This window comes from Xyrauchen texanus, chromosome 2, assembly GCF_025860055.1.
Source record: "Xyrauchen texanus isolate HMW12.3.18 chromosome 2, RBS_HiC_50CHRs, whole genome shotgun sequence".
Taxonomy (NCBI): Eukaryota; Metazoa; Chordata; class Actinopteri; order Cypriniformes; family Catostomidae; genus Xyrauchen; species Xyrauchen texanus.
Window position 1 is genome coordinate 38156146 of NC_068277.1, and position 124425 is coordinate 38280570.

At 38.3% G+C, this 124425-nt stretch overlaps 1 protein-coding gene across 3 annotated transcripts; it reads right to left on the reverse strand.

Annotated features, from left to right (window-relative positions):
* Nucleotides 1–24844: 24844 nt before the first annotated feature.
* On the reverse strand, nucleotides 24845–117662 carry ambra1a (autophagy/beclin-1 regulator 1a). 3 transcript variants are annotated; one of them, XM_052153790.1, is made up of 20 exons: nucleotides 117456–117662; nucleotides 116271–116505; nucleotides 115096–115154; nucleotides 114828–115011; nucleotides 114469–114641; nucleotides 114277–114343; nucleotides 112716–114175; nucleotides 106341–106427; nucleotides 103314–103496; nucleotides 100090–100164; nucleotides 99864–99964; nucleotides 79236–79346; nucleotides 64344–64532; nucleotides 59850–60004; nucleotides 52803–52942; nucleotides 45743–45853; nucleotides 42931–43127; nucleotides 29084–29200; nucleotides 28400–28467; nucleotides 27310–27403 (listed from the first exon to the last, which is right to left on the reverse strand). In XM_052153790.1, exons 2-19 carry the CDS (start codon nucleotides 116400–116402, stop codon nucleotides 28433–28435), a joined length of 3576 nt encoding a protein of 1191 aa, XP_052009750.1. In that variant the 5' UTR covers nucleotides 116403–116505; nucleotides 117456–117662; the 3' UTR covers nucleotides 27310–27403; nucleotides 28400–28432. The 3 variants fall into 3 exon arrangements, with proteins under 3 accessions (XP_052009742.1, XP_052009732.1, XP_052009750.1); XM_052153782.1 differs by lacking the exon at nucleotides 28400–28467 and having other exon boundaries at nucleotides 24845–27403; nucleotides 42931–43124; XM_052153772.1 differs by lacking the exon at nucleotides 28400–28467 and having other exon boundaries at nucleotides 24845–27403.
* Nucleotides 117663–124425: the final 6763 nt, after the last annotated feature.

Consider the following 124425-nt stretch of genomic DNA (forward strand, 5'->3'; position numbering starts at 1 on the left):
AATTAGCTGGTGCTCCCCATCCTGTATAGAGAATAGGGCAGAGATTTAACATCTCTGCTTCGGATAACTTCATCATAAGCAATATGACTGACAGACTTGATGAGCAAGTTTCTGAATGTGTTTTAGATACATTTATTTATTTTTTCAGCAGTTTTGCAACGATGGATGAGCAACACACACAAATACTGTTACAACGTTCGCTATGCGCTATAACGAAATATACCACAGTTAGTTCCAGTCCTCGAATCTGATTGGACGAGAGACGTTCCATGAGCACTGATGGTTTGACAGCATCAGCACTGATTCACTGTGAATCACACTTCACTGTGTATATTTCAGTCCGCGTTCATGCTGTTCTAAACTAAAGTGTATCTGTAAGGAGTTACTGGCTTTATTTTTGAAATTACATATGTTAGCCGGCAGGTGGTGGCAAAAGATAATTTTTGTGTGTTATATGAGCCAGTTGGTGACCTAAAGTGAATCCGTTAGTCATTGTTTACATAGAACAGCGCTCCAAGATCGCTCATAATACTAATACATTACCAAAGCTAGGAAATAGCTTTAAACGGTTTTAAATGGACAACTTCAGGAGTAAGGCTCATGCTGAGAGACACAACAGACTGATTTATTACAGAACTCAAGTGTTTACCTTTTATTGGAGTTTCCACATTGGATACATTCTATTTAAAATTGCAGAGGACATTGCGGTTTCTATAGTGAATGACTCTTGCGCACCGAGGAATACCCCCGCTTGGACGGACGGACTGACAGCATCTCTGATTGGGTGTGGCAACAGGTGATTGCACATGTGTTCTCTCTCTCTCTCTCTCTTTCTCACACACACACACACACACACACACACACACACACACACACACACATAGACACACACACACACACACACACACACACACACACACACACACAGACAGACAGACAGACACACCCATCCAGCCATCTATCCTTGTTTATCCAATAACTTGTTAGAAACAGCACAAGCCGTGATACTATTTCTGAAGTGAACTTTTTGAATTACTAATGGAGGTTTAGACGCATCATTTGTTTTGAACCAGCAACGGCAGATTCTGATTCGTCACATAAGAAAGTGGTTTCATGCACAAATGCGTTTTATGACAGTACTTGGTTTTTCCAAGTTTTTTTTATTTATTTAATTGTTCATTGAAGTGTTGTATATAAGCAATATCACACTCGCAATCGTGCTATATGGCCCTACATCAGCACTGCTGTAATCACCTATGGCACTCGGCCTGAGGCCGAATCACAGCAGTGCTGATGTAGGGCCATATCGCACTCTTGCTTGTGTGATATTGCTTAACCAACACACAAACAAACATGTTGAACATGTTGCGAATTGTTCACATATTAATGTGTGTACAGGTGCGGCAGTGTCCTTCAACAGTCATGGGCAGGGCATGTACAAAGTAACGTCACTTTGTACAGAATCTGCGAACGGCTTGTTCTGAGATGGTGCTTATGATTAATGGGTATTTTAAAGAAAAAGAACTGGGTTGATTTTTATCATTATAAGGTGGGTGTGTACACTCACTGCCAACACACATTTGTGTTCAAACACAATGTAAAAGTGAATTTTGCATGATAAGTCCCCTTTTAAGACTTCTGTAAAAACATTTTTGGCCTGATTAAGTCAATCCTTTTAAAATTCTGGACACACAAACACACATTCACTCACTCAGGTGCAAGAACAAAGAATCCATGCTCCAGTGGCTTTGAGATGGAGAGAGGGGAGGAGTGATGAGAGGAGAGAGAATGAGTGAAGGAGGGCATGGGAATATAGGGATGTTAGAGATTCAGCAATGATGGACAGAAATTGAGGAAAATGACTTTGACTTTCCTGTGCCATTTTGCATGCAACTAAACACATATATGCACAAGGATGCATGCATGAGCTCCCACACACATATAGACAAATGCATACTGGGGTTAAAATTAGGGATGCACCGAAATGAAAATTCTGGGCCGAAACCGAAACCAAAAATCCAGGATGCACTTGGCCGAAAACCGAAACCGAAATTTTTACCTATTTAAAAAAAAAAAAATGTTGTGTATAATTGTATTAATTTTATACTTTTTCATTAATTTCATGAATTTAATTAATCTGAATTGAAAAACTACAAACCAATAAAATAAATCACACTTTTATTGAAAGTAGCACACCAAAATTGGACAAAAAATATATTAAAACTATATTAAATATTATTATTCTTTCAGTTCTGTAAAAATCTAATTTTACAGATTTTATTAACAATTATCCAAATAATGTAAAGTTTTAGAAAACTATTATATGCACAACAACAGTCAAGTAATGAACTTAGCTAGCATCTTTCAAAAAGTTTAAATATGCAACAGTAATTTTAATTAAAACAACAGGCAGAACACAGAATGGCAGAGGGCCTCTATTCCACTGATCTATAACTATAATATATAATTATATATATATAGATCAGTGCTCTATTCTGTTTATGTAAACGTATGTACACTTTAAGTGAAAATGATTGTGCAAAACAGCAGTAATTGAACTAAATCCAACCTCATCTGTAAACGACAGATGTATCCTCAAGTGAAGAACAAGTGTAATGTAATTGCTATACACATCATATTGGACCGCTTTCTATTTAACTACAAGTGACAGGTTTCTCTTCAAGAACAAAAGTTGCTAAACTTTCTGACAGTCTCTCCTGTCAGAAAGCTCATCAAGAACATGAGATGCTGCACTGAACAGTCTCTCACTCTCTGTGCTTGGGCAGATAAATACCTGTGTGCGCAATCCGCGCAAGCAAAGGAAAGCGGTCTTTGTTTATGCGCCCGTAGTCAAGGGGATTGTCGCTTCTGGCGTAGTTCAGATAAATACGTCTCAAGTTGTGGTGTAGCCAGTGGCGGTTCTACATTGAATTGCACCCTGGGCGAGACCACCTTTGAGCGCCCCCCCCCCCCAAAAAAACACACACACACACACACACAAAATTATCCACAAACAATCCTGACCAGTGGCAGAGGATGCTCCAAAATATTTTAGAAGTGCCACTGAATTACAATTGAAATTGAAATTAAAAGACCATATGATGATGTTTTATAACAGCTAAAACAGCCAGTCAAATTGACCCCAAACATAATAAGAGAGACATAAACATGACAACTTCTTGACATTACCAAGACAACATAAATTGTCATAAATATGTCATAAACATGCAGATGAATTATCAAACTTAAGAAACCACTTAGCTTTATGGGTTAACTTTACATTAAACTGTCATGTGGTTGGTTTATATACCTATATATATATATATAGGTATATATTTTCGGCCTTTTTTCTCTTTCGGCCGAAAACCGAAAGTGCCGAAAGTGCCATTAGTTAAAATAGTTGAAAATATATAGTTTGTAAATTAAAATGTTGTTTTACGTAATTGTGCATGTTTTATTTGACAATTAATTATGTAATACATTAATTTACTTTTATGTAATTGTGCATATACAGTATAATTATAAATAAGTACATGATGACAGAATTTTAAGTTTTGTGTGAACTGTCCGTATAATAAATGACCTCAATGTCCAAAAGCACCAAATGTTGTCAATATTCCTTCTGATATTGTAAAGGCAAGAGATAAAAGATTAAAATGTTTCATATGTTCTGTTCTCTGTGAAGAAAATAAATAATACAACTGGAAAAACTCCTAAAATAACTTACATAGAATATTAAACAAATCAATTACAGGAGCAAACGATTTGTCTTAGGTTGTATTCAGTATTGTCAAACAGATTCAGTGTGTACAAAGAGCTCAAGCCATTATAATAGTGCTGGATAAATGCCTGAGATTTCTCTGTCTATACTTAATATCTTTGTTTGCTCTTATGTTTATTTAAAGAAAAAAATTATTTGACTTGAATTTAATTACTTTTAATTACTTAAGAGCCAAGGCCATAAAGGTGGTGTTGCAGCAGCTTACACTCCTGCTGTAAAAAGAAGTCTATGATATTAATAGGGAATGTTCTCACATACACACAGACCACAGGGAAGGAAATGTGATCTAAAGGAGTATTTAATGAGGTGAGACAGACAAGCACTCCTGTCTGGACACGAATGGATGTCTCAACTAAATCTCTGTCTGCTGTGTGTGTGTGCATTAACATTAATTTGAAATATGCTCTAGTCTTTCATTATCTAAGTATGTATATTGAGCTTCATGATATGAACAGAGCAGGATGGCTATAAGTGAGTGAGAGAGAAAGACAAACCAACATCAATGAAGTTAATAAGCAGAACTGTATATGGATGTAAAAATACAGAAAGTACTGTACAGAGGTACTGTGAATGAAGAAGATGAAACTTATTTAACAACTCTTTAATTTGAATCAAACTTTCTATAGGCTGTTTAGTAAATTTATCACTATAGTAGATGACAAACCCATCGAGGGGGAAAAAAAAGAGGGGAAGAATAAAGCGTCTAGTGGCTCGCTGTTGCTGTTTGCCAGGAAATAATTTACAGTCAGGAAGAGGCATCCATAAGGTCTCTAACAAAAGCTAATGCAAGGCTCATCAAACTCATACATCACTGGCAACACATAACAAATTCAGTTTCACTTCACTTGCTGACCCGTTGTATTCAAAAGATATACAGAATGTATTTACAGCACTGAGCAAAAGTCTTAGGCACATAAGATGTTTCACAAAAACATTTGCCTTAAGATGGTTATTTATATATTTAGCTTTAGTGTGTCAATAGGAAATATACATTTAAAACTCCCAAACTTTACTTTTGCAAAAAGAATAGAATAGAAGAACAGGGAGCCCTGCAACAGATGTCATGGCCTCCACAGACTGACTTTTTTATTGCGGGACTTTTAGACTTAAATAGTTTTAGCTCAGTGTAACTAATAAACTGGCAGCTGTATATGCTTATAGGGTTCATAGAAAACCCCAAATTGTATATTGTAAGAGTAGTGGAGTGCAAATAGAACATAGTCATACATACAATAACATTTATAAATACTCCCCTCCCACACCCCACCCTCAACATTGAACATTCAGGGGAATAAATAAATAAATAATAATATGTAATAGTAAGAGGTAAAGTATTTTTTATAGGGACTGTCATTTTATTTATCACTTTCACTTTCCAGGAATTGCATAAAAGTGTCCCATATTTGACTGAATTTATTTATTTTCTCTCTGACCACATAGGTTAATTTCTCTAAAGCAAGGCAGATCGATCTATAAAAGTTAGATGTTATGAATACTACATCAGTTTCCAGAGAAGGGTGCCAATTAACCCCTCCCTGCCTTAAATTAATTCTAGGGTGTGTTTTTCCCTATATCCTCATGCAATAATTGACTGTAAATCCACATATTTAAAAAACTTTTCTTCCCCTGGGACCATGCCCCCAGACCCCTGATGAGTTTGCACCCCTGATAATGAATTGTTTCTGTGTTGTTACTTTTGTTATTAGGGAGATTGCTTGTCACCAGGTACATCCACATGGTGTTGCTTTGCAGTGGTCACGAATAGAGGGAACTGCTGAAATGTTGCCAGGGATTAACCAATGATTCCTGATGGTGAGGAACACAACCCATGTCCACAATGTCTGAACCATTGTAATTGTAGGAAGGAAAAGTTTATGTGTTGGGCTAGTGTAATGGGAGCCAGCTAATAGATAGATGTGCAATGTGTATAAACCTCACTCTCTTGACCCCAAGAGGTGCCTCCTTGTTATCACACCTGCCTCCCATGCTAGAAATGCCGGTTCAGTCCCGTACAGAGCGGGTAGAACAGGAGCGTCACAATAGTGCACTGGCCGGGAAGGGAATGAGGTTTAGGGGGGTGAGTGTAATGTGAGCCAGCTGACAGATAGCTGTGCAATGTGTATAAACCTCACTCTCCTGACATCAAGAGGTGCACTAGCGACTGACACTAGAGGCTGTAGCCTTAGCCTCCTTGTTAGCGCACCCGCCTCCCATACCGGAGATGCCGGTTAGAGTCCCGGACGGAGCAGGTATAACAGGAGCGTCACACAAGCCTACAGATGTAAGGTTGACTTGGGATTTATACAGATTGGTCAATGTATTTGGAAAATGTTTGGTTATTTTGGCTCTGACCTTCAGCACATTGGATTTGAAATGAAACAATGATTAGGAGTTTAAGCAGACTTAGCTTTAGTATGAGGGTATTATTTGGTCATCAAATTCAAAGAATCTGCAACCAAGTACTAAACATGATAATTTTATTTAGGTTTATTGGAACTTGTGCAATAACTTTTGGTCCTCTGAAATTGGCTGTTTGTCTGGTTCACTTGATACATCTGAAAATACCCACAAATTTAAGGTGAGAGTTTGCACTTGAAGTCCATATTCATTATTTAATTTAAAATTCAATGTACTGGACAGAAATCATGCCAATGTCCAAATACGTATGGACTTAACTGAATTGCTCTAGATTAAACTACCCAACAGTATATTAAGTAGTTAAAATTAGCTCAACCTTAAACATCTACAGCAGTAAAATGCAACATTCACATTAATGCAGCAGTGATATTAATCCAAAAACATCAGCAATAATAGTAAAACACTGACAGGGAATATTTTTCTGCAGAGTAAGTGCTTTTACTTTTGGTACTGTAAGTACATTTTGCTGATAATTCTTACATACTTTTACTTAAAGCTACACTATGTAACTTTTGACCCTCTAGCAGTTAAAAAAGGAAACTGCATACATCTTACGGAAGAACATTATTTTGGTTGTGGTTCGGCTCTACTCCTCTCTGCGGATGAATGTGGTTTGAGGCATCGGTGTACACATGAATACAGGACACCTTATCACAGCAATTTGACAAATAAATATCGAAAGAAAGGAAATGACAGATATCCGAAAACAATCTGAGCAGATAAGTCCCATTTCATGCTGTTGTTTTGACCTATATGAAACATTAGTGTTTTGAAATAAATGACATTACAAATGTTAGGCAATGATCGTTAACATTAAACACAATGATTGCTAGTCTGATAAGGTCGAATGTTTTAAAGTTTTTATAACTGCAGGATATTGTGGCCAAATAGACCACGGTAGTAACTAATTTATAGATTGCCATTGATACCAACTAGTGGTCAACATCGTTTCAAGACTCGCATTTCATTGGCAAGCCTAGGACTAAAGGATTTATCTTTATAAATGATTGCTGATATAAAGAAAAATACACACATGTGCTAGCAAGTGAACATTTCTGCACCAATTACAGTATAATTACGGTAATTCCCTACACACAGTGTGTGTATTGAAATACATTAATTATACTGTAAACTTGTGGAATTGGAAGGGAATATTAAAAGTGCTGAGGCACAGAGAATGGCCTTAGAGAATTGACCTCATTAATTCTATTTTGTTGTGGAAGGTGGAGTTTTGGCTATTCTGGGCAAGACAGTCATACTTTGAGTTGGGGGACAAAACAGGGAAGCTTTGGCTCTTTTTCTACCATTCCCTCAGTGAAATCTGCTGGTGGTGAAATATTTACCTCGGCCATTGATATTAATAATGATTTTAAAGAATTCTGTCTTTATCTCTATAGTTACATGTAGAAACTTTGTAGAACTCCTTAAACTGATGACTGAGCAAAACAAGTCTTTTGATTCTGAGATAAACTTGAAGGAGCTTGGTGAGGTAATTAAGTCCTTGCCTAAGGCAAGCCTCCGGGGAGCCTTATATGGAATCTTTAAAGAATGGAAAGCTGGAGGCCTAAGTAGCTCAGCGATTAAAGACGGTGACTTCCACCCCTGGAGTTCAGGAGTTTGAATCCCAGTGCATGCTGAGTGACTCCAGCCAGGTCTCCTAAGCAACCAAATTGGCCTAGTTGCTAGGGAGGGTAGAGTCACATGGGGTAACCTCCTTGTGGTCGTGGTAAATGTGTGGTTCTCGGTGGGGCGCGTGGTGAGTTGTGCATGGATGGCATAAAGCCTCCTCACGCGCTATGTGTCTGCGGTAACATGCCCAACAATCCACCACCCGGATTGAGTCACTACGCCACCTCAAGGACCTAGAGCGCATTGGGAATTGGGCATTCCAAATTGGGGAGAAAAAGGGTAGAGAAAAAAAAAGAAAGAATGGAAAGCTTCTGCCAACCAAGATACAAGCCAGGATTAGTCTGATTCTTAAAAAGGATAAAGATCCAAGTGAGTGTAAGAGTTACAGTCCAATTTCCCTCTTCTGATGGTGTTTCAGCAATATCATGTGGTCAGTGGTGAATGATCAGACTCCGGTCGCTGCCATCTCACTTGACGCCGAAGAGGCTTTTGATATGGTAGAATGGGATTATCTTTTAAAGATTTTGGAAATATACGGGTTCGAGAATACTTTTATTGTATTGATTCATTTACTTTATAGACACTCGGTAGTGGTGGTTCAAACAATTATTACAAAAAAGAATTGGTACAAAAAAGATTAATTTCAGATTATTTTACTCTGGATAGGAGCACTCGGCAGGGTTGCCCTATTTCCCCATTATTGTTCTGTCTTGCCCTGGAACCATTAGCAGCCAAGATAAGAAGGGAAGATGATTTTTCAGGGGTTAGGGGGGAGGAGTTTAATTTATGTGACTGATTCCATTTTTTATGTTGTGTTTATTGGTATTTGTGAATGGAATCAATAAAACATTTTAATAAGAAAAATTATTTCTATTTTTGGGACAACTATTCCCTTAAGATTTAAAACTATTGAATTATTGGAGCTTTAGCCTTGAGTTAGATTGGCTTAATCAAACAATTTATAAAGTATACCAATAAAACTGAATTGCTGACCTAGCAAATGTCTTCTTAATTCTCTTGCTGGCTTGTTATGTTGATGTTTATCAAGGTTATAAAACCTCTGTAAAGTATCCATGTAAATCAACTTTATGTGGTTGATTTAAAAGCCAACCATTCAGTCTACAGCTCAGCCTCTCTTATATTGAAGTGAAAGAGTCACCACTGACTAAAACATTACATGAGTGGCTGATGGGCACTTTAGTGTTTGATTCAGAGGTGCATTAAGCCAAAGACTGAGGGTATATGGGTTTGGCGGAAATAGATTCCATTCAATATACACCTCTATTTTTCTTGCTGGCCTAAATTGGATTAAGAAGCTGCTTTGATGTAAAAGAATGACATGCTCCCTTACATCATACCTCTTTACATAGGAAAGAGAGAAAGAGAAAGAGAGAGAGAGAGAGAGAGAGAGAGAGAGAGAACAACACTACTTAGGAAGAATTTTTTAACACTTGTCCATATTTCACATTAAGTAGATTCATTAACTAAATCGAACCAGAGGATGACCAGATGGACCACTCGAAGAAAATGACTGGGAAATTGTACTATAGAGCTACAACTTTTTTTACTTTCACACAAATCATAGGTAAAATGAAAGATTATCAGTTAATAAACTCTTTTCCTCACACAATACTTATAACATCTAAACACTTTTCTTATTGCCCATGACTTTTAAGGCAATTTATTTGAATGTTTACACAAGCTTGTTCAGGTGTGATGTTATTGTGCAGTAGGTTAACTGATAAGAGCATTACACTTGCGATACAAAGGACCAGAGAACAAGTCCAGAATAGCATGTGAGTTGACACATGAGCCGAAAGTGTCATAGATGCACCACAAAATGACATAGTTGCTTCAGCAATGCATTTTTCAACTAACATTTTCTTTTATGACACTATCGGTTAGGTTTAGGTTTAATGTTTAGGGTAGGGAGGTAGGTTTTCTTGCTTTAAAACTCATTAGAGTAAACCTCATCTGCTTTGAAGAACATTTAACATGATTTTAGTGCCACAAAGTGGACATTTCACCTAAAAAATGGCTGTGACGTCATAAATGTAATTTTGCTAAAAATACGCCACAGTCACTTAGTTTTCATGCATCTTAAGGCGGAAACTTACTATATGCAAGTATATAAACGCAGATGCGAGTGCTCGGCCACCACATTGCCAACGCACGGTCCGGTTGAACATGCTTAACGTGAGTTCTTGCGTTACCGTGGTGGGAATAAATCTGAGTACTCCTGGGGGCAATAGAGTTCCCTTCATAAATCTGTGCAATTAAACTGGATGTGTTACTAGTTAGGTAAGTTGCTATAAATATATTGACTTCAACTTACTTTCTCAGCAATATTCTCTTCAAACTGTTGCTCTGCCATGATAGTAGTTGAGTTGAAAGAGACAATTTACGTAGTGCTTGGTAGTTCACACTAATCTCGCTATAGCGTCCCTTGCGGCAACATTGAGAATGCAACTAGTAGTTGCGTTAAGTTATGAATTACGCGGCCTGACACCTTTCAGAACACAACTACAAGTGAAATTGAGCTTGTGTTGCAAGATGCGTATTTGCAAAAGAAGTTCCATTTATGATTCCATCAGATTTTACTGTTGAATTGTATACATTAATTTAATGTAAGGTTAGCCAGCAGTTTGCATGTCCATAGCCTAAACAGAAAATAACTGCCCTAGGGGGTTGCCAAGCTGGCCGCAGAGTAAACTTGCCTCAATGGGACTTCAACACATATCACAATGCAGACTGCCATCTGGAGCACTTTCTCCTCCACCAAACCCTACTTGAAAAAAAAAAGCCTAAAATGAAAAAGTCTTAGCTAATCGGGTTACTTTAATTTGTGGAGATAATAACTTGGGGAATAGAAATGGCAGTAACTTTTATCCTTGACAGTGGCAATGTCAGCAAGACTTCTTTAAAATGTATCCTCCAATTAGTTCCGCCTTAGATCGACTGCAGCTCACTTACCATAAGTATGAGCTCTCCTGTCTGATTTTGGAATACAAACAAGTATGCATGCATGTTTTCTTATATGAATATTGAAGAAATCAGCAACACACAGAGGCACAAAATTCTAAATCTCAACACTCATCTCTCCATCAAACCTCTTTTGTTTCTCTTTATCTCTCTCTCTCTCCACTTTTTTATATTTCCACCCATTTAGGTTATTATGTAACGCTCTCAGTGGCGCTAAGTGTAGCGTGCTCTCTCTGATTTAAATGAGTGTTTGTATGAGGATCATTATTCACCTCTAAAAGACAGATAGGTACCCGAGCAGGTGGTCAGATGAGAGAGAGAAAGAGGACTGTGTAACAGACACAGAAAAAGAGCAAGATAAATAATTAAACTGATCAAAAACAAACTTGCTGCTCTAAATGTAAAGTTAACTTAATGTAATGATGAACATCCTTTTACCAACGGACATGAGCACACAGCTAAGTATCTAAGAGTAAACGACATTCAAAACATCTTTTCAGCTGAGCTTTTTATAGTGTTCACTTACTGGCAGCAAAACAACATACAGTCCATTTGTTTTCAAAGTTAGAAAGCTGAAAAAGCTTCCACTATCATCCTCTTCAGTTGTGCTTATAACATTCCAGGATACTCAGCAGCGGACAAGATAATTATGCAAATATGCACTCTTAAAAATGTACTTCAAGGGTCCTGTGAATGACCAGTGTTCCTGGGTAGAACCATGAGCACTCAGAGAACCCAATACAAACTAAAAGGGTTCTTCAAGTTCATCTTGGCTTCTCAAAAGGGTTCTTAGCAGCATTAAAGTGTTATTCGCTACAAAAAAAGGTTAAACTCAAATGTTTCTTTGATCAAGTAGAGCTGTTATATTTTTGAGCTTATCTATTTGACATTCCCCTTTGTCCTTGTTAAGTTCAATAAAGTGTTACATAAATAATAACTAAAACAATGAATATTCTACACTGCCAGATAATTTCTTTGATGAAGACTTGAGTCAGCTTATTAATGTTTTGAACAATTAAAAAATACATTTGCATGGAACTGAAACAGTTCAGTTCCACTGTTTTATTGACAGACAGACTTTGGTTCCTTGAAAGACACTTGAATGTTTATCTAAAAGATTGTACTTACTCCCTGTGTTTTGTATCTCTATCATAACTGCCTATATACAGTGTGTATACTTCAAAGTCTGTGGAACGAATTTAGTGAATGAGTACTTCTTCCTCAACTATTTGCTGACTGTACTCCTTTAAATGTCTACAAATTCAGTTATCCTATGTGGTAGGAATAGTTCACAGAAAAATAAAAATTCTCATCATTTACTCACCCACATGCCATCCCAGATGTGTATGACTTTCTTCAGCAGAACACAAACGAAGATTTTTAGAACCATGTTTCAGCTCTGTAGGTCCATACAATGCAAGTGAATGGGCACCAAAATTATGAAGCTCCAAAAAGCACATAAATGCAGCATAAATCAATATCTCTAGAAGCGATATGATAGGTGTGGGTGAGAAGCAAAAAAAATGTAAAGTTCTTTTTTTACTAAAAAGTCTCCTCTCTGCCCAATAGGTGACGATATGCACAAAGAATGCAAAAATTGGCAAAAACAAAAGAAGAACATTAAAGTGAAAGTTGAGATTTATAGTAAAAAAGGACTTTAATATGGATCTGTTTCTGACCCACACTTATCATATCGCTTTATAAAACATGGATTAAAACTCTGAAGTCTTATGGATTACTTTTATGCTGCCTTTATGTACTATTGGAGCTTAAAAACTTTGGTCACCATATACTTGCATTGTGAGGAACTACAGAGTTGAGATATTCTTCTAAAAATCTTTTTTTGTGTTCAGCAGAAGAAAGAATGTCATACACATCTGTGATGACATGAGGGGATTAAGTCAAGTCAAGTCAATTTTATTTGTATAGTGTCTTTCACAACACACATCGTTTCAAAGCAGCTTTACAGAAAATCAGGCATTAACAGATGATAAAACTGTAATGTATATAATGTCGATGAATCATCATTGTGTAATTAGATAAAATATGATTGTTTATCGTGTTTAAAAATAAGTAATTAAATAATAATTGTATTAATAACCCCAGTGAGCAAGCTGAAGGTGACTGTGGCAAGGAACACAAAACTCCATAAGATGTTGATTAATGGAGAAATATAACCTTGGGAGAAACCAGACTCACTGTGGGGGCCAGTTCTGGCTAACATCATGAACATAATGCCAATATTACTTATGTATAGTTCAGGTAATGGTTTAAAATTATTAAACTAAGTGTTAAGGGTCAGTGTTTAAACATCGATTTTGTATGAACTGTAAGATTGATGACCAATGACTTTGAAGTCCATCCTGGATTAACTGCAGAAGTTCACATAGATGCAATTGTCCTTGTTAATTGGCTGATGAATGCTTTTGTTGGCAATTGATAGTCTATGTATTCTATTATAAGAGTGTAGTCCATCAATAGACCAAGATGATGCAGGCAGAGATCAGGTATGTGAAATGCTGTTCAACCTGGCCGGTAATTTTGGTGAGGTTCGGTGTGGTCCATCCTAAATCCAAGGTTCAGACAATGGCATATGAAGTATCCCATGTCTTATGGTTGGAGTTGGCATCAGTTCATCCTCTGAAGTCCATCATAATAGACTGAAGTGATGTTTGGCTGGCACCGGCTGCATTTAGTCATCATCATGTAGCAGTAGAGTCCAACACGAAGCATGAATGGTGCTGGATCCAGCCGGTTCTGGTGATCTCAGGATAGGAGTCCCGAGGTTGAGACAGGGAAACAAATTAAATAATATAAGCATAGATGCCTTTCAATTTATTGCAGAGATATAAATCATGATCAATGTTTCTGGTTTTTGGTTCCGGCAGACTAAACTAAAACAGCCTAATTGTGGGTTGGAGGATAAATTAGGTGTATGCCTGGCTAAATAGATGAGTCTTTAGTCTAGACTTAAACTGAGGGAGTGTGTTTGCATCTGGAACAGTGTTAGGGAGACTATTCCATAGTTTAGGAGCCAAATATGAAAAGGATCTACCTCCTTTTGTGGATTTTGATATTCTAGGAACTATTAACAGGCCAGAATTTTGTGATCGTAATGAATGTGTTGGAATATAGCGTGGTAGAAGATCACTTAAGTACTGCAGAGCAAGACAATTCAAAGTTTTGTACAGTTAACAGAATTTACAAATTTATATGGAATTTAACAGGTAGACAATGTAACGATGATAAAATGGGGCTAATATGATCATATTTCTTGGTTCTCGTCAGCACTCTGGCTGCTGCATTTTGAACCTATTGAAGTTTATTTATTGATCTTGCTGGACATCCTCCCAGTAATGCATTACTATAATCTAGTCTTGAGGTCATGAACACATTAATTAGTTTTTGGCATCAGCAACAGAGAGCATATGCCTTAATTTAGCAATATTTCTTAGGTGGAGGAATGCTATTCTACAAACATTGATAATTTGATTTTCAAAGAACAGATTGGTATCAAATATAACACCTAAGTTCTTCGCTGTTGAAGATGATGTAACAGTACATCCATCGAGAGTCAAATTATATTGTAGTGGCTTATTTGAGTTTTTTGGTCCAAAAATTAGTACCTCTGTTTTGTCAGAATTGAGTAGAAGGAAATTTCTGGCCATCCAATCTTTTATTTCATTGATACACTCTGCTAATTTCGAGAATTGTGAAATCTCATCAGGTTTTGAAGAAATTCATGATTAATGAGAGAATTTTAAGTTTTGGTTGAACTATCCCTTTAGAGTCTATTATTTTGTCCAATTACATCATGAAGCAAATAATCAGTAGCATGCAGTCCTGCTAATGCTTGAATGTTGTTTTGTTGTAATTCAGTTATTTTAAGAAAGACATTGCAAATAAATAAATAAACTGTATCAGGATGCAAAAATCAGGGTTGGTTAATTTATTTTTCAAAATTGTACTGCAAATCTGTCATAGAAGTCCTTATGTGTGATCTAATTCTGCCAGAAAAAAAAAAAAAAAAAAAAAAGAACTAGCCTATTTGCTACAATATTTTGCAAATCCTTTACTTTGGAAATAATAAACCTTTTTATAAATGCAAAAACATTCCTCAGTTTTACTACTATGAGCAGGATACTGTAATCTACAGACCTCTGTAGCTAGCTTGAATAGGACCTTTACTTGGATGTTGTCTGGGATTTGAAAGCATATTTAACTGCAGTTTAGGCATAACCTAATCAGAATCAAGGGTTCCAGACAGACATGTAATAAGCATATAATACACATTAATCCATGAAAATTATTGAAAATGTTCCTCAACTTTTATTACTAACACTCAGGAGCAACATGTGCCCTAACATACTTTAGGGATGCAAGGATGCATTGAAGTCTGAATCACCATTCAGGGTTTACAGGAAGACTGCTACACAGACATTTATGCCGGACCACCACAGTAGGTCTTTTACTTTGTCTGGGGGTAAAACTGTGGTAGAGAAAATGTTGTTAATTCAATCTGCTTTGTGTGTGAGTGTGAGTGTGTGTGTGAATAATGAAATTATTAACATGAGAGTAGATATTTAAAAAAAAATTAATTAAAAAAACTAAATAGTATTTATGTACTAAATTAATTAATTAAATGTACAACTTATAATGAATCTGAACAAAATATTTAACCATCCACTGTGTTCGATAAAAGTACAGTACAAGGGCAGAAAGACAGAAAAGTCTATACTGAGCACACTCATGTGTGTCCCATTGGGGAAAGTAAAATGCATTACTTTAATAGCCGATGTCGATATTTAGGCAAGCTTTTATCAATAGACCATGATGTATGAGAGAATGATGTTTGGATATTTCATGTACAGTCTCAGTGGTTTTATTAGCTGAGGATGTAGAGTACATTATAACTGACAGCACTTCAGGTAATCCAGTGTGAGCAGACACAGTCTCTCACAAACACACAGCATAATTGAGAGAAACAAACAAATAGATGTACAGCATGCCATGCCTGTTACCAAAACATGTAATAGCTATGTAATTACATACATAATGAGTACATGCTGTGCTGAAAATTTTTAGCAGTAGTAAATGGGACGGATGATTAGCAACATTTTTTTGTTTTGCATTTTTTGCTGTAGTCATTCCCATTAACCTCAGCCCACTCTGTTTATCTGCCACATTATACAATTAGAGGTGGCTTTGCATAACAGCCTTTCTCTCTCAGAGAACACCCATCATTAAATCTACTCTCTCACTAAGCCTAACTGTCTGTGTGTGTGTGTGTGTGTGTGTGTGTGTGTGTGTGTGTGTGTGTGTGTGTGTGTGTGTGTGTGTGAGAGAGAGCCTTTAGAATAATGCCACCACACATACACAGTGCCCACTTACACTGAGATACAAGCTCTGTGTGGAGCACTTTATGCAACAGCAGGTTTCTGGCAAGTGAGAGTAGTGTTAGTGTAGGTGATAACGCTCAGCGGGGCCTATAATCACTTCAGTATGTGGATCAGTTACTTGTTTCAATACAAAATGACTGCGATTAGCTTTACAGGGAGAACACTGATCACTCCTTGACTGAAACGCTGTATATCCTCCAACATGATCACAGAGAAAATGGGCATGTTAGTTCCAAATATATTTCCACCTAAATTCGCAACCACTTCTCATCCCTGAAAATTGCCCAATCTCTGGTTACTGAGACACTACATTTGCATAGAAAGTGAAAAAAAAAATATATTTTTGGTCTTTGTACTGTTAAAGCCAAAGTATGTTGGCCAGTATATCGGGCAATGTTCAGTTGTTCGCATGCAGCAAAATTTTGTCATAGCTCAGTATTTTGACATATGGACAAGTCCACATTTGTGCACATCATTTGCCATGTGCCTACCGTTGACTGTCCTATAGAGTGTCACAAAGCAATCATAGTGCACATGCAACAAACACATCGGCATGGGGTCATGGTCAAAAGGGTATACTTTAAAAATCTGAGCACCCTACTGTGCACGAGATGGAACAACATGGCGAGAAACGTTTGGGTTAGGTTTAGGACTATATTAATGTAATCACCGCTCAGATGTTCCTAAAGAATCTGATCCGTGGTGCCTTTCCCATCACATCTTTTCAAAAGTTTCATTTGTATAAATTTAGCTCATGTCTTCTGCTTCCACAGTAAGTCGTGTGATTTAAGTTCCAGCTTCAGGCACTTCAGAATGAGCTTTATTGCCAAGTATGCTTACACATACAACAAATTTGTCTTGGTGACAGAAACCTCCAGTGCACAAACAATACAACAACAAGACAGAGATAAAAATTATAAAAAAAATAGAATAAAAATAAAAAGTGAATAGAAAATATAAGTATATACAGTATATATAGAAATACACAATCTACTTTTTAGTCAAAAAGAAGTGTAACACATTGCATTATAAATTCTTATAATCAGATAACTGACTTTCAGTTAAATTAATTACTTTTAAGAACATTACTTAAACATAATTATATTAAGTAGAAAACATTTTAAAAATGAATTATTTTCTTATGTACGTGTGTTTGCATTTCTGTTACAGAAAAGTCTCTAACTATTCATTTTAAGCGAGAAACACGTGCTGCGTGTTTAACTTCCATGCATCAATGAACGAGGACATTTTTAATTCGTTGAGCGAATTTGAAGTATAAAGTGTTTTAGAAAGAACCTTAAAAGTAATTAGTAATGTGATAATCTGATTACATTTAATACATTAGTAGTTTGTGGTGGATAACCTTTTTTTTATTTATTTTTTTTTACTTTCCCAAGACTGGATCAGTCTGCATCCTCACAGGTCGCAGGGCAAATTAATCTTGAGATCTTCTCACCGTAATCCCACTCCTTTTCACAGCATCAACACTGTAATATGAGACAGGCGACTCGCATGGAAAGCAGAGAGACAGCAATGTTGAAAATAAGACACATAAGGCTAATGGCTAGCAAATTCACAGCCAGACAGGAGGAATTACTCAAAGCCTTTAGGGAATAGCGTATAATTGCTTTCACAATATAAACAGTGAATGCTTCTGCACCCCCTCAGCCCTGGAGTTACATTTTCTGGGGAAGCAGGGACAGGCATTATTCCACATGGTAGGAATGGATTTCTCAGGTCCTGCATTAAAAAAAACTCTTGATATTTGTCAGAATGACATTGATTAGCCTGGCAATGTGTATGTATGTATGTGTGCTGCTTCAGAATGCTGTATGGCAGCAGGCCTCTCTCTCTCTCTCTCTCTCTCTCTCTCTCTCTCATCCCTGGAGTTTTTCTCTTATAATGAGCCCTCTGCAGTCTTGGATCCATAACAGCAATTAACCACTTCTCAGTTTTAGTTGAATAGACCCTACAGCATGGAAGCTCTTGCATTATAGCATTGTGCCTCTACAGCTCTATACTCACCAGTTTTGGCAGTTGTGTTTTTATACTTGCCTGGATGATGATGAAGTGAGAGTGTATGTGGGTGCATTAAAAGGTTACATGGGTGTGTGATTCATACCATGAAATTGATATTTGTTAAAGTTATGTCTACTGCCACCTCACCTGACACAAGTGTGTTTGTTATCGCGGAGTGCTGGAGAGGTCCTAATTACAGCGATACAAAGCCTGCTCGCAAGGGCTTCTTGTTTTAAAAAATAACAAATAGAACTATACACTACCGGTCAAAAGTTTTGAAACACTCATTCACTCATTCCAAAATCAATCAAAATCCAAAATAAATCAAAACTGTGTTATATTTTGGTACCTTCAGAGTAGTCGCCCTTTGCCTAGAAATAGCAGAAATGTACTCTTGACATTTTCTCAATCAACTTCTTGAGGTATCACCCTGGGATGCTTTTTAAACAGTATTGAAGGAGTTCCCATCTATGTTGGGCACTTATTAGCTGCTTTTCTTAATTATTTGGTCCAAAGTCATCAATTTCAAAAACTAGGGCTGGGCGATTTGGCCAAAATTGTTATCGCGATAATCCTTTTCATACTGATCAATATCGATATTTATCACGATATACATTTACACATTGTACTTTCTTTTTTTATTTCAAAGTTGATGGAAGAAAAAAATACATTCTAAACAGTCAAAATAGTCTCTACAAAACTGCACAGGGGGTCCAGAGACAGCCAAAGCAGTGGGGTCTGTGGGATCTTTTACCAATTTTACCGTCTTTTACCGTTTATCAATTGAAAATGAATGTTAAAGATCATCTGTTTTTTCTGAAGCACAGTTCAGTATTTGTTGGAATATTTTTACATTAAAATGAAATATTTTTTTTTATTTCTTTAGATTCAGATACCCAAGTATGGGGGCATAGAAGCCCTTGTGACAGTGGAATGATACTGAATGTGGGTTCAGGGGTGTCCTGAGAGAAAATATTTAAAAAATGTGTATATTTTCATTAAAGTGAGAGACTAGTCTACAACTAGTAATTTTAGTCTTTCCTTATCCATTCCAGACATCTAATTCATTTTCACAAAATTAGAACAGAAATCGATTTGTTTATTATTAAAGGCTCATAACATGCTGATTAATAAATATACATTTAGAAGGGAAAAACGTTATGGTCTAAAAGGTGCTTTGAAACCACATTAACTCATGCGGCGATTCATGTCTACACACATGCAGGGAAAAGAGGCAACACGTGCGGAGCGGGACAGGGCAGAAATTATGCTTGTGTGGTGCTAGAGAACAATATTCAAGATTACATCGCAGATAAATCAGAGCTGTTGTCCACATCACTGTTGTTCTGTCGTGCCCTTCACTAGAGCGCAACCATTGTCATGAAGTCTTGCGGTGCGGATGAAATCAATCCGGTGTCCGACGTAACCTAATTGTTAGCAAGGCAGCTAGCATTAGCAAGTTCATCCAGTCTGACCCTACGTTACCACTGGCATGTAGTGAGTGATGCTGAGAGCGTTTTCAATTAATTCCTATGAAAGCTGAGCATCATGCTCACAAGGTGGATTGTAGGATTGACAGCGGTGCGGAGCAAGCTCTCCTAGCGCTGTGAGCGACTTTGAGTGGATTTCTTCCGCCCCAGTGGAAACGCAGCCTGAGAAATCCAAACTGCTTGTGTTTTAGCGACACGCAGTAAATATCGAAAATTCCTCAAAAGCTTATCATGGATTTTTTTTATCGTGATATATCGATATCGTTTTATTGCCCAGACCTATCAAAAAAAAATTTTTTTATTACATTTTAGTTTTTTAATTAAATAAATTAATATGGTGGCACAATTATATTTTTGTCTACAAATATCATTTCAAACATTTAAGCATACACCTTCAGATCAAAAAATTTTTAAGATCATGAGAAACATGTAAGTCAAGTGTTTCAAAAGTTTTGACCGGTAGTGTATATCAAATATAATTTTATTCCCCGCATGAACTTCCGTTTCTGTTCTCCTGCACGTTTGAATGGAAGTGAATAGAGTGTGAAATGTACAGTAATGTGACCGCACCTTTGAATGAATATGCAGTTTACCCAAAAATAAACTAAATCTATCATACTTTACTTCCCCTTATGCTGTTCCAAACCTTTATGACTTTCTTTCTTATGCGGAACACAAGATGTTAAAATGAATATCACAGCCCCTCTTTTCAATACAATGGCAGTGGATAGATCCTCTCTTTAAAGCTTAAAAACGGAGTGTAAACTATCATAAACGTATTCCATGCAACTCACGCGTTATATTCCAAGTCTTCCGAAAGCATTTGAATGGTGAAAAACAACCCCGAAATTTAAGTCATCCTTTAGGAAAAATTTCAATGACCATATCCCGTTCTTGGGAAAAGGTCTTTCACATTGGCATTCGCGTTCAAGCAATAACTTTTTAATGTCAAAAAGCAAGCCACTGTGAACTAGCTACTCTCATATCGCTCATTTTCTTTTTTGGGTGACACATTTCTTTAAAAATCCTAAATAACTTAATGTAAGAGCTCAAAAACTGCAGAAGTCCAACACACCATTCCTGTTGCTGCTTCCCTGACATGTGTGGCTCTTGCCTCAGTTCACACAAATCTCATTCCGATTTACGTCTCTCCAAACCACTTCAATGGCAACAAACAATCTTGAATTACAGCATTGTGCCACATCCACAGAAGCTTCAAGCAAATGCCTAAGCATGCTCTCCCGGTTTGAAAATCTTAAAATATTGACTGACAGATCATTTTTACAGTCTTGTTTTCAAAGGTGTCTCAGGGCCTGAGTTAACCTACTCCAACAGAGCACAGTGAACACTATCTCTGCTTCTTCTGCTTATTCTAACACGAAGCAATCAGCCCAGTTCTGGAATCAGCTGAATATAATCTACTTATGCTAGAGGCATAATCCCCCAGCAGTCACCACTGATCTGAAATCAGCTCAGTGGGATCACAAGGCTAAAGAGGAAAAATATCCATGCTTAGAGACTGACAAGTTTTATATTCAATTTCTATTAATAGATTTAATAACATCTTGTAGGGAATCAGCGACTTTGTGACAGGGTATATTTGCAGCAGCCAGCATTCATCCCCAATTAAATGTAGGGAATTTGATTAATGATTATCTTTTGGCTTTAAGCTTTTGCCTCAGTGCCTGCCTCATTTTCCAACCACAAATGCAAGGAATTTAGCTCAAAGGGAATCTTGATTTGGGGTAATAATTAATCTTTATGTTAGATCAATGTCTTCAGCCAGCAATAAGTTGATCTGAAAGTAATGCTAATTCATACAGTAATACTATATGCAATGTGATTGTTTTCAATGTTTGTGAGCATGCATCTTTAGGATCAACACATTTTTAGGGACCAATATGACTTGATAAAATAGTAAAAAAAATGTTTATTGCAAACCAGACTTTATTGCTAATCTACAACATAAAACTAAACTAACACACATAGACAAACATAAAACAGGTTGGTGAATGAGCTGTAACAGAAGGTGAAAGGAAATTATCTGTAAAAATAAATGTTCACTTTATGCAATCTATAGACCATGCCCTGCGAACCATAGATACTTCATTTAGTATACCTTGATTTGCAATCGTGTTACCCAAAGTATTTAAATAAATGAAACACCAGCACTTTCCAGCAAAAGTCTAGAGGTATTCATGCATTTCGTTGCTTGCTTTGGTTCTTTGACAGGGTCCATAGAAAGTTATGGTTGTGCTCCATTGATGCTTTGGACCTCTGGTTATGATTGTGGATGCCAGATAATTTCGTGCTGCAATAATCAGCGACGACTTTGACATCTTTGGAGAAGTCGGACAGGATGGAGTTTGAAAACTCCCACGATGCTCTTAAAGAGAACTCCTTTAGTACCCCGTGATTTGAGATTATGTTACTCAAATTATATTAAAGAAAGAACCAAATTTCAATGAAGATATGGAGGTCTGTACTTGCATTGCATCCATTGTTGTATGGAGTTCTTTGAAGTCATTTGGCTTGGTTCAGTTCCAGGAGGCCTTTGTTTGGTTCAATGGATGAGTGATGGAATGACCAGGTAGAGCCCCGGAAGTGAGGCCTCCCACAAGGGAGACTCGGGACTTCCCAGGACAGAGGTCAAAGTGTGTGTAAGATGCAGAGCAGAGAAGAGGGTGAGGGGTTGTCCAGGCTGGTCTTTTAACCATTTCTGTTTGGTCACACCCCAAAGAGGGTCCAAGCCAATAAGAGGGCCTGTGGTCAAAGTGTCCTCCCCTCAAGATAAAACTTTAAAACTGTTCCAAGTTTCCGGAAAGTATTCACAGCGCTTCACTTTTTCCACATTTTGTTATGTTGCAGCCTTATTCCAAAATGGATTAAATTCATTATTTTCCTCAAAATTCTACAAACAATACCCCATAATGACAACGTGAAAGAAGTTTGTTTGAAATCTTTGCAAAAAAAAAAAGAAAAAAAAAAAGAAATCACATGTACATAAGTATTCACAGCCTTTGTCATGACACTCAAAAGTGAGCTCAGGTGCATCTTGTTTCCACTGATCATCCTTGAGATGTTTCTACAACTTGATTGGAGTCCACCTGTGTTAAATTCTGTTGATAGGACATGATTTGGAAAGACACACCTGTCTATATTAGGTCCCACAGTTAACAGTGCATGTCAGAGCACAAACCAAGCCATGAAGTCCAAGGAATTGTCTGTAGACCTCTGAGACAGGATTGTATCGAGGCACAGATCTGGGGAAGGGTACAGAAAAATGTCTGCAGCATTGAAGGTCCCAATGAGCACAGTGACCTCCATCGTCCGTAAATGGAAGAAGTTTGGAACCACCAGGACTCTTCCTAGAGCTGGCCGCCCGGCCAAACTGTGCGATCGGGGAGAAGGGTCTTAGCCAGCGAGGTGACCAAGAACCCGATAGTCACTCTGACAGAGCTCCAGCATTTCTCTGTGGAAAGAGAACCTTCCAGAAGAACAACCATTTCTGTAGCACTCCACCAATCAGGCCAGTATGGTAGAGTGGCCAGACAGAAGCCACTCCTCAGTAAAAGGCACATGACAGCCCACCTGAAGCACCTGAAGGACTCTCAGACCATGAGAAACAAAATTATCTGGTCTGATGAAACAAATTTTGAACTCTTTGGCCTGAATGGCAAGCGTCATGTCTGGAGGAAACCAGGCACCGCTCATCACCTGGGCAATATCATCCCTACAGTGAAGCATGGTGGTGGCAGCATCATGCTGTGGGGATGTTTTTCAGCAGCAGGAACTGGGAGACTAGTCAGGATCGAGGGAAAGATGAATGCAGCAATGTACAGAGACATCCTTGATGAAAACCTGCTCCAGAGCGCTCTGGACCTCAGACTGGGGCGAAGGTTCATCTTACAACAGGACAACTCTATGAATATCCTTGAGTAGCCCAGCCAGAGCCCACACTTGAACCCGATTGAACATCTCTAGAGAGATCTGAAAATGGCTGTGCACCGACGCTCCCCATCCAACCTGATGGAGCTTGAGAGGTCCTGCAAAGAAGAATGGGAGAAACTTCCCAAAAATTGGTGTGCAAAGCTTGTAGCATCATACACAAAAATACTTGAGGCTGTAATTGGTGCCAAAGATACTTCAACAAAGTATTGAGCAAAGGCTGTGAATACTTATGTACTTGTGATTTTTTTTTTGTTTGTTTTTTTAAATGTGCAAAGATTTCAAACAAACTTCTTTCACATTGTCATTATGGGTTATTGTTTGTAGAATAACCCATAATGGATTAAATAATGAATTTAATCCATTTTGGAATAAGGCTGTAACATAACAAAATGTGCAAAAAGTGAAGCGCTGAAAATACTTTCCGGATGCACTGTACATATGAAACATGACATACTTTCTATGCCATAAGGTCAGAATAATGCATTCTATGATTCGAACCACAGTTAGGCATCATATGATGCATGTCAGCATATAAAACTTGGTTATGTGCGTTGTGAAGTTTAAAGTCAGATCTGAGTGAGTCCAGCAATTGTGTCAAAGTTCATAGATCCTTTTAAGCGGCTGTTTGCAGAATAACGATCATCAGAGAGGATGTAACATGATATTTAGCTGATGATTATACTGACTATCACCTCTGCCCTTTAGGGTTGAGGATCTCCTTGCTGAGATGGTTGTATACGTCATCTGATGACCATTAACATTTAGGGTATTTCTGATTTAAAACATGGACGAGGAGGGATCTTGGTGCATCCACAGATCTACCTTTGTTCTAAATAAGTATAAGGTTAGGCAGATGTGCATTTAGTCTAATTTCCACAGGGTTGATTAAGACTTAATGACTGCATAGAAATTGTTCATTCTTCTGCCCATTAGCCCAACAATCTGAACATCACACAAGATTTGTATGAGAGTTTATAGCATCAATAGCCACAGCAGAAGACCAATCAAAAGTGTAGAAGCATGTGGGTGTCACCCAAGTCGTCTGCAAAAGAAAGGACCATAATACACATTTTTATAAATAAAATATAACCAGTTGCACATCACTTTAACATCTTAAAGATACTCATCCCGTTTTCTCTCTGGCACAGAAACAAATGTTAACACAGTATGTTTGTCATCATTTTATTCCTTTTAAATCACATACAGGATTGTGTTTTCCCAGTGTTCAGTTTCAGATACATTTTTGGCCTCCAATATCTCCATTAAAATAGAAATTATTTCTTAATAACATAGTTTTACTAAAACCAAAAGAAAAACCGGACAAAAAATAAAAAAAGTCCCTTTCAAATGTTCAGTACATAAACCGTCAGAGTGCACATGACAAAAACAGTTGCTGTAATTTTTTTTAATCAGTCCTCCACACACCAAATGCAGAAAGAGAACTAAAATGTAACTTGATGTAGGAGGGGCCAGTGAGCTGACATCTAAAGCAGAGGTTAAACTGTTTACCAATGAGGAGTGTCATGCTCCAATTCTTGATTCATTCTTGACTTGATTCAGGACACTGCCAGACATTAATTTACAGGATAAAGTGGTTTGCTAAAACAAAACAACAGAAAAGAGAGCCTCGCCAAGTAATCGAAGAAAATTATGCATGTTAAGCTGAAAATACAGAATAAAATCTCACAAACAAATTCACAGACGTCCATGAGATCACTTGCCAGCAGTTCTACACTGAAACATCCTATCATTTAGGCTCTCCCCAAGGTCACATATCCACAGAAAGTACCCTTAAACAGATCAGGGATTTTAATCTTATTTACTCTTTTAGTTTATCTAGTTAGAGTTTGGTTTGTGGACAACTCCTTCATCCTAAATGTGCCTTAATTTCTGAAATTCAAAAGGCTGACTGCTATGGACTCACTGAACACACAGCACCTCAGAACGGTTTTCTGAGAGAGCAGATAGGAACCGGAGCACTACATGAGAAATAAAAGGGAAGGATGCAGCACAAAAGTTGTCAGGAGTCTGCTTAACTTTCAATAGGCTTTTAAAAACTACCTAACAGAACTGGGTTAGTGTCTCTCTCATATCCACATGTACACATAGACACATCAGTCAGACTTTGTTGTTTTTCCCTGCTGAGCCCATGTCTCAAGCCCAAGGTTTCTCACATTGTGTGCTGGTACTTCTGAAGACCAATTACTGTAACAGTTTTTTATAAATTAGGAAACTGAAGGAACATTTGCCTGCTTCAAAGCCGTCTATCTTTTTTTTAGTCTGGGGCAAAGCAAGAAACTTGTGGAGTTTCTGTGGCAACAATGAGTGTAGAAGAGACTGACTTCAACATTAAAGGTAGTTGATGACTTTGTGAGGTTGCAGACCAGCACCACCCTTAATCTCACAGAATGAACTCTATATAAAACATAATAGAAATACACTCTTACTGTATATAACTCTCTGTATAATTTCTCTCTTATAAGTCTAAAAAATCCAACTCAGAGAAAAACAGGATATGGATTTTAAACTTTATCATACAAAACAAAACCAAAAAAACTTTTACCCATTGCCTTCAAAAAGTGGTCTTTCATCAACACCACTGATTTAAATAACCAAAGGTAATGTAACCAAATAGTTCTGAATGTAACCTTGATTTCTAGAGGACAGTCTGAGACAGGATTACTTGTCTGATAAGGGCAGCATATTCCAAAAGCATCTGGAATTTTGAGGAGCAAAACATCACCTTTACAAATAAGCATAAGACATGACTTCAGTTTAACGGAGGTTTCCTCTTTTTGCTGCAGACTTTTACCTGCTACATTACCCTGCTGACTTTCTGCCATCTACATAAAAATGCACCTTATTCTGAACACACTCTAGATGTGCACACTTTTACCATAAGGGTAAACAGGCAAATGTAGATCAGTGCAGACATCATAGAGCCCTTTAGCAAGGGTGATTCCAGTAGAACATTGAATGGCTGTTTTGAGCTACTGAGCAGGAAACATTAACACTTCATCCAATTTCTTTTTCATTATTCATCAAAGCAGATGCACTATATCAATTTTGATGGTGAGAAGAGAGGCGAACGCAAGGGTCAAGTGCAAATATTTTATGAAGTTTCTATTGTGTGAAAGTCTCTGTTCTAGATTGTAATGAGGTTTGGCCCTGTTACCGCCCATACTCATCTCCGTGGTAGTTACCATCTCTGCTGGTGTAGTTATTGTTATTCACTGAAGAAAGAGAGGGTGAGGAAGAGAGTAAAGATGGAGAGAGGGATGCAAGATCTTGGAGCCCCTCCCCCTCCAAGACACTGTCTGTTTCCATGGAAGTGGATGGTCCATTTGTGTCTACAGCAGATGAGAAAAGAGGGGAAAACTCCTGTGAAAGGAGGGAAGTGTGAAGTCTCTCCTCAATGTCTATGTCTGCAGAGGTGCCCTGAGCTGAGTTGGTATGAAGCCCCAGTGTGTTTTGAAGGGCATGGGAGCAAGAACCTGCAGCTTCAGCCAAAGTCACAGAGGCACCAGAGGAGGGTCCAGGGGCAGTGCACGAATGGGTACAGTTCTGTGCATCCACTCCTGTTTGGGAGCCACAGTGGAAATGGTGACTGACAATAATGTTGTTGCCAAAGCTGCCCATGGAAGCCATTGTAGTACTCTGCTCCCGCTGGACGACTGCAGTCATCCCTCCCTCAGCCATTAACCTTTGGATAGGAGAAACATACTCAGCCTGACCTGAGAGCGAGAGAGAGAGAGAGAGAGAGAGAGAGAGAGAGAGAGAGAGAGAGAGAGAGGGGAGATGTATTGAGCTCTTGTAGAAAGTCCAGGGTAAACACTACAACTCAGGGCATTCAGGGATCAATAAACTTTAGAAGGAAGGAACAAAGTAATAATGTTGGCTGGCCTTTGGGAGAAAAAAAGAAGGATGAAGGGTATGCTGACAGAAAACAAAAAGTGTAAGTGGGAAAATTATGTCTAAGCACTGCCACTAATATTTAACACGCATTAAATGTTTGCAAATCCGCTGTATCAGTGCAAACTTTAAGCTCTTCGGTGTGCTGTATGTACTTAATTTACCAGGAAGGTGGGGAATAAAGACACTGATACTACAATAACAGTCTCTTAATTATTAATCAACTGTTTCAATCTCCATTCTTTTGATCCTCATCTAGTGTTTAGGTACCAATCGCAGTTAGTGAGCGTGTGAGTGTTTCAGATGCTTGCATCAGTATCAACAACTCTTTTTATGCTTCAGTTTCTTTCTGCATGATTTTGTTTTGACAAACATCAGTGCCTTTTCTTGCATTAATTTTATGAATTCTGAATGAATGGTGTGCTTTACATCATTGTATGGATCTACAGAGTTGAGATGTTCTTCTAAAAATCTTTGTTTGTGTTCTGCAGAAGAAAGAGAGTCATACACATCTTAGATGCATGAGGGTGAGTAAATGTATTTTAGGGAAACTAACCCTTAAAGATGCATTTTGAGTGATCCAATCACATATGGACCAGCGAGACACATCACAGTTTACACCTGGTCGTAATACTTGACTGCTTGTGATGGGATTTCGAGGGGAAGGTCTCCGATTTCATGACCACATACATCAATCATCACGTCAGTGTATTACTGCATATTAATAACGCGAAAAAAAGAAAATAAAAAGTGCTAAAAATGTTGATGCACCATTTCTCTTAATTATACTTTCCTTTAATTTGTTATCAGTGGATTACCTGTATTAACTGTGCTGCCAATGTGTGTGCTTCTCATCGGAGTCTCTGCATGTTGTATATCAGGCACACTGAAGAAGTTCAGAGAAGTTATTGTTCATGTACTGTATATATATATGCGCTTATACGATTATTTCCTTTGAAAGCACGGAAATATCAAATAAACAGCAAGGTTTAAACTCTTGTTAAAGCACAGTGGCTGGTTAACAGTTCAGTACGCGTCACTTTGCTGCTGTTCGAATGCATTCGAATGGATTAACGTTTACACTACGAGCTCAATGTGGTCACACGCGTTTTCCACCAAATTTTACCACCTCAGTATGTGGTTTAAATAGACTGATCTCAAAATGCTTTAGACTCCAAATACACCTGTCTTTAGCATCGTCCCGATTCCAACATATCTTAATAAACACATCTTAATATCAGGTGTAAATGGGGCCCCTGACTTTGCAAAGTAGGAGCATTCCATCCAAACAAACAGTCCTAAACATATCTCTAACTCTAACCCCAACCCTAAACTACCTCTAAAATGAGAGGGAAATTATAGGTTAACAAAGTTGTTTAGAGCTAAGCCTAACCGCAATCCTATCACTAAATTTTTATTGGTTGATGGCCAATATCCTACTTGGTTACCAACTTACTGGTGTAGAACTTTCGGCTCATCTGTATGATGTATGTGTGGTTTACCTGTGCTGTTTTCAGTGGGATCTGACCCATCATCTTCCTGAGGTCGACTGTGGGGCGGCGTCTCTGGTACCACCTCAGACCCAGAATCCTCTGGCACAGTCTCTAAATTCAGGGAGTCTGTGGATGATTAGGAATGACAATGTCAGCAAATTATCAATTTATAGTTTGCTTTTTATTTTTTATTTACAACAGTTTAAAGCTACAACAAGGACCAAAAAACATTAAACCATACAGTAAGATGTAATAAAAACAAATGAAATGTGGATAAACACAATTAGAAAACATGGCAAAAGATGCACATTTCACAATGGCAAAACATCCAGTATAAAGCCTTTAAAAACTTTAAAGGCTACTCATAAAAAATATCTGAACAATTACAGAAGCTGAAATGTGTATCCAGTCTAGATGAAAATATGAAGAGACCCAGTTACTGTGCTTGTCTATCAAATTTGACATCTATAATGAGTGTTTGTGTGTTTTCCTTTGCAGCCCTAAACTTGATCATACATTTATTTTCAAAAAACTTGCTTCTGCCAAGAAAAATGTATTATAATATTTCAAAGTGAATCAGTTCACTTTCCATTTATTGTGCTTTGTGCAGGTCCACGTAACACAACTTAAATTTACTCAATTTACTTAGTTTCAGCATTAATAGTTTGTTATATGTTGATAGGAATAGGAAACAGAAATAAAATTTTCCTGATGAAATTGATTTATTCCTTTTATTTCCTGTTTGAGCAGGTTCTCTAAACACTGCAAATGGCAAACGCTTGAATGCTCTCTGGAGCTGCTTATAACTGCAGATATATATCCTTTGCCTATGTCTGAAAAGCAACCGCAATCTTGCGAGTCTCACCATTTTATTATATTAATACTGCTATCCCATTACAAATATTGGTAATAATTTAATGAATTTTGTTAATAAACCGGTAGACTTCCACTGCTTTGATTATTTCTGTTACACAGACAACACAAAAAAAAAAAGAATCAACAATTCGAATGTACTGATAAGATGAAGGAATGGAAGAATAGATGACTGATGATAAGAAACACATGACAAAACATCATCAGTCACGATTGATGGAGAGGACTTCTCCTGATTTCAATATGGGGCTATCTGAATATATTCCTATTCCTGAAGCAAAACGTCTTAGTATAACAAACAAGGTGAGTGAACATGATCAGCTTTGCCACTTGTGCTTATCCGTTTACTCAGTTTAAATAGGCTAATAGAAGTGACAAAATATGACCAAACACAACTTCATTTCATAATTGCTAATTTGATCCATCAAATCAGTTACACAACTGGACATGCAGTGGCAAATACCTTCTGCAGTTTGAGCTTATCTCGGCTGGCAGGCTGAGCTGCCTTTTTCACACTGTCTTTGATGTAACTGAATAGTCTCGCTAGTAAGGTACCAAACTGCATCCATGGTTCAGGGTCAATAATTGTGTGATTGCTCATTGTGCTGCCTGAAAAATGCTTCCAATTGTGCATGTGAGCCTTTTATTTCAATCAGTCACGCTTGCCTCAAGTGAGATCATCCCTTCCTGGAAAACAGCTCTATCAGATGACCAAAATACAGAATGCTGCACCTATCACCCTGGCCCTGACAATAAGGGTGTGTTCACACTTGTAGTTCGGTTCTCTTGGTCCGGACCAAAAAAAGAAAATTATACATTTAGTCCTGGTTTGTTTAGCGTTCACACTGGCATTTTTAACACCGAACCTAACGATACAATCAGGAAAAATTCACAACCTGATTGGACAGCTTTTATGACAGATATTTTTTGACATAACTTGCCGATCATTCAAAACAATGCTGGCTGCTGGGCGAAATGCGCTCGTTATATTTATACATGTATATATGGTGGTATTTTTAACAGCTGAGAACAAACGAAAAGATAATAAAATGTGTAAAGGAGTCAAGAGTGCCAGGAATTCCTCCGTTGCACATACAAATGAAGATGTGCTGCAAGGATGGCTGAAGGCGTTTCCAATGCCAGTACCGAACTATAATGGGCAACATAGCACCTATGATGAGAAGAACCAGGTGTGCTTGAGGTAAGTATTAGGTAAATTATTTCCTGTTTTTGGTCCGTTTAGACATCTTTGGTCCATGTTACGGTCATATACCAATCGAACCGCACAAGAGATTGTTTGGAAACAGATTGAGACCCACTATTCAGGCGGTCTCGGACCGCTTGTTTGGTACACACCAAGATTTATGTGACAGCATTCACACGTGTTCAAATGAACCGCACTAACAGAGCAATCGCACCAGAGTTCATTTTAATCGAACCAAACCTGCCAAGTGTGAACGCTCCCTAAGATGCAAAACAACCAAATTCCCTTGGAGAACTGTTGACTAAGGCAAGTGGAAGGCCACTAAAACCACATCTACACCAATACTGTAGAAAATGTACTGATTTTCCAACATTTATGCCTCTCATCCACACTGGAACAGGATTTTATTACCACCACCATCATCATCATCAAAAAAGAAAAAGGAAAAAAAAGACACTTCAGAAAACTCCTTCTAGTACCGCATACTTGGAAATGTTAGAAAATGGAGAATGGAGTTTTCAATCGAAAACATTCTTGTGCGGATGTGGCCTAAGGCCAGCTGGTCCTTTTTTATCATCATCATGAGGCTTTAACAACACATGCTGAGCACACTATTATAACGCTACTATTATAAATGTATTTAATGGAAATGCATTTCCTGTTTTGAATACATACAGAGGGATAAGTCAAAGTTATTGTTTGTGTTACTCAACAGTATGCCACACATGCAGTACATACTGTATTAGGTTGAATATAATCATAAATATTCATTAAAACACAGTCAGCTTTGCCCCAAGCATTCACAATGATATCTGTAAATGAGCTGATGGCACCTTGTGTAAAACACTATTATTACATCCCATTTTCATTCATACGCAGAGCTAAGGACCAAGCCAATGTCATTCTGCAAAGGACAATTAAGCGGTGCAGTGTGGAGCAGCTTTTTATGGGATTTGGACAATAAGAAGCAACTCCCTATATGCATTTACTATTCCCAGAGCCTTTTGTAAGTAATACAATCAATGATACATTTGCTGTGGCGAGGAAAGAGTCTCTAACATGATATTAGCCGATATTAATTATTTATCTAGTATATAGCAGAGGTTTTGCCTCCTAAATAGAGTATTTTTGCATGTGTTTGTGAGAGAAAACACCATATTTGTTATTTAAGAATAGGTAGGAACAAGCACACATACATACATATAGTGGTTCCAATTTATATTAGGGGTCTTTCTCGACTTAGTACTTAAGCATTTGATACAATGTACTTGTTATGTATATAAATGTTGTTGCACTGTACTTACATTTGAAGTACCTGCATTTAATTACATCTGTAGTTATACTGGTAACCTAACCCCTAAACTTAACCCAACCCTTACCCTAAACCATGACCCTAATCTAAACCCTAAACCTTCCCGTAAATCAACCTCAGTAGCAGCAAATATTTTGCAGAACAACATGTATTTACTCAATAATTACATTGTATTGTATGCATTTTATTGTTAGTACATAGTAGTTAAAGACACCTAATATAAAGTGGGACCCATTTAGCTTTCTTGCTGGCCAGTTTCATTGGAACACAAACTGCATTTACACTCACCTAAAGGATTATTAGGAACACCATACTAATACTGTGTTTGACCCCCTTTCGCCTTCAGAACTGCCTTAATTCTACGTGGCATTGATTCAACAAGGTGCTGAGAAATGTTTTCTTTAGAAATGTTGGCCCATATTGATAGGATAGCATCTTGCAGTTGATGGAGATTTGTGGGATGCACATCCAGGGCACAAAGTTCCCGTTCCACCACATCCCACTGCGGGGGCCATTTTAGTACAGTGAACTCATTGTCATGTTCAAGTCAAACCAATTTGAAATGATTCAAGCTTTGTGACATGGTGCATTATCCTGCTGGAAGTAGCCATCAGAGGATGGGTACATGGTGGCCATAAAGGGATGGACATGGTCAGAAACAATGCTCAGGTAGGCCGTGGCATTTAAACGATGCCCAATTGGCACTAAGGGGCCTAAATTGTGCCAAAAAAACATCCCCCACCCCATTACACCACCACCACCAGCCTGCACAGTGGTAACAAGGCATGATGGATCCATGTTCTCATTCTGTTTACGCCAAATTCTGACTCTACCATCTGAATGTCTCAACAGAAATCGAGACTCATCAGACCAGGCAACATTTTTCCAGTCTTCAACTGTCCAATTTTGGTGAGCTCTTGCAAATTGTAGCCTCTTTTTCCTATTCGGTAGTGGAGATGAGTGGTACCGGTGGGGTCTTCTGCTGTTGTAGCCCATCCGCCTCAAGGTTGTGCGTGTTGTGGCTTCACAAATGCTTTGCTGCATACCTCAGTTGTAATGAGTGGTTATTTCAGGCAAAGTTGCATTTCTATCAGCTTGAATCAGTCGGCCCATTCTCCTCTGACCTCTAGCATCAACAAGGCATTTTCGCCCACAGGACTGCCGCATAATGGATGTTTTTCCCTTTTCACACCATTCTTTGTAAACCCTAGAAATGGTTGTGCGTGAAAATCCCAGTAACTGAGCAGATTGTGAAATACTCAGACCGGCCCGTCTGGCACCAACAACCATGCCACGCTCAAAATTGCTTAAATCACCTTTCTTTCCCATTCTGACATTCAGTTTGGAGTTCAGGAGATTGTCTTGACCAGGACCACACCCCTAAATGCATTGAAGCAACTGCCATGTGATTGGTTGATTAGATAATTGCATTAATGAGAAATTGAACAGGTGTTCCTAATAATCCTTTAGGTGAGTGTATACTACTCCATTCTGGCCTCTACACAACATCGGTCACACAAACTTGCTTTCAGTTACAGGCAAAAAGCACATCACTGTCAGAATGAAAAAGTGTGGATTTACTCTTCAGAGCCTACAAATGCTTCATGTGAATGTTTTGAGAAACTACAGTAAATCCCTCTAAAGGCGCATGAGTCACTGGGTATTCCAACAAAAATAACAGCTCTTTAAAACACATGGAAACTCTTTGAAAGAACTGTTAATTACAGTAAACACATATTTTGGAGTATGCATATTATCTGTGAGGGGTAAAAGAATATGACAGTGCCAAAAGAAAGGAGGGTGAAGAGAGAGCGAGAGAGAGAGAGAGAGAGAGAGAGAGAGAGAGAGATGATGGTGAAACTCTTCTGACCTTTGACAGATTTTCTGCCTGTGACAGCTGAAACAGTCTTCTCTGTGAAAGGGAGTTAAGGTGTATAAGCATCACAAATTGAGATAATGAGGCATCTGTCTGTCTAATATCTGACCATTGAAGAATGACAAGGTATTTGGCTGTGGAAAAGTTTATATTGCTTTTCTAACCCTACCACTAGCAACTGTGGATAGATAGTCCAGTCAGCTTGAAATATTCAACTAGCTAAAACATTACTCGAATGCTACAATTTGATTTTCCTTTGTGCTTTTCCCTACAATGGGCAACAATGAAACTGTTTCTCTTACCTAAATCTTGCCTTTCCAATTTAATTCATTGGTTGACGCTATGGATGAATAACATTAAAGGAAAAGTTCACACAAAAAGAAAAATGTTTCATTATTTAAAGTGATTGTATCGCTTCAGAAATCTTGGAATGTATGTTTCTCTGTGTGACTGCAAATGTTGTTGTTTTTTTGCTGTCCTTTTTTAATCTAGATGTTGTTTATGCATAGTGAACATTTAATTAGAAAACAGGATCAAAGGTTGAAGGTTACATTTTAAGAAATCAATTAATAATTTGTTTGTTTTTTTATATTAGAGTATTCGACTACAAAATTACTCAAAATGCTCATCCCTAGTCTTTAGTATATATTGTGATTGCTGTTATTAGGGGCCAAGCACTGAAGGCACATACTGTATCTGTTAGTGTTCTATTCATTCTTTCATTTCCTCGCTTTTTCTGGCAGCCCCTAAAACAGTTTTTTATTTTTATTTTAAGTTGTGAAAACTGGCACACCCATCCATTTTTTTTTTTACTTGTCCTACAGCTTTCATCGGAATGTCCACACATTTGGCACCTAATCATAGCAGTCGAAAGTATTCCTTGACATACCAAATCATTTTACGAGTAAAGTATCAAAGAACTTCACAGTGACGATGCATTACCATTGTATCATCGTTATACTTTGATATATTGACACAAAACTTGTCATGTACCATTGCAGCAATACCCTGAGTGTACAGAATCACTTGAGTGACAAAACCACCTACTGGTAAAAACCTTATAGGGCTGCACTGTCTCAATGTAACATCTTGTTTAGGATGCACCGATACAACTTTTTCTCTCCCTGTCTGATTATGATACCAGTGTTGTTTTTCCTAATCAATTACCTATACCTATACCTCACCCTTGTGGAATTGATTGGGAGTACTTTTTATGTGTAATAAAACACAAATCTTTAACTGCACTTACTTACAAAATTGAGAAAATCATAAAATTTTACTCTGAATTTAACACTTTGCACATAGAGGAATCTTCACACATTGGGACGGCAGTGCTCAGTCATTCAGCAAGCTTCATATCGTATACATTTAAATTTAACGGAGCTCATTACAGAAGTCATTTTTATAAATGTACTACATAAATATCACGTTTGTTGTGATCATTCGTTTTGTTTAGAAAGAATAGTAGTTTTCTGCAACTCTCTTGACACTTTCACTTTGGCTGAATACGATACTGGAAGCTCATAATCGGCCTCTGGTCCTTTTTTACAGTCATCATGAGGCTTTAACAACACATGCTGAGCACACTATTATAACGCTACTATTATAAATGTATTTAATGGAAATGCATTTCCCATTTTTAATACATACAGAGGGTTGAGTCAAAGTTATTGTTTGTGTTACTCAACAGTATGCCACACATGCAGTACATACTGTATTAGGTTGAATATAATCATAAATATTCATTAAAACACAGTCAGATCTGCCCCAAGCATTCACAATGATATCTGTAAATGAGCTGATGGCACCTTGTGTAAAACACTATTATTACATCCCATTTTCATTCATACGCAGAGCTAAGGACCAAGCCAATGTCATTCTGCAGAGGACAATTTTTTTTTTGTTTTTACCAGAAATACGAAAGCTGTGTGTCATGCATAGAATCCATTTATTACCTTTAAAACGGTCTGGCCTTTATTTTGGTGAAACACTCCAGGAAGACATTAGAGTGTCTGTGTATAGGCTAGTTCACAGTAATTTAATTTGCTTCTCATTTCAAATCTAGTGAAATGCTCTCCTGATGCCATTCTCAATGCATATTACACAAAAAATAACATATTGCTCTTTAGCTGAACTTGATTCAATCATGGACAGTGGTTCCACTAACACTTTGTGTAGAAAGAACCAAGTTTAAACGTGTCAATGTAACTCATATAAATCTATTTTATTTCTTTATGTACTAACTAGTGAAACTGAATGTTAACATATGAAATACATCCTGGTTGGAAGCACTTCAGTTTAGTTTGTTATGGTTACCACTGCATTTGCTCAACAATGCGAACAATCAGTTTCATGTGTGACATCAACCTGTCCTCATCATTAGCTCAAGCTCCATTCTTCACCATAACCAAACGTAACAAATCATTAAACACTAACAACCTTTATGTTAATCTTGCAAAAAAACACATAAAATAACCCTTAATTTTAACATTTGCTCTTCCTATTGTGTCCCATGCTGGAAATTGAAAATCCCCTGCGAACTGAAATATCAAACATCAACATCTGAGATGAAGTCCGTGTGGAGCACTCACATATTGCGAGCGCCTGTGAAAGCTGAAACAGCTAAGAGTGTGACAACACAGCAGCACTTTTTCACTCTGAAGCAGAGCGCATAAAGACAGTATATTTATTTATTTATGAAATGCTGCCTTTTGTGATTGACAAAAGAAGACAAATCGTTTGTCTTCAAGAGACTTTGAATAAAATGCCTAGTAATATGGACTACTTTTATGGTGCTTTTTTCATTAGTTTATGTCATTTTTGGAGCTTGACATTAACAATCATCACTAACAAACAGTATCGGATTTGGATCGGATTCATCAGACCCACCGCCGATCCAGTTAGAAATGTCAGTATCAGATCCGATACCAATGCAAGCATCGGATCAGTGCCTCCGTAATCTTGTTGCAGCAAAGATTTGAACTCATTATGAATGGGACTAACCTTTAATGCTTTAAATTCAATACAGCACCCACAACAGAAAGAGAGAGAGAGAGAGAGAGAGAGAGAGAGAGAGAGAGAGAGAGAGAGAGAGAAGAGAGAATATCTGTTTATCTCTGTTGTGTCTCTTAGAATAGCATAAGTAAATATACCGTAACAGGGTTTGTCCTCATTCTCATTACATAAGATGCAGAGAGGGTGCCAATGCTAACCCTAAATCTCTTATTCACTGACTGCAGTTGAAAACGATTCCACACTTAACCCTCGCCCACAGATCTCACTGCCGTGAGTGTGTGCTGCTTGTGTGGGAAGATAGATTTCCTTAAGGTGTGGGACACAGATGTGAACTTCCCTACCCTACAACTTTGAGTCATCCAGTACCTGCAACCTATAAAACTTGAGAGACACAAACATACAGGTGCTGCAGGCAAAGATGCTGCCCATCTGACCTCAATCATAAACCAAAAACACTAATACTTACAGCTATGAAAACGGTGATGATAAAGAATGAGCAGGTTACATACAAACCAATATCAGTTAAAATAATTTTTTTGCAAAACCTAGATTCACAAAGGATAGACCACAGACAGCACGCCCACAGAGTGTGACCATTTGATGCAAATTGCACACAAAGCCAGAAAGCACTTTTTTTTTTATCTGGCAAGCTACAATCTGATTGGCTTGTTTTACACAATTTCAGGGAGTAAGAGTGCACAGCTTTGTTTTTTTTTCAAGCAACCAGGTTGATACAATAAGCCCTTTTGAGGCATTACGGACATCTAAATTGATCAATCAGTCGTTTTATTTTTTTTCATTACACGCTGGTTTATCAGAGATATAGCATACCAGAATAAAAGGAAATCATGGGGAAAGAAATACTTCCTATAATGGTGCAATTGCAAAAAGAACATACCAGGGAAAATAGCGTATGTGTAAATGTGTAGAAAGGCAGACTGATTAAAAGTTCTGTTTGCTTCTACTCGCAGAAGTTCCATCAAACCAACCAAAAAGATTTGCACGGCATGACTCAAGAAAGTGTTTTCAAATTTATGAGTGCTATGTGCATCAGATGGTTAGAGCAGTGGGTGTTTTACAAAATCATTGATTCAACTGCTTCGTTCAAAAACACCACTAATTGGAAACCAGAGTATGAGAGCAGTTTAGATATCGGAGTTCTGCTTGATACTTTGGCTTATTTTGGAACTATTTTTGATGCTGGTGAAGAAATGTACTATCTGTCCAATTTTGTCTGAAACATAAGTTATTCTAAGTAGTTTTTAATGAACTGTTGTATAAAAACAAAAACACACTAGCAACAGTTCTGTTGATCTTAAGATCAGCACTAATGTAGGGGGCCTGGGTAGCTGGCTACTACCCCTGGAGTTCGTTAGTTCGAATCCCAGGCCGTACTGAGTGACTCCAGCCAGGTCTCCTAAGCAACCAAATTGGCCCAGTTGCTAGGGAGGGTAGAGTCACATGGGGTAATCTCCTCGTCGTCCCTCTAATGTGGTTCGTTCTCGGTGGGGCAAGTGATGAGTTGAGCGTTGATGCCACAGTGAATGAGTGAAGCCTCCACATGTGCCATGTCTCCGTGGCAACGCGCTCAACAAGCCACGGGATAAGATGCACAGGTTGAAGGTCCCAGACACGGAGGGAACTGAGATTCGTCCTTCACCACCCAGATTCAGACGAAGCACTACGCAACCACGAGGACTTAAAAGCACATTGGTAATTGGGAGTGCCAAATTGGGAGAAAAAGGGGAACCCCCCCCCCCAAAAAAAAAGAAAAAGAAAATATCAGCACAGCTGTGATTTCCTGCTGCTATAGCACTCTTGCTCATGTGATATTACTTAATTGTTTTCTTAATTGATATTTGTCTGCGAAATAATCAGAAGTCCTTTTGGAAGGACAGACATTCTGATCACAATGCCTATACATATTTTCCAATATTGTTCAGTATTTTCTGTACAACCGTTCCTGGAGACTGCGACGTACTTATTTGGCAAACATATGACTATGCAGGACTACACAAAGGACATACATTGTTTTGATGTGAAAGTGGGACTTATAAAATAGCCCTTTCTCTTTGTTGCTTCAAACTTCAATGACAACTGAATCTAAAGCTTTTCATTTTGCTAGAACCACACTTCACACACAGCTTCAGGCTGTGCATGCAATCTGATTTATGGGATTTGTTCTGTTTCACCATTCTATTCATAAATTGTTTTAAAACTCTGGTGCCCACATTTTTAAAGCCAACATATCCACAATTAACAGGGTTCATCTTTAAAAACCAAAGAGGGATGTTTGTTTTTTCTTCTTTCTTCTTCTTAAAAATGTATCCATTCTTTTACCACGGTTTCTCACCTTCCTCTCTATTTGTGCATCTCTGAGCAACTTGCAACTTTGTATTACAGCACTTTTCATATTACTGCCTTATTAGGACAAATTGCTTCTGTTGTATTCCTCATTTGAAAGTCACTTTGAATAAAAGTGTCTGCTAAATGAGTAAATGGAAGCATAAATGTAAATGTGTACAGCTTTTATACATGCTCTATTTTCTGGAGAACTGCATTCATTTTATTCTTGCTACAACGCTAAAGCTAGAGCCAATCAATTTACAGGACCCTTCAGGCAGTGCCGAGTGGAGCCGCATGTGTTTATTGTACTGATAGCTCATCCCTATCCCACCTTTCCCCTCCCACTTTTAATCCCTTTATCCTTTTAAATTAAAATAGTCACTTCAAAACTCTTCCCACTACTACTTTCAAGCTTGAGCTAATAAACTTCAAAACTGCTAACCTGTAATTCTCTGTAGGTTAAAGCTAAATGTCAAAAGTCCAGGGATAAACTTTGTCAAACAAACATAAGCCTTGAACAATTCTCTCTGCATTTGTTATCGCCACTCTTACAATTTCCTTTTCTGCTATGATTAATGTGTTTTGATTAAACTTGAAAAATTCATTGTTTGTGCTTGTGCTTGCCAATCTGGATTTAACTCTCATGGAATTAAACGGAATAGACTTGGATTGACAAAGTGCGTGGGGAGAAAGAGAGAGCCCAGAAAGACAAGTCCAAAAGGACTGTGTAAAGCAGTCAATGGAAAGGAGGCGGCGAGAACCGGCTTGACAATATAAATTATATTTTAATAATAAACTGAAACAAACATGACGGACATGTCCGTAAATGATCTCTCTCTCCCGTACTATCCTCCGCAGTCGGCCTTTATCCCTCTCGGAGGCTTAATTAGCCTGATAAAGGACCGGGTGTGTAGAATCACGACCAGCCCTGCCCTCAGCTCTGCCACAGACTGAAACTGGCTAAATCCTAATGTACATTTTAAACTACACATAGATGGTCAGAATTGCATTTACAATCTATAGGCATGGCGATATGATATTAATTAATTATTAACTGCTAAATATTGCACACACTAGGCTCTGACTGTTCCTAAAGCAGAGCTCCCACCAAGCAGAATATCAGATACATCATTCTAGCAACTGTTTCGGGTGCTAACCATTTTTATAAATAAAACTGCTCATTTAAATAGACAGCAGGATACAGACCAACAGTCTAACAATATAAGTGTAAGCTCGGTTAAATCCTTCTGTCACTCAGCTACTTTCTGATTTATATCTTGTCCCTCAATATTTTTAAGCTTCATCGAGACTAAAAGCAACACATGATGAATAAGAGCAATAAAAGAAGAGAGAGGCAGCAGGGGGTGGGCTGATGGGTAATGGTGGAAAGAATTTGGCTGGTACCAGGAAAAAAGAGGTGCAATGCACAGTTTTCAGCGTTTGCTGGTAGCAGCGCTTTCTCTACAGCTAATTGCCATTAAAAATTAGAGTAGACACATTAACTTAAGAGATTTAGCTGTTGGGTGCCCAGTGAAGTGGCCTCTCCTGTACCCTGTAATTACAATTAGCATAAAAAGACAAGTTGCAGCACCCAATCTTCTCTCTTCACCTTTCTCCCTAGGAGCCAAAGAATGAAACTAGAGCTTCACTGTAATGCTGTTTTTGTAGCGAGAGACTGTCGACGGGATAAGGAGAATGTTTCATGGAGAGGATTAGCAAATTCTGCAAAGAGACTCAGAAAACTAACCAAGAATTTGATTTGTCATTTCATCTCAAGGTCAACCCCCATCTGAGCTGTTAAAGCAATGAGAAAGCATGAGCTCGGAATGATACTAAATAATAATATGATATAAATATGTTATTGAACTAGGGATGGGCATTCATCAGTAATTTGGTATTCAAATATTTAAGCTAATAAAAAACAAATATTCAAATATTCTATTATTTAAATGAAGGTAATTAACTCTTTCCCCGCCAAACACAGAATTTTCCGGGTTTTATGAAAAAACGCTTCCCCGCCAAACACGGAATTTCCGGGTATCCGTGTTTTAGGTGGTATACGGTAAGGAAGACCCGCACGCATGTTTTGAAAGAGTACGCAACTCTTTGATCAAAGAAACAGACTGCGATCGTCTCAAACGTGAAGTGGAACACCATACTAATACTAAAGCATTTGTTTGATAAAAATGCCTTTTTCTCAGCTTTTTGTCTGAAATGTTGTTTTTGACAAAACCTACCTCTGTTCAAGTGGCAATAAAAAAAGAACAAATGAAGATAAAATAAAATCGGTTTTTTTGCCTAAAAGCAGAGGCTCAGATCTTTATTTTGATATATAGCATCTTCATATATTCATGGAAGAAAATATTATGCGGGCCATTAAAATTTAGCGAAAATCGTCAAAAACCCTGGCGGTGGCTGGCAACTTTTTTTTAAAACGCTGGCGGGGAAAGAGTAAATGAGAAAGAGACGTACAATTATTTTCTTAGTCACAAAGGTTGCGTCACCATAAAAAAAAACAAGCTTCTAATTATATTCAAAACAAGCTTTTATCATGTCATTTGTTGTTTTTTTTTGTAATATTTAAACAAGCAATGCGTGAAAACAAAAAAAAAGAATAGAATTGAAGTATTTAAGCTCACGCAAAGCGAAGAAAAAGAAACCGCTAATGAAGTAGACTGATAAAATACTCTGAATATAATAGTTATCATGTTTATCTTGTATCTCATGTCATGTTTTTGTTGAGAAAAACAAGCATATCTACATGCTCAGTAAACTATACTCATTAATACACACCAGTTTAAATGATGGAATGTCCCTTACCTCAGCTAGCAAAGTCTTTCTCGGATGCCAAGTTTGTTGTTTACAGAAGCCTCACGGAGGATTATGTTGCTACGGGGATGCTGTTTTCTGAACAGCTGCATATATATGAGAGTAATGTGTACACCACCTATCCAGTACATTTAAACAGGAACCCAGCTTTCTCACAGTAAGCGACATTCTCACAATAACCCGCTTTTCTGGTGTCCATCTGAACATACTGACAGAACCGTTTGCTCAACAAATGTGATCAACTTGTGTCCCAACTCAACAGCGCCACCCAGTGCATTCCGTTATAGCTGCCAGTTTTAGTTTGTGTGTTCAGGACTTAACATGCATCTCACTGTATAAATGGCAAGAACATTCATGAGCTCAGGAGTACATGATGCACTAACTCACAAATAGTTTCTTACCATCATTGACCTGTGACTCCTGAGAAGTGCTGGGCTGCTGCGGTTCATCCTCTAGGTCATAGTCCGTTTGCGTCTCTGCATTCTGTTGCTGTAGAGTCTGCGTTCCCTGTGATGTAACAATGGGGGCCTGGTGTCGTGGCTGGAGACCAATCGCATTCATCAGGCCCAACTCTCTGTGAGACCGCCAATCAGTCCTACTGTTCCAACAAACAAGACACATCCAGTTGCAGAATGAGTGACAGCTACACAGAGTCTTGCAACAGCATCACTCAGTCTTCAGGCCATTCTGGTCTGATCTGATATGACAGAGAATATAACTCAACACAGTGCTAGAGGCGATTAAGATGGGAAAAAAAATTGTGGATGTGTGCGTGTATAACTGCTTGGTTGGTAAAGGAATAGTTCACCCAAAATGTACATTCAGTCATAATTTACCCCTCCAACAGAATGTCTTTTTAATTAAATTCCAGTAGCACTGTAAACAACACAAGTTCTTGCGTAAATGTGTGCAACTGTGAACGAGAGACAAAACCTATCACAGGGATCATGAGATGGGAAAATTTTGAGATTTGAGAAAATTTCTGTTTGCCGTGCGTATTTTTTTCCGTACCCATGTTAACATGTAAGAGCTTTTACACTGCACGCGGATGCAGTCCGTCGATCCGTTCCAGTTGCGGTGCGTATACAGCACTGCAGCAATGGTTTACGCACGGAGTCTATTTTTGCTGTGCTGCACCGCACTGAATTAAAGTGGCAGCGCATTGTTCACATTAAAATAGACATAGATTGACAAGAAACTGTAATAATTTAATCATATACGCATAATTACAGTTAATGTGTTCTACAGTTACTAAATTACAGGGTCAAGAAAAAAAAAAGTATGATTATAGACCCAAAAGTTATAAAATGCCATCATATATGATTTTTTTTACCCTAAAAAAAGACGGTGAACCCATTCTTCTCCTTCTTAGCAACAGATATCGCGCGATAGCTTTTCTTCTGTCAACAACTCAAACTACATGTAAAACAAAGAATCACAATGATTAAAATTAATTTTCATACTGTTTCAATGCCTTAAACAATCTCAAAGTTAAGGTTTGGATTTAAAATAAAAATTCCTTACACATTTTTGATTTTGTGGCATACAGAAACTACGGATCAGTAGCGCACTGCAAACGCAGCATATGTGAAAGCACTATAGCGCGTGCTGCTCCTGTATCGCATACGCACTCCACACGGAGTATGTGTGAAACGGGCGTGAAACGGGCCGTCTCCGGTAAACCTTGTGAAGAGACTTCGTTAGTTGAACCTTGCGAATCCCCCTTCTCCTCATCTCTTTTTCGCTTAAAATAAAATGCGATGTCGCCAATACCACTACTTTTTCCATTGTTCACCTTTCTCTCTCTGACTGGACCGCGTCATCACAGCAAACTCCGCTTCGGTAATGTGGGTTTTGTAATTTTGAAACAAATATCTTAAAAGGGGGTTACGTTTGTAATCGTTAATCGCACACTATGCTCGTAAATAATTTTTCCAGTTCGCACATATCTATTTTTAGGGGCAAATGCGAGTGAAATACTCGCACTGTACAGCCCTGTATCAGAAGACATAATATGACTTGATGAGTTGCATGGACTGCTTTTATGATACTTTTGGGTCATTTTGTAAGATTGTGTACCTATTTAAAAATGTAAACACTGGGTATTTTCTTTGTGGCAGGGATTGTAAAGTTCAGGAAGTGCAGGGGCTGATAGGTCTAAACAGGGGGTGAGTCTGTTTTGCTTTTAGTGGTGGCCTGGCAATGTTCTGTCAGACCTAGACCTTAACAAAAAAAAGGTGCATAAAATGGAAGACCAGTTTAGATCAAATAGAAACATTAGCACAATTAGCATCAAATATGCCACATCACATACAGCCAGCTGTGTTCTACTTTAATGACATGCTCCTCTTGTCAGCATGGACAGCGATAGGAGGGCTGGTCGACGATAATTTGAAGGGAGGCGAATCCTCAGTCATGCATGAAATATAGTGCACAATAAACAGCCCAAGTCAGCGATAAAATAGGTTCTTAAAGGGAAAGTTGTATATCTACTCAAAACACGTGTAAAAGCAATAAATAAAAAATATAAATATTTATAGGTTGTAACAAAAATTAACTATATTCCCTCACTCCCCCAATGTAGCCTATGACAAATTAAATAGAGCTGAAGTAGTGATATGATAATATTCATTATCAATCTATTTCTGCCTAAAGTACAGTTGGTGTTACTATAGCAAATTCAAGGGTGGTCATGTAGAATTCTGTGACGAATTAAAATGGTTTCCGCTTCTCGCACCTTGCTTCTCACTGATTCTCATGCTCACGCTGCTCAGTCCATTGAGCCATATCCATCTACAGAGCCATACAGGTGAATTAGCCGAGGTTGTGCCTCTGCCTGTATATTTGATGCTGCTAAACCAGATAATTCAGATGCGTTGCTAGACTTCAAAATGAGATAAACCACAGTACAAATGCAAATTGAGGACCAACTGATATACTCTAAGTCTAGATAAACATTTTAATGCAAAGAGTGACGATAGATTTGATTAATATGAGTGATTTTTGGGTGAACGAAACCTTTAAAATAGTGCCAAGAAATTGACATACTCAGAGGTGAAGCAATGAAAAAAAGAATATATACAATATAAAAGAACCCTCTTTTAAGGTTGAAGCCAAAACGTTGGTTTAAACAAGGTTGCTGGTTTCCAGATAGTAAAAACAAACAATGCACAACTTATTGGTACTCTCAATGAAAAGTATGTCCATACTCACCGTGCCCTTTCTCCACCCCTGCTGCTATTGGTGCCTACTCTTCCACCATTATTGATGGTGAACATTGTCTCAGAGTGTTCAGAAGTACTGCTGCCATCTGAATCCACATCACTGCACTCATATTTTTTGACAGACAGACACACACACACACACACACACACACACACACACACACACACAAAGGGAAACAAAGAAAAAGCAAGTGAGAAGTGCCTGAAATACAGGTAATGCTCATGGGCAATGGCAATGGCATACCTAGAATCGGAAAAAAATATATTTTTAAATCTGCAGACAAAGAATTAAACAAGTTTATATTGAGGTGGTATCCTCCAGTATTACTTAATCACAAATAGATTAAATTAAGACCTCACTGAAGAGGAAGAAAAAGAGGCATGTAATCTGCTCTCACCTTTGTTTTCTTGATAAAACTAAATGCACAAGAACATCTCATGAACGATAGTACAAGGTACATCTTTGTTATGTACATGTTTTAGAAATGAATCTGGCAACCAAAAAAGCTTCTCACACTGCTCAGATTTGGAAACCCTTGATTCTTTATAGGGGTTAATTATGTGCTATGTGCTATGTTTTTAAATATGGAGCTCTTTAACTTCAGAAAATACAGTATGAGAACAATGTATTGAGCTTAAGCAACTGCAAATAGAAAGACACACCTCTCTCTTTCTCAGCAGTGTGAGAGATGTAGTCCATTGGCTGTTCATTTGCCTAGCTTAAAGAAACTCACTTTGCTCCCAAAAGGACTCCTCCAATGCATATATGCAACTCATTAGCATAGCTCTGACAGCCCCATGGTTGCTGAAGCTGACATCCATTTCATCCAACCATCCAGCACACCTGTCTCAACCCCAAAGCTACCAGAGATCTGATACCTCCCAATGGGCCTGTCCAGTTCTACTTCTTACCCCATTTTTCCTTTTCCTTTTCTACTCTTTTTTTTCTATGGCATCTTAACGATTCCTGTTTAAAGAGTGGATCAGGTCAAAGGGATGGGGAAAGTTCTAAAAAGTGAGGAATAATTTCAAATTTGATATATAATGTAATTTCACTTCATTTCTGAAAAAATGCTGGGGACCATGCTTTGAACAGGCATTATGCTTTGATGTCCATTGCATGCACAGTTTTGAAAACCCCTCTGCTCATGGTATTCTTTAACATAATCAATATTTGTGCACTTTAAAATGTATCTCTTCTCAACACATCATAATAAGCGGGTGTTCCCAGAATAAGAGCAGGTTGATTTCAGGATCCACTGGAGGATAATTACTAGTTTTAGTGGGATTGATCCCTCTCGCTCAGAAGATCATCAACAGCTGTAGAGTAACAGCCCTATGTATACTGACAGAACGAAGCCTGTGTGTTGTCCTGGCTACTTTCAGACCCAGAGTGAGGTGAAGCAGATATTCCAAACTTTTGCATGAGAAAAAAAAAAAGAAAAATCCACATTCCAGAGGTGGTCAAAATAATAGTATTGACATGAAGGACCCAGTAAGGCCCTAATAGAGTAGGGCCACAGCTTCACAGCGCTGCAAACCTTTGTGGAATGCATCCTGTCTTGAACTATATATAGGGGAATGTTACAAATATCAAAAAGAACACGCTCCAATTATTTTGAGGGATTGAGCTGGACAAATAATTTGCACTCTTGGTTCCAAAACCTCATATAACATGTAAAGAATGTTTATATTGTGGAAGCAATGGCAGGTGTTATCCTTCATCCTGGTGTTCATAAAAATAACTCCTGAATTTGTTTAATAGGGTGCATAAGGTATTATCATCCTGAAATATGGGAACATTATAAGTTTGTCCAATATAATGGTGTTGTTAAACAGGCTCATATTTCTTATAACTTGTACATCAATAAAGATACATTGTTTGCTGTTGGATGAAAGGGTTAGCATCCAGCTAAATTCATTTTTATCTCTGCACTTTCACAAACTCTGATTTTAGCTGAAAAAGCAAGAATTGATGCACCTTCGAAAATTCACTGGGAAATTATCCAGGCACCCTTGACATACTGTTTTTAACATGCAGTTGCCCCAAAAAGTATTTGGACACTTAAGCCACTATTAAAAATTGAATGTATGAATGCCATTGCATTACATAAAACATTCAAACCAAGAAGCATTTGCAAACAAATAATGCTACAACTTTTATCAGAGCTAACCTGACAAGGTCAGATTTAATGGATGCATGAAGTCAATTACATTTAAGTTCACACAGTTGTCCTAACAGAGAAACAAGTGTAGTTTGTCACACTGACAATGCATACACAATGCGCAATGTTTGGCAACCTGTCCAAACAGTCTTTATTTTGAACAACATTACTATTGTTTTTATAATTTGCTACCTAACAAAATTATTTTCTTTTTATGTTTTGCTTGGAAATACTTTTTGAAGCAACTGTACAATGACTTGGGACACACTATTCTTATCTTGCATACTATTTAGGAAGAAAAGAATACAAATTACGATGCAGACCTTTTCTTCAAGTTTTCTGTAAAGTGTTTGTCGATTCTTGCAGGTAACATCTAACCATAGATCCTCTTCTCAAAAGCTATTTGAAATGATTCTTCAACACATTAAATCATTTTTCTGCTTTTGTGATAACCAGAGGGTTACAGGAGAAAATGGCAAAGAGAGGACAATTATTCTCATCCGGAGTCCCCTTGTCAATTTCTCCTCAGGGATCAATAAAGCATGCCTGTCTGTAAGCTTAACTTCACATGATTTCAGAATGAATAGATCTGGGTCTGGGACAGGGCTCTACAGTGCGAGTATTTCACTCGCATTTGCCCCTAAAAATAGACATGTGCGAACTGGAAAAATTATTTACGAGCACAGTGTGCGAATAAAGATTACAAACGTAACCCCTCCCCCCTTTTTAAGATAATTTTTTAAAAATGACAAGACCCACATTCCACAAGCGGCTTGTGCCAACCACAGTAGAGTTTTCTGGGATGACGCGGTCCAGTCAGAGAGAAAGGTGAACGATGGAAAAAAAGTAGCGGTATAGGTGACATCGCATTTTATTTTAAGCGAAAAAGAGATGAGGAGAAAGAGGGATTTGGCGAGGGGGATTCGCAAGGTTCAACTAATGAATTCTCTTCACAAGGTTTACCTGAGACGGCTAACGTTAGGGATGCTGAAAACAATGTTAGCGAAGATACCGTGACCACAGCTGTCACTTCAACGTCCACTGTAGCCGGTGGAGGGAGAACATATAGATTCAGTGCAAATTGTCTCAAAATGTTCCCATGGATAGAGTTCGAAAACAACATCATGTTCTGCAAATATTGTAGAGGGCAGAAACAGGAGGGCAACTCGTCCTTCGTGTCAGTTAACACGCATCTGAAATAGTGATGGTCGTTTGCGATCGATTCGGCTCTTGTAGGTGAACGTTGGGAGCCGGCTCGCATATCAGAATCTATTTATACAAATATATCAAACAAATTAAGATACGAATAATCAAAAGATTTAAAAATAACGATGCTCAAGCGCACACATTAGTTCTGACTGTCCGCTCAGACTAAAAGCCTCACCTGTTGTTCCTGTCAATCAGACACGCAGTGCCAACCAATGAACCAAAGATGTGTGAGAGAGGGCGGAGCCAACTTATGTTGTTCAGATTGTATTTGAATTGTTACATTTATATGCATTTTGTTTATATACACTGAAAAGTTATACTTTAAAAGCACACGTGAAATAACATCCTTCTTTTATACCGGTACATTTATTTCGATTTGTGGGATGCTGCAGTTTTGTAAATTATTTATTTTTCTTTGACATGGTGCATTATTCTATTATCAGTACTGCCGCTACCTACATGCATACTACACAGTTTGCGTAGGACATCAACTCCCTAGGGGGGCACCATCTTACCCTAGGATGGCACCAGAAAGTCCACCGGCTGCCCTTACTCGCTCGCTATACGTTATTCAAGGACCCGAAAGCAGTTACGGAACACAGACGATTGCTTCACGCTCATATCATGCGTAGGGCATCAATTTGGCCAGCGGTGGCCCTGTCTATTATGCTGTTAAGACTGTATTCGTTTTGAATGGTTAGATTTATATGCACTTTGTTTATATACAATAAGTTATACTTTAAATGCAAATGTTTAATAGTATTATTTTTCTTAACAAATCAATGCATTTTTAAATACATTGTGGTTAAGGTAGAGTATAATTTCATTTAATAATTTTATTAGAATTGTTTTAACACCAATTATGAAAACAGCCGGAATGCCCATTGCTAATCTGAAAAGAGATAGTATAGCGAATCATAACATCTCATGGCGGCATATCCAGTGCTCTGGATGAGACAGGAGAAACCATCAAGCTCGGTGTCAGCAGCCTTGAGGAGGCAAGTGCTGCAGTCTGAGGAGGAGAAGTGGAAGCAGCTGAAAATAAAGATAAACAGCACATACTTTATTGTGAAAGAAGAACCTTCCGTCAAATTTGGGCCGCTTATCAGACTCCACAACAAAAACTGAGTTTACATTAATCCCACATACGACAATGTGTGGAGATGATCGGTCAAATTGCTGACATAATGAGAGATCGCTGGCTGACCTCTAAGTATGCCAGACGGTCAACATACAAAAGCAGCTGGACAACTGATATCCTTTGATTCTAGTAGGCATGGGTTCAATGTTTGGTTTGGGAGGTATGTGCTGTTCCACAGATGTGTGTGTCCCTTAGTACATGCGCACACACTCATACACGCAGTATAAATATGTATGTAATAAATGGTTTGTTAATAAACTCTGTATTACATTTTCACTGTGCTCCTAAATGTTTTTGTGTACTCCTACATTTTTTCATTTAGGAGCACATGTACTCCTTGAGAAAAAAAAGTTAGCGTAGAGCCCTGGTCTGGGAGCATATTCACATCTGCATTTCCAAGGAAACACCACAAAGAACAAGGGACATTCCAAGGAGATCAAGAGGTGAGGTTCTTGAAAAATACCAAGGAGATGAAAAAATTTGACTATGAGAGCAGTCCTTTATGAATGAAGTGAGAAAATTTGGAGAAGGCTAAAAAGCTAAACTAAAAGTCTAAGCAAAGAGACTTCTAAAAAGGTGTGCCACCAAGGGGCCTATTACAATTCTAAATGAGTTCCAGTCCTCCAGGGCAGAGATGGGAAAACCTGGGCATAAAAGCATACCTATTACATTAATCTGAAGGTAGACATGAGGAAAGACTTTGTTGGGAGAGAAAAATTCCAAAACAAGATAATAGTCAGATGGTCCATAATTAGCTTTTGGGCCTCAATGGAAGGAATGCTTTGTGTGTGGCACAAGGCTAACTCAAAGGTGCCAAAGGAGGGTTAACAGATTACATTTGGGAGTTGAATACATTTGCATTCAGTTACTTTTTTATTTTCAGTAATATTTGTAATGATTAGTGGAAAAAGCATTTCATAGTTTCAATCTGTCATAATGCAATGTATAAAGGCCCTGGCAAAATGCAGTAAATCAAAAAGTTGCACAACTCCAAAATGTAATAAGAACATGTTTTCATTGGTGGATTTGAAATTGAAAATAATTCTAAAAAAAATTTGAAATCATAATAGGAAAACTAGGAGAAGGAACAAAAAATATGAATGTTCCTTCCATGCAAATGATCACCTCATTTTCTGACCGGAATATATATATTTGTGCAATATTGTTTACATTAGACTGAGACAATTTGCGGTCACCTCTGAAGCCATTGGCCAATTTGGATCTCTCCAAACCACACCACCTTATCTTTCTCTGGGGAGTGGACACCACGAGGTAAATAAAATACAAATAAGGGTGTTTGTTTGTGTCTGTGGGTTTGTGTTTTTGGTGCATTTTTCTGCTTTCTCTAATTAGCAAACTGTTTGGTTTAATGAAGTGAGAGCATGTTGTTTACATTGGAGAGACAGTGTTTGTGCTGCAACATAGGCTTTTTGTATCCACGGTAACCTTGATGATAATTATGACAAACCCGCAGAATAGAACTTCCACCAACCAAGCTGCAAATTATAAAACCAAATACAGTGGAGGGAGACGAGCCTTGAAATGAATGAATTAGTGTCTCTCATACTTTAACTAACATCCAACACTTGTAGAAAAACGTATTTTTTGCTTAAGAACTGACAAAACCCAAGAATGTATTTGGGATGAAGAAAATGACATTAATTTACATAAGCACAAAAAAGTTCCATCTTAACCAGAAAACAAAAGCAGATGGGCATAGCAGCAGGAAAAAAGGAAATCTGACTGGGTTCAAAAGAAGACAATTTTAGAACATCACAATTTATGGCTCACACACCATACTTGCAACTTATTTTATCATAGTTAACATTCTTCTAATTTCTTTTGTTGATCCATATATAGATTTTTAAGTGCCCATTATTTTCCAATCCAGCTAGGTTTCTTAAACAATCTTTCTAAAAGCACTTTATTTTTTTAATATACAACAGATAGTTCCAGTCCTCGAATCTGATTGGACAAGAGACATTCCATAAGCACTGATGGACTCACACCATCAGCACTCAGACGCTTCAATGTGTGTGTGTGTGTACCGTTCGTGCAATACTAAAGTGTAAGAGCAGTGCAGATCTGTTAAGAGCTATGGTTTGTCTTTTTTTTTTTTACATTACATATGTTAGCCAGTAGGTGGTGGCAAAATATAATTTTTGTGTGTAATATGAGCCAGTTAGGTGGCGTAAAGTGAATCCGCGTCAGCCGTTTACATACAACCGCTCTTTGTGATCGCTTACTACAATTATTACACTACACTTCTAAAATGATCAAAAATGTACTTGTTCATTGAACTGTTGTATATAAGCAATATCACACTCGCAATCGTGCTATATGGCCGTAGATCAGCACTGTTGTAATTACCTACGGCACTCAGCAGTGCTGATGTAGGGCCATATCGCACTCTTGCTCTTGTGATATTGCTTAAATATAAACAATATGTGTGCACAAATATTAAAGAAAGTGATTTCTGCAGCCTGTGAAAAACAGATAGAGGGATGAGAGAGTAATGATTTTAGGTGACTCACACAGGTCTGCAGATAACCAAATCTCCTTTGTTGGTTCCATAAGCAAGTCCAAGCCCTGGTTCTGGCAGCCAACGAGCAGAATTGATACTGACGTGCCTCCGCTGGTCGGGGGCTATTGGATACACCACATCAAACACCCTCTGAAAAAAATACAATAATACACCAAAACCATGTTTACACTGTCCAACATCCCACTCTGTGGTTTCATTCATTGTGTCAGTCACCAGCAGCTCCCATCATCCTCTCATGTAGAAAGCAGTCTGGGTCACATGACAGTACTGCTAGCATGACAGAGATGCGACTAAACTGTAAAGTCAAATGCCTTATTCCAAAGTACTCTTTTTCTTTCTTTTCAATCCATTTCCCCCATCCCTGTCTGTCAGCCCTGGCATACTACTTACACTCCACTAGCTCTAGAAAAAAAAAAAAAATAGAAGAAAATAGGACAAGCTCATATCTGCCAGGGAGAGAGAGAAAGCAGTCTCATTCATCTGCAGATGAGTGAACAACAGACAAACTCTTTTCCTCTCTTTATGCTAGTCAGTGGAATTTCAGGACTAGGATAAAAGTGGTGTTTAAATGTTGCATGTGTGTGTGTGTGTGTGTATCTCTGTGCACCACTACCTGAATGCTTATGAGCTCTCTGTGAGTGCATCTGGAACTAACAGATTGTAGGGATGTTTAGGGCTCAGCAAAGAGGATGTTGTAAATGTCTCATGCTCTTCTTAAAGTGTGTATTGTGCTCTAAAGAAAGCTGCATAGACTGCGTAAAAAGAAACACTTAAACTATCATATACTATTCACAATATGAGTTATTTTCCATTTAGCTACTGTACAATTGTATTCATTTTCAACAACAGACAGTTTTTCAAATCTTATTTTTAGGCAACTCATTCATCTACATCCTTTCAGTTCCATAATATTCCACAGCTCATAAAACAGACATTAACTACAAATTGACCAAAAAACAAAGACAACTTGGACAATTAGAGAACATTGGCTGAAAAGTAGCATGGAAAGAGCACTATGAAACAGCTTGAGCATTAAAATTTGTCTTACATTAAAAACTTTATATGAAATGGTTGTTTACAGCTAAGCTAGAGACAGTGCCTTGGGCTAGCCTTTGTTCATTTTCTTTCTCGCTTACTCTCCGGTGTATAATTTATCCTGGTAATAAGAAGACACATTAACGATGCTGATGTATTAAACTCATTCATTATCAACCATATGAGAAAATATCATTTTAAATAAACAAAAAGATCACTTCTAATAAAGAAAGGCATGAGGGAAAAACAGAACAAATTAAAATGATAGAATATAAAATGATATAAACTAATAAATAAAAATAATGTGAGAAGAAATGTCTCTAAAAACAAACAGAAAAGCACAGAAAAGCAGAAAAAACACATAACGAAAACTCTAACCACAGTGCCAAAAGTGTCGTTGCTATGGTTAAAACTCAAATCAGGCATACTGTGGGGGCAATGCTATGGCAAATGTATGTGGTGGTAATATGCATTTTGAATCCACCTATCTACCTTTGTCCTGGATTTTGAATTGTCCCATGATTCCCCATGAAGACTGCCCGAGTGTATAACATTCACATTGTTTTACATTCCATTAGCAGATAGTAGCCTAGTAGAAGTGAAAGTGTTTGTAGAAATTTGCTTAATTTACAAGTGCTTAATCAAACACTACTAGAAATTTTTTTTGTTCAATTTGTCCAGTGTTGCAAAAACATTATGACCACTCACAGGTGAAGTGAATAACGTAGATCATCTCCTGACAAGGCCACATGTCAAGCTCTGGGTTGATTGACAGAGCAGTGTAAGGGCTTCGAGTCTTCTCTCAGCACCCTAACCTTGGGACATCCTCCTGCTCCCGACATGCTACCTCCTGCTCACCCCGGGGAAAGACCGCCTTCCCCGACTTAAGATAGGCCCCAGCCGCTTTACGTCCTATGTGAGAGACAAAGTGAGAGAGAAGGCCTCGGCTGCTGGGCTTCCTCGGCTCCCATACTAGGCATGTAGCACCTTTTTCCCCCTCTGGGGTGCGGGAAACCTAAGGTTTGTATGCAATAAAAATAAAAAAGTTGGGGGCGTTGGGGAGGGCTACGTGCAGCCGGCACAGGCACCTCTAGCAAGCAATAGCCTGCTGTGCACCTGTTTCGACAGTCACGTAACACGGTCAGTGCGTGGTGCTTTTTTATGGACCCCTTGTGTCACTTCATTCGACACAACATCGAGTGAGTGACAGAAGGGGAACGTTATGGTTACTGTCGTAAACTCTGTTCCCCGAGGTAGGGAACGAGACGTTGTGTCCCTCCTGCCATAGCACTAGACCTAGCACTGTAAATGGCTTCCACTAATGCTTCATTTTCGACTCCTCAGTGCAATATCCTAACTGGCATTCGCTGCCCCGCTTCCCTTTATACCCGTATGTCCGGGGCGGGGCATGCAAATTCTGTAATAAAAGATTTTGCTTCAAAACTGTACCTAAATACGTGTGATATTATTTTCAATAAGCCATGAGAATAATATCACTCCAATAAGTAAATTAATCATAACTCCCTTATTAAAGCTTATACCTTACAGTAGAAATTGTGAGCGGATACGTTGTATTACGTTATTATTATTATTCAGACAAATAATCTAGTTATTTGTCATTTATCTAATTTATAATGGTTGTCGAACGAGACTAATTCCATTATACATTTCATTACCTAATAATGTATAATAAGGACAGTTTAATTTAGTTCATAGCTCACATATTTCGAGACCCTAAATTCCCTTCTAAATGTTGCATACCAAATATCCTACATAGGCAAAATATTAGCCTCAGTCATCATGAGTGAAAGGTGAAAGTGAATGGTGACTGAGGGTAACATTCAGCTAAACATTCCAAGGAAGAAAGAAAGTTAAATGGGTTTGTAACAACATAAAGGTGAGCAAATTGTCATTATTGGGTGAACTATCCCTTTAAATGTAAGTCATAGCAAGTGATGCAGACATTTTTTTCTATTCATTTCTACATAAATGTGTTCTACATAAATATTTATTAGATCATCTTTATTTTTCTAGCACATGTCAAACCTGAGATCATATTTAAGGTTATCTTAATTCAAATGGTTCTAGTAAGTAGTGTGTGTGTACCTTCTACAATGGTTTTTAATGAGACGAGAAGAGGAAAATATGCAACACATCCACACTAATACGTTTTCAATTTGCTTTTGCGTTTACGCCACTAATACACACTGGAACCGTTTCATCGAAAATGAAGATTTTCGAAAACACTCTATAGTTCCAAACACTAACAATTGTTCTAACTCCCTTCAAGACCATCACGGCTTCTGATTAACACAAATACATTATAAGAACCCACCGAGGTGAGCGGCCTAATTAAGAGGAAACAGTATATTTACATCATTTACTAGGCTCAGCATGAAACACAGAGATTTTAGGGGAAAGCATTGATGAATTCACAGCAAAAGCCCATGAAAATGGACTCTGGCTCACTGCACGGCCTTTCAGCATCCTCGGAGAGAGATTTGGTGTTGTGGTATGTTGAGAGACAAGGACAAAAACGAAGCTCTTCTGCTCCACTGCTCTCAAATTAATCCATGTTCAGATCCCTACCATGAACACACAGCTTACGAAAACAAATATTTCCATTTATGCCCTTCGCTCCACACAAATACAATGTTTTTCCCACTTCTCTCTCTCTCTCTCTCTCTCTCTCTCAATCTATTTCTAAGAGAGAGTATCTAGGTCAGGCTCCTACTCAAAGGCTTTTCTAAACTCCAGGCTCCCCCCTCTGCTGTAGAGAGCACAGCGAGCTGATCTACATAGGACAGACCACCAGTAATAACCAAATTTCAAAATAATCAAACTTTATGAAAGCAATTGCTAAAGTGAAATAAACTGTTTGTGTGGCCTGTCTGGAGTTTTAAGTTTGAAAGTGCTTCTGAAAGTATATTTTAAATTAAAAAAGAAAATGTATATTTCTATGATGCAATTATGTTTATTTAGAAAATTAGTTTTTTGTTGTTGTTAAGTTTCAATATTTTTTTTTCTCAAAAGGTAAATGCTTTTGCCTTTTTAAATGTATTATAAGGTATGTTTTATTACAGTGAATAACTGACAGGAAAGTAGAAAGAAAGAGAGGCGGAATGGGCATAATGTAGGCCAGATTCAAACCTGGATTTATGTGAGCACAATGGTTCTCTGTTACGAGGCAATACCTACTAAGCCACAGTTCTGACCAATGATTAATTAGATGTATGATAATTATTGGTTTTCAGTGGCATAGTGTGTTTCATTTTAAGGAGGTGTTTCTTTTCTCATAAGGCAAAGTAATGCATTTCAACCCTCTTCAGACACGTTGGAAAAAATAATCACTAATGTCTAGTAAATCTCAATTTATATGATGTCACGAAAGTGCATTTTTAAAACTATACAAGATTTTGCGACTTATAATAAAGATAGAATTGCACAAATAACATTTAAGTGCTACTATATCAGTAAAAGTACTATGTTAAAACAAAACATTAGGTTTATGGGGCAGGGCTTTGCACAGGTTTTCACCAAACCCCTGAATAGATGCTGCAAGAGCCTATTTGTTAAAGTCTTCAATATTTACAGTGTTTGTTGAGGTTAAAATATTTTATTGCCCTTTTAATATTTAGGTTAGGTTCAACTTTATTGTCCCTTTATGGGAAATACAGCTGTGGCCAAAAATATTGTCACCTTTGGCATATATGAGAAAAGAAGTCTGTGAAAATATATATCCTTATTGTTTAACCTTTTGGTCTTTCATTCAAATTATATATTAAAAAAAAAAAAATCGATCCTCAAATAGATAAACAATTGTTTTATCAAAAAACTAATAATTTTTCTCAAATATATGTGTGTCACAATTATTGGTACCATTGTATTCAATACATTGCACAACCTCCCTTTGCTAAGATAACAGATCTGAGTCTTCTCCTATAATGCCCAATGAGTTTGGAGGAACACATGGCAATCTGATCTGATCTGATGATCCGAGACCATTCCTCCATACAGAATCTCTACAGATCCTTCAAATTCAGAGGTCAATGCTGGTGGACTCTCCTATTAAGTTCACCCTACAGGTTTTCTATGGAGTTCAGGTCAGGGAACTGGGATGTCCATGGCAGAACCTTGATTTTGATGTCAGTGAACTATTTTTGTGTTGATTTTGATGTGTTTTGGATCACTGTCCCGCTGGAATATCCAACCACAGCCCATTTTAAGCTTTCTGGCAGAGGCAGCCAGGTTTAGATTTTTTATTTCTTGGTATTTGATAGAGTCCGTGATGCCATGTATCCAAACAAGATGTCCAGGACCTCTGGCATAAAAACAGCCTCACGATATTAAAGATCCACCACCAGATTTAACCGTGGGCACGAGGTACTTTCCATATGGCTACCTCTCTGTGTGTGACGCTTGAGTTTGTTGTTGGATGAGAGCAGAGGCTTTTTTCTTGAAACCCTCCCAAACAACTTGTTGTGAAGTATGTGATGTTTGATTGTCGTTTTGGAAACTTTCTGACCCCAAGACCCAACTAATTCCTGCAATTCTCCAATTCTCCTCCTTGAAGAATTTTTGAACCATCTTACTCACTGTGCATGGAGACAATATATACACTCACCCTCTTCCAGGCTGATTCTTAAGATCTCCAGTTGATTGGAACTTGATAATTATTGCCCTGATGGTGGAAATGGGCATTTTCAATGCTTTAGCTATTTTCTTATAGCCACTTCCCATTTTGTGAAGCTCAACAACCTTTTGCTGCACATCATAACTTTATTCTTTGGTCTTACCCATTGTGATGGATGACTCAATCAAATAGAATTTGGCTACATCTTATTTATATCCCTGTGAAACAGGAAGTCATGGCTGAACAATTTCATGTTCCTAGTCCCCCAGGTGCACAAAAACATTTAAAATATGAATGGGAATATACTTCAGAAATATTTTACTCATAATAATTTCTAGGGGTGCCAATAATTGTGGCCAACATGTTTTGGAGAAAAATATTTATTTATTTATGAGATTTAAATAAATAAATCTCATCTGTATAATTCTTAAAACTATATGGTATAGCGTTTAAGATATTAACTGATACACACACAAATACTTTTTTATAGCAATTACCCTTACATAGAGGGACACTTTAACGTCTCCCTGATAATTTTTATTTATATATTTACATATTTATTACACTTACTAGATTTTATTATATGTTTATATGCATAATTGGTACGATTTCCAATTATTTGCACTGCGTTTACATTGATATGAATAACAAGCACTAAAATTGTACTGTCTCTTTAAGAGTAGCGGTCTGGCAGCTGCGTGGACAAGTGTTTACGGTTGGGTGCACATTATTGAGAGAGAAGATGCACGGTTGTTTTTACCTCATCCGTGCAATGTGTGATTAGAATTTAAGTTTCTTTTAACATTTTGACCAACAACTAACTGATAAATAACAAAAAGGATATTAAAAGAGACATTATGAAATGAAAATGGAGTGGGTGGATCTCATCTAAACAGAATTAATCAAAGCAAACTTTACTCGCTTAATGTGTATTGACAAAATGTGCACAAATAATTATTGTACAAGTTCTCAAATTCAAATCTAAAAGCTCTCAAGATTTGCAACACTTTTTTTTACCTTCCAACAGATGTCAAACCAGCGTGTTACACTGGTCTGTAGTCATACTGTAAAACGGAGAATGTTGTTAAAGAGTCAACGTCGTTAAATGCAATGTAACTATGGCATATCATGTTTCAGCTAAAGCGATGGTGGCACCGTGATCCACGACATTTCAGCGATCCACTGCAGCTCACCCATGTCACGCTCAAGGGACACCATGCAGTTAAGGATTTCTGTGCTTGACTACATCTTCACTATTACACAACTCAATCATTGGTTAGTGAAATCTGAATATTTACTAGCCAATGGCTAATAACTGATATATTTTAGTCACAGAGTGGAATTTGATTGCATATGCAAGTGACTCACCCTCATGGACGTCTCTCCACCGTGGGGCTGCTGCAGTCTGAAGACCTGTGCCACCATGTGATCACTGATCTGGTGCAGCAGGATACGGCGAGACGCCAGACCTACCATGACATAACGACCCATCGGAGAGAAGCTGACAGAGATGGCATTTGGACCTGTGACAAACACACAATTACCACACACAGGAGTTAGTTCCAGCTGCAACATGGCAAACAGAGACAGGCATGAGGCATGGCTATCTAATACTTTCAGACAAGAGCTAAACTGAAACATTGCTCTCAAAGCTACTGCCTAAGCCAATCTATAAATTTACAATCTACAAAAAATACCACAATTATGTTAAATGATAACTTGATAAGGCTGGGGTATAATATTGCATTTATATTACTCAGAATGGTGCCACAACCAAAAAACATCTAGTGAGCAACAGTTCTGTGGATGGAAACACCTTGTTGATGAGCGGTCATAAAGGCTACGGTAACTCAGATAACTATTCTGTAGTGAGCAGAATAGCATCCAAGAATACACAACACGTCGAACCTTGAGGCGGAACAGCAGACCACATCAGGCACTTTATTAGGACCATAAAATGTTACTAATAGCATTCTCAGTGAGTTTACATATAAAAAACGACTAAACGGGAAACACTTACATTTAAATAAAGTTATAAAAATCCAGATAATATGTTTTGTATCCTCTTTAATCTAATGTTCATTTTGTCAGTTTTTAATTGCTACAAATGTTACAACTGAAGCTTTCAGACCAACCAATCTGTTAAGGCACGAAATTAGCTAAATTCAAGTCAAGTCAAGTGGTTTTTATTGTCGTTTCAACCATATACAGTTAGTACAGTACACAGCAAAACGAGACAACGTTCCTCCAGGACCATGGTGCTACATAAAAACAACAAAAGGACCAACACAGGACCACATGAGACAACACAACGAAATAAAATACCTATATAAACTACCTATATATACCTATATAAAGTGCACATGCAAACATGTGCAAAGTACGGGACAGTACAACAAATTACTGACAATGAACAGGACAATAGACACAGTGCAGCGCCGACCAGTACTCAGTAGTGCAAAAAGATGACAGTTTCTAAAAACGTAAACATAACATACTATGAGACAGTGTTCTATGCACATAGCAGTTATTGAGGTAGCAGACAGTTATAAAGTGACAGTTATTAAAGTGCAACTCAGGACACGTGTTTGTGTGTGTCAAACCAGTCTCTGAGTATTGAGGAGTCTGATGGCTTGGGGGAAGAAGCTGTTACACAGTCTGGCCGTGAGGGCCCGAATGCTTCGGTACCTCTTGCCAGGAGGGTAAAGATTTTGTGTGAGGGGTGTGTGGGGTCATCCACAATGCTGGTTGCTTTGCGGATACAGTGTTTTTTGTAAATGTCTTTGATGGAGGGAACAGAGACCCCAATGATCTTCTCAGCTGTTCACACCTAAACTTGCATAAGCTATAATTACAGCTAATATTGTTCGGTTTCAATCCTACTGACCGCCAGAGGCAGTATAAACACTACTGGATTATCGCAGCGCCAGCCAGATAGGTCGAGAGAATATACCAACAAAGTCACATAGTGACGTATGCTGAGCCCTGGGGGTTATAAACCACAGCCGCTCAGCACTCTGCCTCTTTCGCTTCAGATAGGTTGTTTACCTAAGTGATATATTGCGCTGTCAAGTGCAGCTTACAAGAGCAGCGAGATATCATCCTCACAAGCTGTGTCAGTGTGCATCTAAGCCACTTCAACCGATTTGAAGTGTTTTTAGCCGCATTTTGGTGAGTATTCATTCCTTTTTGTCGGTAAAACTCTGTGCCTCTCGGTGCTATCCAGTGGCAGGTGTTTTCCGCGCTAAATGTTAACGGTCTGCCGCTGACATTTTCATCATTCATTCAGTTGTTCTGAACTTTTTTCCTCGTACTTATGTGATACTCTGCGCCCCTTGGTTCAATCCATCGGCCATTTTAGATATTTATTTATCTTTTTCGTGAGATATTTCTTGACATTACCTGTCTGTTCACCCGCAGGAATTATATAATTATTATTTTCCTGTATTCTGCTTCGTTATGATCATTCTGCTTGAATTAAACCTTACAGTTCAATCCGAAGGTGTTATTAGCGAGTATCTATGGCTCACAGCTCGATTTCCACTGGTTTCCCACTGACTTGTAAGCTGTGCCCTAATAATCTCCTCCAGGACGACGGTCATAACATCTGCCCGTCGTGTTTGGGTGTTTAACATCTGAGAGAGGCTCTCACGGACCCGTGACTGCACTGCAGTCTTTTACCTATGTTGGAACGGCAGCTCCGTCTTGCTGAGTTAGACCCCAATTTGACGGTGAAACTCGGGCAGTTGGATGTAGCCCCTTCTCGCACTCAGAAGCGCAGGGCGTCTGCGGCAGCCGGCGCTCCCCTCTCATCTAAGAGAAGGGCCACATCGCGAAGTGATGAACATCCGTGTGTGGAGGAAAATTCACTCTCTAAGACTGTTTCTGTACTTTCTTCAGAGATGGAGGAGCTGAAACGCCTGTCACATCTGCTACACCTGTGAAGATGACACAGGAGAATGAGAATGTTCTGAATCGTGGAACTGGGGAAGAGTCGCTTGATTCCCCTCGTTTTTCACATCATTCTGACTTGGATGTGCTTTCTACGATTGCTTCTGATTCTTTTTTTCATGATCATGAGAATGCTGTGGATGTTGCGGCGCAACCATCACCTCAGGATGTTTTCGCTGGTTTTCCAGCAATGGAGGGGTCGAGTGGGGGGACAGTTCAGTCATCTGGACAGGCCCAGCCCTCTTCTGATGATACTTTGGCTGTGTTTCGAATGGCTCTTGCTCGTCTAGGACTTGATGAGTCACCTGTCCAATCTGCCCAAACCAATGTCTTTTTCAGGCAGGCCACAGCTGCGACTTCTTTTGCCATGCCACCATGTAAAGATTTTGTGGCAGAGTTTTGAAATGCCCTCACAGGTTCTGGTCTGCCTAAACGGCACTCAAAGATTGCTCGGACGTTAGCATGTATGGCTGAAGCAGATTCCATCGGGGTGAGTCGTGCTCCAGAAACAGAGCAGCCTGTTGCAGCTTTGGTGGTGTATCCTGACAAGGCTCTACGAGGGAATGTGCGATGTCCCAGTGCGCAATGTGGTCGCACAGATTCATTACTAAAAAAGGCATACGAGTCTGTTGCTTACATAACTCGTGCAGAAAACACAATCTGTTAGTTACTACTTACACTAGAACCAGCAAATGTTGATCCCTCAATTTCACGGTTTCTGCAAACAGCTCTTTTGGCAATGGGCCATGTAACCCGCAAGCTGGGTAGTCTTGCAGCCACGCTTCTGGCAGCCCGCTGCCAACTGTGGCTTGCCCAAGCACTGCTACCTGAGGACTGCAAGAAAACCTTGAGAGTTCTTCCATTCGTTCCCAGGCATCTTTTTGGTCCTAATGTTCCAGAACTGTTGGAAAAGAGGGTAAAGCTGTCTGAGGCCACTCGTCAACTGACGCAGGTACAGTGCAACAATACCTTTACGATGCCAGCAGTTCAGACCCGACATCGCTATGCCACACCGGAGAAATATTTCCGCAAGCACGCTACACCTCAGTCACAGCCCCCTCAAAGTCCTCAGGCTACTGAGAATGCTAAAGTTTTTTGGCCACCTCATCGACATTTGCCAGGAGGACCCCGTCAGCGCCCCCCCGCGACCACTAAAAGTCACACACATAAAGCCTGAGACACTCAGGCCGGCGGTCGATCATTTTTCAATAGAACAGATAGAGTACTGGAGGAACAACAGTTTGCAACTAGATCCCACCAGACATCGACTGATTGTAATTTCTCACTGTTGCTTACGGGCGTTGAGGTGGTGGAGGCAGGTGGAGATGTTGAAGACAGCAGTGCCCCTGGGTGTTGTTCCCTCTCGACGGGAGTTGGTCAGGACCAATGCTCCCCTCACACATCATAAAACCAAATTTAATTTCGTAGCCATTTAACTTTAAAAATCAGCCTTGCTTGACCTGTATAGGAGTGAGGGAGCGAGAAACTGCTGGTGATGTCAGCAGCAAATAAAAATGTTTAGAATTGAAGATCTTGGTTGATTGCTCTCAATAATCTCTGGTTAGTGGATGGCAAGAATAATAGTTCCATGAGACCTACACAGACCAGCCCAGAGAGTGAGAACAGCATTTCAAATCACTTTAATATGGGTTTTAAATGGGCACTACCTAATTAAAGCCGCCTTTAAAAGAGTTCCATCACTGCTGTCTGTTCAGCCAATTAGAGGACAGTGAGAGAGCACAATGCGAACAGCCATGTTCCCTTGGTTTCTATTTAATTAAGTTCAAGCTAAAAATTATTTTAGCTCTAATGGTTCAGTCAATTTTTGAAACCCAAGCTGAAATGGGGAGGCAAGTAATGATTGCAAAGCAACATTTACACACATGTAGTTCCTGCCTTAGGGTCACTCACCAAATCTCGTGGTGTAGAGCATCTCTCCCAGGTTGTGTGGAGCAAGAGAGTACACAGCCAACATCCCCTCATCAGGGAAACCCCTTTGACTGCTTGGAATGAACACAGCCAGCAGTTGTCCGTCTGCTGAGATGTCACAGCTCGCGTCATTGTAGATCTTACAGTTGGGCACCAACACGTTTACAGACGCTGAAACAGAAATAAGACACAAGAGTCAAAATTATCAAACGCGTCACATCTTTTAGATTGGAGTGATAAATAACTAATAGTTAAACTTTATAATAAGCTAACACAATAGTTAACATTAGATAGCAATGAACAATAATCAAGGATGCTATAAAAAGGACTAAGACTAAATAAAAAAACAGATGACAAAATTAACACTATTATTTAGTTGCCAGGTCATTAGGAGTGTATTAATGCAAAGCCAACGTTTACGTGTATTTAACATCACTTCTTTGATCAGTATGGTACCACCTCCGCCTCATTTTGAGCTTGTTCACTTCTAAACGTTGACCAACATTGTTTTTCAGAAGATATAAGCCTTTAAAATCTGCAGTCTCTCTCTAGACCCAGGCAAAATCCTGATATCACATAGAGGTTAAGCAACTTTGTCCAGTCTGGGGTTGCACAGTATACCGGTCCTAACAAAATAACGCAATACCAAAAATTTTAAATGGTACGATATCATCTTGTTGCAAATTCCGGTACCATATTACAGTAAGTTTCTATAGTTAATAAGAATTATAATGCAAACAGTATCACAAAAACAAATTAACAGAATATCAGCAGGCTATGAAGTGTAAATACTGGGAAAGCTCTGTTGTGCAGCATTTTCTTTGAACAAAAATAAAACAAAATAAAATAAATTTTTGTTGACAATTAATTATATTTTTATTTGATATAAAACTTTATATATTCATTTGATTAAATACTGTTTAGATGATAACATAACTAAAACATAGAATCCAGAAAAATAAAACAGAAAATGCAGAATTTGTAATTTTCTGTGTGATTTGCATAAGTATCGATACCAAGGTACCAGGGCTGGTATTGTATTGTGCTATCAGAGCAACCCTAGTTCAATCAAATGCTTTTTAGAGCAAGAACGCACCCTGCCCCTAAATCTGATGAGCGTATATGGCAGTGTTCTCACCTGCACTGACGATACCTTTGCAGGGCACTTCGAAGAAAGCACAATCAGAGTTGTTGCAAACAGAATTGGCAATAAAAATTACTTTAAAAGTGAGTTGTGAACGATCGTTTACAGCCCTCTGAAGCTCTCGCCATGGAGTGTAATGTCTTTAAAGTGTATATGGCATAGCGATGACGCCACTGCGGGAGATGAATGCAAAGAGAGGTTTTTTGGAAGCATGAGTAAGTGTTCTTAATTCTTTATGCAAATGTATTTTTATTTAAAACATTGATATATTGTGATCTTTCCTCGATTGTTTCTCATTTATCTCCATTGACTTGCATAACGGCTTCAGCCTCGTACTAAGCAATGGGGACTTTAATGTAAAAATATACTAATAATAACAATATATAATTAACATTCAAAGTTGTATAATGTATTATTAGTAGAGCTGGGTATCGCAAACCACCTCATGATACATATTTTAAGAATCAATATATTGCTGTACATCACAATATCATAATTGCAGTGAAGGAGACTCAGCATGTCTGTGAGAGAAATAATTAATCATACAGGTTCAGTTTCAATCTCTCTTGTGCCTCACAGAAGCTGCTCTGACTGCACTAAGAAATGGCGTCCCAGAGTTTGCGCTTATTTAGACAACCTGCTTATTCATTATGGAACTACAGGACATGATGTGAATACAGAAAAAAGTGAATAACAATATCAATAAAGTGATGTAAATTATTGTTACAAAAATGTTGTGCACCATTCAGAATTGAATGAAGAATGCCAGTTCAACTCCTGAATTTGGACTGAATTTGAATTGAGGTAGCAAAAAGGATGTAGAATTGCAATTCGAATTTGAATCAAGGAAGTAGAAATAAAATATAATGAAATTCAAAAAATTCATATTGCTTTATAGTTTGCTTCAAGACACCATTAAGGTCCTGCATTAATTTCCATTAAATATATGTTTGTGTGTATATATATATATATATATATATATATATATATATATATATATATATATATATATATATATATATATATATAGATGCTCAGAATATTGAACAGTTTAGAACCATGTAAATAAAGGAAGCAATTTTCATCAGACTACTGTAAGTTGACAGAGTTTAAGAAATCTTCTGAAAGTTGCTTAATTTAAATCTGTATTTATTAAACATGTAAAATCAAATTGTAATATGTACAGCTAATATGTAAAATCATGGCATGTTGTCATTTCAAGTTCAGTTAATTTACTTGAAAAGAAGTAGATGCATTCAACTTATATTAATTTTGCATTGCTTTTTAAGTTCAACAAACATGACTTGTTACAGTATTAATAAGGATAAATATAATTCAATTTAGTAATGTTTAAAATGCCACCTATAGAAATTTGTATTTAATTTATTTCTCTATTTTTATGAATTTGGTGGAAGAATTTTGATGGCCATGTTAATTTTATTTATTTAATTATTTTTAAAGAGAAATGTTAGGTCTATAAGCTAAAAAATCTTCCTTTTAGGGAATAAATAGGCATACTCGGTTCAAATTAATTGCATAATTATGTCACAAAATGTGTCTTGGACTAATGAAATTGTGTAGTGTGTCTGTGCTGAATATTTTTTTTAATTGCAGTTCAGTAAATCCATCTTCCTTAGGGGCGTGGCCAATTCAATTAAAATTCCAACTCATGCTTTGAAAGAGTTCATTCTGAAATTCTGAAACCACCCGGAGTCATAACATTGACACAAACTTTGCACTTTATAGCCCCTGTTATGTGCAATTGAAATACCTCTGAAGCACAGCAATTAACTGTCACAAAAACGTTGTCTTCAGTGCTTTTCTTGTGGAGTTAAAAGCGGCACTTGACGCTGACACTGACAAAAAAAACATTTTAATCGACTAAAAGCACTAACTTAAATATATATTTATGTAAATATAAAACAGAAGGTGGAATGCCATATGTATCACAAAGTGTTATGAGATCATCATCAACAAAGTCAGATAGAAGACAGAGATGCAGGAGAGGGGGGATGTCTGTTTTTTCCCTTCCCATTTCAGCAGGCCACATAAACCACTCACATATAATAAACACATATAGCACTACCAGTCTGCTCAGCAGGAGACAGAGAGAGAACCATGATGTTTCAGCTCTGGAAACAACGTCAACTGCTAAATTAATTTAGATTTTCTGTTATGCACATAGCATAATCCTTTACTGTTTCCATGGCAATTTGCATCCCAATGAAGCCATTTCTCAACAAACAGAATGGTAGTAACATTCAGAACATAGACACAATAATGTTCACCCAGCCCTATTACAACACCAGTGTGTGTGAGCTGAGGCAGTTAAGTCAAAACAATGGTTTAGTTAAAAGTAACTTAATAAAATCGTTAGAAAAAAAAATAACAGAACCATAATGTGCTGCTCTGGTATTATGGATCAACGTCTGTCAAAGTGCAGAGGTCTCTGAATAAAGCGCCAGTGCGTGTGTGCGTGGGAGGTGTAATAAGCCCTTTTGTGATTTAAAAATCAGCGTGTGATTAAAGTGTTCATCATTTCGCTGGAGAGAGTGTGTGTGTGTGTGTGTGTGTGTGTGTGTGTGTGTGTGTGTGTGTGTGTGTGTGTGTGTGCATGTGACTCTGGGATAAATTGTAAGGGCAGAAGCTAAACAAGAGCAGGTGAGTTTTGGCAGGTGATTGCAAGTTATTATGCACATTTACAAAGATGGATTTGTTTTACTCATCCAGTGTGTTTGCATGTCTGTGTGCATGTGTTCACAGAGGAAGGTCAAGAGTGTTTGTGAGGAGAGAAGAGAAGAGAATAGAAGAGGAGAGGAGATTTAAGCAGGAGTGTGTTAATTAAACAGGACAGTAATGTAGTGCTGTGATTTGGCTGCTGCCCTGCAGGACCTGTATTTCACAATTCTATTAAACACATCCATCCATCACCACTCACACACTTGCTGTATTCATCGCAGGCCAACAGCAGCAGGGAGGGAGTAAGAGGCAAATTGGTTCTTGATACAGAAACAATACATTTGTCAACGGAGTCATTTGTTGTTCTGAATGTGTTTGTACCTGTATGCCAGTCTATGAGTGTGTACGGGTGTACCTTCAATAGGGATCCCACAAGTTTTGACCAATGAATTTACATGATGTTTTCCTTTGTTCACCCAAAATAATTTCATTAGAGATTGCACTCATTAAGAGCAATTTCTGGCTCATCAAATAAGAAGTTCTTCCATCACTGTCCAGAAATAAATGGTTAAACATGTTTATTTACATTCAAGATTAATACCCAAATATAATCTAACCTGTAGCCCACTGTAATGAAGACTAACTGAAATTAATGCTCCTCCCTTATGACATAAACAGCAATTAAAGCTAAGGGTCAGAGGGGCAGGTTGTGTAACGTGAAGAGTCTGCCCACATTGCTGAAGATGGATAAGTGGCTCATGGCTTTAGCAGACAGAACTCCCAATTGGACATGAGTAATGAATTTGCCGGGGTAAAGTGATGGCTATTCCGGTTACGCTCCGAGGGAAGTCTTGACCATCAGCGTGTAAGCCAAAAGTGCATTTTAATCATCTATTTCTAGAGACACATGGGTGTAGGAGTGGTCCTTTAGAAGACATCAGGCTTGTTGCTAATGCTGAGTAATAAACGGAGCACTAAGGACTCCAGTTGCTGTGGACCGAGAGCATTCTGTACAGCTGAAAATAAATCAGCCCTTTAAAGACATATTTACACTGGATCTGTTCCACTGGCCCAGCCAATGAGCCAGGACCAGTTTGGTCCTAAATTGCTCACTTTGATTACACTCTTAGCAAAGCCACTATCTCTGTATAAAACTACAGCACAAAGTAGAAATTAGTGACCGGGATTTCCTGGGCATGACCTTTGCAGAACAGCTTTGGAAACATGTCTGAGGCAGTAGAGGGGTGAGCTACATCCGCCTCTCATGAGAGACAAGATGAGCAGGAATGGGAAAGAGGGATGAGAAAAAGCTGAGTGGATTAACATGTCTCTGGAAAACAACTATCCAGAATAACCCAGTTTCAAGGACAAATACAGAATCCAAAACATTCATGAAGGCACAAACACATTTCTCTCATACTCACACAAGAGCCATTCAAAGGAGAATTACAGACGAAAAACTTAACTTTAGAAAAAATGCTTTTGGACAACCAAAAGACACTTGATGTCAGTTGAAGTGGCTATAATATCACAGCACACAAACAATAGAGAAAGAAACACAGGTAAATACAAGTTAATGGCAGAGAAATGTAAAATTAGTTGTTAGGCATCGGCCACCAATATGGTAAGACAACAAACTTGATTCAACACTAAAGAATGATGCAGTGGGAGAGGTATGGCGAATATGAAATTAATATGGATTTGTGTACTGTACTGTTAATGTGGCGTTTCACACACGACAAGCAAAGGGAAAACATTGTGAGCTGTGAAACAGTCCTTATTATCGTTCATGGCTGCAACTTCAAGTCGCCACCTGACCTAGGCATCTCAGTAATTACACAAGTTAAAAGATATGGTGTTTTCCAATATCTCCCGATTAAACAACATTAACAGTAGTAGCACACAAAGAGTCCATAAGCATGTGCTCATTATCTACTTTCCTTTCATCTCTTACCATCATGAGAGAACGTGTATTCTTCTCATCAAAGTTCAAGCAGCAACAAGTGAAAAATTAACTATTAATACAATCACCAAATAAATGAAAAGGCAGGGAAGGAATTCATAAATTTTATAATTCTTTATACAATATTAAGATACCATAATATAATGTATTAATTATAATGCAAATATTAAAAAAAAGAAATACAATATGGAAGGAATAATAATAATTATATAAAATCATGACAATGAATCAATAACCAAAATGTCACATTAAGTTTAATTGCACCTACGGGTTATCAGTTTGTCTTCAGTTTGACACTAAGCTTAATTTTTTAATAGGGCAATCTATATTAATATTGAGAATATTTTGATTGTATATAATTGTTTTAAAGGCTTATTAAAAAAGCTTTTTTAATAAGCCTTTTAAACTTTTTTTGTCAGCAAAAACTGGGCAAAGTTATATAACTGGGAGAGAAAAATTTAATTAATAGTGACCGGGTGCAGAAATCTTACATGTAGCCAGAAACGACAGAGATCCTGATAAAAGGTGAAATGATCGGTATCGGACTGGTATCAGCCAATCAATTGACAAGAAGATCGGTGATCAGTATTGGGTGTAAAAATCCTGATCAGAGCATCCCTATTATTAATCCAACTTATCCCAAGAGTGCAGTTCAATGATTTATCATACATTCATCACCCTACATTACCCTCAGTGACCACACAAAGAACAACTGCACTTCCCCACAATGTCACAACTTCAGTCCCATATCATACCAAACCTGCAACGCACTAGTCAGCCAGAGTGGAATGAGACTTAAATGTGAGTCTGAAAGTGGCTGAAAGTTTACGAAGGTTGGTATGGAGTAAAGAAAATGCACTGCTGCCGAGCTATTTGTTCTGAAAGAATTTTTAGCATTTAGCATTTTTAGCATTTCAGTATTGTCTTAATGCTAATTTAGGAGTATTATTGCATGTGGTACTTCTGACAACACATACACACGTACTCTGGCAGCCAAAAATGTTGAATAATGTACAGATTTTGCTCTTATGGAAAGAACTTGGTACTTTTATTCACTACAGTGGCATTCAACTGATCACAATGTATAGTCAGGACATTAATCACATGAAAAATTACTATTACAATTTGAAAACTTAAACTATTTCAAAGAGTTCTCATCAAAAAATCCTACACATTAAGTAATGACAGCTTTGCAGATCCTTGCCATTCTAGATGTCAGTTTGTCCAGATACTCAGGTGGCTTTTCACCCCACAATTCCTGTAGCACTTGCCATAGATGCGGCTGTCTTGTTGGGCACTTCTCATGCACCTTACTGTCTAGCTGATCCCACAAAAGCTCAATGGGGTTAAGATCCATAACACTCGTTTACAATTATCTGTTGTCCAATGTCTGTGTTTCTTTGCCCACTCCAACCTTTTCTTTTTGTTTTTCTGTTTCAAAAGTGACTTTTCTTCACAATTCTTCCCATAAGACCTTCACCCCTGAGTCTTCTCTTTACTGTTGTACATGAAACTGGTGTTGAGCGGGTAGAATTTAATGAAGTTGTCAGCTGAGGACATGTGAGGCGTCTATTTCTCAAACTAGAGACTCTGATGTACTTATCCTCTTGTTTAGTTGTACATCTGGGCCTTTAACATCTCTTTCTCTGTCCTTGTTAGTGCCAGTTGTCCTTGAAGACTGTAGTGTACACTTTTGTATGAAATCAATTTCAATTATTGTATAAACTTCAGTCTTCACTAGAATGATTGAGTGACGAGTTTCTAGAGCAATCAGTTTCTTTTTTTGCCATTTTTTTACCTAATATTGACCTTAAGACATGCCAGTCTATTTTTTGTTATTTTTTTCAAAATAGTGACTGTGCTGTTTATTACATCAGTAATGTCCTGAATATACTTTGTGATCAGCTGAATACCACGTTGTTGAATTAAAGTACCAATTTCCTTCCAAAATAGCAGAGAGGCCCTGAGGAAGAGTCCTGGTGGTTCCAAACTTCTTCCATTTATGGATGATGGAGGCCACTGTGCTCATTGGGACCTTCAATGCTGCAGACATTTTTCTGTACCCTTCCCCAGATCTGTGCCTCGATACAATCCTGTCTCGGAGGTCTACAGACAATTCCTTGGACTTCATGGCTTGGTTTGTGCTCTTACATGCACTGTTAACTGTGGGACCTAATATAGACAGGTGTGTGCCTTTCCAAATCATGTCCAATCAACTGAATTTACCACAGATGGACTCCAATCAAGTTGTAGAAACATCTCAAGGATGATCAGTGGAAACAGGATGCACCTGAACTCAATTTTGAGTGTCATAGTAAAGGCTATGAATACTTATGTTTATTTTTTATTTTTAATAAATTTGCAAAGATTTCAAACAAACTTCTTTCACATTGTCATTATGGGGAATTATTTGTAGAAAATAATGAGTGTTAATGTAGTGGCTAAAGTGCTGAGCTGGAAATCAGAAGGTCACTGGTTCGATGCCCACAGCCACCACCATTGTGTCCTTGAGCAAGGCACTATCTCCATGTTGCTCTGGGGGATTGTCCCTGTAATAAGTGCACTGTAAGTCACTTTGGATAAAAGCGTCTGCTAAATGCATACATGTTAATGTAAATGTCAAAAAGGTTTCTGACCCCTGTTCTAAAAACAACAACTCATCACCATTTGAGCAGAACTGCAAACCCAAAGTCTAATATGATTGTGACGAGGAGGAGGGCGGGGCCGTGAGGACACGACCAGCCCTGGATCGGACTAATCGGCCGGTAGGGGGATAAAGACGAGCCGGATGAGCCAGTTAGAATTTGAGAGAGACTGACATGCTTGTCCTTTGTGCGTGTGTATGTTGGAGTGCCAAAAAGACACATAAGTGTGTGTGTCGAAAAGCCTGATTTACGTTGCCACTGGAAGGCTGTTCTTTTATTTGAGTGTAAAATAAAAGATACGTTGACTGTACACCAGGTTCCTGCTTTCTCCTTATTATGAACTGTTGTACACTGGTGCCGAAACCCATAAAATTGGAGAAAGTGCTATTATGGAAGCCTCACCACTGGGCGAAGTCATCCGTGCCCTCGCCGGCATTCAAGAGCAACACCATCAGGCTCTCTTTGCCCAGGAGCAGCGTTTCCAATAGCCCCTGCAGGCCCATGCCCAGGCCGAGGATCGACAGGCACTGTGGAGCCTGATAGCCCCAAGCAGGTCCTCAGCCGAATTCCCAGGGGCAGCAGCCCTACCCCTCTCCTGTTGACCAAGACGGGGCCCCAGGATGAGCTGGAGGCCTTCATAGGGCTTTTTGAGCAGGCTGCTACTGCCTCAGGCTGGCTAGAAGCCCAATGAGCGCTACATCTTTTACCGCTGCTCTCCGTGGAAGCCCAGCTCACGGCTCAGCAGCTGATGGCCGAACACTGCCTGATCTTTGGAAACCTGAGGAAGGCTATCCTCTAACGGGTCGGCTGACCACCTGAACAGCACTGCCAGCGGTTCCGTTCCCTCATGCTTGGCATGTTTGTGTATGCCCAGTTGCTCAGTGATGCCTGTCAGAGGTGGGTGCTTGCCGACGGGAAGCCTGACACAGAGACGGTGGTTAATCTGATGGTGCCATCCCATACCCCGTTAAAATGATCTACAATGTAAAACAACACGCCAAGAGCAGATGCAGACAAGCAATCTTTATAAGGGTCCCAATGTGCAAAACACTAAGAAACATTTATTCAATACTGCCATTTCAATTCTGATTTCCAAACTACAAAATCAAAGTACTGAAATAAAATAAATGGACAGAATTAAGGATAAAGGCTAACATGATTATATATAATGCATGAAAATCATGCATTATGCATGCTTTCACTATACAGCAATAATTATAGTGGTTCATCTCAATCGACTAGCCTGCAGTTCCTCTTCTGTATCGAGGAGAGCAAAGCTGCTTTCCCTGGGCACCACTAGATTCCTGATATTGGCTACTGATATTGGCTACCACAGATGAGACAGTAAATGGCTGTGCTCTTCTTTTTATTAAATGCAGACATGCTATTGCAGCAATGATTTAATAAAGCAGCTGCTGCTAGGATTTTGCACTACAGGCCCCTTATAATACAGATACGGTCTACATCATTTCCTTTACAGTCGTCAATATATTTAATGTGTTTTTAAGAGTCTTTTAACAAAAAACTCTCCTCGATTATCAGAAAAAATAATATTCATAGACTTGTTGCATTTTTGCATCAATGGCCTGGTGTTTGCGAGTAAGTATGAATGTATTGTTATATCAAAGCTGGAGTTTAGATCCTCACAACTGCCTTTCAGCTGCTGAGAATTTACAGCGACATAAAACACACCTTAGAGCAACAATTAGCCCTGCAATGACAGTCTGAATTTCATTAAGGTTTTCCAAGTCACAATAATCCTCTCAATGCACTGGAACCCAATGAGTTTGCACATACAAAACCGCATACTGTATCGGCGAACCTGGATGCACATAAAAACAAATGTAAAAAAGGAGGGGGAGGGAAGGACGACATAATCATACATATCTTGATCACAGACTCCTACACCTCCCTTTCTCTATCAAGAATGGACTTTTGATTGCAAAAAAGATAGATGGAGAATTTAACTTGAATTGACACAAAATTATTAATTTGACCTCATTAATGACTCAAAGTTCTCCAGATTAAAAGTAAAGCCAGTGAGTGCTGCCTTCTCAGCAAAAGTCCAAATAGCCCTTGGCAATCAAGCGATTTCACATTTGATTTCAGGAGCTAAAACATCTACGATCAGAACATCTACGAACGGCTTGGAAATGTCTCGTCTACGATCTTCTGTTTTGGTCTTTATATAGAACAAAAGACAGTACACAGGGCTGAAGCTTTAACAAGCTGAAGGACAAGTGAAGAACTACTGGAGAGAAAGAGACGTCAATGTTTTCTTTCTGCCAAGACCACACTCCTGCATGCAAGCACACCAACAAACGCCAACAACTGGCCAATTCCTAATTACGCATTAAAAAGATGGATGGTGTTAATTTGATAAATCAGTCGTGATGGTTTATGTTTAGTGCAAGAACAATTACACTGATTTATGATTCCCAGCAGATTCCTGACATTAATTGGCTGTGCAAGGATGATGTAAAAGGTTTCTCATTAGGAGCTTCCAACATCCAATGTAGGTTTATGAGGATTTGTCCACTGTCTCTGCTGGTTACTCAAAATCATCCTCTGCTCTAACATTTCTGAAAAGTCTTGAACTTTTTAATTGGTTCTGAAACTTAGTCTTTGCATAAGTTCTGTGAAACATTGGTGGGTAAAAATGATGTACAAGATAAAAAGTAAAAAGCAATATTAAAAAAATGCTACTTGTGGGACCTCTGAGAAAATGTGGCAAATTAAGATTTAAAAGATTACAGATACTGAGAACAGATCAGAAGCTAGGTCAAAATTTTTGTTCTCTAAAAATGAGAGGGGGATAGTGAGAAAGCTGGAGCACAGAGGTTTAATGAAGGATGAGAATGTACACTCTGAACTGATCTGATGTCTTTACAGGTTTCAGGTCAAAGATCTGGAATTAAATTACAGTCATCAAAAGGACACAAGAGAAAAGGGCTCTCACATTCAACTTAACTTCCATTATCAAGCACATCTTGACAGAGCTAAAGGGCTTCAATAATCTGCAGTGAAAATAATTACATTTCTCATATTCTAATCAAAAAGAGACTAAAAATTCATAACATGTCCCATCTACACAAATCATTATCTTCAAGACTGAAGTCTGACAAGCTATTTGTAACAAGTAAATTGGATTCCTAACAGATGAGTCCTTTTACCTAATTTCTTTAAATGGAAAACATTTTCTTAATATGTCAGAATGTTAATAAGAGATTCTGCGATATTTAAGCTACAGCATAATCTTAGTACAAGTATTTCTAGAATGATTAGGTGCTTTTTCTAACAATTAAACAAGACAGCTTTAAAATAATTATGGAGAAAGAAAGGATCATAAAGGCCACCAAAAAAAAGGTTCACAATAGTACTTGAACTGAATTAACAGCTACAGAGAGCACATGCAGTCACACATTATTCCAATGCAAATGTTTTGATCTTAGGTGTTTTTAAAGCAATACGGTCCACAAATTAAACATGAACTGTTTAGGTTTTACTCACTGCTGTGACTGCTGCACAAATGGGACTCAAAATCAGTAACTCAGCTTATCTAATCCATAATGCATATAATGACTGATCTTGTATTTGGGATTGGAGTGTATTGATGTAGCAGAGAAAATGTGTACGATATGGGAGGACAGAAGAATGCACTCAGGTCACTGTAGAGTGATGGCAGCTTGCTGGCCAGTGAAGATGGCTTCTTACCAGGAGGTCAGTGTTCTGCAAAGCTGACGCTATCCTACTCTACTTCCCCTAGAGTTGTCCCATTTACTCCAGTGATGCTGTAGCATATCTGACCCTATGTGCACCCTCAACTCTGATTACAAATGAAGAATTTCATGGTGAGAGCTGTGTATATCCAATAACTGTTGGCTTTGATGTCCCTTAAGGCATTAAATAACAAAATACTGTATGTGATCGATGTTGGCTAAAATTCAGAATCAAAAGTCAGTGTGCAAGTTATGTGCAAATGATGGGCTTTCTTCTTCTTACTGTCTGTTAAAATTCCTGTATAAAATGTAACTAGACTTTTTCCGTGTGTTTGATTTTTAGTTACAGAGTTTCTGTATATCTGTTCACACATTTAAAATGCAATCATGGTTCAAATCTGACTGTTAAGACTTCCTTTGATCACTACTTGGAATGCCTATGACTAGCCCTGTGCACTCTCTCTCTCCTTGTACAAATAGGGATATAATAACAAATTAGAATAAATTGCTTGTGCAAATCAAATTCATACAATGAAGTTGGATGGAAAATCTGTTTTAAGGATGTCAAACAACTATCTTATTTGAATTTTTTTTTTAAAGCTAAAAGACAATAAGCCACAACAAACCATGGGCCCTATTTTAAGAGCATTATTGCTAAGTGCAGCACTATGCCATAAGTCATACACACAAATTCAATGGGCATGGCCTAGAAGTTTTTGTATTTTTGCACAAGCATGTACTATGTTTAGGCGCAAGTCGGTTTGGGGAAATTGCATGCGCAAAGTGCTAATGGGCTCGAACAATTGCAATTTAATTCTGAGGTTCTTCTCTGGCACTGCCTGCATCCTATTATATAGTCCATTCCCTGTCAAGCACCAGCAATATAAACAAAGACAGAACATTCGTAAGAAGTTGGGAGTGTAAATGGACTGTATGCAATGAATTAGAAGAACAGAAATACGGCATATTTCTGTGACAGTGACGCACTCCTTTTATATGTATGGAAAATGTGTTTCTCTTCAGGATTTGGATTTACTTTTCAGGATTATAAAATTATAGAGAATTTAAGTAATATTAATAATTTAATCTACTGACACAAAAATCATGGCTAGTATTTACAGTAATTGTATCAGCAAGCACTTCACTTCTACCGGTCATTAAAACATGAAAGATTAAACCAAGAATGTTTCCAAATTCAAGAAAACGAAAATATAATTAAAATAACGAAGTGTTAAAAAAATACCAAACCCAAACATTTTATTCTCTCCAACTTCTATCACCAGCCCCTTTTGCAGTGACTTAAAAATCACTCTGCAACAATAGGTGGAAATACCTAAATAAATAAGATCATAAATACAATTATAAATATAAACATAATAATAATAATAATAATTGAAAAACAAACCATGACCTAAAAATTGTTTAACGAATCTCATACATTTTTGTTTCATAAAACGATGACAACATTGACAGTCATGGACATAATTTGATGTTCCACTCTATTTTCACACTATTTTCAGACCCACACTTATTGCAAACACTCCCACCCCCGCTTTGCGCTGGCACGAAAATTGCACTTAGAATTAGCGCTCTCACAAAAATTGGATAAGATGTTGCACAGTCATAGTGTCCAATATTTTGTAGGATGTTGCAAACCTGGAGACTTTTTTTTAGGATGGTAGGAGCAAAGCCAGGGATTCTGCAAGCCATCAATAAGAATAATGAGATTTTCCAAAACAATCTTACACATTTGAATAGCTCAACAAAAATTCCAACAAAATCTTTATTGTCCTCTCAAGAAGCTATCTGATAAAACCAGACCTGAAATGACAATGGGTTACACTTTTGCATGTATGATAAGAAGTGTGCTATTCAGCTTTATTTTTGTGTTGCATTTTAGACTATAGGCCCAGTGGTGTTTGAACTGTATCAGATTTATTGTGCTGTCTGTGGGAGATCGGTGTATATAAGAATTATTAGGTCTCTGACAGAACTGACAAATAAAACTCTTCATCCATCAACAGATTCTCAGGAAGAGAAGGTACATCTGGGTTTACAGATAAGCGAAGGTCAAACTGAATATTATATGGATTAACTTTGATTTTGTTTTACGCTACCTTTCTTCATACCACTACACAAACAAGGTATTCACAACACACATTTTTCGACAGTATATCTGGTAGTATACACATGCCCTAAGGGCACCCACCTTTTTTTCTGAGATATTAAAGATTCTCACATGCTGAACAAATGCTAGTGCCTAAGTCCCGCCAGTTGTGAGATCAAACCCAGATAACAAGAATCAGTCAGTAATCTAGTAATCAGCCCTGTGTAATCGCCAAGAGCTTCCAGTAACGCATGATGATAGAGGGAAAGAAAGAGAGAAGAGGGAAGAAAATGGCTCTAATATGTGACCAATTTCCTCTTCTGTCCATTGCATCTGCCCTCCATCAGCTTTAGTCTTGCGCTATGTGCAGTGCTTATTCTTACCTTTCTCTCCAGCTACTCTTTCATAGAGCTGCTTTTTCCCTTGCTCCAATGCCCTCAACACTGTGGGGTATTGAAGCATTTTGTGTTTCTGAACAGGTGGATGGGCGCATGGCAAATATTAAACCTCAGAAGAACATTCATGTGCCTTTCTGGAAAATGCCACACATGACATCATCCTTAATATAACAGCCTATTTGTCATTATTGGTTTTGACACTCCCCTTCAACCACTCACCATTACTGATTTCGGGCAAGTCGAAATGGGTGAAGTCCCACCACTGCAGACGATAGGTGGTGTTAGCGATGTTGCTAGCCACTGCCGATTGACCGTCCCCAATTACAGCACCTTAAAGGATAAGAGGAGAAAATCAGACACATATTAGTGGTCTCAGGGCTGCAGTTAGGAATTCTTGGTCCCAGAACAAAATGTGTACAGAGGGCTACCCTCCAGTCCACTGTCTGACAGCGGGGGCGTGTCACAGTGTCTAAAAATGTGCTGGTCATGAGTGACACACTGAAGAAACAGCGAGACTCAGTGCAGCTGTAAAAGATGTTTATCCAGTGTGTTTACATAGGAAAACAATCAAAAAACTAAGCGGACACATGCAAAAACATATTCAGTGTGAACGGCACCTAACTAATACATTTGCGCGGATCTGTGAGTGCGAGCGTGTGGGCAAAACAAGTATGGAAGGCCTGTTTTTTATTTCTGAAATTACAAATCCAAACCCAAAGTCCTACTTGATAAACTAACCCCAACCCGGTGATTTATAACATGAACAGCTCTGAGAGCGCGGACAACAGCGTATTCGAGTGTGTACCCAGAACAGCACGTCACTCAAGCGGTTTTTGCCCATATAATGCCGATACATACAGTATATCACATCCCACAACTTAATATGACAGTAAATTATATTACCCTGATGTGTATGACTCTCTTTCTTAAGCAGAACACAAATTAAGATGTTTAGAAGAAGATAAGAGCTCTGTCACGTCCTTATAATGGAAGTACACAGGTACCAAAACTTTGACGGTCTGAAAGTCATTTTTAAGCAGCATAAAAGTAATCCACATTACTTCAGTCAATCAATGAATGTCTTGATACGTTTGTGTAAAAAAATTATATTAATATTATATTAATTGATAATTAAAACTTTATTAACTTTTAAAAAGTGATACGTGAGAGTTCGGCCATTTGAAACAGCATCAGAGCCCTGGATGGAAGCGCTGATTTAAAGTTAAAAACACTTTAATTATCGACTTGTTTCTTACATAAACTTATCGATTTGCTTCAGAAGACATTCATTGATCGATTGGATTACTTTTATGCTGCCAAAATTCTCTCAAAATTTGACTTTTGGACCATCAAAGAGCTGGCACCTTTGAAGAGTTCTAAAAATTTCTAAAAAATCTTCATTTGTATTCTGCTGAAGAAAGTCATACACATCTGGGATGGCATCAGGGTAAGTGAAGTTTTTGAAGTACTAAGTACACGTCTGCCAGCAATATGTTCCACAGGTAAAAACATTGCTGAGGCTGGTTATGCTGTGGACCAGCATAGACGTGATTTTTAAGATTAAAACTAGCTGGTAAAGCTGCCTGACCTGATCATTCTGATGCAGCTGGTTAAGCTAGTTTAAAAGCCAGGTGCAGCCAGCCACTAGCACACTTACATCCCATGCTGGCTGACTAGTAGCCAAAATACAACAATAGCTGGTGACCAGCAACTCACCAGCTATTGTGAGTTGCTCACTCAACTCAATAAACATTTTTAAAAATAAATGTAACTTATTCTGAAAGATATTTTCTGGAGCAACAAGTTTAACAACTAGCCCCAGTCTCCACAATTGTCGACTATTCATGACTGACCACCCCCCCAATATCCACATACACACCTCCATCACCTGATCTCTGGTCAGATTTGAGTTATTTCAAACACACCTAGAGATGCTACAGACAGACTGTCAGACTGCAACATTCTAATAAAAATGTCTTAAAATAATCCACTAACCAGGTAAAATAGATTATTTATACTGTATTAAATACCAATACTGTATTTAAATTCATCTGATTTTAACTGATTATTATCTCTCACATAATGGTTCCTCTTTTCCACAAAATCTTTTTTTCCCACATGATCAGACTCAACTCATCTTCAGAGATAATATAAGGTAACATTCAAACTGTTGTTGCAATCTTTTAATATCCATTGTATGTTGGTTTAACTGTCTTCTACTGTATTACTAACAATATTTTAAGCATCCTGCAAGACTTATAATTAAACTACGAGGAAGACGTTTTCCTAATTTAATCCAGAAAAAGGCAGAGCTGAGGCACTCAATCAAGATTGTGGCAAAGAAGGGGCCTGGGTACCACCCCTGGAGTTCGCTAGTTTGAATCCCAGAGTGTGCTGTGTGACTCCAGCCAGGTCTCCTAAGCAACCAAATTGGCCCGGTTGCTAGGGAGGGTAGAGTCACATGGGGTAACCTTCTCGTGGTCACTATAATGTGGTTTGCTCTCGGTGGGGCGGGAGGAAAGTTGTGCTTTGATGCCTCAGAGAATAGCGTGAAGCCTCCACATGCGCTAGTTCTCCGTGGTAATGCACTCAACAAGCCACGTGATAAGATGCGTGGGTTGATGGTCTCAGACGCGGAGGCAAATTAAAATCTATTATTTGGTTAATATATATTTTTTAATGCATATGTTGTTAGGAGTTCTTTAATTGTGCATTTTTCAGTTGTTAAATTACTGTTGTGTTTTGCAGTTGCTGGAGACCAGGTCAACAGAGACAGACACAGGATTTTGTATTCCGTTGACATGATGTCTGATGAAGAAGATGGTGTTGTATTGGCCAGTGTCAGTTGTAAAACCAGCAGCTTTGAGAAGCTCTGTTCCAGGAGCTATAAAAGACACCTGATGCAGTCCTGATCATGTGATGACAAGGACAGAGTCAGATGCCAGTTAATTTACTGAACACTAATTGAAGCTTAACAACGTGTTTCTGATGTTTGCATATTTTATTATTGTTATATTTTGTGTATTTCCTTTTAAATAAAGATATTTTAACCCAATTATTGTTTCAACATTTATGTTGTCAACATTGATTAAAGTCCTGTAATAAAAAGCATAAGCTTAAATGTTGTTTGTGATTGGGTGGGCTAAATTTTAAGTTTAACCAATAAAATTAAAGCCAATGCATGCTGTGGGCCAATAGCTGTCAAGATTTAAGGATGTGCTAAATAAATAGTAACCATTAAAATGAAAGCCAGTGTATGCAGTGACCTAATGGTTGTCAAGATTTAATAGTAGGTTAAATTTAAGGGCAGCCAATCCAGTTTGAGATAAATGGCCAATAGGGGTGACCATTTTATCTAAAAGATGAGAAATGCAGATGTGACTCTGGTGTGAAAAAGTCTCCTAACAGAAAATGTATGGGGATTACTTACAATGGCAACAAATGGCCATTTCACTGAAGGAATCATCAGTTACTATGGTATAACATCAGATACGGGCCTGTGGAATTTGAGACTCCGGGCCAATAGATTTCGGAATATTTCTGAAATTCAGCTGTTTATACCAGAATCTATTGGTCTGGATATAGCTCTTTTCATGCAGTATAGAGTAAAAGATAGATCTTGGGATTTAAGAATCGAGATCGACTCATGGGAAAATCAATATTTTTACCCACCGCTAGTTTAAATGAGACTTTGTTGAACACCAGTAGATTATGCTGTAACACAATGGCACATAACAACAAAATTAACTTTGATTGGTCATTTACACGTCTCAGACGGCTCCTTCACATGCACACAGATGTTTATTGGACTAAACAGGAAAATCTGCCAAAAATGTGCCGATATATCCGTCAACCACTATTACATATTACAGATACAGCAATTTATTTCATGTGAAAATAAGGCATGGTCCTTATATCTAACCCAGAGCCATATAGAGAGAGAGTTGCGACAACGGAAGTTCTAAATGCTTGATCGTCACGTGATTCACGTGGACTTCAGATAGTTCCAGGAAGTGCTTTGGCAGCATTTCAAACTGTTAGAGTAGAGTGACAGAACTGCGATTTCTGGTAATTAGTAGTCAATAAATGCATTTATTTTATATATTTATGTAACACACCGACATATGTATGTAGCATGAGTATGTTGTTACAGCGATGTTGTTTTTTAAAGATCAAATCAGCTAATATTTGAGGATTAGTGTTCAGCTACTGTTATTTGCCTCAACTTATTTCAGGCTAGGGTTTCTGTTGCCTTTTATGTTACCTCATGTTCATTGTTTTCACTAATCTCAAGGTAACTAATGTCATATTTATGACTTTTCAGATAGTACAGAGACAGGCTGGTGACAGGTGATTTCCAGCTCGCACCGCACAATGGGTCAATGAACTATTAACTATTAGCAGCAGTTACGTAAATGTAAAATTTAGTGAAATGAAGCTTATTGTTTACAATTTACAATTCTATATATAGTAATATAATTATTTATGTATTATAAATATTATATATCTAATGTATAATTCTTACAATACTTATTCATATACACAATATATTCAGCTTTAAAACAACTTAAGCATACTCGTATATAAACTGCCGTTCAAAAGTAATGAGGCTGAAAATTCAGCTTGGCATCACAGGAGTAAATTACATTTTAAAATACATTAAAATAGAAAACAGTTATTTTAAATTGTAATAATATATTACTGATATTACTTTTTTTTTAAAAACGATGGATGAAACTGAATCAAGAGAACAGATTTTACAATTAATAGGGTGTTCAGTTACTAACTTTATCCAGCTCCAATCCTTGCCTAATCTGTTAGTTATCCGATAACATCCCTTATCTCCTAATTTAATGAGTAATACTCAACTATAAGGTTTTAATTTACAAGTTATTTTTATTTAGATGTACTGATAATATACAGAATAAGATAATATTATTCTTTAAACGTCTCACCTTTTAAAAGTGCGTCGCAAACGGTTTGTCTCTGCGGCGCGGCATGTGTTTGCTGCTACTTCCGGGAACTATTGAGAGGCTCCACGAGCCGCCATTGCTGTAAAAAAACGTTCCATTGGAGTCAATGGAGTTGTCGCAACTCTCTCTCTATATGGCTCTGATCTAACCAAATATAACAGCAGCAGATTACAAGAACAATGCATTTCTTGTTATATTTAACTAAAGAGATGCATTCTGCATTATGTTGCATTTTAAATGGGTCTCTCAGTGCAACCCAAGACCAGTACACACAAGCAGAACACAGGCTAATTAATAATATGGGCCCTACTAATAAAATTCAAACAATCCACTCTCTACACTATACTTGTAATTGCATTTAACTTAAGGATAAAAATCTGCCAAAAAATAACAAAACTCAATGTAATAAATCTACAAATCTTCTTGTGCATCTGATCTAGACAATAACAGGTAAGTCTAGTTTTGCCTCAGGAATCTTGTCTATTCTGAACCAGCTGACTGCTTCTTCCGTGAAGAGTGCACTAATGGTTATATAAACTATTTTACTCTGTGGGCACTTAGCAAATCAGACAACAAACACAGCACTGAATTTAATACAGGTCCCTGCTGGCGACATAACTCTTCTTTGAGGTAAACAAGGAAATGTCGGGCTGTCCTCTTAATGTTCAGCCCTGTCACCATGATTGCAGAAGGGTGTAGGGAAGGCTGTGGCCAAACAGTACACTAAGAGGTCCATTTGCCAGTAGAGGGTCGATCCTGGGCCCAGCTAACAGATTAGATTTGCCTGTTATGACCTAGACTCAAGAAGACGTAATGCAGACATAAATGTCCATACACAGCTTCTCCCTGCTCTCTGCCTATTACAGCCCACAGACACCCAGGTGCAGCGAGCTGGCATTCAGACGGAGCTTTCAGGTGCTGCTCTAACAGCCATGGTCTAATGAGCTGGAAAGCTTCTCTCACTATAAAAAAAAAAACCCTTTGGGAACCACAATGCTATGGACTCATCAGAAAGTGCTGTGTCTGTAAACTGAGACCAGTATGGCTAAAAGCTCCCGACAAGTTATTATAAATAACTTTGAGGGACCATATGAAGAATCAAACTTACTCCCAAGTCCAACAAGACTGTGTATTGAAAATACTGCAAAAATGTATTATGCCGCGAAATTTCTGACATCAGAAAGATGAATACATTAGAAAACTTAAGATATATCTATATCTTATATATCAACAACGGCTATTCAGTATTAATAAACTTTGATCACCCAGTCCCGGTGATGTAATACAAAAGAAATAGTGCAGATAATATGATTTTAGATAACATTACACCAGACAAATGAATAAGACTAAAATGTGGGGAAGTCTGTCAACCCTTGTGCTGTTCCTGCCTGTCTTTAGAACTTGCCGCTCAGCATATCCTACCGAAAAATCCCGACATCAGGAAAGGTCCCTTCAAGAGGCTGTTATGGAAGGATGGGGCAGTTAATGTCGGCATGAAACGGAAATTGCAATGACTTTACTTCCATATTGTAATTTGTAGAACTTATAGTGGCTTATAGAACAAAAAAAGGCGAGGTCTTGATTTTATCCACCGGTTGTTGATTGGATTGTGAATAGTGGGCTTTGCATGAAGCAGATCTGAATGCAAGTTTGCATACGACAAACCTTTCCACCATGCTGCTCATGTCAGAGCCAGTGAAACTGAAAAGCAACTTTAATACTGGCCTGCTTTTCCACAGACTTGAGATCCAAACAATGATCTAGTTGACAACATTAATACATATCCAGCCCAAACACACACACAGCACAGCGATGCCTTTGATTACTACAAGACTGGAGCTGTTGTGCAACTCCAATGCAGATGAATGAGAAACAAGAGTAAAAGATCACAATACTGCATTTTAACGACACACTAAATAAAAAGAATAAAGAACACCCAATCTTACTGAACGTCCCAAAGACATCTCCAAAAGATGCTTGCATTAAAAAATATGAATAACTCCAGCAACTTTTTCAGCATTTGACTGACTCTGAAGTCATCACCTTTGGAAGCATTCAGGTGAGAAATGTCTTGAACCCAACTGTGAAATTCGCAATGTAAATTCAAGCCAGTGGGCCAGTAATTAAGGTAGGTTGGGGTAGAGAACAGGGTTGTGGGAGGTAAAGAACTGAAAATGTACCTCTTCATCTCTGCATTAGCTGCTTTGGAGCAGGTTCTTTTTTTTATTATTACATGAAAGGCTCTTGAAGAGACAGGGGTAAAAACTGACTAAAACGTGGCTTAACTGCAGCTCGGCCATGCGTCAGCAGAGAATAGTCATTCATACAGTATCACCGGAACAGCAAGTTATGACATTTTGATTAAATTATACAATGTCAAAACAAAATGATAAAATAGCAAATATGCATGGCTGAATCATTCACAATAAGACCAGTAGCATGCATTAATAAAGAAATACATTTTGGGTCAATTTTGATTTCATGACGACTTTAAAAATTATATTGGACTGAACAGCAAACCCACAGCTCACCAGTAAAAGTGCAGCACAGTGCTGTATGTCATTTTACATGCAAGAGGAAGTGTAAAAAAAATCATACTGGCACAGCAGCATAAAAGAGACCGTTTAAGTCTAAGAGTCTGACAGAGGGTGGAAAATAATCATTAAAAAGTATGTGTGGGGAGGGGCGATGTACAGATGAAGTCAGAAGTTTACATACAACTAAGGTTGAAGTCATTAAACCTATTTTTTAACCACTCCGCAGATTTAGCAAACTATAGTTTTGGCAAGTCGTTTAATATATCAATTTGTGCATGACACGATTATTTTTTCCAACACTTGTTTAAAAACAGATTTTTTCACTTTTAATTGATTATATCACAATTACAGTAGGTCCACATTCTGTCTCCTAGAGATGAATGCAGTTTGTGCAAAAACTGCAAATCAAACCCAGAACAACAGCAAAGAACCTTGTGAAGATGCTGGAGAAAACAGGTAGATAAGTATCTATATCCACAGTAAAACGAGTCCCATATTGACATAACCTTGAAAGGCTGCTCCAAAACTACCATAAAAAAGCCAGACTACAGTTTGCAAGTGTGCATGGGGACAAAGTTCTTACTTTTTGGAGAAATGTCCTCTGGTCTAATGAAACAAAAATTGAACTCTTTGGCCATAATGACCATCGTTATGTTTGGAGGAAAGCCTGGGTAGCTTAGCGAGTAAAGACTGCCACCCCTGGAGTCGGGAGTTTGAATCAAAGGCATGCTGAGTGACTCCAGTCAGGTCTCCTAACCAACTGAATTGGCCCGGTTGCTAGGGAGGGTACAGTCAAATGGTGTAACCTCCTTGTGGTCACAATAATGTGATTCTTGCTCTCAGCGGGGTGCATGGTGAGTTGTGCGTGGAAGCCTCCACGCGCGCCATTTCTCCGTGGTAACGCACTCAACAAGCCACGTGATAAGATGCACGGATTGACTGTCTCAGATGCAACTGAGATTCGTACTCTGCCACCCAGACTGAGACGGAGTCACTACGCCACCACGAGGACGTAGAGCGCATTGGGAATTGGGCATTCCAAATTTGAAAAAAAAAAAAAAAAAAAAAGGCAATTCTACCAAATAGTATGTACGTAGACTTACGACCCACTAGGAATGTGATGAAAGAAACAAAAGCTGAAATAAATCATTCTCTCTACTATTATTCTGACATTTCACAATCTTAAAATAAAGCAGTGATCCTAACAGACCTAAGACAGGGAATGTTTTCTATGATTAAATGTCAGGAATTATGAAAAACTGAGTTTAAATGTATTTGGCTAAGTTGTATGTAAACTTCTGACTTCAACTGTATATGACATGACTCCATTAGGGAAAAGCATACATTCTTAGCAGGGCACTTCAGGGAGCACATATCCATAACAAAATCTTGCACAGTTCACAACCTTTGAAGTGCAAGACCTGTTATAAAGTTTCAGCAATACTGACAGGGACATAATGCATGACAAATTATATAGGAAACAAGCTTTTAAAATGGAGGTGGGTGATTGACAGAATGGAGATGAGTATGTCTACCGAAACTGAAACCTCTTTAAATTTCATAGCACTGGTCAAAAACAGGCAAATCAAAGAGAAACAGCACTATAAAAGTAATTAAGATAAATGACACATGAAACCCTGTGTGACACCAATTCATCTTCAGACAAATTAGATGATTTCTAATTTTACTGCAGCTTGGTTTTTATTTTAGAGATGGTTTGGAGGAGTGGGGAAGAACAGATGAAGAACAGACTGAGTTTACAAGAATTAGCTACACTTAAGTGACAATTTTATAGAAAATATGCACTGAGGCAAGAGTGAAGGATTAAGTATTTATCATCTGTCACAGCACAGTTACAAGCTAAACCTTTTTCACGGCCGCTTTTTTCCACACAGACGCACAACAAATTGCCCAGAAAAATTTAACTTGTGCCAGGTGCCTGAGGTAATTTATTAAGGTGGACAGAGACTGCAGAGCCACAGGGGGATACATTCTTTCACAGTTATTTACATATTCACAGATTATAAAATAATAAAATAATCAAGCGTGAATAAGTACTTCAAAACACTTCCAGTGAACAGCTTGTTTGTTAATACTATACTTATAACAATTTGTATGGTAACATCATTTTGAATTACTTTGACCTAGAAACACATTGAGTATTATGCACCAAAATAAGAGTATTTTGTTTCTGCTCCAAACTTGTTAAGATAATAATTTAATGATGGCTGGTGTAATCACACTCAAAAAACAAATTCATTACATTTCATTTCATTAATTCAAGCAATTGAATTAAGTTACTTCTAATGAATTCAGTTTCATTAAACCAACATCATTTAGTTGGATTAGGTTAAATAATTTTACTATAGTTGGTTTAAATCAACTTTATTAGGTGAATCAAACATATTTTCTATGTCGGTATAATGTTCTTCATTTACTAATGTTTATTTAATGAATTGTCTTACTGGTTCAAATTATTTTGTATATGCCAGGTGAACAAGGGTAAGGACAGTGAAACAGTTTGATAGCAACTGCTTATAAAGCAAAGCTGCATTCAAATCAAACATCACTTAAAAGTCCAAGTCCATCCTCAAGCAAAGCACAAGTCTTCACCACAATGGTGACCCCTCAAACTCCAGCCAAACAAACACTAATTAAAAAGAAATTTATAAAACAGAACAATAAACATGAATAAAACTCATCCTTATCTTGCTCAATAATGCATAAAATAACACTTAGTTTCAACATTTGTTCACACCATCCAGTCCCCTGCAAAGAATGCTGGGAAATTGAAATCCCCTAGCCAGTTTCATCATGCTACAATAAGTATTGATGTAGACCTTACTCAAATGGATTAAATAAACTTACATTTTACTAATTTAATTTAATGCAATTAATTTAAGTTAAGACAAAATGTTCAATAATTGTGCTGCTTTAGTTAATTTTAATTATCTGCAAAAATTGCTTTTTTTGAGTGTGTAATGATTTCCTTCATTTTGCTCAAAATGTGTTTTTCGGACAAAGTGACTCAAAAATATAGAGCATGCCACTTAAATCCAAAGATAATCAAAACTGATTTTTACCTGTCTGTCCACAAGTCAAAAATATAACATTATGATCCATCAGTCATGAAGCAAGAACACTTTTTTTCTTGTTAAAACATTTTAACATCCTTATATTTAACATCCAGCCATATTTTGATTTGTCAATTAAGCTATTTTTCAAAAATACTGCTTGTATAGATAAAATGAAACTGAGCCAGAAAAAAATTAATCAATAAAATCACCAGAGGGCAGCAGATTTTGTCTGGCAGGACCATGGCATCATCGTCCCATGTCTGTCTTGTGTTTTGTTGTCTGTCTTTGTGTGAGCGCACAGTTTGGGTTGTATTCCCTGCCACGCAATCTTCGATCTGTCTTGTTTCATGTCTGGAGTATGGTGTCTGGGTCCTAACTGGTTCGGTTTCAGTCTGTGTCTGGATCTGGACACTCATGCTCCATGTCTGTCTGTTACTGACATGGGTGCATCGTGTTTATGTCATCTTGGCAGCAAGCACTTGCATCAGTAGTTGTCTGTCTCTCGCAAACAGGAAACTTGCATTGCGCTCGCGCTGCGTCAGGTCGCAAGCGGTCTTCACGTTGTGCTGCGGTTTGGCCACTTCGGTCTAAGGTTTTGGGTTTATGTGAGGCCGAACTCTCGCACAGATGTCCTGTCTTGTTTTTGTCACTCATGGCATTTGCCTCACAATGTATGCTCAGGTTTCGTTTAGTGTGAAATGTGTGGCATTGCTTTGTTTGCCATTGCTATGCATTCTCTCGTCTTGTTTGTTGGTTGGCATGGGCATATATTGCTTTATAGACTTAGCGATGTGCACTCATGCCATTCGGGTGTTTTGTTGTCTTGTGAGAGCACGTGGCTTGTTTTGTTTCTGTATCGCCGCATGTCTTACGTCATACCCTGCCTTCTTGTTTGCCCATTATAAGTCACAACTGCCCTGTCTTGTTACCTGTTGATTTCTCTCCCTATTTTAGTCTTCTTGTGTTTGCTGTACAGTTTGTAATTGTTTGTCTTGTTTTCTGTCTTGTTGCTTCTCTCATGTCAGTCCTGCCAGTCAGTCTGTTTCCCCCTTCCATGGCTTCCGTAGCCCAGTACAGTCGGTATTGTTTCCTTCCTGGATTATTTTAATAAAAGTTACTGTATTATCAAAAAAATTTAAGTTACATTTATTCAGTCACTTTAGTCAAATTATGTCATTAAATTAAGTAGATTTTACTGACTTTATACCATTAAGATTTACTTAGAAAAACTGTGTCCAAAAAAACTTGAAAAATGAAGTAAATCTTCCTAGTCATTTTTCTCAGTGAGCGAAAGTGTGTATATTCTAGGTGGTTGATTTGTCAGTTGTAGTTCAGAGGAAAAAGTCCTACACAGGTGGCTGAACAGTCATGGACATATACATACGCACAGACCATCTGAACTTGTTATTAAAATCTGATGTCTCAGCCAAAACACTCATTCATTCATCTCACATTCTCTGAATACCAGGATTTACTTATTATTGTGTGAACCTCATAAGCAGTGTCAGACAATAAAATGGTTCAATGTTCCACAACGCAATTGCACTAGTAGATAATTTAAAAGTCTGTATGATTCATTTAACAGGTCTCAGAGTCTTGGCAGGATCAGCACTTCCCGCCCTACAAGCTGATTAAACTTCTGCTCAACACCAATTACAGTCTCAACACTCAAGCAGTTAGCACAGAAGAGGTCAGGTCTGCACCTTTTCACACAGAGAAGGAAAGCTATTAGAGCTGTTAACTAGTCTCCATTCCAGCTGGCATAGGCACCACAATGTTGTCTGGATATGGTTCATGAACCCAGCATGTCATAATGATCTGTCATCTGGATATGTTTTGATTGCATGAACAACAGATCTGACAGCCTGCATCCTTGTTTGCTTTATTCAAAAGGCACTTGCAATGAGTATCAAATGGATGAAATGCTAATATCTTCAGAAATGGAGAACCATAATTTATAGATCAGCTCATCAAATATGTTATCAATTTAAATCTCAATATGGAAACCCCTTGGATATGCCAGTCAACAAAGCTTTTAGAACAAATCTTAGTTCACACTGGTAGTTTAGTTCAAAACAGAGCACAGTTCGCATGAAAAATTTGTAATGTAAACGCTGTCATGTGAACCGGGGTGCGTACCGCATTACCGAACCCGAGACTACCTGTAGGAGGTGGTCTGAGTTCGGTTGCAATGGAACTGTTGCATCAATGTGAAAGGAACTCGGGAGCCCATTCGTTCAGGAAGTAAAGTAACCTACAATTGCGTTTTAGCCGATGATGACATCATTAGTTTCGAAAACACACAAGGATCCACACGTTCCTGAAATTTCAAAAAAATGTATGACACCACAATGACATACAAGTACAATCAACAATATCTATCTATCTATACACCTTATAAATACAATATATAAATACTATTATAGGGTATAATAGGAGATGGCAGTGCGATAACTTCAATTTGGACACGAGCGTGAGTAAGCGTGCAGTGTAAACGAAGATGCAAATGAATTCCTTGCAAGTCTCCTCAAAAAACGCAGTTTGCAAGCAGCAGCAAGCTGCCTTCCGCTGGACATCTATACAAGAGTTACGCCATGAAGCGCACATATACGCAGTTGTCGTTCATTCTGCTGTGCATAATGGCACCAAAAAAAACTAAGTATGACAAATCACATTGTGAATTGACCAGGGCTTGAACAGAATAAAGTGAGTGTAAACCCAGACCAACACCGCGGGGGGCATCGGGAACAATCGCACTCAGAATTGGGCTGCAGCAAACGTGCCAAATGTGAAAGCCCTATTAGTATCTTTGAGGCTAAATGGATCCATCAAATGTGTTTAAGGGAGTGTTCACACTTGGCAGGTTTGATTCAATTAAAACGAAATCTGGTGCGATTACTTTGTTAGTGCGGTTCATTTGAACAAGTGTGAACGCTGCCACCCAAACCTTGATGCACACCAAGCGGACCAAAACTGCCTGAATAGTGGGTCTCGGTCCGCTTCCAATGAACTCTGGTGCGGTTCAATTGATATATGAACGCAGCATGGACCAAAGACATCTAAACGGACCAAAAACAGGAAGTCATTTGCCTAATACTGACCTCAAGCATACCTGGTTCTTCTCATCATAGAAGCTATGTTGCCCATTATAGTTCGGTCCAGGCGTCGGAATTTGTACAACGGAGGAATTCCTGGCGCTGTTGTGACTCCTTTCCACATTTTATTAGCTCTTAATTTGTTCTCAGCTGGTAAAAATACCACCATATATATATATATATATATATATATATATATATATATATATATATATATATATATATATATATATATATATATATATATATTTTTTTTTTTTTTTTTTTTTGGCAAGATCGAATATTTGACAAGTTCTGTCACAAAATAAACATCAGCTGTCCAATCAGGTTGTGACTTTTTCCTGTTGCCTTTGGTTTTGTATCGTTAGGTTCGAACCAGGACTAAAAGTATCTTTTTCTTTATTGGTCCAGACCAAGAGGACCAAGAGAACCGAACTACAAGAAATCTCTGTGTTATTATAAGATTAGCTAGAGAACAAAATAAAACATGTAGGTTATGTTCGGAATAGCATACTTTCATACAACTGTATTTTGAAATATACAGTGAATAATGTAAGAACATTTTCTGAAGTCAAGTGGTTTTTATTGTCGTTCAACAATATACAGTTAGTACAGTACACAGTGAAACGAGACAACGTTCCTCCAGGACCATGTTGCTACATAAAACAACACAGGAACACAGAACCACATGAGACTACACAGACTAAATAACATACCTATATAAAGCGCACATGCAAACGTGTGCAAAAAGTACGGGACAGTACAATAACAAAAAATTAACAGGACAATAGACACAGTGAGAGACAGTGTAGCGCCGACCAGTACACAGTAGTTTTTTAAATTGCCAAATATAAACATAACATACTATGAGATGGTGTTCTATGGACATAGCGGTTACTGAGGTAGCAGCCAGGTATAAAGTGACAATAATTAAAGTGCAACTCAGGACACGCTGTGTGTGTGTGTGTGTGTGTGTGTGTGTGTGTGTGTGTGTGTCAGTCCAGTCTCTGAGTATTGAGGAGTCTGATGGCTTGGGGGAAGAAGCTGTTACACAGTCTGGCCGTGAGGGCCCGAATGCTTCGGTACCTCTTGCCAGATGGCAGGAAGGTGAAGAGTTTGTGTGAGGTGTGTGGGGTCATCCACAATGCTGGTTGCTTTGCGGATGCAGTGTTTTTTGCAAATGTCTTTGATGGAGGGAAAAGAGACCTCCGAAGTTCTTCTCAGCTGTCCTCACTATCCTCTGCAGGGCTTTGCAGTCCGAAACGGTGCAAGTCCCAAACCAGGCAGTGATGCAGCTGCTAAGGATGCTCTCAATAGTTCCTCTATAGAATGTAGTGAGGATAGGTGGTGGGAGATGTGCTTTCCTCAGCCTTCGAAGAAAGTAGAGATGATGCTGGGCTTTCTTGGTAATAGAGCTGGTGTTGAGGGACCAGGTGAGGTTCTCCGGCAGGTGAACACCACGTCATTCTGTGCTTCATACCTAGCATAGAAGTCGTTCAGTGCATCTGGAAGGGAGGTATCTTTGTCACAGGCAACTGATGTAGTCCTGTAGTTGGTGATGGCCTGGATGCCCTGCCACATGCGCTGTGTGTCGCCGCTGTCCTGCAAGTAACTGTGGATTCTCTAGGCGTGTGCGCCCTTTGCCTCTCTGATGGCCCGGGACAGTTTGGCCCTTGCTGTTCTGAGGGCAACTTTGTCGCCTGCTCTGAAGGCGGAGTCTCGGGTCCTCAGCAGCGCGTGCACCTCCGCAGTCATCCACGGCTTCTGGTTGGAGCGTGTGGTGATGGTCTTGGAGAAGGTGACATCATCAATGCACTTGCTGATGTAGCTGGTCACTGATGCTGTGTATTCCTCCAAGTTGGTAGAGTCGCCATATGTTGCAGCCTCCCTGAACATGTGCCAGTCAATACACTCAAAACAGTCCTGAAGAGTAGAGATGGCTCCTGCTGGCCAGGATTTCACCTGCTTCTGAAGCGGTTTTGTGCGTCTGACGAGCGGGGGCGGGGCTCCGCCCGGTACGCGTCTGGGATGTTTGTGTAAACAAGATCAAGCATGTTCACCCCTCTCGTTGCAAAGTCCAAATACTGATGGAATTTAGGGAGCACTGTCTTGAGATTCGCATGGTTGAAATCTCTTGCGACAATAACCAGTCCGTCAGGGTGAGCGTTCTGCAGTTCGCTCATAGCCCTATACATTTCAGAGCGCTTCCTTAGCGTTAGCGCTGGGGGGAATGTAAACTCCAGTTTTAATGACAGTGGTGAATTCCTATCGTAAATAAAAAGGTCTTCATCTAACAGTCACAAGTTCCACCAGCAATGAGCAGTAACTAGAGACTAGCATAGAGTTATTTCACCATTCCGTGTTGATGTAAACACACAAGCCACCACCGCGAGTCTTACCGCACAGAGCTGCATTTCTGTCGGCACAAAACGAGGCGAGCCCGTCTAGCTGAATGGCGGTGTCCGGAACTCTGTCGCTGAGCCACGTCTCCGTGAAAACAAAGACGCAGCAGTCTCTAAGCTCACGCTGCGTAGCCTGCTGGAGTCGGATGTAGTCCAGTTTATTGTCCAGTGAGCAAACATTTGAGAGCAGTATAGACGGGAGAGCCAGCCAGCTAGGGTTTGTTTTTAGCCTAGCATGCACCCCGCCTTCTTGCCACACTTTCGCTTCCCCGCACACCGCTTACGACGTCCCCTACCCCGGGCACAGGCGACGCCGAGGACTGGAGGCCTGGTCTCCGCAGCAAGCAGAGTTTGCGTAGCAACTCCTGCAGATCATCATGCAGCTTGGTTGTTGCATGAATCTTATATTTTAACAGTGTCTGGCGATGGAAGACACGAATACTGGTTGCTCCGATGTCCATGTGCCGTAAAAGTCCGGCTAAGTGGCAAAAATAGCACCATTTTGGATCCGGAGTGGCCACTACGTGCTACGTGGTGGTACCATCTTGGACCAAAAAGCATTAGAATACCCAAATAACCTACAATATTTGACCTCTCGTCTTGACCTTGCATTTCCATGTTATTAATGAACCAGAATTGATAACCACAATTTTTATCATCTTCTTGACTCATTATTTGATCAGACTACAAAGACCAGTTTCACCTCTTTTTTATCAGAGTACGCATGGACAAAAATGCAAAATAACCACATTTATGTCCAAGATAACTGGACACCACTTCCTGAATACAATATACAGTGCATTCAGAAAGTATTCAGTCACCTTCATTTTTTTCACATTTTGTTATGTTGCAGCCGTATGCTAAATGCTTTATATAAAATTATTTTACATATCAATCTACACTCCATACCCCACAATGAAAAAGCAAAAAACAGATTTTAAAATAACTGCTGACTCACTCAACAGCACTCACTATCAGAATACTCTCACACATATAACGGGAAATCCATCGGATTTGTGACCCTGACCCCTAAGTTAGATGTTTTGTCAATGAAAGAATAAAGAGCAGCTGAGGGCCATAACTGATTCTGCACCTCTCAAAAATGGGTCACTACCTGGAGCTACCCAGAAAGACAGAGACATGAAACAAGAGAAAAAGGGAGAGGGAGAGAGAGACCTCACCTGAACTCCCCATAGCCTCAGCTGCGTTTTAAGGGCAGCACTGCTGGGTCTATTAAGGAAAGCTTACACGAGGGAATCTTTGTATGGTATGTGGTGTGTGCGCTAAACAAGCTCATTATAAGTGTCCCAGACAACTAAGGGCGATTACCAAGAAAAACATTTTTCTTCTTAAGAAAACCTCACTGTTCATAACAGTGCTTTCTAATACGGTCAAACTTTACTTCACACACCAAATCATAATCTACCAATTTGTCCAAGCAGCAGAATTGTGTCATATGCCTCATATATACAGCCTCTTCAGCATTGACCCAACAGAGCAGAAAAGAAAGAGAGAACGTCTGGTGAAAGGACCATTCCATTAAAAATAATCGGGTCTGTGCTACAGATTTTCATGCTCTGAAAAGTCCATATAAACTGGGTTTCACTCTGACATTGACAGCCTGAGGAATCCGATAGGCCTGCAGTGCTGGGTGGAGCACGACTGAATGGATCAGAGTTGGGCTGCATTAGAGAGGGTCACTGTTCTTCATCACTGCCCCTTCATTTATTAGTCACTCCATCCTAACGCCCTCTGGCTCTGACATTACCACAGTTCCGATCTGTAGATAAACAATACTAAATAAACACGCGCACACACACACACAGACATATATTTATGCACCCTTTCTAAGGAACAGCCCAGGCACCAGACATTAATTTTTGGTATCTAAAATAATTAAATCTCAGTTTGACTCTAAATGAAAAAGAGCTCTGAGCGAGAGAACAGACTATGTTCTCTGAACATATTTTAATCATGTGATGCTGTTGTAACATAGCCAATAGATGCACACATGACCATGCATCAATTGAATTTCATAATGTGCCATGTTGCTACAAACCTGCTAAAATGGGCTTGTGCCATAAAATTGTTAACTCCGGATCTTATTTTAACCTTAAGTAAAGGTAATCCTCTTGTTCAAATTTTCACACTGTTCAAACTTTCACTGATTTAGTAATTAAAGTTACACCCAGTTACTTTCGTCTTCATGTCACCTTGGACTCAAGGGGCGGTCACACTACACTTCGCACTCTAATCTCTCCCATTCAAACATGGCTGGTCATGTGATTCTAACATGGTAGCCCCCATGTGTGGACCCATGTAGAATAAAACAGCTTTTATAAGGTTACTGATATGAGTCTCTATTTGATCGTGATTTGATCGTGAGTGTTCGTGATTTCCTACACATATTGCAAAATTACAATACATGTCTTTAAATGTTTTTATGAAGAAAACATTTTGTGAACCTTTAGTCCTGGGTAGTCAGGTTTCAAGATTTCACAAGGAATTTTTGCTACATATTATTTACCCTCTCATGGCTTAGTGCTTTATTTGCATCTGGATGTTACTGTAGGCAGGCTTTTCAATTGTAACCCTGATGTTAGAGTCTGAACTTTTATAATACTTCAATGGAATAACATCCATTATACTGGGGAGAGAGAGAGAGGGTGAGAGAGAGTGATATGGATGTAAAAAGTTCTATCCTAGTAAGTGAGTGTATGTGTGTGCATACTGGCTGCTGTGGGGCTTATATAAGGTTGTCTGAGAGCAGTTAGTGAAAGAGAATGTCTGGGGGGGAGGGGGGGTTTGGTGGTAATTGCAGTCAGTTAGGATATTTGCCCTGAAGTTCACAATACCGGACTCCTCTCCCCTCTCATCTCAGAACAAGTGCCAATATTGTTTCTAGGCAACAATGCACTCCTACGCTGCATTCTTACAGCACTAAATGAGTGAACTTATCTTAAATTTGATTATTGGGTATTGTAATTCTCAATTCATAAACTAAAAATTCAATATGATTAGTTTCCCCTCAGTGCACTTGGCAATTACTCAAATCTAAAAGTTGTAATTAAACTTTAAATTGCTTTAATTCAACTTACCACAGAAAAATCTACCAGAAACCTGTAATAACTATTCCAGCATTGGAATGTGCATGTATTACACATCAGCTGCACTTTACACTACAGAAGAACAGAGAGGGGAGAGAGTGAGAGAGAGAGAGACTGAAAGAATGATGCTCCGTAAAGTGAAGCTGTGATGCTGTTTTCTGTGAGGTGGAGAGGGTTTGAAGAGGGGCATTTCTGAACCTCACCTCACACATTGCAATTAGTGTGGGCTGAAGATACCTCTCTGTGTGTGGGAGAGAGAGAGAGAGAGAGAGAGAGAGAGAGAGAGAGAGAGAGAGAGAGAGAGAGAGAGAGAGAGAGAGAGAGAGAGAGAGAGAGAGAGAGAGAGTGCTTGTGTGCAAAAGCTAGAAATTTGAATTGTGTTGAATTTGAGCAGAATATGTGGGGAGTGGGATCTGTATAACGATTGTACTGCCATAAACAAACCAGGTCTGGATATTTACATTCATTCAACCTCTGTTGATGACTGTTGGTGGAAAATATGTTTAGTGGCATATCAGATGCAGCTGGCAACTGGTTGAAATTATTATTTTTTTATTTTAAATAAACCTGTGTTTGGGGTAAGCATGTGATGGTATTCGGTAATACATGCAATATTGTTATCATAGACACTTTAACACTTAAAAACAAAACTGTAAATAATTATAGATAATCTTTAGTCAAATTGTTTAGATTTTAGACGTTTTTTTCATCAGTGAATCAGGATTCACAACACTCCATGTATATTTATAAATTACACAAAACCAATGTGGACAAGAATCAGTACAAGTCAGAAGTGTGGAAGTATATTGTGTCCCATAAAAATGCAGCGGGATTGTTAGTCGAAGATGGTTTCCCTTTGTGTAAAACATGTATAAACATTTTACAATATATTTTATTGTATATTATTATTTGTTGTGTTATTTAACGTTCAATTCGGGGTTTTTTTAAATGTTGAGGGTTCTTTTCAAAGTTCTTTGTTTTCTGTTACTGTAAAAGGTCAGTTTGGTATTGAAAATTAATTAAACTTGTTATTTAGAGAATAGTTAAAAATAAAAAAATCTTTCAACCCGTTTTTTTTTCTCAATGTAATTCAATATTGCAATAAAATCTTAGCGATTATCTTGATGTGAAAATTTTATAGCGTCATATGCCTAGTTAAAGGCATACAGGACCAGGAGCATTTTTTATTTTTGTAATATTTTCCTATATTTTGCTATACTTTTGGGCTCTCTGGAGTCCATCTGATTTGCAAGCTGCATCTCATATTACGTCCTATTCGACGAATATTCATCACCAGAAATGTGTCGACCTTGTTGATAACGTCAATTACTCGTTTCAGCCCTAATGCTAAATAACTTCTCTTGTGTTAGGCAGAGAAAAGAATCAGAAGTGATTAAAGCAACATGAGTATGAATAGATAATAACAGACTTTTTTGTTGAACTATCAAAGCTAATACGTCTGTAGCTAAACAGCTCTGCTGAGAGCCCTCCTAGCCAAAATAGCACAGCGAGTGGGCGAATTAGTGCTCGTCATCGACCTGACACAGGACATTACACAAACATTTTTGGGAAGTTTTATACCTAACAAAACCTTCAGAAAATGTATGACCCAACTTATATTAGATAACTTCGGAAAGCATTAGAGAGCAAATGTACCTGCAAGGACTCTATTGACGGATGAGTGTGTTGCCAGGCCTGGTTGCCCTCTCTCATGGAAGATTCCAGCATATGGCAAAAACTCAGGCAAGAGGAACCGCCTAAGAGAGAAAAAGTGAAACACTATGAGTGTAAAAGAGACCAGAGAATTCAAGGTTTGAGGTTGTATAACACATTAGAATGCATTTCTGTGATATAAAAAGACTTAAAAATGTAATCTTCTAACCTGGGGACAAAGCGACCGAGGGAGGGGGCAGACATACGTGCATTACGGGGAGCCCTGTGTCTGCTTCCATTGTCCCTATACACAAACACACACATTTGCAGCAGAAAAATCAGCAATAATAATCAATAGGTCAATGCTTAAATCTGCCACTTTACAAGTGCAAATGTCTCTCAAATCACTTCTCATATGAATTAGAACTTCAGAATGCTTGGAAGGTAAGAGTGGGAATGATTGATAAAGAACTAAAAGAAAAGAAGGGGAAATTTATGGTTGATATAAATATTAATATGAAGGCTAACTGAAAGACTGATGGGTTTCATAAGTGTGCTGATGAATATGGATCTGTGGTCCCAAGTTGCAGTGAATGCTGAACTCTTCAGCCAGCAGGTGGAATTATTCATCAGCTCAGAGGATGTAATCTAATCCGTGCCAAAACAAAGAAAGAGAAAGAGCAGGGCAAAGGGGATGCATGGTTTGGATTGGAGAAAAAAAACCTGATATTGAACCAGTGGAGGAGAGAATAATTTTTTGGTGCGTTAAGGGTCCCGTCAATGGAAGCTCTAAAACAGGAGTGTCCAAACTACGGCCCAAGGGCCATCTGCTGCTGCTGACTGCTCTGATGAGGCCCACATGAGATTTTTGAAATCGAAAAAAATTTGGCCCACTATGGGGAAAATTATGAAATTCATATCACATACAGCCACATACGGTTTCAAAACTCTGGAATTCCATGGATGAAGCATCACGCAAATAAAATTATGAGTTTGTTATAGGACTGGCATCAGGTTAGATCCTTTGCCCAAGTATTCGTTCTCGTTAAAATGTCCCCATACCACACATTGTACAACTGAGCAGAGCTATCGTTGTGCATCACGAGTTTATTGAGCATGCACAGAGATGTACGAGCCAACCACACTCTCCCAGAACGTCCTCTGTTGCGCTGGGAAGTTCATTTAATTGTTGTGAATAGGTTCGTTTTGATGTTCCAATTGAAACAAGAAAAATTATTCACTGGCTTCCCATTGCCACTCGAAAGTGAGGACGTAAGAGGCTAAAGCGCTCAATAAACTTGCATATCTGTGCCTGTGTCGCATATGCGTTTTAACCAAATAATAGGGAGCACAATCATTATGATCAAATTAAAACTTTATTTGTAACACATTACAACACATCAGAAATTATATTTGGTTTACTAATAAATAAGGAATGTCTCACTCAGAATTGCTCAGTGGCAGTCCTATATGTGCTGTGCAGTGACAATAAATGGACATAAAATTAAAAAAACAAAATCCAAGGGTAGTGAATGTAACAGAAGCTCTTACCCAGTATAGTTTTTTGTATAAAAATATTATAGGCCTAAGACAAAATAAATAAATGTGTAAAAACTAGGGCTGTCGATTTAACGCGTTAATTCAGTGCGATTCATTTTACAAAAAATAACACGTTAAAAAAATTAACACAATTAATCACAATGCCTCCGGACCGTAATAAGGAAGATTCCTGAGAAATGCAAGCTTGTAGTACCACCTGTTTACTCCAGAGAGCAGTAAGTGAAATTTCAGCTGTATGGGCAATGTGCAGTTTATACAGTGAAGAAAACACTTCAGTAGGCAGACCAACACAAACATGCGTTACGTTTTTGCGTTCAAAACACCTGAAGGAGCGCAAATGCGATCTAATATGATCTCAAGATGTGTTTAAAGATTGAGTATTAAACTATATTTAACTTGAAACAGTGACCTAAACATTTTATTTTTATGACGCAACACACCGAGACGTCTAACGTAGGTGTAAATTGACGGGCCCTTAAACAAGCCATCATAATAAATCTCCAACTGATTGATAAATTCACTTGTGAAATGTATTGCTGTGAACTGTATGCCAATGACTGACTTATGATCAATAATATGGTAGTAAACAATACATTGTATTCTAAAGTCACTTTTTGTATCGTCTTAGCAATGATTAACTCTGTATAATTATATATTGAATTATTGTTATATGAGGGGCTTTCTCAGCAAATATTTGTATTTGCGATTAATCACGATTAATTAATCGGGACACCATGTAATTAATTTGATTAAAAAAAATTATCGATTGACAGCCCTAGTAAAAACGTATCACTGGTCAATTCCAAGTGTTCTTGGTGAGGAAAATATTCTTTATTAAGAGAAAGCATAATTAAAATTTGAATAAAATTAAGCAATATTATTATTACAGCAATTCCAACTGCAGTGGCTAACACAGTCACCTCACAGCAAGATGGTCCTGGGTTTGAGCCCTGGCTCAACTGGGTCTTTCTGTATGCAGGTTAAGTGAACTGGAGACTCTAAATTGCCCCTTAGGTGTGAGTGAGCATCCCTCAACCAGGAAGGGAAGGGCATTTGGCATAAAACCTGTGTCAAGTCAAATATGCGGATCACGGATGGTCCGCTGTGGCGAAACCTAACGGGAGCAGACGAACGACAGCAATGTCACCCACAAAAACTTTTTTTTTCTGCATCTGGTCCCCAATAGAAAGTTCAGACACCGCTGCTCTAAACGCACCCCTGATCACAGACATCAGCCTGCTTTATAAAACAAATTGTTTTCATATTTAAAATGTGTTGGACTTCATCATGTCATCGGCTCTAATACATTTTTCAAAAGCCTGGCTCTACCAAGCAAAAAGATGAAAGCGAAGAGTCTGCAGATTTTTCCCCTTGGGCTGGACTGATTACTTTGTTTTTATTTGCAAAAAAGGTTGGGAAACACTGGTCTAGCACAAATATTGGAAAACAAATGGAAACACGTGTTTGATGTGAACGGCCCCCTAAATTCAACAAATATTCTATCAGAAAAAAGAACATAGTAGAGGAAAGATTATTTCCTAACTTATAGACAACAATGTTGCAGTTGTGCAGAAGACAATCAACATCTCATCTGATTCAGACAAAGAGAATTTCAATCCGAGGTCAATACAAAGAAAATGCTCATAAAACACTATAAGTGAAGGCGCTACAGGGAACTCTGGTAAAATTGCTGGCAAGCTCAATAGCAGTGTGGATGAAAAGGATGAAAATGAGATTCTGGCATTCAGAGCCTGGCTTGTATGTTTGTTGGGTTGCCTAGCAACAAAACAAGAAAATAAATCCATAGAGATTTTTAGGCATGGATGTGAGGAGGTAAAGATACAGGAACAATCACCTAGCAAAAGCCTTATGTGTCTGTGCTTGTTTACTTACTCAAACTCTTCAAAGTCAACATTGTTGTTCTCTACGCTGGGGGCGGGGCCAAGGGAGAGGTTGTCTGGATTAGAGGAGAAGGGTCGGGGTCTGCTGGGGTGACGGAGAGATCGCTGCCGAATGCTGTCACGCCGAGACAGATACTGGATCATACGCTGTGCATAAAATGCTGCAGGAGACAACCTACAAACACACACACACACACACACACACACACACACAACACAACACAGGGACAGACAACACTGGTGTTAGATTTGTACTGGATAACATACCAATCAAATCATCCAGCAAATAAACTAAAACACACAACAAGCACAATTTGTTGGAATATCTACATATTTTCATGAAGAAATAAGACTGGGTAAAATGACAAATCAGTGAGAAACCACTTTCTATCTACTTAAGGGGACAGTTCACCAAAAATTATGTATGACTTTCTTCATTCCATGGAACTCAATAGGATATGTCACCATTCACTTTCATTGTATGGAAAACAGAAGCAATGTAAGTGGATAGTGACTGAGACCCCATTTACACCTGGTATTAAGACACGTCTCGAGTCACATGTGGTCAGGCGAGACACATTGCTGTTTACACCTGGTCAATTACATGCATCTCGTGTGACCACTTGTGTTCAAATTTCAAGGGGAGGTTCTTTGATTTCATGATGGCACAAATCAAATCGCTATTTCATTGTGTTGCTGCATGATAATAAACTGTGAAAAGCCAAGAAAAGACAAGGAACGCACAAACAAAACAGGTGCACGGTTTCTCCCAGATGCAGTAGCAATTTAATCTTACCACAAATGCAACATTTAGAGCAAAATTATTTGTTGTTTTAGTAGACTGCCTGTGTTAGTTAAGCTTTAAATGTGTGTGATTCTCATCTTTGTCTCTGTATTTTGATATCAGACACACTGAAGCTGATCCGTGAAGTTCTAATGGTTTTGTGTGTCAAATATTCCGATCAGATGTTTTTTTTTTTCAAACAGTGACAAGATGAACCGCTGGCCATCATCACGGGAAAAATTAATTCCAAAGTTTATTAAGATATCATACAGGATAATTTCAGGGTGGCTGTGCCCCAGCTGAAGCTCAGTAGAGGTTGAGGTTATTGTTGCCAAAGGAGGATTGACCAGTTATTAAATCCAAGTGTTCACTTACTTTTTTTCACAGCACATTGTATGTTTAAAGGGATGTGTTTAATATAGACATGAAAGATTATAATTGTTTGCGTGTTATTAGCTTAAGCACCTTTTGTCTGTCTATACTTGTGACTTTGATGAAGATGAGATACAATTTTGACCAATTAATGCAGAAAAGGGTTCACATGTTTTCTTGCCACTGTAACTGGCAAAGTGTAAACTCTTGTTTTAGCGCAGTGGTTGATTGACAGATGAAGGGTTGTACTTCACTGCTGTCCAGTGTGTATTCATGACTGATTAGTGTTTACACCTCAAACGCGATGTGGTCACATGCATTTTTGACCACCTTTTTTTTTGTGATCTGATCACAAAACGTTTTGAACCCAGTTTACACCTGTATTTAACACTGACCACTTGTGATCGGACCACCCAAAAAGCATCTTAATACTAGGTGTAAACAGGGTCTCAGACTAATCTCCTTTTGTCCACGAAAGACAGAATATCATGCGGGTCTGAAGCATCATGAAGTTGAGTAAATTATGACAGAATTGTAATTTTTAGGTAAACGATCCCTTTAATGGTGAAACAACATCATGAGCTTTGTCAATAAAATCTCCATTTATGATAATTATATTGAGCTACAGAAATATTAGTTAGCTTTTTGGTAGAAAGGATGGCAGAATGAAAGCCTTAAAAGCCTTAATCCCTGTGCAGTTAAGCCAGGAAGACCATCTGCAGCGTCTTTCTGACTTGGGCCAGTCAGAATGAACTGTAAAAATAAGACAAGTAGAGCTAAAATCCAAATATACCCCAGAGTAAGACAACAGTGACTGGATACACATCCTCCCAAGCCACAAAGAGAATTACTGTGTTTATTAAGCAAACAAACTCCTAAATAATACATCTCTTTCTCACACACATTTGCAGGAACAGAGTCTTTGCAGAACTTTTTAGAGCTCCTACAGGATCTGTGAAACAGCAGCAGTCTGTCTCAAAGACCCTAAACACACAAACACACACAGGACCTGTTTACTCACGCATTGCCACATCAGAATACTGTTTATCAGCATGTGTTTGAGGATATGTGTAATCAGTTCAATGGAAAGGAGGCGGCGAGAACCGGCTTGATAATATAAATAATAGTTTAATATAAAACTGAAGCAAAAGACAAACACACACACGACGGACATGTCCGTAAACTATCTCTCTCTCGTCGCACCACTGTCTACCATCGGCCTTTATCCCTCTCGGAGGCTTAATTAGCCTGATAAGGGACCGGGTGTGTATAATCACAACCCGGCCCCGCCACAATATGTTTTTACATTTAGTTTTTTAGAGAGAGAGAGAGAGAGAGAGATCCATGAAACATCAATATGAAATAGCTGCAATTACTCCCAGGTCTGAATGTGTTGGAGGTACATTCTGCTTTAGAGGAAATGAGTCTGATCTGGTAATTCACAGGTTGGGGGTCTGTGAGAGCCTGTGTGATTGCATTTACCTGACAGTTTGGTGTCCATGCTAACAATCTATCTTGATCCCGTAAACACAGCTGATTCCCCAGAGCTCAACAGTGACTCACTAGCCATGTACACACTTTATTATGAGTCTCGCCCACAAAGTTAGAAGATGCTGACAAACTGTGTGTGTATGTGTGTTCTAATTAAGGGGACACTGGTGTGCAGGCATGTCTGAAATGTCACACTGCTGTCCGGCAGCATTATAAACATACTTCCTCATTACCCAGAGCTCACCAGCCAAACAGCTGCAAGAAACCGCATGACCAAAAATGCAGTGGTGCATCACACACTTACCAGCCATCATACACAAACAAAAACGATGTCAAGCCAAACGTCACTCATTAAAGACAGGGATGAATCACCTGGCTGGGTCAGGATAGATGGGGTGGTCCCTTGATCCAGAGATGTCATATCGGGAAAGAGACATCAGGGACGACTCCATCAGCCTCCTACAAAAATAGACAGGACAGAAATACATTTTTGGTACTCATACTGCATGTACATGTATATATACTCACTTTGTGAATTGGCCATCACACAAATGGAAGGATCAGTTTCACAAAGGAAACTATTTTTGTCACTCTGTATATAGCTATAGTAACACTCCCCACCAACCTCCATCGCAATCATTAAAATATCTCATTAATTTGTGCAAGGGCATTAGTATGCTCATTACCGACTGCTATGCAAAGGCTAAATGAATATAATGCGCAAGTAATGATTTGCCATTTGCCAGGCTTGGCTAGGAATCAGTTAATAACCTGTTAAATTGGAGCATTTGTTAAGTTCGTGTTTGTACTACGCTTGACAAAACAGAGTTTGCTGAAGGCCATTAAGGGAGGAGACAGAGTCCGGAGGACAAAAACATGCTGCTTTGGACCAACATGGTACAAAGTGAGATGGACAGACCTGTAGCGAAAAGGGCATTTTTATTCAGCACAACTCAGTGTGATGTGTGTATATGTGCATGTTTGTGGTGTGGGTGTTCTCAGCCCTTCATTAGAAAACCATCTTCTGCCCTTTGACTCACAGTAAAATGCATAACGTATCGATTCTCACTCAAATTCTCATGCTTTTTCAGGCAGTTTGGTTTGTTTGCTCCCATTGACTCTTAAAGTTCAAGATCTGCATTTTAAAAGAGATGAAGCAAACACAGCTCTTTAAAGCTGTATTATTCTGTATTAATTATACAATACTCTACTACTATTGCTCAATAAATAAGTCTTTCAGAAATGTTCTGCTCTGTTACTTCTGAGAATATCTGTATCTCAAGTTGGCTTCATGTGATCCTCATAATACAGTTAAGACTATTTTATGTTCAAGTTTAAATAAGTCTTTCCTTACTCTACAATAAAATGTAAACAACAATTGTTATTCTCTATATTGCAGTATTGAGGTTGCTCTCAACATTTAAACAATGCTGTTATTTTTTATGCTATTTAATTAAGGAACATGTTATTTTACTAAACAACAGTTATGATTACTAACTCTCTAGTCTAGACTATAGTAAGAAGGCAGATTTAACGTATACTGAGACTTTGTGTCACTGTATCACTGAACTGGAGCGAGACTCTTGCGAGATTGTCAAATGACAAAGACACAAGTGTGGCACTTGCATTACACAGCAATGGCATTAAAGCACCGCCATGCACATGCTAATCAGACACATGAAAGAGGAGGGATTGTGAGTTAATGTGCAAGCACATAATCAGAATAAAAGCCCATAGGCCATTTGGTGTTTGAGATATCTTTGCAAAGTTGCCTTGAAATATGCTCACTGTGATAAGCTACTGCCCCCCGATGGACTGTTGCTAGAATTGCAGAAACACTTGCAGAGGAGCACTATCTGCAAATATTAAAATTAAGGGGAGAAATTGGAAAGCCCAATATGGCAGATGTAGAAAAGGAAGTCGCACCTTACAGGTAACAGAGTCAATCACCTCTTACATACAGCCTGTCAGTTAACTCAAGAATGTGCATGCACATTAGCTGAATCAGTCTAAAAAAATAGTTTTTTAGCAAGATCAGAAATAAAGAATCTAAATTTATGATTTCGTTATTGCCAGATTTAACAGCTGATTTGAAATATGTTCTTTGATCATAATCTTGATCAACCATTTTGGAGATTTTCGGTACATACAAAGTGAGTGAGTGTCAACCACATTCTACAACCTAATTCACACCTAAAAAAAATGTAAGTAGTGAATTGTATGTATATTAAATCTGAAAATTGTGTACAGAACTTAGTTAAACTAGTAATTAATGCAGTGATGTCACTCATTGAACACTGACAGGTTGTCTGAGGTACAGTAATAGAAAAATCAGGATCGGGAATAGGTCGGGAACCTTTTTTCACTAAAGAGCCAATATATACAACAGAACGCTTAGAATTGTATTATTTTACGATTTAATCATATTCGTTTTGGTTTCTTAAATAGAAAAAAATATATTACTGAACCTGCAGAGTTGCGTTCACAATGCTTAAGAGCAAACTGCTCCATAGACAAAGCAAACTAAACTCACAGCACCTCATGAGATGATTGGAGATTAGGGTTTCACGGTATACCACGGTTTGAAAATGGACGGTTATCATACCATGTGCATTTGCTTATCTACGGTATTGATAAAAAAAATGCAACTGGATGGAGAATCTCACATGCACGTGCACATCTCCTTTCCTTCTCGACTGTCTGTCAGACTCGTCAGCTTGCGTCACACACACAAACATGCAGCAGAGAAAATGTCTGAGAGAAGCAAGGGGAGATGGTCTGACATGAGTGTGTGTGTGTGTGTGTGTATGTGTGTGTGAGTTAAAGCAGTTCTTCTCAACTGGTCTATTTGGACTGGGTCGTGGACAGCAGGGAAAGAACAATGCCATGGTTCTCCCATTGAAGGTATTTTGGCTGCCGCCCAAGTGATCGACTATTTAGGACTGCCGAGGAAGATTTAATGATAATCATCTCCACTTTCGCACGAGTGTAACGATCTTGCGCTAATGATCTAATCTTCTCTCTGGCATGCGCGTTCAACAACTAGGCTTCCCTCGATATTGCGGAGCACAGACATCAAAACTGATGTGACCAATTTCAATTCTAGTGAGACTTTTCTAGTTTAAAGTGTTATGGAGATTTTCAATTCGAGCCTCTCAAACAGTAGCAGCCCTGACATGCCAAACAGCACTGAGGAGGAAAAGAGCAACACTATGCTATGTGCCAAAATAAATAAATTAATTAAACACCTTTAAAAATTTGTTTCAGGATTTTACATGAGTAAAAGTAACTGTTATATTTTGACAAAATGTTATAGTTTTATTTGAAATAATCTAAGGGTAGAATCTATAAGACATCATTTTATATCAACAGTGGCAGTTTTAGTTAAAGTTTCAAGATGTGTTTCAGCTAGTATTTATTTTTCATAAATACATTAATTTATTATTACTATTATTTAAGACTAGCACACTTACCTAACCATGGTAATGAGGAGCCTTTCCTTCGGTGTAATATGTGTATAAATATGTAATATTAGGTAACAAACAGGATAATAATAATGGGCTCATATAAGTAAATATGCTCTTCAATTTTGAAAAGGGCGAGAGACAACTTCCTGTAGATTTTGATATCAACAACAAAAATAATGTCACTTGCTGCATGTACTTGTACTGGAAAACCATGAACAAAACTATACAACATAAAAGGAAATGTGACCCAGGATACATTAAATACAGGTTATGTTTGATCTATGGCAGGTCGACACTTGATTTCCAAAGTGAAATCTGTCCTGAAGCAAAACCAGTTGAGAAGCACTGAGTTAAAGGTACAGACAGGAGCAGTCTGGCGGTGCTGTCACGCACCTACAGTATATGTTAACTGTTAATAATCATAGGACATTACTTTAAAAGCTCACACAGCTGATGTTATTTTTCATTTAGTAGTTCATTTAACATGTAAACTAACATGTTATAGTTACATGCTATTTTTATCATGTTTATAATTCGGTTTATTATTACTTTTTTTTACACTTCAATAAAATAAATGGTTTCAAGTTTCAATTATAATAAAGTGTTTGCTCAAAAATAAATAAATAAATAAAATAACCCTTCTGTTTTCACTGATAATACTAATTGTGTAATACCGTATACCGTGATATCGTTAAACCATGATATTTCTGAGACGGTTATCATAACATGAAAATCTCATACCGTTGCAACCCTATTGGAGATCATTTGCTGCATTCTCATAGACAACATTATTCTTGAAAAAAGTTTTCAGATGAATGAAAAGGAGTTATAACTCTTAACATGCATTTGTTCCACGAGACAGGGTCACGCTGTACGCCTCCAATCAAACAGCAAATCAGACACGAGCAATGATGGCTTTACTTTTGTCTGTTTTTATAAAATAAAATATAATAACATTTCTTCAAACGCATGTCTTGAGTCTAACATCATGTGTCACTCTGAGTCCTCTTACAGGTCTGAGCAAAATTACCAGTGCATGAAATACTGCATTTGGTTCTTCAAAATCCAGTATAATCAAATGTTTCTTCAAACGCATGTCTTGATGTCAATTCTTTTTGTCATATCTCACTCAGAGACATCTTACAAGTCACCCTTCACAGTGGCTGGTCCATCAGCAAAATGTCCCGCCACTGCGCATAAAAATGCAAACCTAGTTCACCAGGTGTAGGCTGTATGATAAATTCAGGAGAAAGGAAATCATGCGTCACTGATTCAAGCTTTGCAATTGCGCCCACACTTTCTACAGGAAAATTATCTCTAGAAAGTATAAATGACCATGTGACCATGCGAATGGTGAGACACCTGGTGAGCAACTTGATTTTTAACAAAGAGCTACTTGTGGCTCGTGAGCCACAGATTCCCGACTCCTGGTCCAGAGCAAGCTAAAGTCTACATTACATCTAGTGTAGTCCACTGTCTCTTATATTTCTTTAATCAAAAACAGCTAACACCAAATGGGTTAAACAGTTGGCATCCATGTTTGTTCACAGCCATATTGTTCACAGTTCCATTGCTATGGATATCAATATGCAAACCACTGCAACTTTGTGGGCATTTACTTTAGCAGCTATACTGCAGAACAAAAAATGTTTAGAGAATTTTGAATATAATATTTAAAATATCGAAAAATCCTTAACAAGATACATTTACCTGAGAAGCAACATATAAGATATTTAGACTTGCTTTATGTTCAATATGAGTATATTTTTTCTTTACTGCACAGGCAGAAGTATGAAAAAGTAAAAGTCTCTGAATCGTTAGATTATAATAATAATAGTCGATTATAAAAATTAGTTGCAGCCCTAGCGCATAGCCATAAAATATCTATTGAGATTTTTAATCTAGGAAGCAAGATGCATAAAGACAAATTGTTTGGCACCTCATTCAACTTAATGTTTCTTATTCTGTGCTTTGGGGAATTTTCAGTTTTATAATGCAGATAAGAAACTCATTAATAATTTGCCGTTCAGGTCCAGATCTAGATGACACGCTCTCCTACGAGGCTAATGGAGTGCACACAGAGAGGGCGAAGGGTCAGATCAAGCTGACTTTCAAGTCAGACATTCCCTCCAGGAAAAAACAACAGTGACTCACATAATTCAACTAATTGTCTGATTACACCACATCTCAAAGATGTCAAAGTTGTCACAAGTAATTATAGCACATAGCTTTCTTGCATAACAGACAAACAATCGCTTATGATGCTGAATATTACTCAAATTATCTGGTTCAAGAACCAGGCTCTCATCCTCCTGCTTCCTAAACTACCATGTGAAAGCACAACATGATTGACAGACAGAAAGCACCTCTGACTGGCCAAACAACGAATCTGACCAAGACCCGCAGTGACATGTTTGTTTGAGTTACACCACATATTACACATGTGATATTTCAGGCCACCTAATTCAGTGTTATCTCTCTGGTAATAGGAAAATGATCTGAGTGCCAATCTACTAAAGAAAAATGCTGACCTAACCTGTAGTCTAATTACAGAACAGAAGTTTCTAATGAACAATATTTCATGCAAAAAAACAAGGATCATTAGGATTTAGAGGATAGAAAACTTTCTCAAACTCAAGCACTGATTGGAAATCAGTTTTGTTACTTATAAACAATCTGAATATGAAATCTTGCCAAAAATCACAAATTGCCTCAGTGGCTTCTGCTGTGTAATGACCCATTTACTTTCATTGTATGTGCCTTAATGCACACAATTCTTTTTTCTTCAGAAAATGAGGGATGAGTCAAAATTATTTTCAATGAATTGGAATTGTCAACAGAATTTAACTTGTATTAAACTTGTGCTTACTCCATGTAAGAGTAAATATCTATGAATCATTCTCAAACGTTTGAAGAAAATATATTTTTTCAGATTTGCAAACTACTCTATAGACTTCACGCCACACTACTGTCCCACAATTAATATACAAACCTAAACTCTTTTGTTTTCATCTTTACTCATTATTTGGGGTTCAGACATCTCTGTTGTGTGAGTGTTTTTGGAAGTAGCACTTGACCCCCTTCCGTTTTCCTATTCCTGCCCACAATATCTGCCAACATATTTTCCCACCCATTTTGAGTCATTTTGCAGTTTGAGGTGTTACAATTAGGGGATGAACTAAGGGACATTTGGACCGACATAAGGGTGAGAAAATGATGACAGAATTTTCATTTTTGTGTGATCTATAACTTTAGCACTAGGACAAGACCACTGTCTCACCTGCGTAGGTAATCATCTTCTTGTGTGTCTTCAGGCATTTCCTGGTTTAAGGCATCTTGTGATACATTAGTTGAGTGAGAGGTGGCAGACTGCCTGTAAACACGCTCCAACTGTCCAGTTTCATTGTTGAAGACCAGCCCAACCGCATGCTCCTGATGCGGACCAGTAGCAATGCTGCGGGAAAAGGGTATGCCAGGTTCTGGGACACCTGTGCTGGACTCCATGTGTCTGCGTTCAGGGAGGTGGAGATCAGACTGAGAGGTTAAGGCCAAGCTGTGTATGGCAGGACTAGTAGGTTGCCAAGCTGTGCTTCCCTCACCAGATGCCGGCTGACCTGTTCTCTCCCAACGCCGAGTACCCTGATTGTAGGTGAAGAGGTTGTGGCAGACTCTACAGCGGTTCAAGTGACTGTAAGAGGGGTTTTCTCCACTGTTAGATGGCTGGAAATGAGATGGGCCTGGCTGCTCTGGATCCATGTTGTTATTCAGCATTTCCTGAGCCTGCTGGTCTTGACTACTGCTCTCCCTATTAACGCCCTCTAGAGGCTGTGCAAGGTCTTGCATGTGCTCATACTCCACAAAATAGCGGTTAAGATTACATTGCAGATCATTGCGAATGGAAGCAGGGCTGCTGTGCCTCTCTTCCCCCAGCGGGCGGTGCCTGCTGGAACTAGCCCCTAATGAGCTGCTGCTGTTATGAACCCCTGTCCCTGGTGGAGGACAGCCACATCCATGACCAGCAGAGGTGTAAACAGGTGATTGATTGGAAGTCCTGTGTTGTCGCAGAGTAGGGGGCAGACCAACGGAGGAAGCACTGGTTCTGGGAGGAGGCATACTACGACCTCGTCCATCAAGCACACTGCCCGTCCAATCTGCCCCAGGGAGACGCCCTCCACCTTGCCTGCTTAGCGGATGCTGGCGGAAAGGTGGGTTGGGTACCATTCCAGCCACGCCCCTCCTCCCAGAGCTAGAAGATGTGTTCCGTAAATTGTTCCCGCCTCCATATACGCAGCTGAATGCTGAGGACCGATTAGCAGGACGAGACTCAGTTGGCAACCGTGGTTCTGTGCGTGCAGAAGTAAAGGTAGATGCATGTGATTGTCCCTCAAGGGAGGCCGAGTCTGAAGGGTCATCATCAGGTGGCGATGGAGCCAGTGTTGCTGAGCAACGGCTGCAGAAACACACCATTCCAAGTGGCTGAACACAGCCATGGTATGGCAGCTGGGAACGATCCCTCAAACCAGGGTAAGGTCCAGAAGAGAGGCCTGACGAATCAGAGGCCTCTTCAGTTGCAGCAGGGAGAGTGCCTCTGGCCTGAGAAGCTGAGTTACGTGAAGTGAGGATATGTAAGAAATTGTGCAAGATGGGTGTGCGCCTTAAAGGCTGGGACTGCAAGAAGGAACGATGACGATAATGTGGCATCTCCACACTATCCATTGGAATTTCAGGATCATCATCATTCTGCTTTGCACAAACACATATACAAGACACTTTTATGAAGAATAGAATAATCTGAGCATCACCTTCTTTACTTTTTAAAACACAGCACTGCCTAGACTCACCTGCTGATTTGAAGGGTTTACAATGGCAGTCAGAAGGTAGTGACCCAATGGGTCAAATCTCACCAACCTGCAAAAAACAGCAATAACAAGCCACTGCATAGATGAGTCATATGCACTGTTGGAAAGGAGTATAATAAATGTCACTGAACTCCGTGAGCCACAGTAACGAAGATTTTCCAGCACATATCACACCTGACTCGCTCAGTCTCGCTAGCGGTCTTCACCACAGCGAAGGGCTCTCTCCGACTCCAGTCCCATAGGTGCAGTTCGTTGTTGGTGGCAATGAGCAGCAGCTGAGCCGTAGGATGGAAAGCAAGAGATGCGATCGCAGAGTTACTCTCTGTGAACCAGCTCTCACTGCCACCCTGAAACAAAACCACAAAACACTTTTAGTTTTGAGAAAAATTAACAAAGTATTACAATACCACAGAAAAACATTTTACAAATACAATAAATACATATTTATATCTACATTTGTGGAAAGTACATTGAAAAACAAGGTGTACAAGGTGATAAAGCAATTATTCAATATGATAAAGCTCAACACTTACATGCAGGTCCCAGATTCGGACCTCTCCATCCAGGCATCCTGAGGCAATGAGACCAGGAATGCTAGGATGAAAGGTCAGGCACCAGGGCGTACGGTGGTGGCCCACCAGAGAGTGAACGCACCTCCCTGTCTTAACCTCTGTGATGTATATGTTGTGGTTCACATGGGTGGAAGCCATCAAAGATCTATGAAGAGACAAATACACATACATTTGCTTGGCACTTATAGGTCCAGGCAGGCATCTAATGTCTAATGTAGAGTACTCTCACCTGTCAGGACTGAAGGCCAAAAGAAAAGTTGAGCGAGGACTGTCTGGTAACTCCACTTTCTGTGACAGAAAAAGAAAGGAGCATTTTCAACTAAAAGCAGAGGGATTTCACCCTTAAATGGATCGTTCAACCAAAAATGACAATTCTCACATCTTTTACTAACTCGCATGTCATCCCAGATGTGTATGACTTTCTTTCTTCTGATGAACACAAACAAAGATTTTTAGAAGAATATTTCAGCTCTTTGGGTCCATACAATGCAAGTGAATGTTATCAGAAATTTGAAGCTCCAGAAATCCATAAAGGCAGAATAAAAATAATCCATATGACTCCAATGGTTAAATCCATGTCTTCAGAAGAGATATGATAAATGTGGGTGAGAAACAGATCAATATAAATTTGTTTCAGATAAAAATTTATTTTCTTAACCATAAATCACCACTTTCACTTTTTCCACAAATCTCCACTTTCACTTTCAAAGTGAAAGCAAAAGTGGAGATTTATGGTTTAAAAAAGGAACTTAAAAACACCACTGTATGAGCCAAAAGAGCTGAGATATTCTTTAAAAAGTCTTTGTGTTCTGTAGAAGAAAGAAAGTCATAAACATCTTGGATGGCATGACTTTTTTGGGTGAACTAACATCATTTCACATCCATATCATAAGACTAGTGCCAAGCAGTCGGTGTCTTATCAGGTCAGTTTGATTTCAGTTTTTTTCAAAATAAAAGTGTGCTGACTAAAGTACTATCTGAAATTTTGGGCATTCACAACTATGAATATTTGCAGTTCAACATAGTGCATTAAAGTCTATTGGTTTTTCCAGTTATCTAATTTGTCTGGGAATTAGTGGAGCCTTATATCAGTGTATTTCTGCCTCTTTGGAATGTACATGGATTGTGGTAACAGTTGCTGAAAGTATGCATATTTTCAGTGGAAAGGCAGAATTTGCCTTTTTGAAACTACAACCCATGTGTGCCTGTTGATCTGATAATCTATCTTTAGAAAAGTGGACACTGTAATGAAAAGCCAAACTCAGTTGTCTTAAATGTTAAAACTGAGCTCAGCTAATTTGAGATAAGTAGGCAGCTAATTGCTTCTGACACATTGTAATGAGGTAATATTGCCTTGAATTTAAGATTGACAGATGAAACTTCTGAGATGCATGTGGCAGTTACCTGACTCTGCCATGTCATGCGCTGTGTCTTTTCCTCCACAAACTGCTGTAGGATCCTGTGGGAGCCGAGGCATTGTGCTCCTCGCTCTCGACTAGACATGATACACACAGCATTCTTCTGTCCCGCCTTCATCACCACACACTTCCTCACTCTGTCTCTCTCACACCAGACCAAGAGCTGTCCACCAGCTCACACAGACGGTCCAGTACACAACTGCTAGTGCCAGGACATCATTCTGGGGGAAGAGAAAAAGAGATTATGAAAACATATTAGCATGAAGCTAAAACCCAACTGCTTCATAAAACCCTGTTCATCAAGCTTGATGAAAAATATTCACATGATTTCTTGGGAGGAAGAACTTATTTGAACACCTGCCAGCCTCTGTACAATCATATCAGTGTTGAAGGAGATTACAAGCGAATCAGCACTACAGGGGCCAAATAATAGTGTACGGTGGCCTGATTACAGGGATGATAATCAGGCAAATAATGAGAAGGATATTGAGTAGTGTGGAAACTTTTTCCCAGAGAATAACTTTTTTTTTCCATCACCTGACAAAAAAGCCAGTCATCACCTGTATAATAATTTCAAATGTTTTAATGAATGACTATCATTTTAATTTCTTAAACAGGAAAATTCATAAATGTGATTATCTACAATAAACTGTATGGTAGGGGAAAAGACTGTATGACAACTAATTAGACAATATATGAAAGGAAGGGCACAAAAGATAAGAAGAAACCACGAAAATAAATTAGTAAACAGTAAGGAGATATCATTAAAAAAAACTGCCAGGCCAAGTGGTCAACTTTCAATTTAATGTAATTGTTTCTTTATTATAAAGGTAAAACAAGATATTGCATGGGGCAACTGATTCTAGACAATATTAATACAAATATGAATACATGTTATCTTTTTCTCTAATGATTTTAAAATTAAAAAAAACATGTAAACAGCGTGTCGTTTATTATAACAACTTTATGGCCATAATGAGGAAATTAAAAATAAAGAGAATGCTACTACGGTAAGCTATATGTATTATTCGACAGCTTTCCAATTTAAGCAGTCTCCTGTTAACGGGTGACTATAGGTGCTGCAATGTATGAATTTACTGTTAAAAGCTCTAATGGTTTACCGTTTAAAATATATTTAACAAAACCACTATGTGCCTCTGCTTTGGCCTACCTTTTTTTCATATATATTTGTGTCCGATTTACTCCTTGGAATCGTAGATATCAAGTCAAACAAACAGGATGGGCACTTAAAAAGCAGTGACGTTCCTTGTATCTTCGGTCATCATTTCATTTGAGTGTTTGTATAAAGAGAATGGGAAATATTCTTGTTTATTCCTGGAAAAAGTCGGGTGCACTTCGGATGTGTTGCTGTGCTCAATCCCTCCTGTCAAAACTCATGTAGACAAAGGTAGCAGATTGCGGATTATTTATAATCAATTACTGAAAACATCGATCAAGAACCTCGTCTGTCGTCTCTAATCTAATCGTCTTTATCGAAGCTCGTATAGTTCATTTTTATGGTATTTAATGGCATTCATGCGAAATATTCTGGTAACAAATCATATAAATATATCATTAAATGACATTCTGTAAAACAGCTTTTGTGTGTCACATCACAGAAACTCGTGGATGTTGTTATTTCCATGTCCTAATTAATTGTTGTGGAATCAGGCTAAAGTTAAGAGAGTTTGCACTTTTTTCGAATAAGTTTAAACAATATGGCACCAATTCGTATGGTATTGAGAGAGAAAAATCAAGAAAGCTTTAAGTCATGCCTTTTTTAACAGTGACATACAATATGTATTTGTTTATGTGTGTGTTTTCTCTCTCTCTCTTTGTAATATGTTTGTGCTCCTCTGAATTCTGTATAATTCATGAATAATAATAGCAGTCCTATGGCAGTTTTTCTTTAGACCTGTAACAACTGGAAAAGTAGGGGTTCCTTCAGACATCCAACATGACATTTCAAAAACTGGAACCATTACTAAAGAGATCTAAATAAAATCCTCTACAACAATCAAAATAAGATCTTACTAAACAAGCTAATATTCCTAATTCCAGTTTATTACAACAGAATTTCAAGAATTACAGTATTCTTGTTTGATTTCATTTAGTAGGCCCAACCATATGCCGCCCACAGTCTGTGCTCAGCAAGAGATCTTCAATACCAAGATAACGAACATGTGTGATGTCATTTCAAATCAAGTCTGGCCCAAACAAAGGTTTTTTTTTATTTTTTTTTAAGTTTGTTTCGGTGGATCGCTAATATGCATTGCTATGCTAGTCTCAGACGGCACTCCCACGGACCATTCACAGACTGTGCTCTTATGTCTGATGCACATTGTATGCCTAAAAAAGCTTTCTTGATCAACTCAGCAGGTTATGTCTGTGAAATTCTCCACAATTAGGTTTTCTGTGATGTAATTAGACTCTACACATTTTCTGCTGTTTTCTGTTTGATCGCTCGTGGAGACTCGCGCACCATTATATAAATAGTTTATTTTATGATCCATCTCTGATTACCTTGCCCATAAACAACCCTTAATTAAAAAACGAACTGTGGTCGGTCGCTTAACATGTCAGTTAGATGTCTTCTTCTGTCTAAATGGGTGGTTCTTGACCAATTGAAGCTGCTATAGTGCCCAGACTTTTGCCATAGTTATAGGTCTGGCTACACTAGACTATGCTATGCTAACCTTGTTAGACCCCTTGAAAGAAGGGGTCTGGCTCACACCTTTCTAAAACCATCAGAACAAATATTATTGGCTGGTTCAATGATACTGGAGTAGAAGCACACAGACTTTTTATCGGTCTGGAAACAAAGTCATGTCTACAAGGTTCCATGTTGATGCAAAGATCGCTTTGAGGACAAAACAATCACCAGATTTACTCAGATTTTGCAGGTTAGTGACATTAGATATATTTAGAGTTTTGTTTGAGGCACGTTGCAGAAAGTGAAGTGGAAATAAACAAGCAGAGCTCAATATTTTGCTTTTTTTACATAGTTATGTCGTAAAATTCCCTGTGATGAGATTTTTTGTGCTGTATACTCTTTACACCTATTTCCCCATTTGTTTTCTGTGCAATCACTCGCAGAGATTGCCATGACATTAAATACATATTTTCTTTCCCAATGTCAGTCTTTTATTATGGTATAATACAGTATATCTCTGATAACCCCGCCCCTAAACAGCACAATGACAAAGCTGTTTGGATTGGTTGCTTTAAATGTCAGTTTGGCGGTTTTGTAGGCAGTTCTTGGTCAATCTTAGCTGATATACAAGGTGCTTCTCATTCAGAAGGCTGCATCATCGTTAGGCTGGATATCTCGGCTACCACGTCATTAGCACCATCAAAGGCCATCTCAACTGTGAGCACCCTTGGAAGGCAAGGCAGCCTCTATTTGCAGCTTTCGTTTTCCATATTGCCAAGGAGGACACATCAAGTGCATCCTTCATGGCCTTCAATCACCCACAATCCCTTGCACATGTCCCAAATTATAAAAATAGTGGAAAAATAGTCGTGTGACCGCTGAGGTGGAAACCATTATGACGCAGCCATGCACACTTTTTTTCCCCTCTCAGTAAGTTTTTATTTGCATTTGCAGCAGTGACAATATGTAGAAAAATAAAAAGAGCAAGTACAATACAACAAATTAGAAGATAAAATAAAAGGGCAATTACATTCATTTTAAAAGCTTTAAAAGTTTCGTTTTTATAAGTCTAGGGTTCCGTATTTTCATATTTGAAAGGGTTTCAATATACATTTTAAAATCAGTGTTGCAAAATGTTGTATATAAAGGCTTTTTTGAGTGACAAGCTTTGTGAATAAAATATTTTACTAAAATAATTTTGAGATTAAGGACATATTTCTTGTTTTCTGAAGTATATAGTTTTCTAAACAAAGTGAACTATCACATGGTTCTAAGCATTGTTTTTCCCATGCACACTTACTAGACCATCTCATTTTAGAGCTGATTGAGAAGCGCCCATGGTCCAAACCTTTGCTGTTTGGCTATGCAAAACAAACTGTCATGACATGAGAAATGATTCAATGCTTTTTTTTTTGTCTTAAATATGAAGCTGAGGTCCAGTGGAAAAGTCAAGCCTCATGCCGGGTTCACACATACTCTGTGAGCTGAGCGTGAGCAATGCGTTTTAATGTCGCCGCCCATATTAACAGATGACGCCATTTAAGCCTTGTTTATCCACCTTATTTTTCAGCAAAACTAGGACACTGCCATTATCAACCTTGAATGTGGACCACTTCCGTTATACGCCACTTCCAGCTATTTTAACTATACATAAATACTAGATCATGCTGCTTTATATTACAGGCTGCCAATAAGTGTCGACACATCATTAATTAAGATTTTCATAAACTCATTGGTTTTGAGCGCATATAGTTTCACTGTTTATCGCATTTTGCCATTGTTGTATCACACACTGTTTTACAGGCAGAATGAATGAGAGATCAGGCGCTGACAGGACAGTCCTCCACGCTGTCTTAACACGCCTCCACAAACTTTACACAACCATCAGAGAGAAGAAAGATGCTGGGGAAATGCGGCTTTAACTTTCTTTGCACCAAAATTGCATTTTGTTTCATCTTGAGAAAATAATAAACACATTTTACTCTCCGTTCTTGTCAGAGAGCCTTCTCTCTTTCTTAGCGGTGTATAGTAAACAGACACGCAGATCACACATTCAGCATGGCTTATGAAACATCGCCTTTGGAAATAAATGAAGGCATTATCGGAGGTTATGCAGGTATATATGAACGGAGGTTATACATAGAGACAAGAAAGACTGCATCGTTACGATTTCGGTAAAGAAAGAAGCAGATTTTATTACCGTCTCTTCAACACAACACACAGCAACAAGTGAATTTACTTACTCTTTTTCTATAAATACTGACGTTAGAAAATTATCCGACATAGGCACATAATTCTGCTGTACATCCTGCTGTACATGTGATAGTTTATGTAGAATATGTGTGTGTAGCACATGTTGTGTTAGGCCGGATGTTAGGAAATGGACATAGGGGCGGAGACAAGAAAGGCAGGGAGTTGATAGAGGAAAGCAACAAGCGGGCAGTGGTAAAAAGGGGCCCATGAGACAAGACAATAAATCGGTTCATCAAAATTGATCAGTGACTCCTTCATTACTTGTGCACATCTACAGTTTATAAGCCAATATCACTAGATTTATTATAACCATCTAGTTATTTACACTGTGGTCAATGCCAGCAGAACTTTGCCACATTCCAAATGCAGACGCTGCTTACTTTGCTTTGCAAAATACTTTGCTTACTGCGCACGCACCTCCTTAAATTCTAGAAGCATTTATACTTGACGCACCTGCCGTTTTACTATTCTGTGAAATGACAGGGGGCAGCACAGAGAAAATATAATCTGAATCATCAGAAATTAATAGTGAGAAGTAGTAGCTTGTCAGTCAGAAAACAACTTAAAACCTTTACAAGAATCTTTGTAAAAAAAGCATCAAAATTCAGTCTGGTTTTATATTTATTCAATATTAAGGCACTGGATAAATACTTGTATCATGTCTTTAAAATGCTAATAGAACATTTATACATGCATATATGCTAATATTAAATAAATTTTCATACAAACTATTCAAAACTATTTAAATCTAAAGAGCAATGCTACAGTCTCTGCAACATTCAGTGTGTAGAAGGCACCTCTACTATATTTTATGCTTATAAAATATTGAAATGCTTACAATCACATAAACTCTTACAGAAATGCTAACATGCAGTGTAGTAACTGATCAGTAAATTTGCCTAATTCATGAAACATGAGCAAAATAAATGTGTGTAAATGTATGCTCATGTAAGGAAATGCTTCATGAATAATGCTAATTTACTTAATTTTCATTAACCTGTGTTATTTTTGAATGCCCTTAATGTTTTTGGCAATGTAAAGGTCTTAAGAACCTTTGTAATAAAAAGTAACAAACTTCTATTTATGGAAGATTTGTTATCCATAAGATGAAATGGTCAGAAAATAAACCTAATTTTAATGTATATCTGATAGAACGGCAATGTTATTATAAGATGGTAAAGCTTTGTAAAAAATAATAAAGCAAAAAGATTTGTTAAAATGTTTGATTTACCTAATTTAACAGATTAATTATCTTTTTCTTTTGAACCCCCTCTTTTATTTATATTATTAACCTACTTTTATTGTGTTTGTGTTATTGTTGGTTTGTTTTTGTATGTTTGCATTGTATCTGAACATGTTTAACTATTTGAATGCAGCGCGTGCGCACTGTTCGCTCGTTAGAAGAAACGGGATAAACTTTTTCACGGATTGTCATCAAAAAGATTCGAGAGGTTTCATTTAAAATTATTTATTTACCCAGTAAATCAGGTCATGAAAAGATTTAAGAATTTTTTTTTTTTTTGTCATTTGAATGAAGAGAGTATTTGTCATCTTAATTTGTTGATTATTTTAGGGAAATGTCACATTCATAAATGTCGTTGGTCAAAAACACCTAGTTTTGTACAATTTAAGTTTGAGCTTTGTCATCTTTTTTACATGAGCAATTTTTTAAATATTGCATGTAGATTTATAACATCATACTTTGTGTTATATTACTCTGGAATTAGTTTAAAAAAAAAAAAATGTGTTACCACAGCTGCGAGGGGGTTTCTTTATAGCTGTGAGAGAGTGACAGTAAATTGAGCATTTTCTCTCATCTGATTTGCTTAATCCACCGCTCTCTGTTTCTTTCCTCTTCTGGAAAGTCATTAAAAAGTAATAGTGGATTTTATTTTAGCTTGCTGTTGGAGCAAATGGGAATAATAACATTAAGTTAAAATAACATTTGCTGTGGTCTCCCATTCAGCACTGTCGAGGCTTACCCTGCGAACGTTTACTTCTGCGTTCCAAAACTCTGAGCGTGAAAAAGGTCAAAGCGCACTTCCGCCTACGCCACGTATGGCGTCTTTTAGGGTCAAAATTATGACTTTGCATTATGCACTGTCACTACTCATGCACTCGTCCAGAGTTGGGTTTATGACCAAAGCTGTGGCCCCATTTTGAAAATTTTTGCTTTAAAAATTACATAAAATTTATTTTAAATCTTAATCTCAAATTCATATCCACCATGGTAGCCAAGTACATTCAAAATGTTTAATGAAATAAAAATCTAGCTAAAGATAAATAATGCATGTTTTCCAGTTTTTCCTCAATACAGTAATAAAAAAAGCAATATTTACCTACATAAATTTATACAAAACAATGTTTTTGAATAGGGTGTGCAAAACCTAATTCTTCACCCAGTAACATTTTGGAATTCAGTAGTTATTTATTAATATTATAACCAAACATTTACTGTTGTCCGAGGCCCCACGCAATTGTGTGGTGGTTAAAACCACTACTGCACTCATATCACCTGAACATGAAGTCTGCATCTCTTTAACGCTACGTCTGCATTTACCTTACGTGATGTCTGTGTGTGCCTTCACATCACTTCACTTTTGGAACTCTAGGAAGTTCAAATATATGCAAATTTTAACATGTAGACCGCACAAACAACGTGTTGTCTACATGTTGTTTACACGTCATTTACGACTGTGTAAACAACGTGTAGGTGATGTGTAAACAACACGTAGACAACACATGTTAAGATTTGTGCATATTTGAACTGCCTGGCTCACTGAACACTGTTACATACCATGTTGCAATACGTGTTATCGAAATTGAACACAAATCACTCCACTGCAACACGTGTATGATGTGTGACGTCTGTCTAGATGCTTCACTGTTTGACACACATGGTTTACGTGATGTCTGCATCATGTCTACATCTCGTCTCGTCTTGAATTTAATGGAGTAAATGGTAGAACCTTTAAAAATTAAAGTAGCAAAGTACAAAGTAGCTGGCAGTGTGAACGCAGCTTAACAGATGACTCCGTTTACACTGCAAGCCTGAGTCGTGAGGTGAAGCATCCCAGAAGCACCCAATCTGGTTCCTGAGATTGAGTAATATTCGGCTGGTCATGTGATTATAACATGGCAGCCCCCATGAGGGGACCCTCTCCATGTAGAATAAAACAGCTTTTATAAGGTTACTGATATGACTGAAGTCTCATGATATATTTCTACATATATT

Excerpts from the sequence above, each read along its gene's own strand:
- ambra1a (XM_052153772.1), bottom strand. The coding sequence starts at position 116,402 with ATGAAGGCGGGACAGAAGAATGCTGTGTGTATCATGTCTAGTCGAGAG. Across the intron at positions 115,155-116,270 it reads GCATGACATGGCAGAGTCAG|AAAGTGGAGTTACCAGACAG; the intron begins GTAACTGCCACA and ends TTTCTGTCACAG. Across the intron at positions 99,965-100,089 it reads CTCGGTCGCTTTGTCCCCAG|GCGGTTCCTCTTGCCTGAGT; the intron begins GTTAGAAGATTA and ends TTTCTCTCTTAG.